The 123,289-nt window shown below is 47.0% G+C and overlaps 1 protein-coding gene and 2 long non-coding RNA genes across 7 annotated transcripts in view; 2 read left to right on the forward strand and 1 right to left on the reverse strand.

Moving 5' to 3' along the window:
• The window catches only part of LOC309618099, a 12,832-nt gene extending 4,555 nt beyond the window's left edge, over positions 1 to 8,277 (forward strand). The window contains exon 3 of the long non-coding RNA XR_014238316.1: positions 1 to 8,277. This exon is cut by the window's left edge and continues 900 nt beyond it. This is a non-coding gene — a long non-coding RNA (uncharacterized lncRNA).
• Positions 8,278 to 30,020: 21,743 nt separating this feature from the next.
• Positions 30,021 to 33,969, reverse strand: LOC309618053. Of its 3 annotated transcripts, XR_014238285.1 has the most exons (4): positions 33,723 to 33,969; positions 33,443 to 33,561; positions 31,194 to 32,213; positions 30,021 to 30,212 (listed from the first exon to the last, which is right to left on the reverse strand). It is a non-coding gene; the product is annotated as an uncharacterized lncRNA (long non-coding RNA). The 3 variants fall into 3 exon arrangements; XR_014238286.1 differs by having other exon boundaries at positions 30,021 to 32,213; positions 33,705 to 33,969; XR_014238287.1 differs by having other exon boundaries at positions 30,021 to 32,213; positions 33,723 to 33,968.
• A 36,406-nt stretch (positions 33,970 to 70,375) lies between these two features.
• On the forward strand, positions 70,376 to 121,525 carry SEC14L1 (SEC14 like lipid binding 1). 3 transcript variants are annotated; one of them, XM_082371170.1, is made up of 17 exons: positions 70,376 to 70,564; positions 71,815 to 71,919; positions 73,040 to 73,132; positions 105,499 to 105,648; positions 105,757 to 105,888; positions 107,137 to 107,265; positions 108,009 to 108,243; positions 109,492 to 109,601; positions 111,050 to 111,239; positions 112,083 to 112,171; positions 113,292 to 113,362; positions 114,308 to 114,479; positions 114,787 to 114,921; positions 116,783 to 116,917; positions 118,975 to 119,226; positions 120,347 to 120,525; positions 120,753 to 121,525. In XM_082371170.1, the coding sequence occupies exons 3-17, from the start codon at positions 73,070 to 73,072 to the stop codon at positions 120,856 to 120,858; spliced, it is 2,148 nt and encodes a 715-aa protein (XP_082227296.1). In that variant the 5' UTR covers positions 70,376 to 70,564; positions 71,815 to 71,919; positions 73,040 to 73,069; the 3' UTR covers positions 120,859 to 121,525. The 3 variants fall into 3 exon arrangements, with proteins under 3 accessions (XP_082227296.1, XP_082227295.1, XP_082227297.1); XM_082371169.1 differs by lacking the exon at positions 71,815 to 71,919; XM_082371171.1 differs by lacking the exons at positions 70,376 to 70,564; positions 71,815 to 71,919; positions 73,040 to 73,132 and adding an exon at positions 90,890 to 90,906.
• Positions 121,526 to 123,289: the final 1,764 nt, after the last annotated feature.

Genomic DNA, 123,289 nt, shown 5'->3' on the forward strand with positions numbered 1-123,289 from the left:
GAAACAACAAATAATTTTTCAGTAAAAATATGTCCCAGGCAATAGTTTATGCTAAAAATTATTTATCATTTATATGGAATTAAAATTGAACTGGGCTTCCTATATCTTATCTGGTAACCTATCCTAGGGTCACTACAGTCATCTGGTGGCTCGACTGAGGCTGGACAGCCTGAGAGCCTCATTCACTCTGTCTAGAGGTTGGTGCAGGCTGTCAGGCTGACATCTTCCTCCAAGGAGTCTCTCACCCTCAGGGAGGTTAGCCTGGGCTTTTTCATAGGGTGACATGGACATTCTGAGAGGGTACTAGTGAAAGCTGAAAGTTATATGATGCCTGAATGAAGAATTAACATTAACCAAACGGAGGTTTGGCCTCTGCCCTCAGCTGCTGGAACACAATCTCTAGGCCGCTGCAATATCCTGCCTGTTGGGGGCTTTGGCTCCTGGAATTTAAAATCAATGTGATTTATGATGGGGCTTTGGGACATGCCACATCAGTTGCAGCTTCTAAAGGAACTGGAAACTGAAGGGCAACCATGTGGCAGTATGTGATTGAGCCCCAGTAAAAACTCTGGACACCAAGGCTTGGTGAGCTTCCCTGGTCGGCAAGACTCGAGTATTGTCATGTATTGTAGCGAGGAGACAGTAACACCATCCAGGACTCCACAGGAAGGATGACTGGATGCTTCATGTTTGAACCCCTACCTGCCCTTCACCCTGCCCTTTGGCTGGTTCTAATTTGCATCCATTCACTGTTATAACACTGTAATAGTAAATATAGTATCTTCTTAAGCTCTGTGTCATTCTAAGTGAATTGTCCAACCTGAGGGTGGTTCTGGGGACCCCCAAATTCACAGCCAGCTGGTCTGAAGTGAGCATGGTTCTGGGACCCCAAAACTTGTGGCTGGTATCTGAGAGGGCAGTCTTTTGGAGGATGGTCCCCTTCAACTTCACGGTTTGCCTAAACTTCATCACATGCCACCGCTGCCACATTCTATTGGCCAAAGCAAATCTCAAGGCCAGACCAAGTCTAGGGAATGTAGAGTAGACTTCACCTTTGGATGGAAGGACTGGCAAAGTCACATTGCAAAGGGATGCCCATGCAGGGATGGAAGGAACCTGTGGCCACATTTTGCAATGGGTGTTGGGGAACAGAGAGCAAGACTGTTCTACTTGGTGGCCTGTTTTCCCCACTGGACTTTCACTGGGAGGTCCTCGAGGGCTGGGAAGATGGCTTCTTCCCCTGTTTCCCCAATGCCTGGCTCATATCAGGAACTTGGCACATAGGGGGAGGTCAGTGTTTAAGGAATGAATGAAACCTAGCCAGCATGTGGTGAATGAATTAACTAATGTGAATCACGTCTCAAGCATGGCTGCACATTAGAACCACCAGGGGAGTTTGTAAACCGCCCATTGTTGGCTGCACCCAAGAGCAATTAATTCCAAATCAGTGGGTGGGGTGGGGGTGGAACCCAGGCCTCAGAATTTCAAAAGCCTCCAAGGAGATCTCAATATTCAGCTGAGACAGAGAACCATCGGCAAACAGAACTGGACATCTAGGAGCTTAAAACCTCCAACTAACATCCAAACACTGAAATCCATGTAGAGGATGTGGGAAAACAAATCGAAGATGTCAAGAGGGGCATGAAAATCGACAGAAAACTGTACATGAGGGCATAAAAATACAAGGTATTAAAATCACACACAAAGAACCAGTGGGGTAGAATTGAGGGAAAGGTAAGTGCCTATTTCCTGGACCAGCGCTTACTGAGGGCCTATTCTATTCATGACATTCCCAGGGACTGTGTTATCTCAGTGGAGAGCCTTGCTTAGAAAAACTCCATTCTTCCAACTGGACTTTTCAATGTCTTGGCTACTGCCCAAACTCCCAGCTTGGAGCTACTCAGGCTGTTTTTTTCTCAGATTCAGTCTCAACAGTGGAATTCTGGAGCCAGCTCATACTGGCTCCTAAGATTGTGAAATTTTCAGCTGTTCGGCAAACCAATTGTTAAACACAGCCATTATTTAAAAAATAAATTATGTAAACTTACAACATACTATATACAAAAAGACAATGAATACTCAAACTCATCACTTGCTAATTACTATGTTTTACGTCATCTATGCTCTTGCGGTTGTTTATGTCTATTGGATTTATATGCTGGAAATACTAGATAATGGTATAACTTAAGCCTGTGTTCATGCTGATAGATTGAAATCAGTCGCAGTGGGAGAGTGTTTACACCACAGAAATTGGTAAATACTGTAAATCATGGCTTTTTTTTTTTTTTTTTTTTTGGTTCAGAGAATCAGTTGTTAAAATTTACCAATGTGCCCCTAAATCTAAAGGTTAAAAAAATAAAGTCAAATGCCTGTCCTGGGTTTCCTAGGGTCTCATCCACCCATGGGCTGCTCATCAGCACCTCCAAAAGGCTCCATGGACCCAGGACCAGTCCAGACTCCCAACTCCCTCTTGTCGTCTTTCTTATTTTCAGTACATCCCTCCACTTTGAGTCTTCATCCTGCATTCTGCCCAGCCACCTTTTAGGCCTGATGATGGGAACAGCCCTGTTTCCCTGGTCTGTCCCAGGTTCTGGGGTTCCCCTAGGCACCACATCCTGCAGCCTTGACCCAGACCTCCCTGGCATCCACACACCAACCTTTGTCAGGAGCTTCCTCAGATGCTCAAAAGGAGCTGCAGGCAGGGTCACCAGAGCTCTCAGCTCCCCGCCTCCTCCGAGGGACACTGATTCCCACCCAGGCAAGCAGGCAGGGTCGACTCTGACCCAACTCTTAATCTCAGCAGGGACCATCCAAGACTGTAACACCTCAGTGCTTGAGGGAATGTTTTCTCCACACTCGGTTAACGCTCTGAGCACTTAACACCCTCGCAGCCCCTCCTGGTTACAAAAGGCAGGTGGGGCTGTGGGATGTGCCCCAAACCCATCTGATGGGCACGTCAAGGTCCTGTGCCCCAGCCCCTATACCCAATACCAGAATCCCCATCCTTTCCCAGTCTATCACACATTGATGACCTTCCTACAGTTAGGACCCACAGGGATGGAGACCAGCAGAAACAGACCAACGTCTATCTATCACCATTGAACCCCAGAGCCAAGCATGCCTGTTGAAGGGTGTGTTTTATATACATATGTATATATATTGTTTTAATCTAAAATGAGATTTATTGCATTTCATGCAGTTTGAAGTCCATACAGCAAAGGAGACTAGCACAATTTTTACTGCATTTAAAAATAAAATAGGAATGTTCATTGCAGCACTATTTACAGTGCTGAATGTTTATTGCATCCAGGCCATGGAAGCAACCTAAATGTCCATTGATGGATGAATGGATAAAGAAGATGTGGTACATATAGACAGTGGAATATTACTCAGCCATAAAAAGGGACGAAACTGGTCATTTGTAGAGACGTGGATGGACCTAGAGACTGTCATACAGAGTAAGTAAGTCAGAAAGAGAAAAACAAATAGTGTATATTAACGTATAAGTGTGGAATCTAGAAAAATGGTACAGATGAACCTGTTTGCAAGGCAGAACTAGAGACACAGATGTAGAGAACAAACGTATGGACATCAAGGGTGGAAAGGGGGATGGGATGATGAATTGGGAGATTCAGATTGACATATATACACTACTATGTATAAAATAGATAACTAATGAGAACCTGCTGTATAGCACAGGGAACTTAGTGCTCTGTGATGACCTAAATGGGAAGGAAATCTATAAAAGAGGGGATATATGTATACATATAGCTGATTCACTTCGCTGTACAGCAGAAACTAACACAACATTGTGAAGCAACTATACCCTGAAATAAATAGATAAATAAATAAATAAATAAATAAATAAATAAATAAATAAATAAATAAAAAATAGGGACTTCCCTGGCAGTCCAGTGGTTAAGACTTCGTGCTTCCACTGAAGGGGGCATGGGTTAGATCCCTGGTTGGGGAACTAAGATCCTGCATGCCATGTGGCGCAGCTAAAAAAAAAAACAATTAAAATACAATAAAAATAAAAACAAAATTAAAAATGGGGCGTGGGGGGCAAACGCACAAAGGTCTAGAGAGAAATTTGTTTTATCTGTAAAGCTGTAGTTCCTTTCCTCTAAATGACAAAGTCTTGTTCGCATTACTCAATTAGTTTTTCTCTAAGCAATTATTCTAATTTTTTTTCTAATTTCTAATCAAAGGTAATTTACATATATTGAAATGAATATATCTTAAGTACAAAATTGGAGGATTTTTTAAAAAATAAATTTATTTATTTAGTTTTGGCTGCGTTGGGTCTTCGTTGCTGCGTAGTCTTTCTCTAGTTGCGGTGAGCGGAGCAGGGCCTGCTCTTCATTGCGGTGCGCGGGCGTCTCATTGCGGTGGCTTCTCTTGTTGCGAAGCACGGTCTCTAGGCGTGTGGGCTTCAGTAGTTGTGGCACGTGAGCTCAGTAGTTGTGGCTCGCGGGCTCTAGAGCACAGTCTCAGTAGTTGTGGTGCACAGGCTTAGTTGCTCCGCGGCATGTGGGATCTTCCCGGACCAGGGCTCGAACCCATGTCCCCTGCATTGGCAGGCAGATTCTTAACCACTGCGCCACCAGGGAAGCCCCAAACTGGAGGATTTTTGACCCATATATATCCCAGTGTACTCCACGCTCCTATCAAAATTTAGAACAGTTGTCTCGCTCCAGAAAGTTCCCTCCTGTCCTTCCCCAGTCAATCTCTACCCAACCCCCCTCATCCCACCACTCATGCAGTAGAGGCAACCAGTATTTTGATTTCTGTCACATAGATTAGTTTTGCCTATTCTAGAACTTCACAGAAATGGAATCACAGAGAATGGACTCTTTTGTGTCTGGTTTCTTTAACTCAGCATAAAGCCAGATAATCATATTTAGGCAACTTTAATTTTCCATGCAGTCTGTGTGCTGCAGAAGGCTTCTAGATTTGGAATATTTGTGTTGAAATTCAAAATAGCTTTTGTTGGGCCAAACACATTTCCCCTGCCGCTTTCTCCAGGCTTCAAAGACCCCATTTCATACTGAAAATTTGAAAAGGACCTCTGAGCTTTGGCACTCAGGCCTCACCCTTGGAGCCGGGGTCGAGAGCGACAGACCCTGGGGATGCCCAGGATGGAACATTGCTGCAAGGGGGCCAGAGATCATGCAATTTGGTCTGGAAAACAGGAATAGAAAGAACACATAAAGGGTGAGTACATTAATTTCGTGTTGCAGCTGCAACGGATTGCCACAAATTTAGCAGCTTACAACAACACAAATTAATTAGCTCACAGGGTAGAAGTCCATTTGGTCCGCTGGTTTCTCTGCTCCAGGTTTTACAAGGGCAAAATCAAGGTGTCCGCCAGGCTGGCTTGTGATCAGCAAATACTGAGAAGAATCTGTCTCCAAGGTCATTTGGGTAATTGCCAAATTCAGTTCTGTGAAGTTGTAGGACTGAGGTTCCCCCTTCCTTGCTGGCTGTCAGCTGGGGCCAGTCTTTGCTCCTAGTTGATGCTGACATTCTGTCTCATGCTTTCCATGTGTCCCCTCCACCAATGGCAGGTGGAGGGCCCACCACACTTCAAATCTCTCTGCTTCCTCTTCTGTCTTCAGCTGGAAAAACTTCTCCACTTTTAAGGGCTCATGTAAGGAACCCCCCGCCGCAGCCACCCACCCCTTGCCAATAATCCCAAATAATCTCCCTATTTTAAGATCTCTAATTATATCTGCAAAGTCCCTTTTGCCATGTGCAAAGTTTGGAAGTCCCCAAGACCACCTTCAGTTTTGATAATTCACTAGAAAGACTCAGAGAACTCAGGCAAAACAAAAATCTGTTACACTCACAGTTATGGTTTATTGCAGCAAAACGACACTGATTAAAATCAGCAGTGGGAAGAGGTACCTGGGGCAGCATCCAGGAGACACCAGATGTAAGTTCCCAGGTGTCCTCTCCAAGGGGGAGTTGTGTGGACGGCCCTTGATTCTCCCAGCAACAATGTGCAAAAACACACATGGAGTATTGCCAACCAGAGATGCTCACCTGAGCCTTGGTGCCCCGAGTCTTCACTGGGTCTCAGTCATGTAGACACGGCGGACTGTCCACGTGGCTGACCTTAGTCTGCAGCCCCACCAGAAGTCAAGCCCAAGTTCTCTACCTCCCTGCCCCCACCGCCAAGTCACATCCTTAGCACAGACTACCTGGCTGGCCAAGGCCCCCAGGTAAACAAAGACACTCTTATCAGGCAGGACCTTCCCGGGGCTCCGAGGTGACCTCCCAGGAGCCTTTCTCTGGGCAAGGTTTACCCCTTACTGTACACCATGAAACTAACATATTCACAGGCTCCAGGAGAGGGAGGACATCTTTGGGGACCATTATCCTGCCAACCACAGGGAACGTTAGTCTTCCAGATTCGAACGGAGCAGTGTTTCCCAAAGTGTGTCCTTTGGAACCCGAGTCCCATCAGACGCGTGATGGTGAAGAGAGTTCTGGATCAAACAGCTTTCAGAACCGTTGTCCCTCCCTCCCCTCCTTTCTCAGAGACCCACGCCGGCTTTAATGGAACCCTGAGGAAACCCTGCCACAAAGAACCCTGTCGCACTTGACCTAACCCAGCATTCCACAAGCTGTCTTATCCATGGAGCCCTCTTTTCATGTAACCTTTTGTAAAGTTCTCAAAAGACATTTGGGGGAAAGTGGCACTGGACCTTAAACAACTTTGCAACCCAAAGGCTTTCCTCTAACCGCTTCCTCACGACAATTTTAACTCCTCACCTCTCGTCCCGACGTTGAGCTTTTGCACACATGCTGAGCGTCTTTCTTGTAGAGTGGGCTCACCAGAGCCAGGGCCTGCCTTGAACCCTGGCTTCAAGACTTTCTGGATTTGTGACACCGCATAGGTCTCTGAGCCTCGGTTTCTTCATCTGTAAGACAGGAGTTATTTTATTTCCTATCTCAGGGGGTCATCTCAAATTAAATTAGGTAATGCACGCAAAATACTTGGTTCCTCATACGCACTCCACAAATGTTAGCTATTACTGTCGTTTTTATTTTTTAAGAACGAAGAACGTCTTCATTGTGCTTCCCTGGTGCCTTTTCGTCACTGTCAACACCAGGTCCAAAGAGCCTGTGAAGCATCTTACAGGATGGTTGTGATTTTGGCTCAGGGAAGCGGAACGTGGCCAGGCTTGCTGGCAAACGGTAATTGACGCTTCTCCAGAGGTTCCCAAAGATCTGGATGAACTAACTGATCCAGAAGGATCCTGTCTGATGTACATGAAGTGAATAAAGGACATGATGCTCAAAGTGACCGGGAGAAGTTCACTTACTGACACTTTCTTTCAGTGTTTACTGAGAGTCAACACTCTGCATAGAGGGGCTCATGGCGGGGACACACAGGCTCCTGTTCTAACCCATAAGCGTCCCCCACATCCCTCCAGAGAACCAAACAAATACCCCCATGAGCCTGCGGGGGCGATCCAGGCTGCACGCTGCCCACTCGGCGTTGCTCAGCTTCACTAACCAAACGTGCTGCAGAGGGACCTGAAGGGCTGCCATGCCCCTGCTTTCTCTCTGCAGGTTCTCCCCTGCCAGCCGCCCTCTGAGCCTCCGGGCACGTGGCCTCTCAGACCTTCCGCCCCACCTCAATCCTCTCTCATTACACTCCACACAGTGTCTCCTACTCTCAGCCTGGCCCTGCGGCTGACGTCCAGTTTGGGGCTCGCTCCCTTGGCTTTGACCTGGGGGCCCCTCCAGAACACAACTCCTTTATCGCCTTTGACCATCACAGATAACGGCAGATAGAGGCCCCGCCCAATAGGAACCTGGCAAATAGGGTGCCCCTTGACGGTCAGCGGGGAGCTTGGGTACATCTGCAGACGCCCCAAGTGACCCATGGGAAGGGGTCACCCTGGGAAGATGTCTAAGAGGAGGCTGGGTGGACCACGATGCCATTCAAAGCTGGGCTTCTCGTGTCCAGACTGTCCATGCACGTGAAAGAGTCAGGTTTGGTGTGGTTTTGTCTTTTTTACACTTGCCCCACCTTTCTAAGGTCACCATATACCGTTAGGAACAACGAGGATGACAGAGTTGGAGATGATGGCGGTGGTGTGTACCCTGGGCTGGATTGGGTGGCAGGCACCGTCTCATGTAACCCTACCAGGTAGATACTGTCCATACCCTCAAGTCACAGGTGAGGAGAGGTTAAGTAACCCGGCTGGGGTCACCAGCTGGCAGGTAGTGGCACCCGGCTTTTCCCCCGGGCCTGTGTTCTCCCAGTGGCCTCTGCTGTGCCTTCAGCTGTGCCCCACCCCCTCACCTCCCTGGGTCTCCCTGGCCTGACATGCAGGTGGGCACCGTCTGGCCATCAGTCTCTGGCCCTGGAAGCCCCGTGAGGAAGTCCTGGGGCTCTGGAAAGCAGCCTGCTTCAAAATGGAGGGCCCAGGGACTTCCCTGGTGGTCCAGTGGTTGAGACTCCACGCTTCCAATGCAGGGAGCAAGGGTTCGATCCCTGGTCGGGGAACTAAGATCCTGCATGCCACGTGGTGTGGCCAAAAAAAATTTTTTTTACATTTAAAAATTAAAAAATGGAGGGCCCAGGCGGACTCCCCAAGGGACGTCCTTCCAAGCAGGAGGCTCCCGTGGGTCTAACCATGGGGCCCCCAGCCCATACTCCCCACATGTTGACAATTTGGTCTCCCCTCCTGGATCCCTCACTGACACAGGTGACTCAAATGCCCCCCTTCCCGGGCTCCTCTGGGTTCCCTCCTCCCCTCCACCCCCTCTCGGTTAGACTGGGGCCAGGCCCGGTCTCTACTGCCATCTAGTGGCTTCCCAGACCCAGTAGCCAGGAGTGTTCCAGAACAGTGGACAGGGTTTCAAGTTCTCGTGACAACCAGAATTCTCTGTGCCTTTAAAATGATGCTGTAGAGTTTAGCTTGGTCTGGCTCAGACCTCTGCTGGGCAAAACCAGGGCCCTGCTCTCTGGAAAGCCATAGGCTTGGCATAGCCCTGGGGTGACCTGTATGGGGGAGCAAGTGTCTGCGGCCAGACATCCTGCTGTCCTGCCTGTGGAAGAAGGTTTTCCAACCTCAGATGGTGGGTACAGCCTTCCCTCTGGCATCCAGCTCCACCCCTCTGCCCGCCAGAGGCCGGAGGGTGCGATGGGCAGTGTGTGGAAGGCACAGGGCTGGCCCTGCCTGGGCCAGGAAGCAGGGGAGGAAGATTTTCCAGAGCAGGAGACAGTCGAGTGGGTTAAACATCCTGGAGGGAGAGGGGCAGTCTCCGCCCCCGCCCGGCGGGCCCTCTGAGCAGTCGGGTGGCCAGGGTTCAGGTGTCCACCCTGCGGCTCGCTGGGAGCATGTTTCCGGAAAATGCAGCCACCTCCCACGTCCCGGCTGTTCCGATCCGATGGAGACATACGTGAAGCCCTGCACACTGCAGGCCCTTGTATTCGTGTCCTGGGCCTGCAGTAACAAATGACCACACAGGGTGGCTCAAAACAACAGAAATTATTCTCTCCCAGGTCTGGAGGCCAAAAGTCCAAAATCAAGGTGTCAGAAGGGTTGGTTCCTTCTGGAGGCTCTGAGGGAGAGTCTGTCCCGAGCCTCTCTCCCTGCTTCTGGTGGTCACCGGCAATCTTCAGCGTTCCTTGGCTTGTGGACACATCACTCCAGTCTCTGTCTCCACAGGGTGTTGTCTGTATGTGTCTGTGTGTCTTCTCTTCTTATAAGGACCCCAGTCCTATTGGATTAGGGCCCTTATCCACCTTAATCAAGTATACCTTCATCTCGGGAGTTCCCTGGCGGTCCAGTGGTTAGGGCTCGGCGCTTTCACTGCTGTGGCCTGGGTTCAATCCCTGGTCGGGGAAATGAGATCCTGAAAGCTGCATGGCACGGCCAAAAAAAAAAGTGTGTCTTCATCTTAACTTGATTATATCTGCAATGACTCAATTTCCAAATAAGGTCACATTCACAGGTGCCAGGGGTTAGGACTCAAATGGGGGGACACGATTACGCCCACAGCAGCCCTGAGATGGAGCACTTGTTATCTGGGTTCCCTTCTTACCTTGGAGTTGAGAATAGGTCCATTCGTGTCCTCTGCCCCAGCTCTCACCTAAGCCCTGTACTGTCCCGTTCATGTGCCTGACGCACAGTGAGGCCAAACCAACCAGAACATCTGCGTTTGGAGAGCAGAAAGGTTTACTGCAGGGGCTGGGCAAGGAGAACAGTCGGCTGGCACTCAGAAAGCCCGAACTCCATGCTGGTCTTCAGGGAAGAGCGTTTATGGGCAAAATTAGGGAGGCGGGCTGCAGGTGTGTGACCTTCCTCTGATTGGTTGCTGGGAGGTAACAGGGCGGTGCTCCAGGAATCTCATCATCAGCCTTCCGGTTCCAACCAGTCTGGGGTCCACGTGCCTGTGCTCAGCCTGAAGTTACCATCCTCCACTGGGGTGGGGACTTTAGTTCCTGTAGAAGAGCTCGGAGTATGTTGTTAAGGACCCTGCTTTATGGCTGCATTACTGTTTCTTGGCTGTTCCTCCCCCGTTTCTGCATTCCCTCCCTTCCCTAATTAGTAATTGTTTGAATCTGACCTTTGGAACTCGGGGAAGGTCCAGGAGGCTGAAGCCCTTTTTCCTACAAACAAGCAACAGGGGATGCAGAAAGGCTTCTGTACTTGGGAGGGCCCCGTTTGGTTTCGATCCCCCTTTTTCTTTGATACTCCCCAGTCTTGAGGGGAACAGGTGTTGGAATCACCAGCTCAGCAGAAGAACCTGGTTTTAGGGAGTCGGTTTCACTTCGGGCCCTCCACACTGGGTTTGCCGGCTCCCACCTCACAACGTTGGTCATGTCTGGCCTTGTTCACAGTGGAAATCACTTCCCACCATCAGCTCCATCATTTCCCATCTTTAAGAGGCTACAGAGTTGTCCCTACCCCACGAAGTGTCCCCAGATCGGTTGCCAGGCTCCACCCTCCCCCACCAGCGCCCCTTCCCCCCCTGGCACCAGCAGGCAGCCAGGCACCAGCTGCAATGACACAGGCAGCCGTGTAGGGCGTGTTCTAGGATCCAGCCCCTCAGCCCGCTTCTCACCGTCAGAAGGGGCTCAGACGATGTTCTCACTGCCCGATTGGTCCAGGCAGGCCTCTGAAGGACAAGTGTCCAGACAATTGTTCTGTGTAAAAACATGTCCTAGAAAGCCAGGCTTCCTGGGTCAAATGGTTAGCCTTTTAGTATGTTAAGGAAATGTTTTCCCCACGTGGGCCCGAGAGCCTTGGACAAGATGATGGCCTGGAGGTCAGGGTTGGCCCGGCCAGAGCAAGATGTTTGAGGTACCCAGCACCTCTAGGGCAGCCAGAACAGGGCCCAGTGGTCCATGGCAGCTGGTGCTGAAGGAGCAGTACCAGACCGCAGGCCACTCTCACCTCTACCTGGCCTCCTGGACTGGTGGTCCCAGGTATGAGTCAGGTGGGTGATGGCGAGCAAAGAGAGGCCTGAGAAACGGGGCTGAATAAAGCTGACGCCGTCCCCTAAACCAGGTCCTTGCTCAGCAACATGGCGAAAGCGAGGCAGCCTCCTTCACCCTCTAGACCATGCAGGGGCTTTTGCTATGAAGTCTGAGTGATGTCTGAGTTTCCTGTGTCTGTTGTAACAAATCACCGCAGACCGGTGGCTTGAACAATGGAAATTTATTCTCTCCCTGTTCTGGAGGCCAGAGGTCTGAAATCAAGGTGTCGGCAGCCTCCTTCTGAGGCTGGTGGGAGAATCTGTTCCAGGTGCCTCCCCTTGGCTTTTGGATGGCTGTCTTTCCTCTGTGCATGTCTCTGTGACCAAATTTCCCCTTTTGATAAGGACACTGGTCGTATTGGATTAGGGCCCACCCTAATGACCTCGACTAATTACATCTGCAACGACCCTACTTCCAAATAAGGTCACATGCTGAGGTCCTAGGGGTTAGGACTTCAACATATGAATTTGGAGGGGACACAAGTCAACCCATGAGCACAAGTCACGCATTTTCTCTGACGAAAGTCAGCCAGGAAGGCCGCCCGTTGAGCTGAGCCCTGCACCGCCCATGAAGAGATGGGCGGTCACACAAGGCTCTAAGGAGATGCTGTTGAAAAGCGCGCAGTCTGTGGAATGTTCCAGGCAAATTAAATACACAGCATCCGAGAAGCCAAGTGGCTTGGAAAAATGCATTTATGGCTTTAACAAAAGATACAGCAGTTGGACAAGCGAGCAAGACGCAGCACTAACTGGCGGCCTCTTCTTGTTTTCCCCCCACAGTTGCCTCATGGATTCGTTAAAAAAAAAAAAAGTGTTGAAGGCTTGAAATTAAACACTTTAAACAAGGGGCTAATGGTCTCAGAGACCAGCTTTTGTTCCACATTCTGGGTTTTTTTTTCAGTCAGCAGAAAACACCGTGCCCCACAGGCAGGGGCACAAGGAGCTGAGAGGGAAGCACCACCTTAAACGCCTCGAGAGCAATTTTCTCTTCCATCTTATCACCACCTTCAAGATGCATTATTTTCATCTGAAGTGTGGTTCCAATTTGGGGAAGAAAAAAAGCCTTTTCATCTCTCTCATTCCTCATTTTTTTCCTCTCTCTCTCCTGAGGGAAGAGTTTCCCTCCACTCGCCACGGTTTTGGAATCCCATAAAACATGCCAGCGGCTCGAGTGTTTAGGACAGATAAACCCCCTTCCATCCCACCACGTGGCCCCAGCACAAGCTGTCACGGCCATTGTGGGGAGCTGGTGGGGGGACCAACAAGGTTTGGCAGGAAGCAGGCGGGAGGCACAGAGGCGAGATGCCAAGCGGGGTGTGGGGGAGGAGCTGAGGGTCCCAAGTGTACTTGGCCCACAAGCGCCCCCGCGCGGCCAACTCCCCTCCTCAGACCCCGCTGCCGCTTCAGCGCCAAGGCTGCACCTGTGTTTTCATCGCCCCGTCACCCACATAACTGCAAAGCCAGCCGGACCACTCCGCTTAGGAAGCTCCTTTTCCTTTGAGCCCTTGAAGCACAGAACTGGAGGGCCCGGAAACTCAACTTCCCGTCCTTTTTTTCCATCTCTGCCCCCCAAACCGGAATAAAGGAGATTTCCAGAACAACTTGATGGGTGTCACTGGGAGATCATTCTAAGGCAATCAGCCTCAGGACGGTCTGAGCTCCGGGGACCTTGGAGACCACCCAAGGCAAAGGGACAGAGGAGGCTGGGACTTCCCCGGCGGTCCAGTGGATAAGACTCTGTGCTTCCACTGCAGTGGGGCGCGGGTTCGATCCCTGGTCAAGGAACTAAGATCCCACATGCCGCACAGCGTGACCAGAAAGCAAAAAAAAAAAAGGGACAGAGGAGGCAAAGGGGCCCAACTGGGGCCAGTCCCACCGCATCCTGTCTACAGAGGCATCTCCAGCAGGCGGAGAGAGATGGCGCATCCCGACAGCATGGAAACGCTCTGTTCCCTCCATTCACGACTGATGGATGGTGTGTGGCAGGAGCCTGGTCAGAAGAACAAATGGGTGACGTGTCCCCAGACTCAGTCTGTCACTGGGCCCAGGTGCTGCAGGATTACGGAGAATTGTGTTTACACGTGAACACCCACACCCTGTGGCAGCTTGCAAAATGAGAACCTCTAGAGACAAAAATTGGACTTGTAATTCTTTTATTATCTTGAGAGTCCTTCCTTAGTGCGTTCTCTCTCTCTCTCTGTCTCTCTCGTCCCCACACTCCCATCTGTCAGTCTCTCTCTTTTGTCTCTCTCGAGCAGTAATCACAAAACAACATGGAAGAAGAGGTGACTTGTGTTCTCGCAGCTACAAGATGATTTCAAGACCTGCCTCCTGGACACCTGTGGGAAACTGACCTCTGCTGGTGGTGAGGACTCAGATCCACGTCTTACCGCTGGGTACCACTTGAGAGCTGAGGAGATGCTCCAGTAAGCCTGGTTCCCTTGTAAACCTTTTCAAGTCGGCTTCGCTGGTGTGTTTCTATTTTACAGTTGAGAGATGGGTCCACGTGGGACCCCCATCGTTGTTTCCTCCAGTTACAGGCCATCTGGAAGCTGCAGACAATAAATACCAGCTACAGACATGTGGAACCTGAGAAAGGAGGTGCAGGTGTATTGTTGGGGCTCTGTTCCCCTCCAGAGTGGACGTTATAAAGAAGTCCTGCTTTACAGCCCAAAGCACCCACCCCCGCCAATTTCACCACTATCTCCAACCCCAAAAGCAACCACTCGGAAGGCCTTTAAACCTTTTTCACCTGAAGAAATGTGTGTAGCTGGGTCCTCAGCCACTGCTTCCCTCTTGTGGAATCAAAAGAAGAGGGAGGGGAAGAAAAATTAATGAAGGTATTAGTCTCTCCCAGGCACAAGGCACTGCTGCGAGCTTTACAGATGTTCCCGTCTAATCCTGAGAACAGCCCCAGAGACAGGAATTGTTTCTAGTTTATAAAGGAGGAAGTGGAGGCTTTTGAGGGAGGCTAGTTAACCTGGTCAAGGTCGCCCGGCTAGTCTAGGACTGAGGCAGGACGTCAGACCCCAAAGCCCGCGCTATTGCTTGTGCGACCAGCTACCCCCAAAATGTTGATGAGATCCTGGATGCAGCAGAAGCGATTCTAGCTGTTGGGCTGTCCTTCTGTGTGATATTTGGCCAAACTGCTGCTACGTTAACCTACTCCATTCTTCCCTTAACCCTCCAACCAGCCTGTTACCCTGAGGGTGTTCTTTCCTGTTCGCACTTCCTAGCCCAGGCAGTGCCCCTGAGTTCAGTTCTCAGCACCTGCTTTTCTCTTTCTGCTACTTTCCTCGGAAAATGCCTCCCCCTCCTACCTCCTCCACTGTCTTTGTGAGAAGGGCCCTCCCTCCGTGTCTGTGTCCCGTCCACTCTCCTGAGCGTCCAGCCACCTGCTCAGCCCTGCACAGGCTCACAGGGTCAGGGTGGGGTCGGGGGGAATCACCCAAGTGAACATTACCTGTCAACTGTGAAATGGAGGCGGGAAGCTGGGAACTGTGGCATCACATGATTCAGGGGAACACGCATTTGTTTTAAAACCGTGCCTCTCACTTCCCTCCTTACACACAAATTAATCCAATTTGGATCAGAGACATCAATGTAAAAAATGAAAGCATTAAAACACTAGAAGAGGGAATTCCCTGGCGGTCCAGTGGTTAGGACTCGGCACTCTCACTGCTGGGGGCCTGGGTTCCATCCCTGGTTGGGGAACTAAGATCCCACAAGCGGCGTGCAGAGCCAAAAAAAAAATAAATAAATAAAAGGCTGGATATTTTTAGATTCTCAAAGTTGAGAAAGCTTTCTAGGTGCGGTGGCTATAAACCAAGTCAACAAATTCTTAAGACATTTAAAGAATATAAAGACATCTATTAAGATATTAAGAGATATATTAAGGCATATAAAGAATATGTCTCTATATTAAGACACACAAAGAATATACCATTATATTAAGACATAAAGAATATGTCTTTATTTTTTGTGACTTAATTTGCATTTCAGTCAGGCTGGGGGGAACCTCAGATCTCCATTAGTTAAGGGTTGTACCTCAGGAAATGAGTCTTTAAACCGTGCTGGTAGAGAAGATAAAAGTTCAAACTGGGAACTTTTAAGGGGAAAAGCAGGGAAAAGACCCAAAAAGGAAGCAAACATTTGGTTCATTTGAGCTCAGGAGTGTAAACTCTCTTTTTAGCTGTGTTTCCATGGTTTTATACGCCACGTGGGTCATAATCTGAAGTCGAATCACCAGAGTGGAAAGGGAACCGAGGTTACATCTAACTCAGGGGAGTTCTCATGATAAATGGTGCGCCCTGGGCCTCAGTGTGTCCTTGCAAATAGCCCTCCAACGGTGCTTTTCTTTCTTTCTCTCCGTTCTTTCTTTTTCCTTCCCTCCTTTGGCAAAAAGGTATAACTGGCTTGTAACATTTCCCCAAAGGCAGGGGAGCTGGGGAGCTGGGGTGAAGGGAAAATATGAAGATTGTAATCAATTGTGTAGCTGGTTTACTGAGCAGTCTCAGACTCAGGGGTATAAACAAAATGGTTTTACACTTTCTCTAATCAATGCTGTCAGCCGCACTCTGTCAAATTCTGCTTTCCTTCTCCTACCGATAGCCCAGGCAGATCCCACTGTTTCTTGATCACTTTCAGTTATTACAAATTCTGCTGGCTTTAAATCACTGCCTCACATCCAGTTCAAAGCTCTCGGGTCCCAGTCTCCCACCCCAGCCCAGTCGTGGCTCTGAGACAGCAGTGGAAGGGGCTCACTGCCCATCTACTCTGACTTGGTCTGGTCCATCTGCCCCAGGTAGTTTCTGCTCTCAAGGTGGTCTCCATGGAGACCATCACCCCCCCCCCCCCGCCCGAGTTCTCTAGGGGGCTGTTCAGACTCACGCTGGACATCATCTCCATTGCTGAGGACGCCCTCTGAAAGGAACGCCCATGTATCACCTCAGGCCCTTCCCCAGTGGTCCACCTGAGGGCAGCCTGGGCGGTCTACGACTCCCGCCTCTTCACTGTCGTTGGCATGGAACCCCAGGAGGCGATGCAGGCCTCTACAATGCCTTCTAAGAACTGTGAAGATAGGGGCTGGGGATCCCATATCCTTTCTTCCTTGGCAACTGCGTCAGAGTCCCTACTTGCCCAGCCTCCACCAGCTGCTCCGGCCACATTCCTGCCCTCAGAATATTCCAGGTGGAAGCGGACATCTGTTTCTATGTTTTTTACACATGATACTCCAGTGCACCCAGGCCAAGCTCCCCTGGGCACACCTCCTCTGTGCCCCAGTCTGTTCTGAGAGCAGGGAGCGGAGAAGATTGCAGATCTGCAAAAACCCATCTGGGAGTGAGCTGCCTGCGGCCTCTTCTTATAGGGATCCCCAAGGCTAAGAGCCATCCCCTCGGAGCCTCACTTATTTGATTTGCTTGCAAGGGAATGACTCCGTCTCTTGGTTTGGGTTGAAAGGAAGAGCACTTCTCCCCGCCCTCTACTAGAATGACGGAACTGTAGAATAAAGTCATAATGATTCCTCATAATTAATCATGATTAACCATAATAGATTAAACGCTTATCATCAAAGCCATCCCTATACATCATTTCATTTCCCCAGAGAGAAATATTCTATTGTTACCTCCATCTGATGATGAAAAAATTGAAAACTGGCGGTGGGGGGTGGGGGGTGGAATCAAACCGTAGCCAGTGGGCCAAATCTAGCCCACCACCTGTCTTTCTATGGCCCACAGCTAAGAATCGCTTTCACATTTTTAAACGGTTAAAAAAACCCCAAAAACCCAGAAGAGGAATACTTCGTGACATGAGAGGATTATATGACGTTTAAATTTCAGTGTCCATAAATAAAGTTTTATTAGACCCGGCCTCACTCATCTGTTTACGTATTGTCTGCGGCTGCTCCCGTACCACAGTGGCAGGGTGGAGAAGCTGCATCAGAGACTGATGGCCTGCAAACCCCAGACTATTTACTAGCTGGTACTGTAAAGAAAAGTGAGCCAACCCTGCTAACATTTCTTTTTCTTTATCTTTTAGTTTTTGGCCATGTTGCAGGGCTTGTGGGATCTTAGTTCCCTGACCAGGGCCCCTGGCAGTGAGAGCCCCGAGTCCTAACCGCTGGACTGCCAGGGAATTCCCCAACATTTGTTTTCCTTACTCACAGTTCTCTGGGTTGGCTGGGATTATCTCCAGGCTGCAGGATGGGTTCAGGTGGGCTCCATCTGCATCGTTCTGGGATCAACAGTCTCCCAGGGCATATTCTTCTCAGGGTAGATGGAGGACACGGAGGCAGGACAGATGGCACCTCTGAAGCCCTCGGCTGGACCAGGCTTCCACATCCCACGTACTCTGCCCACTCTAGCGGGAGGGGCTGCAAAGTCACATGCCGAAAGGGCAACAATGTCTAATTCTGATACTGGGAGTGAGTAAGGAATTAGAAGCAAAGATCTTATCGACTACAGTTGGGGATGCAGGATTTGAACTCAGGGCTGTCTGACTCAAGAGCCTGTGTGCTCATCCCTCTGCTATACTGCTACACTCTGGCAAACCATCATAGCTGCAATAAAGAAAAGAGAATAGAAAAACCATGGAGAAAAGGATGCAGAAAGATGTTGTTACCGAGTCCAAACTTGTACTGCTCACTACACAACAGGCCAATAAATTGAGAGACAAATTGTTGGGGCAAGGAGTAGCTACTTTATTCAGAAAGCCAGCAGACCATGGACTCGTGTCCCAAAGAACCATCTTGCCTGAGTTAGAATTCAGGCTTCTTTTATACTGAAAGAGGAGGGCGTAAAGTCAAACATTTCCTGGTTCCAGTCAGCCTCTGGAGGGGATGTGTTCATTTCTTCCTTCTTGTAGTCATTCACAGGTGGACTTGGTCAGCATGTTTCTTGTGAGCTAAACAGAGGTATTTTAGCTTAATGCTCATTACCTGGGAGGCAGGGTTCCCAGAGATGGGCCATTCTGTATAATTTAAGCTTATAGGCAACATCCCTTTAGTGATGAACTTGTAATAGAATACAAAGGTTCTTCCCTATTACAATGTTCCCATCATTCTCTATCCACAAGGGCTCTTCCTGAGCACCGCTGGGTACCACCCAGCACATCACCATGTCGAGTAACCAGAAGAGACAGCCAGTGTAAACAAAGTCAAAATGGCTCCTGAAGACCCTTGGAAAACCTCAGCAAGTGTTCGCAAGAGCAGTATATCCTTCAGGAATGCCACTATTGATAACAGAACGCGTAATGACAGGAAGTGGAAAAATTCTGAAGACCGTCGTTTCAATTACCCAGCAGGCATTCGTGGAGCAAGCTTCTCTCAGAGTGAGAATATAAATGAGTCATGTGTGTCTGGAAGCCCTTACAGATGAGAAGAAGGAGATGGGTGAATAAAACTTTCCGATTACCCCTCTGCCAGTTTTTTTCACGAAAGCGGGAAAGAGCAGACCCACTGCAGAGCCTCCCGGTTGTGAAATGCGAAGCCTCGCAGGAGTCGGGGTATTTGTTGTGCTGAGTGACAAGGCTGGGAGCAGCATGGGAGAGGATGATGAATAAATGCCCCGGCATTACAGCAACTCAGGGAGCCTCCTGTGGCCCAAAGTTGATTCTCCATGTCAGGATGGAATCAGACGCTTGCCAAGAAATCGACAGGAGGGAGAAAGAATTTATAAAACATTACATGCTACTCGTCCTGTGACTGCTGTTTTGAAAGGAAGACGGGAGAAGAAACATAGCGAATAATATGGTGACACTGACATGCTGTAAAACGTGGTGAGATGGGGTGGATTTTCTTTTCAAGTTCCACTGAGAATCAAAGAAGCTGAGAAACAGTGGATGAAGAGGATCTTTGAATAACCACATGTCAGAAATATGGTACTTGATGAGATGTCTTCTCGGTTCAAAACCCTATGCTTATTATCCTTCTGAGTTGTGTTCCAGACAAAATCAAATATTTCTGGGCAAGTGTTTTTACTTACCTATGTAGAGGAATAAAAACTATTATTTATTGAGAACATACTTGTACCAGGCACAAACTGTCTTTTTTTTTTTCAAGAATTTTTTTAAATTAATTAATTTATTTATGGCTGTGTTGGGTCTTCGTTTCTCTGCGAGGGCTTTCTCTAGTTGTGGCAAGCGGGGGCCACTCTTCATTGCGGTGCACGGGCCTCTCACTATCGCGGTCTCTCTTGTTGCGGAGCACAGGCTCCAGACGCGCAGGCTCAGTAGTTGTGGCTCAGGGGTCTAGTTGCTCCGCGGCATGTGGGATCTTCCCAGACCATGGCTCGAACCCGTGTCCCCTGCATTGGCAGGCAGATTCTCAACCACTGCGCCACCAGGGAAGCCCCAAACTGTCTTAAAGACAGGATTCAACCCTACCTCCAAGGTGGGCATAACTATGCCCCCCAGTACACATGGAGAGACTGAGACTGAAACAGAAACGTCTAGTGACTTGCCTGAGGCAGCCTAGCTCATAAGTAATAGAGCTGAAGCTAAAAATTGGATTTGTCTGAGTCCAGACCAGTGTTTTTCATTCATTACATGGCCTCCCCAAAGAGCAGGTTAAAACACCTTACCCCCAAGTGGACATAATTTAGGCTATTTATGTTGCTGCAAAAAATTTTTTTTGCGAGATTAAAAAGTCCTCCTCCCAGTTATGGGCTCCCTGCAGCCCTGACTCACCTACATATCAAACCCTTGAGGAGATCAGAACCAGCCCAAATCAACCCCCAGTTTGTTCTGCTCCTTGTGTCACTGTGATGAACTCACTAGATGGAAGTGAACCCACTGGGTTCTCGCCACTAGCTATTTCCCACTCTTTTTTCCAACATTTTGTTATGAATGTTCTGAAATATACAGCAAAGTTGAGAAAATTAGAGAGTGAACACATATATCTATCACCTGGTTTTACCACTAACATTCTACTACTCTTGCTTTATCTGTCCATCCCCACATCCATCTATCCATGCATCTTATTTTTGATGCATTTCAAAGTAAATTGCTGTCATCTGTACTCTTCCCCTAAGTAACTCAGCACACCTATCATTAGCTAGAGCTAATTATTTATAGTTTTTACTTTTGAGGTAAAATTTACACACAGTGAAATGCCCAGATCTGAAGTGCACATTCGCTGTGTTTTGACAAATTCATACACTGTATCCCAAACCTCTATCACTATATAGAGTATTACTACTATCCCCCCAGAAGGTTCCCTTCTGTCCCAATCGATCCCCACTCCGAACTCCCAGAGGCAAAGGAGATGTGATAATGTACAGGTGACCACTGTCAGATCCACTGGTCTCACCAGATACTCCATCATCTGGAAGCATCTGGACTCAGAGAACAGTAGGATGGCTCATTAGAGGCTTATCGAAGGCACCTGAGAAGGAGTTAACATCCTGCGGCACAGGTGTGCTGTCCTCCAGGATGTGGTGGATGTACCAGATCGATGACCGATACATGGTGCTGTGTCCACAAGTGCTAGAGGGCGCTGACCCCACACAGAGCCGTGAGTGCACGAGCAAGAATCATTGGGGGCCATCTCGGAGCTGGCTATCACAGCTGGGAACAACCCAAAAGTACTGTAACTGAAAGTGGGGTCCGGCTGCTCACCGCTCAAAAGCCAATGAAGAGGCAAGCCTGGTGGAAAGGAAAGTTTGCTTTATTTCAAAGGCCAGCAACTGGGATGGGGGAGGGCCAACTCCCCCCAACCGACAACCAGTGGGCAAGAGCTTTTATAGACGGAGGGAGGGGGCTACGTGTAGAAACAGCACAGTCAGCTCTGATGGTCATCTTGAAATTGGTCATCGGTGGTCTGACCAGCATCATCTTGACTGTTTTAAGTACAGTTAATCTTCAGTTCCAGGGTCGGTTTGTTCCCATTTCCTTGAGGCCAATTCTCAGAATTGTGGCAGCTTCTGTTATGGCTCCTACAGCCTGGGCATCATGTAGTTAACCTCTTCCACCTGGTGGGGCTTTCAGTATCTATAAGACAGCTCACAGGATATGGCTCAGAATATTATCTACAGCCCTTGAGGAGGAACTAAAGGTCCTTGCCTTTGCTTAGTGACTAAACTGTTATTATTTAGTCTTGTTGGACTGTTTTCCTTTGCTTCTGTATTTTCTCATTTCTCTGATTAAACTTATTCTTCGGCCAAAGCTTTTCCACAGACAAAAGGCGGGCTGAGGACATGGGAGGCAAGGACCCTAGGGTCCTGCTCCATTTCAGCACCAGGGAGTTAATGCCCAAAAGTCAACTTGGACCATGGGGGGCAGGAGCCAATGGAAAAATGCTTCACCTCTGTCCTTCCAGGCAGACAGTTCTGAGATACATTTCATAAGGCTCCTGAGAAGGTCCTGGTGAAATCAAGCACCAGTCACCACTGGCAGCAGGAAATGGATGATGTGTCTTATATTGATTTTCCCACCTCCCCTGTTCCGCTCCCCATATCCCTCACTCCTGCTCACCGGGATTACTTCTCAAATAAATAAGCCTTGGGCTCTGGCTCTCTGGTTAGTGTGTGTGTGTGTGTGTGTGTGTGTGTGTGTGTGTGTGTTGAGGGCGGAGGGGAACTAAGGCTAAGACAGCTGTGTAGTATTTGTTGTTGCCTGTTTATTTATTTATTAAGGTATAATTATATATAGTAAAACGCACAGCTTTTAAGTGTCCAGTTTGATGAGTTTTGACATATACATATACACCCATGTAACTGACACCGCCCCCCCCCCCGCAATCACTATAGAGTCTTGCCAGCACCCTGGAAAATCCCCTTGTATAGTTTTTCAGTCCATCCCCAGCCCCAACCCCCAGAAGCAACCACTATTCACCTATTTATTCCTGTAGATTTGTTTTGTCTGTTTTGAACTTTATATAAATAGACTAGATGGACAGTGTCTTCATTGTGGTGGTGGATGGAAGATGATGGAAAATTCTTTGTCACTCTCTGACAAGAGGTCGAGTCTATTTCCGGGCTATTTCTCGAATCCGGGCTGGCCCGGTGACTTGTTTCGACAATAGGATGCTGCAGAAGTGATACTGTGATCTCCAAGGCTATGACTTAAGGAGTCTGCAGCTTCTGCATTCTCCACTTGGATGCCCCTTCTGGGCAGAAGTGCTGGCAGCAGCTGGAGTAAGATGAGGGGCCACCAGGGGACTTCCCTTGTGGTCTAGTGGTTAAGACTCCGCGCTTCCAATGCAGGGGGTGAGGGTTCCATCCCTGGTCAGGGAACTGAGATCCCACATGCCGCACGACCAAAATATGATAGATAGATAGATAGATAAATAAACAAATAAATAAATAAATAAATCTAAAAATTAATTTTAAAAAAAGGAAGGGGGGGCTTCCCTGGTGGCGCAGTGGTTGAGAATCTGCCTGCCAATGCAGGGGACACGGGTTCGAGCCCTGGTCTGGGAAGATCCCACATGCCACGGAGCAACTGGGCCCGTGAGCCACAATTACTGAGCCTGCGTGTCTGGAGCCTGTGCTCCGCAACAAGAGAGGCCGCGATGGTGAGAGGCCCGCGCACCGCGATGAAGAGTGGTCCCCACTTGCCGCAACTAGAGAAAGCCCTCGCACAGAAACGAAGACTCAACACAGGCATAATTAAATAAATTCTTAAAAAAAAAAAAAAAAAAAAAAGGAAGGGGGGGCCACAGAAGTGCGTAGGAGGTGTCCACTAGGTCATCAGAACATGGGAGATGCAGCTAACATGGTACTTAAAGGGCGCCGGAAACCCCTAAAAATAAGAAAGGTGGAAAATCTGAGTTAAGCAGGCAATTCAAGAAGCTAGAAAAAAAAGACAGCGGAGTAAAGCTGAAGAAAGTGAGATAAAAGAAATAACGAAGGTGAAAGCAAAAATTCATGAAATATCAATAGAAAACAAAGAGAGAGCATCAATAAAACAAGTTTTTTCTTTGAAAAAGTTTTAAAAAAAGAAAAACTCTAGCCAAGAAAAAAAGCAAGAAAAAAAGTAAAAGACAAACACTATCAGGAATGGAAAAGGGGATCTAACTCCAGATGTAGGAGAGATTTAAAAATTATATATAAATACTATGAACAATTTTATGTGAATACATTTGAGTATAGCTGGGGAGACAGGCAGGTCAGACAGCACAAGGTGATGGAGACAGCGGGATGGCGTGTAGGGGCTGAGGAAGCAGGAAGGAAGGAGCACCCCGCTCACCCTTAGGGGGGCTAAATTATAATTTTCAAAAAGTTGAAAACATTGACTTTCACATATAAAATGGATATATGTAAGTAACTGTTTCCAACTCATTAATTAATGAGGGAACCGATAAGATATTAAGACCAGTTGAAAGGAAAATTTGAAAATCAGCCATGTATATAGGCAATCAGGAACGCTAGAACAAATTTGCTAATAGATGCAAAACTGGTCAATGGGGCAATAAAATGTAATGTTTGAGGTCATCTTCTCCAGATGACAGAAACCAATTGTATCTCTGCGGGACAAAATCCATGTGCATTGTTGTGGACAAGAATTATTTCCATTTTCTACAGCTCAACTTCTCCCCCATCGAGCTGTAAAATAGCCTGGTCAAGAGAAAGGCAAGGGTCCAGGCTCGGCCAGAACAAGGCAGCCCCTGGGGATGAGTTGCACCCGCATGCCCAGTATCACTTTGCCCATTTTCAAGTCTTGGACAATTTCTGTAGACAAGGGGCTGTCTCCGTCTGTTCGCACCTGCAGGACACAGAGTGCCTCAATCCAGTGCATTAGAATGACCCGGGGAACTTCTAAACATCCGGATCCCAGGCCACACCCCAGACCCTTAAAATCCGTATCTCTGTGGGTGGTGCCCGGTGATCTTTAAAGTTCCAGGTGATTCTGACATGCAACCATAGTTGAGAACCACCCCCCAGAGGACATCCAAGCAGGAGCTACGGGCCGGCTGCCCTCCCTCCACTCCCCGCCCCTCCCACACCATCACAACCCTCCCCTCCCACCGCCCACTCCCTGCCACCCACCCCTCCCATCCCTCCACTCCCATCCCCTCCACACCCCCTCCCAGCCTCGTTGCCCACCCCCCACCAGCCCACCCCTCCCTCCTCTCCCTTCCCCGAGCCTGGCTTCCCTTGAGCCTGGGGAGTGGGGGGGCAGTCATCCCTACCACCGGGCAGAAGGGGCCGAGTGGGTGCTGCCCGGGACAACTCCCCTTCCAAAGCCCCCTTCCCCGGGGGGTTAGCCCCAGCAGACGGCCTCTTTTGAAAGTGTTTTGCTCCCAGACACAGGAGGAACCGCAGCTTGAGAGCAGCAAATGAGAAGGAATCTATCATCCTCAGGAAATTGGTTTGGGCCGCCCCGCAGAGTGACAGTAACCACAGAGGCCCATCAGGTGCCCGGCGAAATGCATGGGTTGGGCAGTAACGCACCAGCTGTGCCCTCGGGGCGCCTGTAACCACGAGGTGGGCGGGCCGTGGGGCCAGGGCTTAGATCAGGGGACGTGGGGGGAGGCTCAGTCCCCAGAGGCTCCTTTCACAAAAAAGCGGATGGAGCCGGTCTGCTTTCAGCCTCCAGACACGTCTTCAGCCGGGTGAGCCCAGTGCTGAGCTCCCCACGCTCGCACGCGGCCCACCCTGCAGAGCAGCCGGGGAGGTGGTCTGGGAGGGCAGGGCTGGCCTTGACTGGAACTGGCCAGCTGTCCTGGCAGCAAAAACCCTGAGCAAGCTGACCAGCCAGAAGGCTGAAGGGGGAGCAATTTGTCCAGTGACCTCAGGCAAGCCTGAGCCTCTAAAAATGAAGCACAATAGGACCTCGTTCCTGAGGCTGCTCTGAAGATTAAATGACACCACGGACAGAAGAGCCAGCCTCCGCGGTGTAATCTCCCTCCCTCCCTCCCTGTACACCCCCAAGAATCAGGGCATGGGCTTGGCTATCCTACAGGCCCTGGACGTGCACCTCCCGTGGTGGCAGCCACACGTGACCACTGAGCACTTGGAGCACTCTGGGTTCAGGTTCTGGCTCTGCCACCTGCCAGCTCTGTTTCCCTGACCTCGAGGCCTCAGTTTCTCATCTGCAAAATGGAGATGACAGTCATGGTCCCTGCTTCGTATGACTGTCGCAGGGAGGAGACAAGACAGTGCACAGGAAACCTGGCACGTTGGAAGTGCTCCCCTGTCGTGTCGCGGATGAGAAAGAGGGAACGCAGCAGCGGGCTGGGGTCCAGCTCTCACAGCCAGGGTAAGACGCTCTCCTCCCCCAAAAGGGGGTGTGCTGGGGGTGTCAGGTACAAAGGTGCACATTTCCCATGACACTGTGGCATTCAAACTCCGGGACCCCAAGGGGAAGTGTCCTGCCTGGCAGGTACAGAAGGCAGCCCTTGCCTGCTGGACCCTGGGCTTGCTCTTGCCCCTTGACCCCTGAGTGAGGAAAGCCAGAGCCAATCAGAGGGGTGACAGGGCTTTGCCAGGTTCTCCTGGGCCTCTCTGAACCACTAGACTGAAAGAGGGTAAAGAGATTTGGTTAAGATGAGCGGAAATCACCCAGCTAACCATCAGGCAGCATGCCAAGCATTCCCAGGCTTGTCTCCTCCTCCGGATCATAATTTCTGCGAGCCGTGTCACTGCATGATGACGTTGTTTGTTAAATCAAAGCAAAGGGTCCCGACATTCAGTTAATCACTGCCAGTCTGCAAGGTTCCTGTTACAGGTATAGATGTGCTCGGCCTTCAGAGGGGACACTTTGAAAAGAATGACACAGAGAAGCACGTTCGCTGCTTCAGCAAACATCATTTCCTGAGTGCCAGCTGCCGCCTGGCCCTTCCAAGCCCCAGCAAGCTCTCCACATGCCCTGCAAGGCATCGAGCAGAGACCCCTCCCAATTGCCACTCCCCCAACAGGAACAGCCAGGTAAAAGGCTGCGCTTTCCAAATGCCCTTGGAGCTAAGTGTGACACACCTAGATGCCCACAGGACTGTTCCCTCCGGAGGCTCCAGGGGAGAATCCATTTCCTTGCCCTTTCCAGCTCCTAGAGGCCGCCACACTCCGTGGCACGTGGCCCCTTCCACCCCCTTCAAATTCCGCATCACATCTCCTCTCTGTCTCTGACCCTCTGATGAGGACCCTTGTGATGACCCTTGGCCCACGTGGCTAGTTCATGATGGCCTCCATCCCAGATTTCTTAACTTCATCACATCTGCAAAGCCCCTTTCACCTTGTAAGGCGACATAGTCACAGGTTCTGGGGGTTGGGGTGTGGACATCTTTGGGGGCCATTATTCAGTTGACCACAGTAACTGTCCTCTTCATCCCACGCCCACTACACCCCTGTCCCTTTTGGCCTTGAAGGGTGACTGCAAAACCCTCTGGTCCTGGAATTCCCCAGGTGAGAGCCAGCACCAGGCTCTGTGCTCAGGTACACCCCACCTTCAGGGGACACCTGTCAACCTCTCCTGGGGACTCTCTCTTCACATCCCGGTGGTGGCACCAAGATGGGCTGGCAGGGTCTACAGCTTAGCAAGCATCCAGCTGGGGACGAGATGTTGGTTTCTGCTTCCTGCAGCCCTCCCCAACTCTGGGCGTTCTACTGGGGTACCACGCCCTCTCCCGTGTCGGTGGGAGGAAGGGGGGAAAGGCTCTCACTGCAAACCTGTCTTCCCCATAAGCCCGAGGATGCTGGCAATGTCCTGTCTTGAGAAAGAGAGGCCAGATGCAGGGCAGCTGGACCTCATGAAAAGGCGCAGGACAGACAGCCCCAGGTGGCACAAGATGGGTCAGGTGAGTAGGACAGAGAATTGGCACTAAAGAGCCACAGAGAGGAAACTGACAGCTGGGACCAGAGCTGGTCTCGAAGGACAGGTGAGCTCTGCTTAAGTGAGAACACGTGGGGTGTCTCAGGCTGGGCTGACCAGGATGGCCAGAGCGGGGCGTCTGTGTGCGGACAAAGGCGCTGACCCAGGAGGTCAGACTGATGAAGCCGGTGGGCGTGGGCTCTGGAGGGCCTTGAATGCCGAGATAACTCTGGAAACCACATACGTAACAACATGTGTATCATGCGTGTTTGCCCGAGCCTGGAGAATGGTGCACAAGGACCCACACAGGCCACAGGTTGTCTTGGCCTGAACTGGGGTGGGGCAGGGGACCATCAGCTCCTTCCCATGCCTCTCCCCTGCTTAAGGAACACGTGATTTATGTGTTTGTGTTGTTTCATTTTGTTAATACAACGAAGTAGAAAGGGAAAAAGATGATGGATTGGATTTAGCCTACAGCTCACAGAGACTGCGTAGGCGGCGCGTGGCTGGTTTGTTTCTGACCCCGCCTGTGGTCAGCAGCGCCACCAAGAGCCGTGATGGAGTAAAATTTATGTTTCTGAGGCAGGACAAGAAAATGTAAGCATAACAAACTCCCTGCCCAGGTTGGGCCTTCCCTAATGGGCAGTGTATACGTTAACCAGACCTCCTCAAAGGCAGGCATGTCTACTCAACCATAAAGATCAACTTTTCTTCCTTTCTTCAGACACCAGCGATGAATTCCTTAAGAACATTCCTATCCTAACGCTGTCAGGGGTCATGGTGACCTGCTGCTTGCCTCCGATGTGCAGATCTGGACTAACTATGTACCGTTGGTGAACTCTGTAAAATGTCAGTGTGTCATTTCGTCTCAAAAACACATATAACTGTGCCTTCGACTTCTAAGAAGCGAAGCACCCCTCAGAGTTTTCTGAGAAACTGTCTCCTGGGTTGTAATCCTCAGGTTGGCTTGAATTAAATCCTGTTTCTCTTTTCAACCGCCTATTGGTTAATTTTTGTCGACAGTGGCCACCAGCAAGCACAGCGGGGGCCGTGGAGCAGCCCCTCCGGTTTCCGCCCAGGACACCTCTCTCCCCCTGCCTCTGAGGCTCTGGTCCTCGGGGAAAGTCCTCACGGTCTCCAGGAAACTCGGACACCGAAGGCTGACGCTCTTCGCTGGGATGACCCAGGATTCTGCTCCAATCTCATGAGCTGAAGCCTTGCCAAAGCCACTTGTATTTGTTCCCAAACCTGTGCGTGCCAGCTGACCTTGTTCAATAATTACATGATCTAATAAAGGATGATGTAGACTGGTGAAATACTGTAAAACAAACAAAACAGAAGTGTTGCTCCTATTTGAAATAAAAACAAAACAAATCTGTGTCGACAGAAATGATTAATCAATTAACAATCTATAATAGGGATATAAAAAATTTTTATTTGAGCCAAACAGGACTACAGCCTGGGAGACAGCCTCTTAGATAACTCTGAGCAACTGCTCAGAAGCAGCAGGGTTTTCAGCAACATTTTGTATCTTGTCAAAACAAAACATTAAACAAGTCAGGGATACAGTCCTTCAAGGTTTCAAAAAAAAAAAAAACAAAACCTATCAGCAGGTACACAGTGAGTCAGTATAGCCTTGGCACCTGGGAAGGGAGTCTTATCATTGAAGGAGTACCAGCATTGGCCTCCCAGGAAGGGAGGCACTTCATCTTTATTTTTTGTTTATTTACTTATTGTTGGCTGCGTCGGGTCTTAGTTGCAGCACGGGGGATCTTTTGTTGAGGGGCGCAGGCTCTCTGCTTGTGGCACGCGGGCTTTGCTGCTCCGCGGCATGAGGGATCTTAGTTCCCTGACCAGGAATCGAACCTGCGTCCCCTGCACTGGAAGGCAGATTCTTTACCACTGGACCACCTGGGAAGTCCCCATCTTTATTTTTCACATGGACATTCTTTACTTCTGGCCAACGCACCTTTTTCTTTAATGATTAAAGCAGATGTACAATGTATGTTTGATAGGCCACAAGCAGGCTGTTGTAGTTAGCATAAAATTCATGTTAAATCATGTATAAGCCATAATGATTTCCCCATACCTCAATATTGAAAATTTCTTCCATTAGTTGAATACTGTGGAGTCTATAAAGCTAAAAATATTTGTTTAATTAGGTGTGAGCGGGACAACTCTACAAGATTGGGGGGGGTCATAAAAATCTAGATGAATTTGCTCAGATTACTTGCAAGCATATTCAAGACCTCCCTAAGAATTTTTAGACCATGCCCACCAAAAATAAAAGGCCTCAGCTTCCTATCAAAACATTAGTGAATGGATGTTATCTTCTTCCATTTTACATTAAAATAAAATGTATGTACCATGTCTGCTTTTTTTAATCCCCGCTTTACCTGACCTTTTGGATAAACCTAATTCCAATCAGATTCCGCTGGTTTAGAAGGTTAAGAATCTCTACTCTATAGTCCCCAGCTGGCTGGGTGACGTGGGGCAGGGGCTGGAGGTCATATTTGAACCCTAGGGGAGGCCTGGATGATAAAAGGATGCAAAGTGCAAAGGCCAGAATCAGCAAATCCAGAGACAGAAAACAGATTAGAGGTGCCCAGGGGCTGGGGGGAGAGGGCTGGGAATGACTGCTAAAGGGGAGGGGGCTTCCTCTCGGAGTGATGGAAATATTCTGGAACTAGGTAGGAGCTGAAGGTTTCACAACATTGTAAATATACTTTAAAAAAAACCAAACAAACTGAACCGCACACTTGAAAGTGGTTAAAATAGTAAATTTTATGTTCTGTGGGTTTTACAAGAAAGTCCTGCCTGCTGTCCTCAGCACCCTCTGTACCTCTCGGCTTATTCCGAGCTGTGACTCTATACAGCCTCGGTTTTATGGATTTGATCTGCTCTTCTGACTTGTCCTCTCAACACGCCCTTCTTTCCATGTTTGTTTGTAAAATGCACTGAAAATCCAGGGAAGAATGTAAATGACCATCATGATGTGCCAGCTAAGACGTCTGAGTGCTTTACACAATTGGCTAACCCAACCCTCACAAGTGCCATCTGGCAGGAATCACCGTCATTATGACCATCATCCCCATTTTACTGAAACTGAGGCACAAACAGGGAAGTGGCCGGCCGGAGGTCACACTGCAGGCCAGCGGTGGAGCCTTTGGCTACGTCTGCCCGGCAGTACTGCTCCGTCCGGGTCATCTGAGCTGACGAGCTGCCGCTCCCAGCACTGCCCGTGGTGGCCATCCCTCCCCTGGCACCTGCAGCTCTTTTAGATTATTGGTCCGTAAAGACCCACCAGAGGCTGGCCTTGAAGTTGCAAAGCTACATCTCGGCCTTGGAGGGCACCAGCGGGCCAGACCCTCTCGGGAGATGAGCTGCAGGAACGAGGTGGGTGTGAAGTCGGGAGGGTCACCAAGTACGTCAGGCAGGTACCTGGCTCTGGCATGACTAGGTCCAAAGTCCAAGATAACTTTTCTACACCGCATAAAAAAATGTATGTACTGTCTGTAACGCCCTGACCACAACACGAAGATAGCATGGAACGCTCTGAGGATGGAACTACGTGTAGAACCACCACCATCACAGCTCAAAACACAGGCTGGTTTTTCCTTTCTGCACATCAACAGATGGCAAAACATTCAAAGACAGTGGGACTTGGGAGAATTCTCTGCTGTGAAGTATGGCCCCAGCCAGTGCCAGCAGAGCCCCCAACCTCTGTAACAAAGCCTCCTGACCCCGCGATACGTGCGCACACTAGGCGTCGCGGGGGGGGGTGTAGATTTCAGATCTTGGAGGGTATTTTATTGTGTTAACTTTTAAATTCTCTGAATGTTCAGACTTGTTGAAGTCGAACAAGTCTGACTCGGCGAGGTGGCGGGGTTCTGCACCCACCGAGAAGCCCGGGGTCGGGGTGCTCGGGGACTACTTACCGGTCCAGGGCACTGGCAGCACTGAGGGTGTGTGACCGTGAGTCACTCTTCAGTCGGGGACCGTGCTGCCCGCTGTGCCCCTCGGAGGCCGAGGTGACACTCTCAGCGCGTGGTCACCGGGCGCTGAACCCATAACGTGTATGAAAAGTCTCCTTGGGGTCTGCCTCCTTTTATTTATATTCTCATACAAAACAGGGCATTAAGCAGGTCAGCACTCAAAAACTATGTAGACAAGAGTTAAACCAAACAAACTTGGAAAGTGCTAAACAAAACAATTACATTTCAGGCACACAGAACCAGGCAGAAACGAACTCAGCAGTTTTTCACCCAGCGCACACACAAATCTTCCAGTGAACTCACCTTCAAAGACAGCACACTTCATCAGTTTTTATTTGACTTCAGCAAGTCTGAATATTCAGAGAATTTAAAACTGTTACCACAATAAAATACCCTCCAAGATCTAAAATCTACCTTCCACCAAGAATCCGACGCAGCCGGTGCCCCGCAGCGACCAATCAGCCCCCTCCTTCCAAGTCTACGGGCTCCACCCCAGTGACTTCCTAACCCACCACTGCAGGCACACCTGGACATCTGCCCACCACCACGTGGGGCCCTCCTGGCCCACATCAGGCACAACAAGCCGAACTTTGACAAAGCCCCCCATAACTCAACACCAGCCCATCTATTCCTACCTATTCCTCCCTTTCTCTCGCTGTGCAGTTCCCCAGTTTCCCCCCAACTTTTGAGTTCCCCACACCCTCTCAAGCACTTTCACACTTCCTCCCTTTGGTCACATGTTTCATCGGCTGGAAACGGCCTTTACTTCCTCACAGGGCCGCATTCTGCCGGGTCCCACTGGCAACGCTCCTTCCTGGGGTCCAGGGCACTTCCTGCCTCTGCATCCCAAACCCTGGAACACCAGGGACCGCTTTTCTTGACAGCCCCTCCAAAGCAGAGACGTAACACTTTGACCGCTGTAGGTACTTCGATGAGTTGAAGAATCACTTCTCCATCTGTGTGCTGACAACAAAACAGGCAAAGGTAGAAGGAAGAATGCTGCTTCATGAAGGAGCAGGCTGAACCACACCAAGAAAATGAAAACTAAAAGCAGTTCCACAAGCAGTTACTGTGTGAGATCCCCAGGAAAGATCAACATGTGGATTCTCCCCAAAGTGGAACCTATCTCAGCCTTTCTTCAGGAAGTGAAAGGGCATCTGTGTGCCACGATCTGTCACTGCCCCGTCCAACAGGTTCTAGATCTGCGTGGTCCCACGTGGTCCCACACAGCGGCCATTAGGCACATGTGGCCACTTACATTTAAATTAAAATTCCACTCCAGGCTTGGGGCCGCTCTACAGGATGGCACAGATTATAGACCGTTTCCAGCATCGCAGAAAGTTCTGCTAGACTGTGCTGCTCTGTACACAGGGCTCTTTTGAAGTTATAATTTTCAGTACATCATCTTCTTGTTTAAATCCCGTACTAACCTCCCACTATTCTCTGGACAAAGCCCCAAATCCTAACATAAGCCACAGGCCCTGTGTCATCTGGCCCTTCCTCACCTTTCCAGCTTCGTTTCACACCGTTTTCCACCTTGCTTTCCAGGCTACAACGGCCTTTTTCCAGTTCCTCTACTAGCCATATTCGCTAGGCCACTGGACCTTTGCACATGCTGCCCCCTGGCCTTCCCACCAAACTCCTACTCATTCCTGAGTCCTTCAGAGTCCAGCTCAAGGGTCTCATCCTCAGGAAAGCTTTCCAGTCTCCATCAGATTCTTTGAGACACATATTCTCATTAGACTATGCTTTCCTTCAGAGCACTCACCTCAGACTGAATTATACCCTCTTTAGGGTGATCACTTAATCTTATCTCCCCAACTGGGCTGTAGCTTCCTGAGAACAAGGGCCGTAACATCTCTGTATCCCTAACACTTAGCATGGTGGCTGGCCAAAGAATCAAAAAATATTTATTAAATAAAACAAATTACATCAACACTGTTTACAGGTTTTCTTCTTTCAGCGAAAGTCCTGTTTGCAGTATCATACATGATCATCAAACTGCTGCTAGAATGTTCACACCTGTTACTGCAAATTCAAAACCCAGGAAAAACCTCTCCTGGGAATTTACTTTAGGTCAGGGTCGGGCTGCCTGGTACAAGGTTGCACCCACAACTGGGCCGGTTCAACAACACAGGAGCCTCTCGCCAGACCATCGGCTTCAGGACACTGCGTCTCCACGCTTGACATACCTGGATCCCCCAAACTGAAGTCACTCCGAATACGCTCACCGACAAGAAGGAGCAAAGAAAGGTTGCATGCCTTCATCCAATCGCCGGGGTCTGGAGAGCTCTTATTGTCTGAGAAAAACCTGGGAAAAGAAAGTGATACCACGTGCTCTAGGCGGATGTCTCACTGGATGTTTACACACCTCCAGAAACTCATGCTGGCCCCCCAGCCGGGGAACCCAAGGCTCTTCTGCGGGGTGCAGTGCGTCCTACAGTAGCCCCTCACCCCGATTTTGGTGCCTACATTCTGTCTCCTCCGTCCAAGCCGCAGTTGCTATGCGGGGGGCGGTCCCTGAAGTCCGGGCCCCCAGAGCTTCGTTCCCGCCCCGGGGCGGGAACCGGCGCCGCGGGCCAGCATCACCCTGCGGGCCGAGGGTCGGCCACCCGTCGGGGGCGAGGGCGCACATCCCCTAGGACACCAGAGAGCACGTGTCGCCTTTCTCTTCCTAATCCCGAGCCAAAGCCGTTCCGCACACGCACTTCCGGCCGTACGTGACGACTTACCATAGAGACGGCACCTAGAAGGTCGCCCTTAGCTTTGAAACTGGGTCCTCCATGGCCGCCTTAAAGGGGCCGCAGCCGCGAGATGTTGATTAAAGGGGGCGAGCGCCCTAGCGAGAGGGGAGGGTCCTAGAGCAAGGGAATCAGAAGGCCATCTAGGTGCCTGGTGCTGAGCGTGAATTATCCCTTTACTCCTAATGCAACCTTAGGCAGGGGGTAGGTACAATGATCACTCCTGTTTTCCAGGTGAGAAGAGCGCTGCTGCAGAGAAGATGAGTTACTTTCCCAAGCTTGGCCAGCCAGGAAGCCATCCGCCCTCTGCTTTCTATGTTAGGAATCACAACCCAGCAGTCTTGGAATCTGCCTTTAGGCAGGGCGGCGCTCTGGTTAGCCACAGGCCCCCTCCACTCCCTATTGCTTTCCACCTACTGTTCTCCACATTTACAGCACCCTAGGTCCCAGGAAGGTGGTTGAATTTGTGACTTGGGGCCTCCAGGCTAAAAATCCCAACTCACTGGCACTCAAATCCTTCAGAATCTAGCCTGGTGTGCTGCCGCTCTCTCCCTCCCTCAATTACAAGGAACTTCTCACCATGCCCCCTGAACACCTAACCCTGCCAGCCTCATCTTCCCAGAAGTCTTGAAGGACAGGATTTGTTTTTGCACGTGTAGTTCCTCACAGAGCCGGGCACCTGGGCGCTGCTCACTCCAGGTGCTGAGTGACATGGGAGGAGGTGAAGCAATCTGTCAGACAGGCTCTGTTTTGCTACTTACCATGTGGCTTAACCTCATGGGCCTCTGTTTCTCTGTATGTGAGATAAAAAGGCTGGACCGGGTCCCAGCCTTCATTTATCAGTAAACCTCTTTTTTTTAGATGCAATATTTTTTCAGAAATCCAGTAGTTAAGACAGATAAGCTTTCTAAAACCCAACAACGAAAAGACAAGAAACACTATTTAAAAATGGGCAAAGGACTCGAATAAACATATCTCCAAAGGAGACATACAAATGACTGATAACCACATGAAAAGATGCTCAACATCATTAGTCATGGTACCACAGTGAGATACCACTCCTATCCACTAGGATGGCTAGAATCCAAAAATCTGAAAATAAGAACTGTTGGGGAAGATGTAGAGAAATTGGAACCGTTGTACATTGCTGGTGGGAATGTAAAACGATGCTGCTGTGGAAAATAGTTTGGAAGTTCCTCAAAAAGTTAAACATAGAATTGTCATGTGACCCAAAATTCCACTCATAGGTATATACCCCAAAGAATTTGAAATAAAGAGTCAGACAGATACTTGTGCACCCATGTTCATAGCAGCTTTATTCACAAAAGCTACAAGGTGGAAACAACCTGAGTGTCCATCAACAGATGCATGGATAAACAAAATGTGGTCTATACATACAGTGGAATATTATTCAGCCGTAAAAGGAACAAAGTTTTGACATATGCTACCACGTGGATGAATCTTGAAAACAGTGAAAGAAACCAGACAGGAAAGGTCTCATATTGTATGATTCTATTCATATGAAATATCTAGCATAAGTGGTTCTTAGCGACAAAGTAGATTAGAGGTTACAGGACTGGGGGGAGTGGAGAATGAGGAGTTACTGCTTAATGGTCATGGAGTTTCTATTTGGGGTGATGAAAAAACTTTGGAAGTAGATAATGGTAATGGTTGCACAACATTGTGAATGTACTTAACGCCACAGACCGTACATTTTAAAATGGTTGGGACTTCCCTGGTGGCGCAGTGGTTAAGAATCTGCCTGCCAATGCAGGGGACACGGATTTGAGTCCTGGTCCGGGAAGATCCCACATGCTGCAGAGCAACTAAGCCCGTGCACCACAACTACTGAGCCTGTGTGCTGCAACTACTGAAGCCCACGAGCCTAGAGCCCGTGCTCTGCAACAAGAGAAGCCACCGCAGTGAGAAGCCTGTGCTCCGCAACGAAGAGTAGCCCCTGCTCGCCCCAACCAGAGAAAGCCCGCGCGCAGCAACGGAGACCCAGTGCAGCCAAAAATAAAATTAATTAATTAATTAATTTTAAAAAATGGTTGGGAATTCCCAGGCCGTCCAGTGGTTAGGATTCTGCACTTTCACTGCTGAGGGTGCGGGTTTGATCCCTGGTCGGGGAACTAAGATCCCGCAAGCCGCATGGCCAAAAACAAAAAATTTAAATGGTAAGTTTTATGTCAGGTATATTTTACCATAATAAAAATTTTTCCTAATTAAAAATGCTTAAAATAGCAACTTTTATGTTATTTATATTTTAGCACAATAAAAAAAGAGAAAGTGGATAGAAAGTCCTTCAAGATACACTTTTTTAAAATTAATAAATAAATTTATTTATTTATTTTTGGCTGTGTTGGGTCTTCATTGCTGCGCGCAGGCTTTCTCTAGTTGCGGTGAGCGGGGACTACTCTTCGTTGCGGTGCGTGGGCTTCTCATTGTCCTGGCTTCTCTTGTTGTGGAGCACGGACTGTAGGCGCACGGTCTTCAGTAGCTGTGGCACGTGGGCTCAAGAGCGCAGGCTCAGTAGTTGTGGCGCACGGGCTTAGTTGCTCCACGGCATGTGGGATCTTCCCGGACCAGAGCTGGAACCCGTGTCCCTTGCATTGGTAGGCAGATTCTTAACCACTGCGCCACCAGGGAAGTCCCAAGATATACTTTTAAGTGAAGAGAAAAGCAAGGTGGAGAAAAATATGTTTGCCGTGCTACCATTTACTTTAGAAATAATAAAAAGAATATTTATGTGTGGGGGAAAGAATAGATAAAGTAAGAGTTGCTCTGGTGGAAACAGGACAGCCCCCTGAGGCCTTGAGCCAGCCTGGTCCCAGAGGTCTCCCGTAAGTTCTGTGGACCCCTCAGCCCACAGAGCAGAGGGTGCCAACCATGGGACACCCCCAGGGCTCTTCCCAGCTCTCAGGTCCTTGATCTCGGAGTGAAATGGCCTGAAAGGGAGTCCTTGATAGAGTCAGACACACACCCCAGCCTTGGGGGAAGCAGAGGCTTAAGGGAAAGATTGGCATGAAACCCAATGCTAGAAACGCTACAGGGGAGGACAGTTCCTGGGAGCTACTAGTGACTTGCAACTGTCCAGACCATTCTACACTATTCCCAGTGAGAAAGGACTTAAGGTCTCCAGTTGAACATTCTCTAGAGCACTGGACGTTAAACAAACATGTCTTTGCATCCTGTTTCCGTCTGCTGAAATGCTGCCCGGATGTGGGTTCTTAACATTGAACCTCCAGCCCTTGTCTGTGACCGCACCTCAAGACAACAGTTTTCGTTTGTTCTCCTACGTGATGAGTGTGCTGGTGCCTGAGGGGGTGATGGAGGGAAACTTCGAACCCACAGGAGGAGACTTGTGAGAACGTGTGTGGCGGATGTCACACCTGCGTGTGGCTCCTGGAATGTTCCCCAGCTGTCTCCTGCCCAGTCCATTCCAGCCCCTTCCTGGGGTCGGCCCAGCTGGTCGAGGCACGGTGACGGCATGCTTGTTTTCCCCCAAGAATACGTGTGTGTGTGTGTGTGTGTGTGTGTGTGTGTGTGTGTGTGTGTGTGTGTTATAGGAGGCTATGTACTGTGGATGGGCCTTAGCATTTATGATGTTTGCTCCTCTGGATTATGTAAGAGTGTTAAAGCTGGCAGGAGTCCACTCTTTCAAAAAGATGGTACACTTTAGTAGCAATGGATAATTAAACTGTGGTCTCTAAGAAGTAATTTTTTATGTTAAAAATGGCTGTGGGACACAAAAGCCCTATAGCAGAAAAGTTAATAAAAATTGAGCTAAAGAATAGTTCTATCAAGTCAAGATTTTGAGCTTCTCTTTCTGTCCACTAGAGGGTGGAATCCTACACCAGACTCTTCTCTTTTGTAACTTGGCGCAAAGTTTTTTGGATTTTGTGTTTTGGTTTTTTTTTGTTTTTGTTTTTGTAATTTAGCCAAGACCTTATTCACTGGAAAGTTATACGGAAGGTTGACCTGCAGGGTTGGGCTCTTTCTTAGGAAACTGCCAGGGAGTCCCAGCTACACACAGTTCCTGGGAAGTATTTATCATGTCATGGGTCAGCTGAACCAAGCTTGCTCATAGGACACTTGGCACTTGGGCATCAGAGCACGTTGTATTGCAGCTTTCTGTCCAGAGTCACTCCCTGTGACGACAGGTGGTTCTACTCAGCATGAAAGATTTTCTTTGTTGAGGAATCCAGTGCAACACATACCAGTATTTGAAGTTCCAGGCAGGTTGTTAAGGGTTTAGAAGCATCTCTGGCCAGAACATTGTTCATGCCTGAAATTGAAAGGGACAAATCAAGACTGAAAAAAGTTTGTGCAAAGTCAATGTGGTTGTCTGTTGGAAAAGTGCTATTGATCTGGAAAAAAAAAAGAGTTACCACTCTGGAAGTGTAATTTTAAGTAGAGTGCTACATGTTCTCTGGTTTATGAACCTGCTTGACAGCTTCCGGATGGACTGAACAAATGCTGAACACTCACTGCTGGTCGAGTGAGGCCAGGACAGAAAGCGAAACAGAGGTAACTCCTTACCCTCACGGAGCTGATAATCCAGTGCAGGGGAGACAGCAACATAACTAGAGTAGTGGACAGTGTGATTGCTATGGGTGGGGGTGGGTAGAAAAGTGGCTAGGAAGGAGTCGAGGGTGAGGTTTGCAATTTTAGTTACGGTAGTCGGGAAGGGCCTGGATATTTGACCTTTAGCAAAATCCTAAAAGAAGTGGGTAAGTCATGTGACACCCTGGAAGAGCATCCCAGGCAGAGGGAACAGCCAATGCAAAGGCAGCCAAAGCAGCCAATACAATAAACGGTGAGCAAGAAGGGTTTACGAGGAGGGATGCAGGGGCCTGGGGACCAGGTCTTGCGGAATCTTGCAGGAAATTGTGAGACTTTGGCTTTTACTCTGAGTTAGCGTCAGTAGCTCACATTTTCTCTTCTCATCTTTTAGGGACCTTTTCTCACACTCACCCCCAATAAAGTAGTTAATATTAGAAGTATTGATATTTCCTGTTCTCATGTTAACAAATTTGCCCATTGAGCTGATCCCAGATCTGTGCAGAGAGAGTGTTATCTTTGCCCTGGCGCCTGAAGGAGCCTCTCACTCTTGGCTCTGTTGAACCATAACTTTGGTGTCCTGAGATGAGTGACATGGAAAAAATGTTTAGACGTGACAAGTAAAGTTCCTGGGACAAATGACCTTCTTCACATATGAAGGCCCTGTGCCCTTCACCTTGTAGACGAAGGCAGAGGCTGCCCGGATGTCTGCCTGTCTCAGCAGCAAGGATCCTGGTCCCTGGCCGCCCGTGCACGCCTCCACCAGAGCTGGCCGTGCTTTGTGATTATTTTCCTGCCTGTTTCCACCTGATAGGAACAGTATACTTGTCTTTTCAACAAAGAGTAGATGTGTGTCATTTAAATCATTCAATTACCATCAAGAAAACTACAAGAAGTACATCTCTCTATAATCTTTACGAGGTACAAGCCTTTTTTGGTTGTAAGTGGATACACATAAGGAATGCATTTTAAAAAATTCGTCATTCTGATTTTTTTTTTCCAATCAGTTTTGCAGCTCCAGCAGAAAAGGAGGTCTTTATTGCAAATTTAATTAGAGTGGAGCTGAGTAAGTCATTGGAAGCTCACGTGTCTCTTCGGCCTGTCAGCTCTGCAGTTATGTGATGGTTGCACAATGCTGCCACCAGCAGCAGGACATTGAGATTACTGTATGGAGGTAAAATAGGACTCCTGGACTTCCCTGGTGGCACAGTGGTTAAGAATCCGCCTGCCAATGCAGTGGACACGGGTTCTAGCCCTGGTCCGAGAAGGTCTCACCTACTGCGGAGTAACTAAGCCCGTGCGCCACAACTACTGAGCCTGAGCTCTAGAGCCCGCGAGCCACAACTACTGAGCCCGTGTGACACAACTACTGAAGCCCGTGCGCCTAGAGCCCGTGCTCCACAACAGAGAGAAGCCACTGCAATGAGAAGCCCGCGCACCGCAATGAAGAGTAGCCCCCGCTCGCCACAACTGGAGAAAGCCCGTGTGCAGCAATGAAGACCCAATGCAGCCAAAAATAAATAAATTAATTAATTAAAAAATAAAATAAATAAAATAAAATAGGACTTCTGTTTTCTTTCAACAACAAATTCCTAGTTAACAAAACCAAGACGTGGGTTTTTAATAACTGACTTCCACCAGCAGCTATGTAAGCCGTATTCCACCTGTGTGGGCCGTCCCCGCTGAGTCAAATTTCCAACATTTGTGCCCACTTGCAAACTTTTCTTGGTTGTCATCTTCCGTCACGATGAGTTACCGTAATGAGCTATGGGCAAAGCTCCTGTAAATCCCCTTCACTAATGTGCCATCTTTGTTCCAAATTACTTGAAAGTTAATTACCCCTTTGAAAGTTAATGGGGGAGATAAAAAGAAGATATTAAGAAGTCAAAATGAAATAAAGGCCTCACTTCCTCTGGTCATGTTAGATCTGTGTAAACATTGCTTGGTGTTTGTTTTCAGTTTTTTTCTTAAGGTGATCAATAGTGCACTAGTTTTAAAAGTTCATAGGATGAGGGAATTCCTTGGTGGTCCAGTGGTTAGGACTTGGTGCTTTCACTGCCGTGGCCCGGGTTCAATTCCTGGTTGGGGAACTAAGATCCCTAAAGCCGTGCAGCATGGCCAAAAAAAAAAAAAAAGTGTTCATAGGATGAAAAGGCTGACACTAAACAGCAGTTCCCCACTTCCCACAGCCCTCCGCGCTCAGCTTAGCTCCTTCCTAGTTCACTCATCTCCCTGTTTCTGAATAACCTGTATGTGCTGCTCTTTTTGACTCACCATCTTCATCCTGGCCTGTTGCCTTCCTTCCTGGTGGATTCAGGCTGAGCTCTCACCACCTCCCCTCTGCTTCCCTTTGTCCATCTTCCCAATGCAAGCATCCTATATCATTTCTGTTTTCACCATTCAGAGGTTACACTATCGTGCATGTGCAAAATCACTGTTTGCCTTTTTATCTTCCCCCATAGTTGTCTTGCCGTTTCTCTGGCTGAGCTTTCTTTGGACCTCTTGCTGATTCTTCCTGCATTTACAGTAGCCTCTTAGCATAACTTGACGTGAGCGAGGTCAACCACATTAAGTAATCTATCCATCCTAATTTTTTTTTAGATGAGTGAAAGAAGACTTAAAACAATTTAGTTATGAGTATGTGTGAAAGTTTTATCACTATCTCGTAGGCAAGGGGAGAGGCCCCTGTAGGCCAAATCAAAAGTTCATTTTTTTGGATGCAACTAGAGATGATCATACTAAGTGAAGTAAGTCAGAAAGAGAAAGACAAATACCGTATGATATCACTTATATGTGGAATCTAAAATATGATACAAATGAACCTATCTATGAAGCAGAAACAGAATCACGGACATAAAGAAGAAGAGACTGGTTCCCGGAGGGGGAGGGGGGAGGGGGAGGGATGGAGTAGGAGGTTGGGGTTAGCAGATGTAAGCTATTATATATAGAATGGATAAACAACAAGGTCCTACTGTATAGCACAGAGAACTATATTCAATATCCTATGATAAACCATGATGGAAAAGAATATTAAAAAACAGAATGTATATATAACGGAATCACTTTGCTGTACAGCAGTAATTAACACAACATTGTAAATCAACTATACTTCAATTTAAAAAAAAAAAGTTCATTTTTAGGTAGGTATATTTTATAAGAAAATATCATTGTCAGGTTAAATACAGTAAGAATCAATGGCTAATGGTCCTGACAGTCAGTTGGGTGGGTAGGTAATTGGTTTCCCAGATAACACCTTATGAATTTTATCAGGGATGCCAATCTCTTCCCCGAAGGAAGATATGAATTATATCAGGCTAATAAGAAAGAGGGACTATAGTCCCTCTTTTTGGCCTGGGCATCATACCTGTTTTGGTTAAATACCTGACTTGGTCAAGAAGGGCCATCTAGTTGTGTTTTTGTTCTAGGAACAAAAATGAAAGTGTCCTAGTTCAGTGCTACAGAAAAAATGTGCACAAATCCCCTGCAGGTTTATCGGATGCAGAGTCTGGAGCTGCAGGTAGGTCTGGGGCGGGACTGGGACTCTGCCTTTCTCACTAGCTTCCAGGTGCTGCCAGTCTGGGGACCACACTTTGAGGAGTGAGGGAGGGTGTTGTTAGTCGCTTTGCACATTTCTCACTGATGGATGGTGGATTTAACTGTAGTGTATGACACAAGCACAGTTGTGATTACTGGCAGTATTTATACACATTGATGTTATTCCTTTGAGCCAGCGTTCTGTATTGGGGAAGAATTTCCCAGCACAGTTTGTAGTGGTAGCAATTTCTTATAGTCTATGCCCCTGGGCCTCTTAGAGTATGTAAACTGGGTTCTATGAGGCCTCTTACTTATGCGGGTGCAGCAAGAGGCAATGATAAACACCCAAAGTCTTCCTTGCTGTTTGCTTAAAAAATCTGGAGTCACGTGTTGGGGAAATATCATTCAAAACAAAATCTCCCGCCTTTCTGAGAAGCTGGGACTTTTCATCCTCAGGGCAGTGGCTGTGGAGGAGGAAGAAATTTTCCTCTGCCATTCTAGGTTCTTCTGGCTGGTCCAAGAATGAAAGTGACAGGAGACAGATTAACAGGAGAGAAATCACACAAAAGTTTAGTAACATGCATACATGGGAAAGACCCAGGAAGACTGAGTAACTCGCCAAAATCGCCAAAACCCTCACCTTAAATACCATCTTCAGCTAGAGACAAAAGAGGATGCTGGGGGTAAGGGTTTGGGACTTCAAAGGGGAGGAAGGCAATTCACCTGGAGACGGGAAAGCAAATGTTTGGTGAACAAACGTTTGCTGGGCCGCAGAGACAATGTGACACAGCGTCGACTCTGACCTTCAGGCCCTGCCGAATTTCTCCATATTCTTTGCAGATACCTCTGGTGATACCTCAGGCCCTTTATCTAAATTCTTTCGGGCAGTTAAGGGGAAGGAAATAAAAACTTTGAGTCTTCTGTTTCTTAAAAGTAATCAGCCTAAATTAATCCTCATGCCAAAGAGACAACTTTTGCAGGGGGGGGGGGGCGCAAATTGTGTTCCTCTACAAGGTCAGAGGCTGAATTGATTATAGAGAAAGGGCTGAGAAGGAGGGTCCAGGGGTTCAGAGAACACAGAGGGAGCCGGGGGCCTGGAGTGCGTGGTGAGAGCTGGGGTGTGTGGGAGTGGGTGTAGGGAGCAGCTACGGTGCTGAGACCGATGTCAGGCAAGAGAAGCTAAAAAGTGTTCTTTAGGGTAACTTTGTGGCACCCACTCAGTGCAGGTTTGTCAGAGTTAGCAAATAAAAATACAGGACACACAGTGAAATTTCAGACAAACAATGATTTTATTTTTTTTAGTATAAGTATGTCCTAAATATTATACAGGCCATGCCTATACTATAGAAATGTGTTATCTGAAATTCAAACTATGGCTGGCGGTTCTTCATTTTTTCTGTCAGCCATCATTCAGTGAAACCCAAATGATTTGTCAACGCCCCCTTTAAGGATGCTTTTGGCTTCGTCACTAGGCTGAATGGGCTCTGACTGGGCCGGAGACTGTCTTCGATCCTGTTCACTCCCTCAGGACATTTATGACTCCATCTTGAACAAAAGGGGGGACTGAGCTCCTGAAAAACAGTGATGGTTCAGAAACACCCCCTCCACCCATTTTGTGTTTCTGGTGACAGACTTAATGCCACGGAGTTAGAGCAGATTTATCCATGTCCCCCTCCCCACCTCCGTTTGCCTGTGTCAAGGTCTGTCACGGACCCTCCAGTTTCCCCTTCTGGCCCCATAAGCGATGAACTGAACAGCTTGTCCCATTGATCAGTGGGAACAAAGTGCTCGTTAGTGAGACTTTGGTTAAGTCTCCCTTCCTCTCCCAGGCCCCTGAACTTTGGGGTGAGCCCAGCTAAAACCTTCTCTGACCTCCTTTCCCACCCAGCCACCCTTCCCTCCACTTGCGCCCAACCTGCTTTTTTTTTTTTAAAGCCTATTTTTTAAAAATTTATTTATTTATTTATTTATTTATTTATTTATGGCTGTGTTGGGTCTTCGTTTCTGTGCGAGGGCTTTCTCTAGTTGCGGCGAGCGGGGGCCAATCTTCATCGCGGTGCGCGGGCCTCTCACTGTCGCGGCCTCTCTTGTTGCGGAGCACAGGCTCCAGACGCGCAGGCTCAGTAGTTGTGGCTCATGGGCACAGTTGCTCCGCGGCATGTGGGATCTTCCCAGACCAGGGCTCGAACCCGTGTCCCCTGCATTGGCAGGCAGATTCTCAACCACTGCGCCACCAGGGAAGCCCCGTGTGCTTTACTCTTTGAGGGGGTCGTTCCTCAGCCAGCTGGTCTGTCCCAGGGCTGTGGTGACTGTCTTGCTCACCCCTCTGTCCCCAGTGCCTGGCACGGTGCCTGAGGGTGCAGTCCATGTTTGTGAGTGACAAGCGGGCACTAACCCGGGACCCTGGGCAGGAGCTGGCCCTCACTGAGCCCATGTCCCCCTTGTAACATGAGAGGCTCAAGGAGGTGACATCTGCAAAGCGCATAGGACCTACTGGGCCTGCAATAAATTATACTTACCATCCTCTTTTCATTATATAGTATCTACTTTTCTCTTTTCATCATATTATATAATATGTTCTTTTTAGAGAACATTCAAATTAACCTCAAAAGGACTAAATGAGGGTAAGTTTATGACAAAGATTCTTTGCTTGACCGAACTTTACTCAGACTCCTGGACCTTCCCTTAGGCCCATCTGTGCACCTCCCTGTAAAATCTAGTTTTAGCAAGAGCCCCGCTGGGTCAGTTTAAACCCTAACCCCCCACTCCTGATAACTGATCAGGTTCCTCACCCTCTACCATCCCCCAGGTGATGTCTGAAGCCCCCTAGTTTGCCTTCAGCAAGAATCCTGTTAGGTCACTTCAGCCAGAACCCCCTTTACTCCTGATGTTTCCTCTTAGTAATTTTCCATAAGTCTCCACTTGCCCACACTGTATCCCGAGTTGAGTCCAGTCTCTCTTCCCCACTGTAAAATCTCATTGCAGTGGTCCCATTCCCACTGTGATAGTCTGGAATCAGTTCTCCTTACCATCTCTAACAAGGGTTTCGAGTATTTTTTTTTCTAACATTTAACAGTAAAGACGTGAACTCCAGTGTCAGGGAGGAAAAATGTTTCTTCTACCTTCTTAGGTCTGTTAATTGGGGGCCTGCAAAAGACAGTTTAGCAAAAGAAAAGACAGATTTTTAAAATTCACACAGGTCTGCAGGAGTTTATGAAAAATGTGATTCAAGGAGGTGGTTAAAATTGGGGGCTTATAAACCATCTTAATAAGGGAAGTGGCACGGGAGGGGAAGAAGGACAATTATGGGAAAGCAAAGGACTTTTAGGAAAGATAAATGGCGCTTTAGGAGAATAGATGGGAGTTATGGTAGTTTTATGTCTGTTTGGGGAATTTTCATCTGGGTGTGGGTGTCTCTCCAGAGAGAGGAGTCTTCCCAAGTTGTGATCCCAGCCTGGGGAGAGGATTTGTGACTGTTGAATTATTTTGGGAAGTTCTGCTTTTAGGCCTATAAGGGGGAGTTCAGAAAATAAAACAATAACAGAACTCTTATTCTGGATCCGTTCACCTGCCTTTGTCTTTTCTAATTTTGGTACAAATCAAGGAAATCACCCTCTACTTCCCTCTTCCCAAGTAAGAGGAAATTGAAATGACTCAGATCTGCTCTAGAGGCAGGAGGTGTCAGCCTCGGGGCCCCAGTCCTGAGTGTCCCCTTGCTCTGACCTCACCTCTGACATCTGACATGCCCGTGAGTCCTTGTGTGACAACAGAGTTCCACTCTGCGCAAGGCCAGGGACTTGTGCGTCACCTAAAAGTTCATTTGTTCCCCTAGGCATGCAATTTACCATCAGGGAATTGCTTACGAAATGGGGGGAAACAGCTGCTCCGTGTGCGGTTTTAATGACTTCAGATTCTGGGGCAGGGATGAAGAATCTTATTTATTCAGCCAACCACGCTGTAGACACACAGGGGAAGGAACCAAGACCTATGAACCTAAAATAGCTTCCACCTAAGGATCACCTAGCCCACGTCGTCGGACAACAGGCTCAGTGTGGCACCTGCATCTCATTTACTCCTGGGAACAGGTTTCTGAAGCCGGACGATTCTTTTCTCTACTTCGTAGAGAGAGAGGGCCAGGGACGCAGGGACGGCCCGGCAGGCAGCTGGTGAACTTGGAGCTTGAAGGTGGGCCGTACCCAACTCCCACCGCCATGCAAAGTAAAGAGAGAGTCTCATTCATTTGGTTTTAAGCCAACAAAATATAAAAGTATTAACAGTATTTTAAGTACAAAATATCTATTATATATCAATATTTCCATTTTCTGTTAGGCCCAGTTAACGAAGCCGAAGCCGTAGAAGGAGAGAGAGAGGGAGGTTGACTGAGTCCAAGAGACAGGAAAAGAGGAGTGGACACTGTGAGGACCAGACCAGTACACCCTCCTCTCTGCACACATGGGAACAGGGACAGGGAAGGGAGAATGAATCATGACCCTGGGCTTGCTCAGACCTGGGGTGGGGGGTGACCCCAGTGACTTAAAGGGGCTGGTCTTTTTTTTTTTGGCTGCTCTGCTTGGCTTGCGGGATCCAGGGATAGAACCCGCACCCTCACCAGTGAAAGCATGGAGCCCTAATACTGGACCGCCAAGGAATTCCCAAGGCGCTGGTCTCAGCTCTTGCTGACATCCAGGCTTATTCCACAGTGCTTCTAAAGGTTTTACACATGCAAACATTCAGGTTGTTGTTTAAGCTTTACCTTGGAGCCCACTAGCTCTGCCAGCGACACCCGAAAGTCCCTTTGAAAAGGGGCCTTTGCTGCTGGGTTCCATTCCACAACCTCTGCACAGGACAATTTGGGGTTGACATTTCTGTCATTGTCTTCTACCCCTTCCACCCCACATACTCCCGCAGGTAAAGGAAACAGGGGCCCAGAGGGAGGGGACCCGGTTTTATAAGATGATTTGTATAAACGTGACATTTCATGTTCTGAATGATGTTTCATCTCAGTTCTGCTAAAACCATGGTCATCTCAAGAAAAAACTCCTGATGACACAGGAGTAAAGGATGTTTAATCAGATTTTCTAACTGCCTCCCTCTGAAAGGAACAAACCGAAACTAACTGTTAAAGGTCTACTTTTTTTCTTTTTTTTTTCCCTGGGCCGCGGCATGCGGCATGCTGGATTTTACTTCCCTGACCAGGGATCGAACCTGTGCCCCTTGCAGTGGAAGGACGGAGTCTTAACCACTGGACGCCAGGGAAGTCCCTTAAGGTCTACTTTCTATCTCCCTTCTGTACCGTTTGTTTTTTGTGCCTGGCATTGGAAGCATGTACTGTTCCATATAGTCTAAAAAGAACAAAATCATCCACAAGTGCTTAGTACTTACTCATTTTCAGTCATCAGAGCCCCCAGTTTCACTCCAGTCGAACAGATTGTTATCTACTACATTAACTAAATGCAGAAAATGCCAATATCCTATATGCACATTTTTGGAAAGCGGCGTCATAATTTGTCAGCCTGCAAACATTTTCCTTGGAATACTCTGGGCTCCCCTGTGCTTCTCGATTCCATGCTTTCTGTGCAAACAACATAATAGTTGGAACCAACTGCAGGACAACTGCTTCGCTTTAACTTTTGCTGTGTTACCCAGAATAGAGGTGCGGACTTATTCACTGAGGAACATTCTTTCCTGTCTAGAACATGAGGCTCTGAACAGTGGCTCTTTGGCTGGAGTAATTAGACAGTTGACTGAGCTCCAGGAGGTTGCTGGGTTGCAGGGAGAGGAAGTGGCCGGTATCGTTGGACTGTAAGAAAACAATTGTTTCAGCGGGGACGGTCCTCAGTGTCCTCCAGAGAGCCTGGGTCTTGCAGGGATCAGTTAAGGAAGTGACTCTGGGAAAAGGGTGATAATGACGTGTGAGGACTCAGCTAGAAGGCTGTGTGGGGGAGGATTTTCATCCCTGGTCCACCTGCCTCTATGAATAAAAGAAGCCTGATGCATCTTTGATATTTAATTCTTAAAATTATCCCCAAACTGGAAGCAACCATACACAAAAGGGGGAAACTGATTAAACTAATGATGGTCCAGCTGTACAGTGGAAAGGTGCTTATGATAATTTAATGAGTGAGGAAGAAAACAGGTTTCAGCATATTGCATGATTCCACTTATATCCACAAAGCCCCAGATCAGGCAAAAGTAATTCTATGGTGATAGAGATCAGCAAACTGGTTATTTGGGGGAGAGGTATATGTGCTGAGCAGAGGAAAGGGAGCTTTGGGGACAGGAAATGCTCCTTATCTTGATTCACAGAGCTGTTAATTGAGTGTCTGCATGTGTGAAAACAGATCTAAAATTTGTGCTTTTCAGTATGTGTAAGCTATACCTCAATAAAAAAGAAAACATTGTGTGCATACCATGTGGTTTCATTTATAAAGTTCATGAGCAGGAAAGCTAGGCTATGTGTAGAAGTCAAGAGGGGATTGCCTTTGGGGAGGGGGTGACTGGGAACAGAATGCGGGGGCTTCCGGGGGGCAATCGTGTTAGAGTTCTTGACTGGGGCTGTAGCCACACAGGTGTTTTCTCTTTGTGATCGTCCAGCTGTATGCTGGGGATGTGTGATTCTCTGTTTCGTTGCTGTACTTCAATAAAAGATTACCCGAAAATATTATGTACAGTATGGTCCTATTTTGGGGGGTTCAAAATACACATGCAAAGAAAAAAACCTGGGTGGAGGGGCACTGTATTCATTTCCTGTAGCTGCTGTGACAAGTTACCACAAAGTTAGTGGCCTAAAGCAACACAAATGTATTGTCTTACAGTCCTGGAGGTCAGAAGTGTGACTGAGGTCTCACTGAGCTGAAATCAAGCCGAAGGCAGGACCCTTGTGCTTACATTGGGCCACTTGGGTAACCCAGGCTAATCTCCCTTTTTTCTCTGATTAGCACCCTTAATTCCATCTGCAGCTTTCATTCCGCTTTGCCATGTGATCTAACATATTCACAGGTTCTGGTTTTAGATGTGGATATCTTTGGGGGCCATCCTTCTGCCAACCACAAGCGTACAATACAAAGTTAAGAATGCTAATTTCCTTATCTGTACCTTCAGAAGTTTTCCTGAGAATACACATACTGCTTCTGAGATGAGAAGAATTAAATCTCAGTTGTCTATATGGATGGTGTCTTTCCAAGGTGTGGTCAGCCTCCTGGCCAGGACAGTCCTGGGCAAGTAATAGTGTGCCCGAGATGTCAATGTTCTAAAGGATGAAACAAAAAGCACTATATATATGTATATATATATATATAATATGTATATTTATATACTTATATATATAAATAAATATATATATATAATTATATACACATATATATATAACCTTGCTGTACACCTAAAACGTAAATCAACTATACTTCCATTTAAAAAAAAGAAGAAAGGCTTCCCTGGTGGAGCAGTGGTTGAGAATCTACCTGCGAATGCAGGGGACACGGGTTCGAGCCCTGGTCTGGGAAGATCCCACATGCCGCGGAGCAACTGGGCCCGTGAGCCACAACTACTGAGCCTGCGCGTCTGGAGCCTGTGCTCCGCAACGAGAGGCCGCGATAGTGGGAGGCCCACGCACCGCAATGAAGAGTGGCCCCCGCTCGCCACAACCAGAGAAAGCCCTTGCACAGAAATGAAGACCCAACACAGCTAAAAATAATAAATAAATAAATAAATAAATTTTAAAAAAGAAGAAATAATAAATAAGAAGAAAGAAAAAAGCACCTAAGCCTTGAGCAGATCACTGCCCTTGGAGACTCTCTGTTCCTTCCAGGCACACAGAGTCATCTTCTTAACCAGAAAAACAGTTTTTCTGCTTAAAATTTTGATCAAACTTTAAAGTTGAAAATTGGAAGTAAAAGGATCTTTACTATGGAATTTTGAAAATATGTGAAACAAGCAAATTACATTTTGGGGATGGAGTATTGGAAACTTGCCAGTGGTACCTTAACATTCCTGTCCGCAGGGGGTTGCCTGGTCACCTTCCCAGGGTCTGTGAGGGGTGGCACGTCTTCTGCCCACAGAACCACTGAGAGTGTGAAGTTGGCATGGGTTTCTTCCAAGTCACCCCTTTGCCTTCCTTGCCAGCCCTCCTCTCTTGGGTACTTTCTGGGTCACAGGCTGAATGCACCCCAAAACGCATCTGCAGCCACAGACTCGATAAAGAACAAGTTAAGAAATGCCAACCGAGATAAGTTTGTCTCCCTGATCACCTGCCCCTGAAATACTGCCAGTCTGAGGTTATCACCGCCTTTGGGACAAACAACAATTCACAAGTGAAGAAGACCCTTAAGGCTTCATGCTTCCCAAGGAGTTACACCTGAGACACGAGTTCTTACTGCGTCTTAATGTGTCTTCTGCCATAGTTGCTCCCAACTCTGATATAATAAACACAGCCTCTTACCCTACTCACAGGCCTAACATACTCCCAGGCACACGCCTTCTGGTCTCAGGAGAGAGATCCCAGCTGCTAAATGTGGGTGCAAATAAGATCAGTAAAGGTCGCCCTGGGTGGAAAAGAGATGCAAAAGCCCAGCCTGCCGCCTCTGCCTAAGTGACATCTTTTTCACGACACTATTTGTGTGGCCACCTGGGTATCTGTGATAAAAATCATTATCCTAGAGATCCTAGGAGCCACTCCCGCACCCCCATCCCTCATGATTCAAGAGTCAGGCACAAACTTCAAACAAAACATGGGGTCCCCGGAGCATCTTCTGGAGGCTCAATGGCATCAACTGCAGAATCACAGGTCCTCTCAGTTCGCAGGCACAGAGCTGTACTCTTGTTTTATCTTTAGCTACTTATTTTATTGATTTATTTTTTAATTTTTATTTTATATTGGGGTATAGTTGATTTGTTAATGCTGTACACTTTGTGCTGTACACTATAGTTGATTTGTTAATGCTGTACACTTTGTGTACAGCAAAGTGATTCAGTTATACACATACATGTATCTATTCTTTTTCAAAATCTTTTCTCATTTAGGTTATTACATAATATTGAGCAGAGTTTTAGCCACTTATTTTAATCATTCACTCCAGAAGACTGCCCCCTGCCAGCTCCTTTCTGGGTCTGACCCTCCACCAGTTTCAAATGAACTGGTAAACTCAAATGTGGGGTCTTTACACCGGGAACAGTCAGGCTGAGAGCATCTGCAGATGCTGTTTGTCCTTTGCGTTTGCCGGTGGCAGCTAAGTTTGGGCTCAAGGTGTTTTCACCAACGACTCCACTTGTTTCAGGCCCTTTTGGGATCAGACAGACCCTTGCTCTTGGCTGGGGGTGTGTATGGGGTGGGGAGAAGGGGTTCTTGGGGCCTTCACTCTGGGTGGCTAAAGCCCTTCTCTGATGCCGCCCACCTCCAAGTAAAGGGACATTTTGCTCTGACTACCCCGTGAGTTATTGCAACCAAAGCAGCGTGTTCTCTTGCTTTTACAACCCAGAAAACAAATCACTGTCTCCTAAATGAAAAGGAACAAAATCAGCCACGGGAGAGGTCGTGGGAGATGTTTTCCAAGGATCTAAGAGTACTTGTCAGAATCAAGCAACACTTATATTTAAAATCCTCTTTAACAAGGCCTGTTTTGAAGTCAGTTCATTGTGTGGTAAAGAAAATGAAAAGTGAAAAGTTTTGACTCACGTATTTTGAAATGTTACAAAAATTCGCTTGGCTGTTTCGGGCTCTGGCTGCTGGATGGGATGTGTGAGGGGTCTCTATCCAAGGCGTTGTCTTATGAGAGCTTTAATAATGGTGTGAACAAAACCAGATCCAGAACCCAGAGGAAGGAGGAATGAATTCTGACCTTTACATCTGATGGATGGGATGGGATTTCAGAGGGCAGAGATGGGGAAAAGAGACATTCCAGGTGGAAGAAGCTCAAAGTCCTAGAGAGGCGTGTGGTCCTGGGACAGCAAGTCCTCAGATGGCGCCATGGACCAGGTTTTCAGCCCTTGGCTCCTGGGACACAGCAAAACTAAAATCTCATATTTTTATCATTGTTTCCATATTGTCCTTTACGAGTTTGAAAACTAGCATAGGCATACATTTGCTTAAAAGTCAGGAGTTTTGACTTGGGATTTGAAAGGACGTTTTTATCAGTAATGGCATGTTCGAACAATCTTAGAATTTCACAGACTTTTCCACAGAGGAGGTGCCCGGCAGGATACTCAGTAGCCTACTGTAGAATTTCTCACCCCACCTCATCTCGAATGCTGTGGGTGTGATGGGAGCTGGTCTGCGGGTAGGAGGAATTTTTGGAACGTGATTCCAGGCCAACACCCCATCTTTACAAAATTAAATCTTGAGCATCCTTTTCTTTTGCCAAAGTTGGTTATCTCTGGGTCTGTGGAATGTCATCTAGCCGACAGTCTCCAGTCTTTATTTTCTGCAGTAAATGCTACTGAAATAATCTCTATGCAAAGGCACTTTCTGGGTGCATGTAGAAACCCAACCAACATCTTCGCAAAAGACTGGTAATTTTAAAAGCCCTAAGCTATTCTCATCAGCTGAATGAATGTTTTGACAGCCTAATGGTGGTCGATGTGCTCTATAGCTTTTACACAGAGCTGATGGATTAGAGAGTAACTTCAAGATCAAGCCCTAGATGAGAATTTTCCCCATGGAGTTGGCCTGTCACCAACAGATTGCCCAAGAAAACTCAGCCCCCTATTGGTACTGGCCACCTCTTGCAGGAAGACACATTCAGAAGGGCTGAGGGATTAGAAAGTCCTACATCCCAGTGGATTGGAGGGAAAGGGTTTAGTTTGGGGGCATCAGATCTTTGAGACTCCCTTAAGGCTATCACCCAGTCCTTCCCCCTTCATTCTCATCACTCTAGGTGAGAATCTTTGTAGAGCGGGGAATGATTTGGCTTTTTACAATGGGCCCTGAAACAACCCAGCATGGGGAGAAGACTCTACAAACAAGACCAGCCCCACAGATGGTCAGCACCCCCTGCACAAGCCTAGTTCTGACATTCTCTTGAACTATGACCTTAGGCTTGGAGGCCAGCAGCAAGGTGACCATTTCACCTTGGTCAGCTCCAGGGTCAACTGGATGGCAGGAACCATTTGATTTTTCCAGTCTGGCCATACTGCCTAGGCCAACAGGTCTCCCTGGCTTAGTTTGATCACCCCAATGCCCCAGAAGCTGGGGGTATGTGGCCACTTAGAGCCATTGAGGATGGGTACAACAGACAGCTCTTTAGAAGGGTTTGGAAAAGCTGCTTCTCCCTATTCTTTCTTCAACCTAAAGCCCTCTTACCCAGGCTGGCTCTCAGGGGGTCCACACCTACAAAGCGGTGTTGTCTCCCTCCTTCTCCTTAAGGATTACAAATCAGTGATCTTAAAATTTATCACCCACTTACCTGGCAGTCCAGTAGTTAAGACTCCGAGCTTCCACTGCAGGGGGCAAGGGTTCGATCACTGGCTGGGGAACTAAGATCCTACATGCTGTGTGGCATGGCCAAAAAAAAAAAAAAATTATCACCCATAGATTAAGAACAAGGACCTACTTTATAGCACAGGGAACTATATTCACTATCTTGAAATAACCTATAATGGAAAAGAATCTGAAAAAGAATATATATATATATGTATAACTGAATCACTTTGCTGTACACTGAAACGAACACAACACTGTACATTAACTATACTTCAATTAAAAAATTAAATTAAATTAAAATAAAAATTTATCACCCAACCAGGTCACTTCTGAGAGTGAAAGGGGACGTTATTGATAATTCCCTTGAGTCCCTAGGCATCAATTGAGACTATCTCAGGCCAACAGGGATGTCTGATGCCCTAATTATAAAGGATGGAGAAGGGAAGGAATGTGACTAATTAATGAGGCCTATTAATCTCCACCCATGTAGGACTGTCCTTTGAGCCCCACACATTTCCGAGTGACAAAAGACACTTTTCTGTTACGTAATAACATCCCGGGCACCACCAAGTCCAAAGGGTAACAAAGGACAGAGCACTTCCAGCTGCCCGTCCAGGAATGCCATTTAACAGAAGGAGAGCCCTGGGCCCAGCCAGAAAAGTTCATGCTTTCCTAAAGTCAAGGTTATAACCATGCAGCGTGGAAGGCTTCTTCCCGTAATTGTTCTAGTGTTTGTGCAGGCACACATGCACCTAGAAGCTGCCATCTATATTTAGCTGCCATTAGCATCGTCTCTGCACAGCATTCCTATCTTATTATGCAGGGAGCACAGGCTTTGACTGGCAATGTAATACCAGGGGGTTTAGAACAAGAAAGAAATAACTAGTATCTTCCAGTAACCATCCCATCATCTTCCACAAGATGAAGGAAGCCCTGGTTTTGCTGCCTTCCTAAGCAGGGTCCCAAGAGCTACCTCTGCATGCAGCGACGGGGGAAGAAAAATAGTCTAGATGATCACTAGGCCGCCTTTCCTTAGGGGTTATGAGTGAATTTCAGGCCTCTGTCCTACCCAGGAACAAATACCCGCTTCTTTCAGGAGTTGAAAGGATGACTCTCAAATCACTGCATCAGCTGGAGGAAAACCTCATAAAAGGAGCTGGTATCCCTGTGGGAGAGCAGTCTGCGTTGTTGTCGAGGATGCCAGCTCTCTGGCAGGACAAGAGGCAGCATTTCTTTTTATCTGCCCGTCAGAAAAACGAGTCACTATTCGATGAAATCGTTTACGATAAGTGAATGCAAAATATCATCTACAATTGCAGACAATGAATAGTGTCTTCATCTATAAGAAGAGGGCCGCGGTCTGGCTTGTCTCGAAGGGCTGTTACACTCCAGCAGTTCACACTCCTATCATGTGTGTAATCCCTGGATTACATCAGCCAGCCTGTGCTCACACCTACCGGCTCTCATCTCTCTGGGAGCAAAGGCTGTAATTATTAGAAAAATCAGAGCCTGTACAAATATGTTCTGATCCAGTTTTCCAGAGAAAAAGCAGCAGCTTAAAAAAGCAGGAACAGGATTTCCCTGGCAGTCCAGTGGTTAAGACTCCACACTTCCAATGCAGGGGCCATGGGTTTGATCCCTGGTCAGGGAACTAAGATCCCACATGCTGTGGGGCGCGGCCAAAAAAAAAAAAAAGCAGGAAAAATTTCAAAACTCTGATCATGAGGACTTTTACACGCTGCTCTGACCCTCAGGCTGCATTTGCCCTTACTCATAATATTCTCCTTCACTGCACCGAAAACAATTTCAACTCATTTGTTATACTGCCCAAAATGTCATGAATCGGAGATTAGAGTTGACAAATGTAGGGAAGGAAAAAGTTTTCTTTGACTCTCTTAGGGTCCCTGGCTGGGTCTGAAAATTAAACTGACAAAGATGGATGAACAGGAGAAAAGCATACAAATGTATGTAATATCAATTTTATGTGTCATGGGAACCTTCCTACAGAAATGAAGACCCAAAGACACAGTAAAACCTGAGTATTTCTTGCTAGGTTTGATGGGGTGGACAGTCGTGGAGGAATATGATAAGTCAAAGAGTATGAAGTGAGTGTAGCAAACTGGTGGAAACTTTGCATGGCCCATTTGGATTCTTCCTGGTGTCCCTTTGTCTTAGGAGGTAAGGATGCTCCTTTCCTCTGGGTCTAGGGTGGGCACCTCTTCCATAAGGGTTTTATGACCTGTTTCAGGGGAGAAGGAGGGGAAGGTCAGTGTGAACTTCCTGCTTCTGCCATTTTCTCAAACTCCTTCAGCTTAAAATATTTAATATACCCAGGGGCAGTATTGCGGGGGAGCATGTCCTGAACCCCACGTCCCAAGCATCTTCTTAAAAGTGCAAGTTGAAGGACCCATTAAACACTGTCCCTAGGGATGGATGTTGAATCACCTGGCTTTGCCTCTCACATATGAGCTCAGCCAAGGATGTAACTGGAGCATCTCACAATGCCGTCTCCGAGGAACAAGGACAGAGGTACAGCACTTCTGAGCATGTGTCCTTGGCCTGCTCCCCACCCAGAATCTGAGGCTGCCCCCAAGGTTTTGAGACTTCTCTCCACATACTGACCATAATCAGATTTCCAGACTGTAGGTATCCCCTTTCTAATGCAGAAATATAAAACCTACTGGGGTTCAGATGTGCGATTTAGATTCAACTAATCACATGCTCCTGCGGGGGGTTCTGACTCAGGACTGACACGTGGAGACAGAGACAGGAAACAGGGCATCATTTTGTTGGCATGGATTGTGGCAGAGGGAGCCCGGTTCTGGAGACCAAGCAGACTTGGCAGCTTCCTGATCCTGGTGAGGTGGCAGCTCCCTTGGTGAGCCAGGGTGACTCGGGGAGTCGGTTGTTCCTGGAAGCCTGCCTAGTGCTTGCAGCCCCGGTCTGCCCAGCAATTCCGTGAGCCCTCTGGCCCTTCAGAAACCCCCTCTGGCTTGAGCTAGCTAGAGTGGATCCTATTGTCTGCTACTAAGAACCCCCTGGCTAATACAGATGGAGTAAAGACAGCTGGGGGTGGTGCGGTGGGATGGGGGGGTGGGAAGAGACGTTCAGGATGTAGTAGAAGAGTCCAGAAAGAGAAATGGGAAGTTGGCAAATATTTTGAATAATGGCTACCATTTATTGCGTCTGTACCACGTGCATTATCTCCAACCCTTACAACTCTGTTAGGCATTACTATGCCCATTTTACAGCTGCGAAAATAGGCTCAGAATGGTTAAGGGACCTGCCCAAGGTCACAAAGCCTTCCACAGTGAATTAGGACTTTGAACCCAGATCCTTTGTGCTCGAGGCCCCGGATCTCTCCACTTTGTTCCTCTGCCCAGGCCAGCCCTGCTTGCAGAAAGGAGGGGAAACTCCTTCCCCCGTTCCTTTTACTCCTCCCGGTTTCCGGCTCTCACAGCCCAGACGTTCTGCTAGTCTGAGTCACACTACAGTTTACCTGCGTATGGGCTCAAGAGGTTAGGTGAGCAATTCATCCTTCAGGAACACCAATTACGTTAGAAAACACTGACATTGTGGGGGAAATTTCCATAATAGATGACAAACTGCCAAGAGTCCGTCACTGAGGGGCTGGGGTTACAGCGGCTATTTCTGTATTCAACTGTTGTTCTCTCTGAATTTTTTACAAAAAGCAAGTGTATGCCTTCTGTAGTTATATATCACAATTAGCACCACCAACAGGTGATGGAAGAGCAACAAAACATAAATTATGGTTGTGACTGGATGGTGGGAGGATTGGTGATTTTTATTTTCCTCTTTATGCATTTCTGCATTTCAACACGTTTCTAAAACAAGTGTGGGCTCAGGTTGCTTTTAGCGACAAGGAACAGAAAACCCTTCCTCAAGCTGGACTGCACAATGCGGACATTGACAAGGGCACATGACGGGAAGTCTAGCAGGAAGGGGAGCCCCAGGCACGGCGGCGACGTGTCACCAAAGACCTGCTCTGCTCCCTCCACCTCTACTCTCTGTGGCCCCAGGACCCCCCCCCCATCCCCATCAAAGGCCACTTCCCCTCGTGGGCACAGCACAGGTGTCGCAGTCCCAGGAAGCAGAGTGGACACAGCAGTGCCCAGACACAGAAATGGGCTGTCTTTTTCGGTGTCTCCTTTTTAGATGGCAGGAGCCCTTCCGGAACCCGCTAGCAGACTTCCCTGTGGGTCTCATTGATCAGAACTGGGTTACATGCCCACTCCTAAATCAGTCCCTGGGAGAAGGGGGATGCCTTAGATTTACCTGGTCTGCCTGCCAGAGCTGGGGCAGGGTCAGCTTCCCCTGGAGTTCCGCCGCCCCCGCATGTGAAGGAGGGTGGGCACCTGAGCAGAGTCCGGCCTTGGGAAGGAAGACATGGGCAGTGGATGCCGTGTAGACAGTCTGCTGTAGCGTATATTATTTTATAATTTAAAAAATTACATTGATATTTAAAATTTTTAAATCACCCTTGTTGTGGTTGGAACCACAGGTGAGAGCTTTGGCAGGAGCTGTGTCCATGGGTCCCCTCTGTTTATGAAACCTTTCTGCTCCTTCATGGAAAATAATCACGGTCTAAGCTGGAACAAAAGCCTTCTTTTTCTGCTTCAGAGTATTGTTTTATCTCTGGGAACATCAAGAGCCGAACAAGTCCCAGCTGGCAGTCATGGGGCCTGAATTTCCTCAGGTATGTCTATCAGTTGGGTCACAGGGCTCCCTGCCTTGGCTAATAAAATTCCTTTCTTAAGGTGTTATGGCTCAAAATTAAGTTTTATTGTGTCCCTAACCACGAAGAGCGCTAAGCTTTTATCGGACATCATTTGATGCAGACTTCTCAAACATCTAAAAATTTTTTTAAATTTATTTTATTGAAGTATGGTTGATTTACAATGTTGTGTTAATTTCTGCTGTACAGCAAAGTGATTCTGTGACACAGTATATACATTCTTCTTCATATTCTTTTCCATTATGGTTTAATCACAAGATATTGAATACAGTTCCCAGTGCTATACAGCAGGACCTTATTGTTTATCCGTTCTATATATAATAGTTTGCATCTGCTAACCCCAAACTTCCAGACTATCCCTCCCCCACCTCCTCTCCCCCTTGGCACCATAAGTCTGTTCTCTATGTCTGTGAGGCTGTTTCTGTTTCATAGATAAGTTCATTTGTGTCATATTTTAGATTCCACATATAAGTGATATCATATGGTATTTGTCTTTCTCTTTCTGACCTACTTCACTTAGTATGATAATCTCTAGGTCCATGCATGTTGCTGCAAATGGCATTATCTCATTCTTTTTTAAGGCTGAGTAATATTCTATCATATATATGTATCACATCTACTTTATCCATTCATGAGACTTCTTAAACATTTAAGGGCTTGGCCAAGATGAATGAAATGGTTTTGAAGATGTCTTGGATCCCAGCATTGCAAATCTGAGGGTGGGGGTAAGAGGAGCCACTTGGAGGTACGTCGGGTTTTCCTGCATCCATGAATTTTCTCAGCATCACTTTCAGCAAGTTTGAACCAGCTGCAGAGAAATCATCGGTTTCTTTCAGCCTGTTGTACAGTTGCTAAACTGTGTAATGCAAAGGATGCAGAAACTAAGACAGAGGGTTCAATGTCTTCCATCAGAGAGCAAGCTTTGCTTTGTATCGAGACCCCAGTTGGCCTCGTAGTCTTTGCTGCTGGGACAGAAAAATAAGTGGATTTAAAGAAAAAGAAAGGGGAATAAAACCTTTCTATTATTTTCACCAAGTTAAGGGTACCTTTAATTTCATTCAGCATTCTCAAACTTGAACTTAATCAGGGTTTTTTGGCCTCCATTACGTCATGTGCCAGGCGCTTGGGAACTCCATTATTATAAATCTCAGAACAATTAGCGGATGGAAGAATAAATGGAACATTAAAAAGTCACACAGGTTATTGCCACTTGCTATTTAAAGAATGTATGAGTCAAGCCTATTTGACTGCAACACAGAGGTCATATGGAAATATCTTAAGGCCAGATACGTTCCCGGTTTGTGAGCTCAGCAGAATGTCCGGGGACTCGCAGGTGTGTCTGTCCATCAGGTGCTCCCACACTGCCAGTCGGATGCCACCTGGGCATCCACATGCCTATGTGCTTAGGGGTGATGGGCATTTCACCACGACACCTGGGCGTTCAGGTCTTGAACCTGGTGAGTTGGAAGAAAGAACAAAAAGGAGAAACAATGCGTTTAACCTCTGCAGAGAGAGGTTAATGCAACGGAAACACTCACGTGAGTGTTGGAGTCAAACAGTGTTAGGGTCACATTCTCTGCCCTGGAAGTCACTGTGTGTGTCTTGGTGTCCCAACCTGTAAAATGGGCTCTTATGAGGATCCCTGCCTAGCGGCCGGCCAATACAGTCAGTGTGCAGCAGAGGGGGCTGTTATTAAACCATAACTAACTTAACTAGGGTACCATATTCAGTTACCATATGGGGTGAGAGGCACCACCCACTGCCTCCAAAGATCCGAATTCTCTGTGAGGATTAAGCAGGCCTCCTTGTGCCTCCGTTTCCCTGGGTGTAGAATGAGCCCAGGTTGCCAGCATCACAGGGGTTCCTGGAAGGCTCCCCCGAGCTGCCAAGAGGCTGGTCCTCAGAGAAGCCCTTTGTGTGCCCGAGGGGGTCCCCGGAGACAAGCTCCTCTGCAGATGCACATGGTGAGCCTCTGAGCAAGGCCCGCCCACCGCGGAGGCCGCCCCGGGAGCCAAGGACTTTTTTGTTTGTTTTTAATTGTTATTTATTTATTTACTTATTTATTTATTTGGCTGCGTTGAGTCTTCGTTGCTCCGCACGGGCTTTTTCTAGTCGCGGTGAGCGGGGGCTGCTCTTCATCGCCGTGAGCAGGCTTCTCATTGCAGTGGCTTCTCTTGCTGCAGAGCACGGGCTCTAGAGCGCAGGCTCAGTAGTTGTGGCTCACAGGCTCTAGAGCGCAGGCTCAGTAGTTGTGGCGCACGGGCTTAGCTGCCCCGCGGCATGTGGGACCTTCCCTGACAAGGGTTCGAACCCGTGTCCCCTGCACTGGCAGGTGGATTTTTAACCACTGCGCCACCAGGGAAGTCCCGAGAGCAGGGTCTTTGTTCTCTGGCTCTTTCAGAGCCCGGGCCCTAAAGTGGACTGTAGGCCCGCCTTGGCCTTCTTTTGGCCTCACTTTCCTTAAAGCCACGCTTGTTGGAGCTCAGGCAAGAGCACGTGCCCTCGGAGTCCTGGAGGCCCCCCCATGGGTTGCAAGCACCTTCTCACCTTCAGGCTGAACCAGTGATGCAGTGAAAGGGGAGCGTGCAGGAAGTGCCCCCTTCCCTCCAACCGGACTTCGGTTCTAACCAACTGTAGAGGGTGGAATGGGGGTTGCCCCCAAAAGATGTGTCCAAGTCCTAACCCCAGGTAGCTGGGAACATGGCCTTATTTGGAAATAGGGTCTTTGCAGATACAGTTAAGTTGAGGATCTGGAGGGAAGAGGAGCTCGTTGTGGATTTGGGGGGCGGGGCCCTGAATCCAAAGACTGGTGTCCTTATAGAGAAAGGACATTCAGAGACACACAGGGAAAAGGCAGATGCACAGACTAGAGGACATGAATGCAGCCCTAAGACATGGGATGCCTGGGGCCCGAGAAGCTGGAAGAGGCAGGAAGTGACCTCCCCTAGAGCCTCAGGAGGGAGCACGGCTCTGCCAGCACCTTGATTTTTCCTCCAGAACTGTGAGAGAATAGATTTCTATTGTTTTAAGCCACCTGGTTTGTGGCAATTTGTTACAGCAGTCCCAGGAAACTAACACACCAGCCCCAGGTGCTTCCTGAGCCTAGGTGGTAAACCTGCTGAGTAAAGTTCAGAGGTGTAGCTTGTGTCCCTGGGGGTAAGGAGTGAGGGCGAGCAGGCTCTTGGTTTTGCATCAGAGTGTTGCACGTTTCTGGGGAGCGGCAGAAGGTTGGCTGGTGTCCTGGAGGCAGCCGAGGGTCACTCTTTGGCAGGAGCACAGTACTTGTCAGAGGTCACGGAGGGAGTAAAGCTGGCAGGCACTTCCCTTTTAGGATCAGTTATGCATTCACACTTGGGCGTTTGCTCCAGTGAGCTTTGTGAATTTGGAGGGTGGCAGGGACTGTTGTATCCAGCTAAGCAAGATGACCATCTCTGCAGGCGTCCCCTGATCCCTTCAAGTCCTATGTAGCTCGTAATTATGGAAAGTGGTTTACCAAGAAAGACCCCGTATTGTTTCAGCATGTCTGTGCTTACAGCCATTCAAGTGAGGACTGATCTTTTGAACAACACTCTTCATATTATTTTTCCGTTTGGGGGAAATTTAAGATGGGGGAAGGACTGATCTAAATAATAGAGGATGATGCCGGTAACCAACCACAGGGGTAGGCAGGAGAATAATCTATGCTTAGAGAACATTCCGGAGGCAGAGCTGTGTAGGATGTCTGGCTGTGGGAAGCATTTACATACAGCCTAACCATTTCCAAAGCGTTTTCACAAATATTTTCTTATCTCAGCTTAGCAACCTTGTGAGATACATTTTTCTGACACCAAATCCCGTCAACTTCCTACTTTAGAAAACTTGTTTTGTTTTGTTTTTTTTCCCTTTAGAAAAGAAAAATCCTAAAAGCTGCTTTGGGCTACTGAGGGGGCCCAATCAGGCACACAGGCCCTGCCATGGTGGGAAGGGAGGGGAGATGGAATTTTCAGCAGGTGTGAAATGAGCAGATGTGTGATTCTCAGCAGGAGGTCACAGAATATTCTGGAGGCAGAGCTGTAAGATGCCTGGCTGTGGGATGCACCCCAAACAAACACTCCCCCCACAGACAAAAAGTGGTTGGGGGGATAGGCGATTTGGGGGTCTGACGTGGCCCTGTCTTTCACCCACGTCAAGGAGGAAGCGGGGGAGCTCTGGGCTCCGACGGGTCCTGTCCATCTCTTCCCTGTGCAGTCCAGTCTCTGCCCACAGAACTGAGGTGGAGGATATTCTCGTCCATATTTAGCCTTGGGAAAATTGCTTTACTAATCGAATTTGGGGCGCTCTGCTTATCCTAACCAGGTCACCCCTTGTTCCGTGGCCTGTGGTCTGTCCCTTGTTAGCGCTCCTTTCCGTGTGCGAGGCCACCCCACCCTACCTGGTGTGACCCAGGGTGGAGTAGCCGGGGATGAATTGCTGACTTGCTAATCTAAGTCCCCATCTGGCCTATGAAAGCGCCACACAGCTGCACCAGGGTAGGAGAAGCAAGGACAATATTCTGTGAGAGAAACAAAGCAAAAAACAGTCTGATTGCGTTGCCTATTTTTATTCCTCTGAGCCAGAAGCTAAAAGGGCTCAGGTCATCCTTTCTTGTCCTAAATCTCATTGGATGAGTGCTATGCTTTCCAGAGCACACGGCAGCAATTCTCTTAAGCTGGGCTGCTTCCCTAAGCTTGATGTCCTCGCTTGGTGACACAGGGGACAGCACAGGGGGGTGGGGTGAAGTGCTGAGAGCACGGCTCCCAAGGACGTATCAGCTCAGTGCAGGGGGTGGAGAGACGTGTTTAACGCACACAGAATAAAGGCCTAATTGAAGACTCATCACTTCAACCCAACCAGTATTTAACAGGGTTCTGGAAAATGCCAAGCGCATAGGCGGAAGAACATGAGTGGATGTGATCCCAGGACCCAAGCAACTTACAACTGGAGGGGAGAGACAGACCCAATTCATTTCCAGTCTCATTTCAGGCAGTGTGCCTTACGGTGGAAGTGTCAAGTGCTTAGACACAGAGGAGAAGAAGAGGAAAAGGAAAGGCTTTGGGGAGGGGTTACAGAGCTTAAGAGGCTGTGTAGTCGTCACTGTTTACATGTCTGTCCCATGCAGTAGGCTGAGCTCCTTGAAGGAAAATCTGTTTTTATATAGTGGATCTTCCCACACTCCTGTGCTAAATATGGTGTCTGAATAAATTACGGGGCTGAATACATTTTTGCTGAGTTAACGAAGGAATAAATAAATGAGCAGATAAAGTGGAGATGAAACTAAAATCATTCTGGACAAAGGAAAGATTTATAGAAGACCTCGGATGGCAGGCTTTGAAGCTTAAATTTATCTCTGTTGTCAGTGTTAGATTTTGAGCAAAGGAGTGAGTGTGTGTGTGTGTGTGTGTGTGTGTGTGTGTGTGTGTGTGTGTGTGTTTGAAAGAGAATTTTGCCAGCAGCATGGAGAGTGCGTTGGAAGAGGAAAGACTCTGAGGTGGGGAAACCAATTAAGATATGGGGAGCTTTGCCTCTCCAGGTTGAAATGAAATATTTTAGAAATATGTAAGGCTGGATGATAACTTTTGCAGATCTGGTTTCTTGGCCTGAAGTTTTCCCAGGTTGGGAATGATGCAATGGTATTAGCTCAAGACCACTGGATGACTGCCAGAGCAGGATGAAGAAATTGTGCCTGTAGGGTAACCTATATTTTTCGTACTTTTCCAGGCTGGAAACTTTGCCAGCTGGTCCATGTCAGGATAATCTGTCATGCCTTGCAAGGCTGTCTTTTACCCTTTTACTACCAAATGAGAAAGTGATCCCTTCCAGAAGTGGAAGAGACCTGACACGTCCCAGTAGCTGGCCAAAGTGCAAGGTGCAAATGCCAAGGTGGGTAGGGCTACCAGAGAATCAGAACTAGGTGTTCTCAGCACAGCCTAAATATTTCATTGACCCTGCCACTTAGTAATGTTCAAAGGGGTCATTCAGACTTACCTCCTATGTATCTCGCTGTTGTGGGGAAGAGGTTGGGTTCTGCAGGCTGAAATTTTAGCTAAGACCGTCACTTGTCTCCCAGTGTCTTTCCTGCAATGACCCAATCCTCTTGGTGTCAACAACTTCCCATGCTTTCCTTGAGATGACTCTTCATATTGTGCTAAGATCAATGGAGAAGATGTGGTCGGAGGGACCAGTAACAGCGTCCCCAGCTCAGGTCAATCCTGTTGGGGAAGAAGTAACAGGCCACAGGGTCTGTGTCCAGGCTGTAGATGCCGCATCCTGTCGTCAGCCAGAGTGACCACCAGGAACGGCAGCTTCAGACTCAGGCTCCTAGTGGGGACTCAGCTGAGCAACACAAAGGAACCAGAGTGTCTTGCTGTGGATGCCAGAGCTTGGGAATCCTCCGTTTCCATCACAAAGACACCTGATACATGGCCTTTACACAGTACCCGGCAGGGCTTCCATCTACCAAGTAAAAGGGGACGCAGACACTCCTCAAGCTAGGGACTCACTCAAGGTGTTTCGGATACTCTCATAATATGACCTTAGAGAGAGTTTGTCTGAGGAAGAGAGCAGGTGCGCAGCTGAAGACAGGAGCAGCCACGTGGTCTGTGCTGCAGCACTGTCCTTTGCTCTGCTTGTCACACACCCACTACTGCACACACACACACTGCTTCCAAGGAAGCATCATTCGAGGAAGGACATTTGATCCTCTTCAGCCTTTCTTCCTACTTGCCGGAGGTACAGGATACATCATGATGATGGCAAAGCAGCAAGACAGAAGGAACCCATGTCCCTGATGATGAGACCTGAGGCCACCTGCATCCACATTCTGGTGGTCTTTTGGGAGCTGGCCATTGACAGTGATAGTGGAGGTGTCATTCCCACCCTGGACTCCATTCACATGCAAGGGACACAGACTTCTATCTTGTCAAGGCACTTTTACTTTGGGCTTTTGATCACTGGCAGCCAAACCTGATCCCGATACACGTCTCCACTTCCCCCTCCGTACGTGCTCATCTTTATGCCTCACACAGCATCTGACACATAATAAGAACTCCATGCACGTGTGTTAAAAGGACTGGATCTTTCTGCTTAACTCTGAAGCGTGGTGCTCAGTACTGTTTCTTATAGATTTTGGATACACACTCAATAGAACTGATTTTATTTATTTATTTTTATTTTAAAATGTTTATTTATTTACTTGGCTGTGCTGGGTTTTAGTTGTGGCATGAGGGATCTTTCAGTCGCGGCATCCGGGATCTTAGTTGTGGCATGCGGCATCTAGTTCCCTGACCGGGGATGGAACCCAGGCCTCCTGCATTGGGAGCGTGGAGTCTTAACCACTGGACCACCAGGGAAATCCCTAGAACTGATTGTGAAACAATCAAACATACCATAACTTATGCATCTAGATGAGTATTGTTTCCTTCAAATTACTGGCCTTGGGAATTTGTTCATGTATCTTAATGATACTACTTAAAGATACTGTTCACGTGGGAATATAAATTGGTACAGCCACTATGGAGAACCGTGAGGAGTTTCCTTAAAAAAACTAAAAATAGAGCTACCATATGATCCAGCAGTCCCACTCCTGGGCATATATCTAGAGAAAACTATAATTCCAAAAGATACATGCACCCCAACGTTCATTGCAGCTCTATTTACAATAGCCAGGACATGGAAGCAACCTAAATGTCCACTGACTGAGGAATGGATAAAGAAGATGTGGTACATATACACACAATGGAATATTACTCAGCCATAAAAAAGAATGAAATAATGCCATTTGCAGTGACATGGGTGGACCTGGAGATTGTCATACTGAGTGAAGTAAGTCAGACAGAGAAAGACAAATATCATGTGATATCACTTATATGTGGAATCTAAAAAAATGGTACAAATGGATTTATTTACAAAACAGGAATAGAGTCACAGATGTAGAAAACAAACTTATGGTTACCAAGGGGGAAAGGGGAGGGAGGGATAAATTAGGAGACTGGGATTGACATATATACGTTACTATGTATAAAATAGATAACTAATAAGAACCTACTGTACAGCACAGGGAACTCTACTCAATACTCTATAATGACCTATATGGGAAAAGAACTTTAAAAAGAGTGGATATATGTATATGTATAACCGATTCACTTTGCTGTACACCTGAAACTAACACAACATTGTAAATCAACTATACTCCAATAAAAATTAATTTTAAAAAACCCAAAAAATAAAAATTATCAGACTTTAAAATTTTGCCATATGTTAAAAAAAAAAGTTTGAATGTTCTAAAAAAAATAAAATAAAGATACTATTCGTAGTATGGAGGTTCCTTAAAAAGCTAAAAATAGAACTACCATATGACCTAGCAATCCCAATACTGGGCATATACCCTGAGAAAACCATAATTCAAAAAGAGTCATGTACCACAATGTTCATTGCAGCACTATTTACAATAGCCAGAACATGGAAGCAACCTAAGTGTCCATCGACAGATGAATGGATAAAGAAGATGTGGCACATACATACAATTGAATATTACTCAGCCATAAAAAGAAACGAAACTGAGTTATTTGTAGTGAGGTGGATGGACTTAGAGTCTGTCATACAGAGTGAAGTAAGTCAGAAAGACAAAAACAAATACCATATGCTAACGCATATATATGGAATCTAAAAAAAAAAAAAAAAGGTTCTCATGAACCTAGGGGCAGGACAGGAATAAAGATGCAGACGTAGAGAATGGACTTGAGGACACGGGGAGGGGGAAGTGTAAGCTGGGACGAAGTGAGAGAGTAGCATGGACATATATAAACTACCAAATGTAAAACAGATAGCTAGTGGGAAGTAGCTGCATAGCACAGGGAGATCAGCTCGGTGCTTTGTGACCACCTAGAGGGGTGGGATAGGGAGAGTGGGAGGGAGATGCAAGAGGGAGGGGATGTGGGGATATATGTATACGTATAGCTGATTCACTTTGTTATACGGCAGAAACTAACACAACAATGTAAAGCAATTATACTCCAATAAAGATGTTAAGATCACATGACCCAGAACTGCAAAGTGAGAGCTCTGGATCCCCCTGATCGAAAGATTGGTTCAGGGATGGTCATGTGATCCAGGTCAGGCCCTGGGATTACTGTTTGTGTATCTTATTTTCTTGAGACATTTTTCAATACCTCATTTGTGATTATGCCATGATTTGTCATCCTCAGTGGTGACAAACCATCTTTTCTGTTAAAAATATTTTCCTATAGGTAACTTCAAGCACATACAAAAGTGTACAGAGGAACATAATAAACAATGATCAATTTAGAACCAACCTTATTTCATCTAGGCCCTTCCTCCTCTCTTTCCCCATCTGGATTATTCCGACACTAATCCCAGAGATCACATCATTTCACCCCCAAATATTTCAGCGTGTATTCCTAAAAAGAGAAGGCTTCTTTAAGAGATATCAGTATTAGCCAGAATACCATTATCCCACCTAAACAATTAATAATAATGTTTTATTTATTTTTTATTGACGTATAGTTGATTTACAATGTTGTGTTAATTACTGCCATACAGCAAAGTGATTCAGTTATACATATATATACCTTTTTAAAAATATTCTTTTCCATTATGGTTTATCCCAGGATATTGCATAGTTCTCTGTGCTATAGTCGGACCTCGTTGTTTGTCAAAAATAATTTATTAATTGTTAATAATGTTTAAGCTTCCCTGTTTCATAAAAGTTTCTTTTACTATTTTATTAAAATCAAGATGGAAATAAAGTTCATATATTGCAATTGGTTGCTACCTCAAGTATCTGGGTTTTGTTTTTTTTTTTTTAGAAATTTTAATTGAAGGGCGGGCACCACGGTGGAGGAGTTGCTTTCAGGAGTGTGGCAGGCAACCAACTTCAGGGAGCAATTCTCCCACTTAGAGAGCGAGAAGCAATGGAAGGTCCACATGGAATTCATCCTGTGTCACCTGTCCGACTACCGCGACCCACCCAACATCTACTGCTGCCTGGCCAGCTGCTGTCCCTCTCCATGGTCTGGGCCAACCACTTCTTCCTGGGTTGCAGTTACAGCAAAGACCTTTTAGACAACGTGATGGAAATGTCTGATGGCGTTGAAGTGGCAGACCAGTCCTAGTTTACTACCAGAAGTGAATTAATGAAAAAGCATCAAAGCTAAGGCAGAAGGTTCATCACATTTTCATCATCAGCTGCAGACTGGGACAGGAGGCTGGCATGAATGCCAACATTGACAACAATGGCTCTCTTAAGCTCTTGGTATCACCAAACTGTAGGAAAGAGGCATTGGAATGGAAGAAAATCTTGTCTAGATTGGCGTTTTAAAAAGTCTCATTCTGGGACGGCCCTGGTGGTCCAGTGGGTAAGACTCCATGCTTCCAATGCAGGGGGCCCGGGTTCGATCTCTGGTCGGGGAACTAGATCCCACATGCATGCTGCAACTAAGAGTCTGCATGCCGCCACTAAAGATCCCGCATGCCACAACGAAGATTCTGTGCTGCAACTAAGACCCGGTGCAGCCTAGATAAATTAAAAAAAAAAAAAGTCTCTTTCTTCCAGTAGCTATCATTCTAAAAGTATGCGTGGGTATTTATGTATTTATAAATCCTGCCCTCTTTTTTTTTTTTCAGGTTTTGAGTGTCTAAATGTTTGTTAAAAATGCCTGTTTATTTAAATGTTAATGTAATAATGGCAGGTGATGATTTTCACAATTTGGATTTTTCAACAATGTACTTTTAGCTGTGAAAAAAATTTTAATTGAAGTATAATATTTACATAAAAAAGCAAACAAATCATAGGTGTATGGCTCAATAAATTTCTCAATCTCTTTTGATCTATAGTGTGGCCCTTCCCCTATTTTTTCCTTTGTCCTTTGATGAGGAATGTGTTTGTCATGCAGTATTTCCCATGATTTATGCTTGGCTGATTATTTCCCCCTGGTATTATTTAACATGTTCCTCTGTTCCTATTTCTTGTAAATTGGCCGTTGCCATCTAGAGGCTTATCAGATCAGGTCAATTTTGGGGCGAGATCATTTCATAAGTGCTGCTGTTTACTGGGTTGTCTCTTTCTCGGACCATCTTTTGAAGGTGGATGTGATTTTCACAAACAGGCAAAAGCCAGCCCTAGCTGAGTCTAGTAAGCAGGGTGGGTGATCAAGCTGGAAAATGATGGTTTGAGTAGAAAAACAAGGTGTGATCAAGTAATGAATGATTTTCTTGTGTGGCTGGTAAACTAGCCCTGAAGGAAATTCCGAAACTGTTCCAAAAATGTGCTGTGCACTGGCAGCGTCAAATGCACAGCCACCGAGGGTGACTAATGCAAACGGAACAACAGAGACATTGATGGAGAAACTGTATGTTGGCTATAAAACCATCCTTGTTGTGTGGGTGGACGTGCGTGCTGTCCTTCTCTAGTCATTAGCTCCTCTTAAGAACTCCTAAATGTCTCAGTGTGTATCACACTTGTACTTCAAAGTTGGAGCTCTTGCCGAAACGTCAGATCCACTTGGCTTAGGTCCATCGAACAGCTCGGACGTGTTGACAAGATGCTGCTGGGGCCCACCCAGCCCCTCCCCAGCCCTGGCGTTTGCCTCATCTGCATTACTCGGCGAGAATGTGGTCAGGACACCGCAGAAGTCAACAAAAAATGAGGAAGTACGGGGAGCCTCCTGCGCCGATCAGACAGACCAGCCCGGCCCTGGGCCCCCGCAAAGCCGGAAGGCCCCGGCTATTTTGATGCCTCGCAGACTTCCCAGTTCCAAGTCAGCGGAACTCCCCGGGGCCACTGCTGGACGCCCCTTTTGTGTCTCGGCAGCCTCCGCCCCGCTACTCGCGAGCCCCGCCCCTCACACTAGGCCCTCCCCGTGACGCAAATCTGGGTGGGGCCAGGCGCCTTTGGGCAGACCTGCCTTGCTTCTGGGCCGACGCCTACTCCGAGCTCCTCCCACGCCCGCCGGCCTGGAGTTGGCGCCTGCGCAGCTCGGCTCGGTCCAAGTTGTCACCCCTTCCCCCTTCCTAGCAACCGTCGTCGCTCCTGCCTCCGCCCCTCGGCCGCTTTCGCGCACGCGTGCCCCTTCTCCCGGCCCCGCCCTCCCCGTCACCCGTAACAACCACTGGAGCCTCGCCGGGCCCCTCCCGCTCCCGCCCCACGGCCCACTCCCCGGAACCGGCGGCGGGGCTGCCGCAGCCAGCAGTCGAACGGCGACGGCACCGCGGAGCCGCCGGCATGAGCACCCCCCGCCGCCCCGCGTCCCCGGCCCGGCCCTTCTGACAAGAGGTAGGCGCGCGTCTCCGCGGCGGGCTCCGAGCGCGCCCCCGGCCCGGCCCCTCCGGGAGGCGCGAGGCTCTCGCGTCCGCCTCCCCGCCTTGCCTGCCCTTCCCCGGCCTCTCGACTCCCCCCGGCTCTCCCCGGGTCCCCCCGGGTCCCCCCGGGTCCCCCCAGCTCCCCGACTCGGGAGCGGACTGTCTTCCCGCCCGCCTCCGGCCCGCCGCCCCCCGCGCCGCTCCTACTGTATTGGTCGCCCCCTCCCCGCCCCCACCCGCCCATATTCCCACCCGGGACCCATCCTGGGGGAAGCAGAGTTTGGGGTCCCAGCCGGCCTCTGGCGCACCTCCCCGGGTCGGCCGGGGCTGGGGGCCCGAGGAGCCGCCGCGCCGGACCCCCGGATCAAGCGGAGGGCCCGGCTGCCCCTTGAGCCTGCTCGGGGTGGACTCACTGGGTCTGGCCATTGGCTAATTTTTAAGCACCGATTGTCATGCAGTAGAGGTTGCCCTGGTCCACGGTGCCACTTGGCGGTTGTAACTCCGGATTCCCACGTAGGATGTTTCTTTGGACCAGAGCATCGGAAGCTGGGAACTGGCAGGAGTTCAGAAGCTCGTGAATTAGCAGGTTCTTGAGCGTAGTCGCTTTGGGTTCTGCCGGGCAGTGGAATCCCGAATGGGTGTTACCGAGTCTTAACCGAGCATTCCTCTTTTTTTTTTTTTTTTTAACATTCTCCCCCCACCCCTTTTGATACCCCGTATCAAATCAGCCTCTCCTTCTGTGGGAGATATCCTAAAATTAATTTTCCTAATTAAAAATTTAAAAGGTTGTTGAATTCCTGCTGGGCACCAGCATTATCAGGTTGGCAAAGCTAAATAGAACACGGTCCCAGCGCACCAGGACCTGCCGGTCCCAGAATCAAGATTAATGGCAGCATTCCAGTTGATTGTGGTGGATTCAGGAGTTTGTCTCTGAGTCTCATGATTTTAGAGCTGGAAGTCTTTCAAGATTTTCTCACCCCAAACCTCGCTTTGCAGAGGTGGATCTGAGTCCGGGGGAAGTCAAATGACTTGCTTGAGGTCTCCCAGAGTTATTCTTCAGCAGTTTTCAGAGTGCCAGATATGGCTGTTTTCCGCCAGAACCTGTTCTCTCTGAGAGCTATGCGAAACATACCAGAGGAGGTTCCAGACCTGTTTAAATGTAATAATATAGGTAGGAATCTTATGATATAAAACATATCTTTGTAAAGTTTTCTTTTTTTACAGCTAGACTTTGGACTCCTTGAGGATATTACATTTGGTACTTCTGAATATCCTCTTACCATATTCAGCATAAAATAACATTCTTAATGATTATCCTCGGCAGGACAGGTATGCTCTTTGGATTTATTTTTCTTCCTCCCTTTTAAATAGGGAAGTGAAGTCCCATAGAGGACTCCAAATAAAAGTGTGTTTTCAGAAAAATCCAGGTAGGCTGCGGCCAGTGTGTAAATGTGTCCCTGGCAGGAGGATTCCTGACTTTGAAGTAGGCTTCAGCACTTAGTTGATTGCTTCCTGATATTACAGCTATTTGAGGCTGGAGAAGTCAGTGGAGCCTCTAGCCAGAGTGCTTGGTGGTGTCTCTGCCATTTGAAGATAGGTCCCTGAAGTTGTCTTTTTTAAAAAATATATTTAATTAATTAATTAATTAATTAAATTCTTGGCTGAGTGGGGTCTTAGTTGCGGCGTGGGGTCTTAGTTGTGGCAGGCGGGATATTTGTTGCGGTGCGCGGGCTTCTCTCTAGCTGCGGTGTGCGGGTTTTCTCTCTCTAGTTGTGGCGCGCAGGCTCAGTAGTTGTGGTGCGTGGGCTTAGTTGCCTCGCGGCCCATGGGATCCTAGTTCCCTGACCAGGGATGGAACCCACCTCCCGTGCATTAGAAGGCAGATTCTTTACCACTGGACCACCAGGGAAGTCCCTGAAGTTGTGGTCTTGCACTTAGAAAATGGGAATTGACAAGTTTCCTTTGAAAATATCTTTTAAGGAGTATCCCATAATTTGAGACACACTAGTGTTTTTTTCCACTTTTATTTTTGTGTGTCCTGGGCTTAATATCTTGAAGTGCCACCATTTTTATTTGGCTTCTAATGGAAGTTGTTGAAGAGAAAATGATTCAAGAACTAATTGTATGGGTTACCAGAATAATGGAATCATGACATTTCACTGCTGGAAAGGACCCAGGGCAGCCCCTGGAGAGGTGGTGAGGCAGGTAGGGCAATGGGGTCCTCCAGCCCTCAGACCAGAGCTGCTTCCCTCACTCCACTTGGGCTTTCTTCACCTTTTCTTACTGTCTTTATCGCCTTCCCTTGTCCTTGTACAATTAAGCCTTGTCTTTTGACTTTTGCGTGCATAGAATTATGACCCACTGAGATTCCTTAGACTGTAGTATGTTGTGTAAATGCAGATTTAATTTTTTCCACATCTTATTTATCACAAATGTTTGTGTTTTGCAGGTGTGAGAGGATTGCTGTTTTATTGCAATCATGGTGCAAAAATACCAGTCACCAGTGAGGGTGTATAAACACCCCTTTGAATTAATTATGGCTGTAAGTACTTTTCAGTTTACTCTTTAGCTTCTTATTTTTTTAGGTATTCAAATTTGGTGACCTGTTCCACTTTTACTTGTTCTGTTTTTATGCTTTTGAACTTTATCAAGTTTGTGAAATGTTTTTAAACTATAAGTCTCTGAAAATCAAAATCTGCATGTTTATTTTTAAAATAATTCACCTCAGGGTAATGTATGAATTTCAGTTAATTCTCCATTTGAAAAACACAGAAGTGGGATTGTGACTAAATAATTCCTCCTCTGGATTTTGCTCTTTTTTTGTTTGTTAAAGTAGAAAAGGGATGTGGAGAGTGGTTTTTTCCCTCTGCTGCTCATTTAGATTATGGGTGAATTCACCATGTGGAACTGACACATAGGATGGGGTTTAATGTACCAGATTCTAAGGACTCTGTTGAATGAATTTCCTCCGCTAATATCAAATTCATGAGTCATATTAGAATTCTACAAATGGGGTAACTAAAGTCTTAATTTCTTTGTTACTACCTAAAGAGTTTGGTTCAAAATAAGCATTTCACTAGAGGCAAAAAAATCCCCCCAAAACCCAAAACAAACTTTTTGCCAATCCCTTTTAGATTAGTATAAGGTATTCTTTCCTTTCCCTTCTCTTTTGTGTTATTGTTAAGGTGTAATATAAGTGGATGTACAGGAAGATGCCTCTGTCATGAAATATGCCCTGATGAAAGTGTCAGTCTGAACCAAGATGAAGAACCAGAACCTTCCGGCCCCATGAGGGTCCCTCTCGGTTCTCCTGGTCCCGCGTAGTTAGCCCCGACTCTGGCTATGACACGGAGATGAATTTCTCTGTGTCTGTTCCGTGTATAAATAGAAACTCAGGTGTTTTTGCATCTGGCTTCTTCCTACTCAGCATCGTTTGTGAGATTTATCCAGATCAATTTAGTTTTGGAAAACAAAACAAAACTCAAGTCTTCTCAAGGGAAAAATTTAGATTTAGGGCGTCTGTTTTTTAAATTGATGTATAATTTATAGACAGTGAAATGGTCACAGGTTTATAGTTTGATCAGTTTTGACTAAAGAGTGACACGCATCTGTCAAGATGCAGAGCCTTTCCATCCATTACCGCAGAAAGTTCCCTTGTGCCCCTTCTCTGTCAGGTGCGAGGTTTGGGTTTTTTGTTGTTGTTGGGGGCGTATTTTTTAGTTCTGTATGTTCCTTCAATACTAGGACTGTTCAGTATTTTATGTCTAGGGCTTATCAGAAAGGCTTGCTTCCTGTTTGCATGTTCTGGGTGCTGGTTTGGCATTTGGTCACAAGGAGCAGAGGCCCACTCCGGCCTGAGAGGGGGTATTGTCGGTGGAACACATGCTGTGTGCGATGAGATCGTGCAGAAATCCAGGAATGCGAGGCGCCACGGCTGAGCTCCAAGAGCCCTGCATCGGAGGGTGGTTCCCGGCAGCAGTTGTCCCCGGAACTCCCCCCTCTCCCGCCCCCCACCCCGGGACTCTGCCTCCTCCATCTGCCTCTCCCCCCACCACCAACCGGCTGCTTTGCTCTCTCCTGCCTTTCCCTCCCCTGCGGCTTCAGCTCCTGTGCTTTTTCAGCTGGTCATAACCCCTCTGGCTCCAGTTTGCCTTTGTGGCATTTCTTGTTGCCGTCTTTCAGTTTCTAAGTGACCGGTTCTTGTCACATTTCCTAGTTCAGATTCTAGAGAGACTAGATCTGGTCCTTCCCCCTGGGCCCAGGAAGTCGGTTGCTGGCCGGCCTGTGGATTCCTTGTGGGGCTCGGTCACCTATCCCTTTTCGGTTGGCAGGGGCTGGTGGCGCTGGGGGATTTGTGTGGGGCGGTGGAGGGCAGTGAGCCCGGGAGATGCCTGGGGGTGGAGTGGGCAGGCATGAGACTGGTGTCTTATGTTTTCCAGAACGCTAAGGACGATTTTAAAATCTTGATGCAACCCTGATCATTTGAGGCAAAGACTAATCTCTTCTGCAGACACTAGCTTTAATAAAGAGGTATTTTGATTGTCTAATGTTCAGCTTCCTTATTTTCCTTTCTTTACAGTTTTCAGAATGGTACAGTTTGCCTTGTCACTTTTATGCATGGATTTACAGAAGAAATTGAAATTGAAATTCTCAGCCACCCCTCAATCTTTTAAAATTAACTGATTTTTCACTTGCTTTTGTTTTAAGCAGTGGTAAATTTTTTTTGAGTTGTTAGAAATTATTTTTTAATCTGAAAATGAAATATGTTACCTTTTTCCTTCCAGAATTAGGTACAGACTAGAATGTTCGTTAAGCCTGTAGTGATTTTTGTGGTGTCACTTGCCGCTTTTCTGATTGTAATTGCACAGCATAGAATCCTCAGTATTTTCCTTGCTCTGTTTTTTCTCTTGTTGATGAAAACCAGTGGTATAAAAGCGTTACTCTAAAAATGTTCTTTTCATTTCATTCAGGATGAGCAAAGAGGTATATAGTTAATGCAAAAACGGAACTGTAGCTTCAACAGAAATATTTTTGAGAACCGCAAGAAGTGATTGTGCTTCAGTAATCACAGCATGTGACAGTGACAGAAGTGTTCCTCAGGTGACCAGCTTGTGGTATTGACAGGTGGATCCAGGTCCTAATTTACAGGGTCCTGTGATGACCGCTGGAGGAGATGCTGTTCCGTTCACTTAAGGCCTTTGTTTTAACCAAGAGTTTTGTTGTAATTTAGGATTGCCAGGATATGCTGAGGTAGGAAGTGCCTGTGTCAGTAGGTATACAGTGGGTATCAAGTATGTTAATTGATTTTGATTGATTTAATGACAACTGATGATTTGTTTTGGGGTCAATATACTGGTAGAATTAAGAAATCATGTAAATGTTAATGGTAAACAAACAGAATTGAAGTGAAGGTGTTTCAGGAGGCATTTGTGGCATCTGGGGGACATTCTGTTGTTAGATGTGAGCCCAGGAACAATTGTTGGAGCTTCAGTGAGTCGAGAAATCCCCCAGCTCAGCCCCCTTTGAGGGTGAGGCATATGAGCCTCAGAGAAGTTAAAGCTTCCACAGTTAGCTGAGGTAGAGAGTTTGGTGTTCTTTTTATCATAATGTGTATCCTGGAATGTGTTATGAGGGTTCTTGCCCTTGAAGATGTCTGTGACCTTTCCAAGCTCAACCAGAAACATTTCCTGGGGCTGCTCTGCCTGACTTGTGGGAGGAGAACTTAATCAGTGCAGAACATTCCAGTGAATTGTGCCTTCAAGGATCTGTGGTCTCACCCGGGCCTAGTGAGGTGCCCGCAGAGAAGGGACTTAAGGTGGGAGCTGTGGTTCCGAGATGCTTGGGTTTGAGTGTTTCATTTTGAAATTTCTGAGTTAAAATACAAATTTTAAAACTTACAGCTTTCTCCCTCCTGGTGTTCATGGCCCCTTCATAAAGGATACAGAGGGAGGACGAAGGAGAGAGAGTCCATGGAACAGAGTAACGTGCAGAGGCAGGGGGTCGGGCACGGGCCGAGGCCTCTGTGGTCACAGTGGCGGGGGAGGCGAGGACCTGTCTCTGATCCTTTTCTCATCTGGGGACAGCTGCCATTGGAGCGCGTGACAGGAGAGGCCCCACTGCTCTCTGTGACGTGCCACGAGTCGCTGCCTCGTCCAGCCCCATTTCGAGTGGGCTTCCTGTCATCCGACGGATTTGGTCACGTCGCTCTCTCCTCTCCCACCTGCACACTCTCCCTGTTCTCTCCGTCCTGTCATCGTGCCCCCAGACCCCCTTGGCCATCTGTATCCCTAGCAGATGCATCTTTTAGATTGTGCTCTCAAGTCACATCTCTGTCCCTTTCTCTCCTGAGCACCGCCTTCGGTCCAGCCTTTGGAGGGCGTGACCAGAGCTGTTATTTTCTTACTTATACATTCCTCCCTTTGGTCCGTACTGTGTTCTCCTGCCAGACACTGTTTCCACTTGTCAGCCCTCTGTTGAAGTGATCTCTGTTATCAGTCATATCCGTTCTAAACTGCTTTGCTTTTTCTTCAGGGCCCTTCATGTCCTACCCTCTCTGTTTAAGCTTATTTCATAATTATGCAAACTTCCCAGCATGAATGTTTACCTCTACTCTGTGCTGTCCCTGTTTGCCACTCGGTGTCTTTTCCTGCCCCCCACCCTTTCTTTTGACACTTCCTTCCCCGCATTAGATGTTCACCTTCCCCAGCTGTCTAATCTTAATCTTACTGGCCCACCCGCTTCCCTGATGCTGCTAAGAAGCCCTCCGTGTTTCTCTCCCTTTCCTCCGACTCCTCCTTAACGGTGTAGTCAGTGGCAGGTAATCAGTTTCTTTTATTCTCTAACTATTTTGTATGTTCCTCGAGGGCAGAGGCTTTGTTTTTTCCCTTGTTCCCTCCAGTTTCGGTACCAAGCACATAGCAGGCACTCAGATATCTTTGATCAGCTGGTGGCTATTTGTTCACCTGAGCTTTTCGTGTGAGGAGATGGGAAGTGGGTTTGGTGGCTGAAGCTCAGATCTGTGGCCTGTCTTCAGACAAGGGATTTATGTTTTCTCCATGGAAAAAAAGTAAGATGCTCTGACCCTTCAGTTAACCAATGCCTCCCTTAGGAGCAAAGCCCTTTTGTGATGAAGTTGGCTTTTTTTTTTTTTTTTTAACATCTTCATAAATTATGCAAAACCCATTTGACAAATTTCGTAGTAGTTTAAGTGATGTACTTTTACAGGTTGAGTAACCGAAAAGCCCTCTTTGCAAGCGTGTGGTTGCTGATTGAGTGGCCCCCAGAACAACATTTGCTTCTGTTCTTTTCATTCTCTTGTTTGTTTTGTTCTCTGGTTTTTTTCGTTCATTTTCTCTTTCCTCAGATACCTCATGTCTTGCCACCAAGACTAGAGGATGAAGGGAGGAGAAAGAGATTTGCTCTGATACTAGGTGCAGAGCTGGGCCCCGCCACAGACGTGCTCGGTAACCTAGTGACTAGGCCGGTCACTAATGGGGACTGTTGTGAGGACGTGATAGAACTAAGCAGACCACAGACGTGACGGTGGGTGAGGCAGGGCCTGGAAACATCCACCGCCTTCCCCATCCCTTTCTGACAGCCAGCCCCTGTCCCGCTCCCAAATACAAGGAGAAATGAATCAGCAGAGTCATATACTGGCATATAAACTCTGAATGTGTGTCTCTTTTAGATTAAATAGACATTTGTATTTATATTTAAGCTTTATTTCATCCATTCACAGCTTATACATCAGGACAGCTGGGGAGATATGTGGGGGACCCTGGGGTAGGCTCGTGTATCGCAGCACAGTCTGAGGGGAGCCTCACCCCAAGGGCAATCAAGTTGGCTCTTTCTGGGGCGGGGGCGGGGGCGAGGTGCACAGAAATCTGGGCGGTAGAGCGCTTCCCAAGGAGGCCTCCCCATGCATCCGTTTCCAGATTGTTCCTCTGTTGGTTGGGGTCCTGCCGGAGCCCGTCTTGCTCTGCCTTCTTGCTCCGAGGCGGGTGGTTGCCTCCTGAAGCTCCTGTGTGTTCACCCACCCCTTCCTCCTTGCCTGAAGATACTGGCAGCCCCAGTCCCCTTTTCTCTGATTTCGTTTTCTTCCTCTGACCTGAGTCCCATGCATATTGGGTTTTTACCTTTATTTCAGTTATGAAATATTTTCATTCCATCTTTTGCTTTTCTTTTCGAAGCACATCCTCTTCCTCTCATCCTAGATTTTATCCCTGGGCCGTTTTGTAGTTTCCAAGTTTCTGATGGTTAGGTGTGATGTTGAAATACATCTTTTTCATTAATTGAGGTTTTGTTAGATCTTCAGTGAGCCTAATATGCAATAGAATTTGTTTTTACTCAAAGGAATAAGCAGTCTGCATTTTGGGGTCGCTAACTTTAAAACCAGTTTTAGGGCTTCCCTGGTGGCGCAGTGGTTGAGAATCTGCCTGCCAATGCAGGGGACACGGGTTCGAGCCGTGGTCTGGGAAGATCCCACATGCCGCGGAGCAGCTAAGCCCGCGCGCCACAACTACTGAGCCTGTGCTTCTGGAGCCTGTGCTCCGCAACAAGAGAGGCCGCAATAGTGAGAAACCCGCAGACCGTGATGAAGAGTGGCCCCCGCTTGCCGCAACTAGAGAAAGCCCTCGCGCAGAAACGAAGACCCAACACAGCCAAAAATAAATAAAAATTAAAAAACAAAACAAAAAAAGCCAGTTTTATTCAGTCTAGGAGTGAAGGGAAATGGTCCAGTTTCTCTAATGTTATATTAAGGATCCTGGGCAGTTTTTAGTGGGGGGAGATTGTACTCTTTTCATTTATCAAGTTTTTGAATGCCATAGTGTAAATGCTATTGCGTTTAATAAAAGCTGGGATTGTAGTCAGACTTGCTTAGCTTTGAAAACGAGCAATTATAGTATACTTCCATTGTACACTGTTTTGTACAGAACCAGGCCTTTTCCGTTCTCTTAAACCTACTCTCCCAATACATTATGCACTCTGAATTACTTTTAATGTGCTAGGGTGAAGACAGTTATGGTTCAGTAGGAGATATTTCAAGAAGAAATAAAGCAGGATCTGATTCAGCTCCTTGCCTCTTTGATTTACCTGTTTTTGTCTAAAAAACCAAACAGGTAAACCCTATATTATGGAAAATTTCAAGCATACAGAAGTAGAGAGAAAGGTACCCATGGCCCAGCTCCAAAAGCATCAACATTTTGCCAATTTGTTTCATCTGCTCTCCCCACTTTTTCCGCTGCTGGTGTATGTAAAGCTGATTTCAGGCATCTTGTTAATTCATCCCAAAACACTAAAGCATGCACCTCAAACTATAAGGACCTTTTTCTTTTTAAAAGGTAACCTCCGTGTCATCATCCACCCGACAAGAGTACTGATAATTCCCCCATGTCATCCAATAGCAAGTCCATGTTCAGACTTTCTTAGCTGTCTAAAACAATGTCTTTTTCTTTTAAATTTATTTTTGGCTGTGTTGGGTCTTCGTTGTTGCGCGCGGGCTTTCTCTAGCTGTGGCGAGCGGGGGCTACTCTTTGTTGCTTTGCGCAGGCTTCTCATTGTGGCTTTTCTTGTTGCAGAGCACGGGCTCTAGGCGTGCGGGCTTCAGTAGTTGTGGCACGTGGGCTCAGTAGTTGTGGCTTGCAGGCTCTAGAGCACAGGCTCAGTAGTGGTGGCACACAGGCTTAGTTGCTCTGTGGCACGTGGGATCTTCCCGGACCAAAGCTCGAACCCCTGTCCCCTGCATTGGCAGGTGGATTCTTAACCACTGTGCCACCAGGGAAGCCCCTAGAACAATGTCTTTTTACAACTTGTTTGGATCCTGCTTCAAATAAACCTTTGCATTTGGTTATTATGTTTCTTCAGCCTCCTCTGTTCCCTCACATCCTCCTTTTCCTTTGTTTCCTTTCCTGCCATGGCTTTGTTACAGAAACTGGGTCACTTGTCCTTTTCAATTACCTTAACCTTTTGCTGATTTAATTGTTCATTACGGCAAATAGGCACAGGGAGGAAGCGCAGACCTCAGACCAATCAGTTCATCTACTTTTTAGCAGCTCTGTTTAAACATTCGCTGATAGAGATTGAAGTGAGTGGTTAAAACCGGCTGCTCCTTTTTCATCCCCATGATTATCCTTTGTAATTTTGAGTTGCAAATAGGATGCAAAACATTTTTTTCCCAAATTAAACTGGGTCTTTCCATTTAAAGTTACTTTGTAACCCACTTCATTGATTCTGCTGTTTATAGTGAGCAGTTGAAAGGAGTTAATTTACTGGCAGGTGTGATTAAGAGGGTTTCTATGTAGCGTCTGCTGTGAGCGCTTGGGGACCGCTGAGGTGGGGGCGGGTGGTGGCAGTGGTGCTGGCCAGTCCTTTGTGCTCCTTTCATTAGAGCCCCGGGTGGGGATGTCAGTCTAGCTGGGGAAGTGCCCACAGAGAAGTTCACTGAAGAGAGGATTTGCGTTGGCAGGTGTGATAATTGATCCTTCTATCTTGATTTTTAACCTGTGCGAGAGTGAAACTGACAATTTAATATACTTCTAGTGGAATAATTTTACATGTTGCAACAGAAAGCGTGTATCGCATTACAGTTCTCTTGAAAGGTACGATTTGACATTAGGAGTACTGGCCTTGTTTTTGTTTTTTGTATGTACGTATGTAGGTTTATGTAATTATCACTCTGTAAAATAATTGCTAAATATATGGTGATATGTACTGAATCCTTTTTCCATTCCGAAGTCTGCCACGAGTATTTCATAGATCTCTCCTACACGTTTTTGCACTAGAGTATCCCTAGTGCACCGTTCACATGCATAGTGCAGATCTGAGTGATTGATAAGTGTCCGGTTCTAAATGTCTCACATGTTTGATTAGACGGCTGGTGGTAGCTCTCTTCCTCTCGGGTCTCTGGCCCTCCCTCTGGTCGCCCTTGCTTTTGTTACTCCACCCACCTCCTTGCCTTCTTGGGTACAGATGGACTCTTCCTCTAATGATAACTTGTTTTGCTATTTTGAGACCCCCTAGTTGAATATTTTGTTTTCTGGACATCACAGGTGTTTTAATTGGTAGTTAATGCTATTTTAGGAATATCCAGCTCCCTCTCACCCGACATCTCCTCCTGGGCAGCCTCATTTAAACCCGTGGCTTCAGCTGTCACTTTATAAACCAAAGCTCTCAAAGCTTATCTTCAGCCTACACGCAGGAGCTTCCAGATTTCCAGCCAGCTCCCTGCCAGGACATCTCCCCCTGGCCATTCCAAGGCAGATTTAGTACATCTGAAACAGAGTCCACACCTTCCTCCTGCCCCACAAAGAGCACACCAACAGAAAACACACACGCACACACACACACACACGCAATAAAATTCCTCTGAAAAGCTCTACTTTTCCTCTGAGCTGCTGCTTCTGATGAGTGCCACTGCCACGTACCCAACCCTCAGACCCGGAACCCAGACATCCCTGACAGCCCCCCTACCCACCTCAGCCCTGGTGATGGCTGGACCCTCGCCCGTTGAGGAGGTCTTCTGACCTGGGTCTGAATCTGCTCCTTTGACCCTGTTGGCTCAGCCTCAGATCACAGCTCGTCCCTTCACGTCCAGGTCCCTGCAGTGACCTACGGGCTCTGCATCTCAACCCTGTCTCTCCCACCCGCTCTTTCTCAGGGTTGCTGCCGCCGAGTCTCCCAGTTGTACATCTGACCATGTCACTTGCTAGTTTAAACTTCTCAAGTGGCTGCCCCTCACCTCCGAGACGAATCCAGACCCTTTAGCTCCATCCCGGAGCCCTTCGCCTTCTGCCTGTTAAGGTCTTCTCGTAGCCTCGTCTCTGCAGGCGAGACCCGCACGTGCTCCCCGCTCGAGTTCTGTGGGGTCACTGGCCGCTTCCCAAGTGTGCCATTCTGCTTCCTGGCCTTCGTGCCTAGAGGGCCTTTCTGCATCCTTCTCACCGGTCAGATCCTGTTCTCAGAGGCGTTCCCGCTCTGGGCTCTGGTGTCCCACTGTCACCTCCCTGGTTCCTGCCTTGCCGGGGTCGCTAGGCTTGTCACCTTCCCTTCCACTCGAGTGTCTTGAGGGTGGGAACCAAATGTTCTGCTTTTTACCCCGAGCATAGAGGAAGGCCCCAGAAATTGATGTGTCTAAAGAATAAGCGAGTCCTGGGATGCGTGCTCTCGCTTCCTGCATTACTCTGCTTCTGGCAGTGAAAATTTCAACAAAAGGTCACATTGGAACATACTCTTGTGGTTGGATTTACTGCTTATACTTATATCATGTTTTGAAGGAATCTGATGCAAATTGGTTTTTGTGAGTAAAATAGAGTTTATGTTCAGTGAACTGAAGCCTATAATTACTATAGTTGACTGACAAACGTGTCCTGGTTTATGTATTACTTGGTGTTTGAGTGGCTTTTTTCCCATAGCAGTGAATACCAAGTATATAAAAAATTTTGTTTCTGTGGTTCTCCTACAGAACATAAAATTCATTTAAAAATTCTTGACTCTGATAGAATGGTATTCTAATTTTTCTAATTCTTTTTGAGATCTCTATAGGTTTAAACCTGAGAGGTTGGTGATACATGACTTTTTTTCTTAATGAATAAGTTACTCTGTAACATAAGGTGGTCCTAATCATAAAATGTGTGTTTTTCTTTTTGCTAGTTTAATGCCTATATATGTTTTAAAAACCAAGTCCAGAACTGAAAGCTACAGGTACATATTTTAAGAAGTAAATTGATTTAAGAGATGGTTGCATTGCAGGATGTATGCTATTAATATTGAGAAAGCTCTTCCCCAAATGCATGTTATCTTCATTTTACTGAACACAAAGTTGGTTTAGAATGCAAATTCTAACAGTCTAAATTCTGATTCTCTACTGAATCAGGATTTCTGGGGGCAGGCCCAGCAGTCTGGTTTCACAAGCCCTGGCGATGGTTCTGATGCCTGCTCAGGTTTGAGGACCACTGGTTTAGATGTCCTTAATTTGGTTTGTAGTAAATGGAATAGGAAGAGAGGAAGTTGGTTTCAGTTATAACTTTTTTTAATTTAAAAATTTTGAAAGGATAGATTCTTTAACAGTTGTGTAACAGAGACTCTTACATTTTGTTTTCTTTCGCAGGATTGAACATATACTAAAAGGAGACTATTTGCTTTATGTCCTTCTCTAGACTGCTGTTCTTGAGTTTATTTAGTGATAGCAAAATTATATTAACAAGCATGTGCTTCCTTGAACTGGTCTTAACTGAATTATTTGTATGGCTTTATTTGCTAATTTTCAGGTGGAGTAGATTTGTACTTTTTTTTATGTGGTAAAATATACATAACATAAAATTTACCATTTTAACCAGTTCCAAGCGTACAGTTCGGTGGTATTAAGTACATTCACATGTTGTACAGCCATCCCCACCATCCATCTGCAGAACACTCGCATCTTCCCAAGCGGAAGCTCTGTCCCCATTGGACACTAACTCCCCGTCCCCCACCCCCAGCCCCTGGCACGCCCCACCCCTTTTCTGCTTTCTGTCTCTATAGATTTGACTATTCTAGATACCTCACATAAGAGAAATTACACAACATTTGTCCTTTTGTGACTTGCTTATTTCACTTAGCATAATGTCTCCACAGTTTGTTCATGTTGTAATGTGTCAAAAGATTTTTCCTTTTTTAAAGTTGAATAATCCCACGTATGCGTGTATATATAGATATACACACTGCAATTTGTTTAGCCATTCATTCATCAGTGGACACTTGGATTGCTTCCACCTTTTGGCTATTGTGTTTACTGTACATTTTTAAAGTCTAGTTTTTGGCTATTATGTCAACCAAAAATAAGTGCATATCTCTCTAGGTTTATTTTTTTGGTCTTTTATATTTGATAGATTCCAGATCCAAAAGACAAGTTCCTTGAGGAGTTCAACCACTGTATTTCATTCCACCTATTCAGAATAGATCTTTAAAGTTACATCTCATGATTGCCATCGCTGTTAGTTTCTTAACAAAGAAAGACGAGCATCTGAAAGTAGATGTAGAATGCTGAGCTGGGGGGCATGCACTGAAGCAGAATGGGGGCTCCTGCCGTAAAGGAAGGGAAGTGATAGAGAAAACAGAGAACCGAACACGTCAAGGTCTGTGAGGTACAACTTGTATCTAGGTGTTTAATAAGCAGTGCTTGGTAGATATTTTCCTGATGGAGTAAACCAACTCCTACTATCAGCCTACTGACGATGGATTTTTTATTCTGGTTCATGAGACCGGATAATATTTCCATAGCTCATTACATTCTTTTATGTGGGCAAACACATGGCATCTTTAAAAGCTGACAGCTGCAGGTCCCTGGAATATCAAATGCTCTTCTGAAGTCCACGAATTTATTTTTTACACTCTGGAAAGTAAAACAGTTCTCTGCCAAATACAGCTTAATTTGAAGAAGAATTTGCAAAACTGCTATTTTTATTGTCACATATACTCAGTTTGCTCTCTATTAGACAAAAAATTTCATGGATTAGGAATATTTTTGGAAAATCATGGCATGTTTTGGATTCCGTTGGGTCATGGATCAGTCATGTGACTGTTTCAAATACAAAAAACGAAGAGAAGAGAAACCCTTCATAGCACTCCAGACATTCTTGTTTGCCTAGGGCTTAAGTAACTATGGCCTGCTAAACATTCGACCTTCAAGATTTATTAACAGAGACAAGATATCTTAAGTATAAAGATCTACTTAAAGATGTGTATACCTCTATTTTTTCTGACTATTTTCCTTTAATTCTCTAACAGGGATTGGTTAATGTTGTACTTTTACTTTGATAATTGGAAAAAATAAACACACTGAGATCATCTGGATACCTATCATATTCATAGCTAAGTGCTATTAGACAGAATATGTTTTGCTTTTAAGTTTATTTTGGGGGCACCAAACAGTACTTTTTTCTTTTTATTGATGTATAATTGATTTACAATGTTGTGTTAGTTTCTGGTGTACAGCAAAGTGATTCAGTTATACGTATATATATTCTTTTTCATATTTTCCATTATGGTTTACTACAAGATATTAAATATAGTTTTCTGTGCTATACAGTAGGACATTGTTGTTTATCTATTTTATATATAGTAGTTTGTATCTGCTATCCTAAACTCCTAATTTATCCCTCCTCCACCCCCTTTCCCCTTGGGTAACCATAAGTTTGTTTTCTATGTCTGTGAGTCTGTTTCTGTTTCGTGAATTTGTGTCATATTTTAGGTTCCACATATAAGTGATATCATATGGTATTTGTCTTTCTGTTTCTGACTTACTTCACCTAGTATGATAATCTCTAGGTCCATGCATGTGGCTGCAAATGGCATTATCTCATTCTTTTTTATGGCTGAGTAGTACTCCATTGTGTGTGTGTGTGTGTGTGTGTGTGTGTGTGTGTGTGTGTGTGTTTAAACACAAACCACATCTTCTTTATCCATTCATCTGTCGATGGACATGTAGGTCGCTTCCATGTCTTGGCTGTTGTAAATAGTGCTGTGATGAACATTGGGGTGCATATATCTTTTTTTTTTTAAATAAATTTATTTATTTATTTATTTTAGTTTTGGCTGCGTTGGGTCTTCGTTGCTGTGCATGGGCTTTCTCTAGTTGTGGCGAGCAGGGTCTACTCTTCGTTGTGGTCCGTGGTCTTCTCATTGTGGTGGCTTCTCTTGTTGTGGAGCACGGGCTTTAGGCACACGGGCTTCAGTAGTTGTGGCACGTGGGCTTCAGGATTTGTGGCTCACGGGCTCTAGAGCTCAGGCTCAGTAGTTGTGGCGCACGGGCTTAGTTGGTCCGCGGCATGTGAGATCTTCCCAGACCAGGGCTCGAACCCATGTCCCCTGCGTTGACAGGCAGATACTTAACCACTGCGCCACCAAGGAAGTCCTGCGTGTATCTTTTGGAATTATGGTTTTCTCCGGATAGATGCCCAGGAGTGGGATTGCTGGATCATATGGTAGCTCTATTTTTAGTTTTTTAAGGAACCTCCATACTGTTTTCCATAGTGGCTGCACCAATTTACATTCTCACCAACAGTGTAGGAGAGTTCCCTTTTCTCCACACCCTCTCCAGTATTTGTTATTTGTAGACTTTTTGATGATGGCCATTCTGACCGGTGTTAGGTGTTACCTCGTTGTAATTTTGATTTGCATTTCTCTAATAGTTATCTATGTTGAGCATCTTTTCATGTGCCTGTTGGTCATCTATACGTCTTCTTTGGAGAAATGTCTTCTGCCCATTTTTTGATTGCGGTTGTTTGCCAGACAATACTATTTTAATGGTTGAAAGCAAATACAAAAAGAATAGAGGTGGAATTAATATGTAAATGATGTGTTTGAGCCAAGTATAAGCTAAGTTACTTCACAGACAGGGGGCTGTACAAATACAGGTTTAAATAGCGAAAAGTGGCAGGAGTGGTGAATCATCAAACAGCATCCCTTGGTGTGGGCCTGCCAGGTTTGAAAGCAACTGTGCCTTGCTGATCAGTTCCGTATTCATGTTGAAGGAGGAATTCAGCTTCAACAAACTGTCATCCTTCCCGTTAAATGTATATTGTTAGTTTTTTTTTTTTTGGCGGGGGGTGGCCTTGATACTGTGGGTGGGGTTCATGCCATTTTCCTCCATCAACCCACTTCTGAATTTATTTACTTACTTATTTTTGGCTGCATTGGGTCTTCGTTGCTGCACACGGGCTTTCTCTAGTTGTGGTGAGTGGGGGCTACTCTTCATTGCGGAGCGCAGGCTTCTCATTGCGGTGGCTTCTCTTGTTGTGGAGCACAGGCTCTAGGTGCGCGGGCTCAGTAGTTGTGGCTCGCGGGCTCTAGAGCGCAGGCTCAGTAGTTGTGGCACACGGGATTAGTTGCTCTGCGGCATGTGGGATCTTCCTGGACCAGGGCTCAAACCTGTGTCCCCTGCATTGGCAGGCAGATTCTTAACCACTGCAATGCCAGGGAAGTCCCTATATCGATAGTTTGAATTTTATAATTGTATGAGTTTTTGCCCAGTTTGTTTGTACATATTTAAGTAACATTATAGTAAAAATAACTGGTTAACATTAAAGGTCCAAGGAAACTTTTATCTTTTAAAAGGAGTTTGTACGTTACTCAAACCGTTTCTCTGAGATAGATTTTGCTGTACTTTCATGAATCCAAATCAGTTAGGTCCTTAAATTGGGTTTTGTTTGACACACAACCAAGGTTGAAACCAACCAGAGGTTGGGGAGGGAGATAAACATTCACTTGAGTGGCTTGTTGGCTCAGCTGTTTTCACTGATAGTGGGCAGCCCTTCCGCGCGACGGATCAGGAGTCATAGTTCTTTGACTTAAAATTGAGTATTGACTGGTGAGGCTGAGAATAGAAAATAGGAATAGCAGTGTCTTCAACTTCCGGGTCTGACTTAAATCTGTGGAAATTAACACAACATAAACATTTTGACTCTGCTTTGTCACCATTCAGGGGAATGGTGAGGAAAAAAATATCTTTTTATGTTTGTGATTCTCATGGTCATGTTTGTTTTTCATGAAGGAAATTTTAGATTGTGAATGGCCCTCAAATACAACTGTGTCATGTTTTTAACTTAAAGCTTAAAACTTTTTTTTTTTTTAAAGATTTATTTATTGATTGATTGATTGCTATGTTGGGTCTTCGTTTCTGTGCTAGGGCTTTCTCTAGTTGCGGCAAGCGGGGGCCACTCTTCATTGCGGTGCGGGGACCGCTCTTCATCGCGGTGCGCGGGCCTCTCACTATCGTGGCCTCTCTTATTGCGGAGCACAGGCTCCAGATGCGCAGGCTCAGTCGTTGTGGCTCACGGGCCCAGTTGCTCCACGGCATGTGGGATCTTCCCAGACCAGGGCGCGAACCCGTGTCCCCTGCATTGGCAGGCAGATTCTCAACCACTGTGCCACCAGGGAAGCCCAAAGCTTAAAACGTTTAAGGCAGTTTTGTTGGAGAATGTTAGTCATGTAATGGGAAGGCAAAGTAGGCCTGGATGCCATAGGGGGATGGGCAACAATTTCAAAACGAGTTCTGCCATCAGAGGTCTTCTTATCTTATCTCCTGGAGGGGACTGGTCGGGCATTCCTCTGTGCTAGGCCTTGAGCATGCAGTGGGCAACCGGACGGCATACAGCCCCTCAAGGAGGCCTGGTTGCCTGGGCCCCTGTGGGCAGAAGGGGGTCTCACAGCTGAACCACCATTTAAGAAACACTTAAAGAACCTCTAAAAGACCTAAGAATAATGACGAGCATGTATCGGGTGCTGTATGCCAGTATCTCATTCATTGCTCACACTTGCTTTGTGGGGTAGGCTCTTCTCCCCTCTCCCCCCTCTTTTTTGAGATATAATTGATATATAACATTGTATTCATTTAACAATGTAATGATTTATGTACATATTGTGAAATGATTACCCTAAGTTTAGTTGACATCCATCACCTCACAGTTACACATTTTTTTTTCTTGTTATGATAACTTTTAAGATCTCTTACCAACTTTCAAATGTACAATACAGTATAGTTAACATTCCCCAGGACTTATTTAGCTTATAACTGGAAGTTTGTACCTTCGGGATAGGCTCTTCTCTTAATCCACTTTACAAATGAGGAAACTGAGATTTAAATTGCTTGCCAAGTGACCGTCCCTGCCCTGGCCGCCTCGCCCACTGACCGTGGTGCAGACGGCCCAGGTAACGTGGCTCTGATCCGGTTGCATGAAAGCCCAGACCGCCTGCAGCTGGCTCACCTCCAGGCAAACCCGGATCTCGCCCCTCCGCAGGCAGCGCTCAGACCCTTGGCTTTCCTGATTCTGGACAGGGCTAGTTTGCAGTCTTTGCTTTGAAGTTCCTCCCCAGTCCTCTTCCCGCAGCCTCATTCTCCCTCTGATCTGTCTGTGTCTGACCTGGTTCCCGGCTGGGCAGTAAGCTTTCCCCCTAATGCTCCACCTTTGGTGGCTCGCAGCCTTTCTTGCTCTTTTCTGTAACAGAAGGCTGGCGCTTGTAGGTGGTACCACTGAGATTCAAATCAAGGCCTGGTGATACTCCAGCCCCGGCTCTCCGTTGGCTCTGCCGTGTGGCTCCTTGGTTTGTGTCTGAGTCCTGAAGCGACAGTGCTGGAGGAGAGGAGGGGAAGGGCGCTGTTGTGCGGCTGAGGTGAATACCTGGTAGTTGGGCGGCAGGGGTGGCAGGGAGGGAGCGGACGGCGAGTCGCTAGGGGCTCTGCGTTTAAAATAGTGTGAGGCCGTGAGCGCTGGCGCCCGCAGGTAGACAGTTGTGCAGGGTTACCCAGAGAAGGCTTTTGTCCTTGGAACAGTAGATGACGTTCCAGGATTGTGGGAACAGCGGTCTGATGTTTACGTTCATTCAGGCCGTGATGGGAGCTGAGCAATTTGTTTCCTGACGCGAGTTCTTTCCCTTCCAAGTATACTGTGTTTGTTCATTCTGCGGAAGATGTTGATACCATTAGCATTAGGCCTGATTCAGGGCTACCTGTAACCCTAACCTTTCAGGGGACATCTTGTTCCTCAGCAACTCCCCTTCCCCCCGTTTATTTTATGAAAGTTCTCTTCCCAGCTTTGGTTGTTTATCTTTGGGGCCATATTTTCTGCTTCCAGCAACTGAGTATAGTATATTTAGCTAATTAATGAGTTATATAACTAAATCCATGTGTTTCTTGTATTTCATATTACAGAGGGAATATTTTACTCAGTGCCTAAATTGAAATAGTATCATCTCTATCTTTATCCCCTCTTGGCTTTTTCTTTTCCTTAAAGAAGGAAAGAGACCTATATGATATTACTTACACCTAGTTCCTTCTTTTTTTCAGTTGGCTAATTATAAACTTAAGATCATTAGTTTTCAACCAAGCCTCATGATATTTACATCCTGTGTTTTTAGGGCCATGGAGGATATAATTATCATTTTAGCTTGGTGAACACATGGATTTTGGGGGTGCATTTTCAAAGTATAGTAGAGAAGGTAAATGTCAAATGAAAATGTTTAGTTTTTAAAACCATTCACATTAGAAAGGTTCTCTTCCTCTTTTTGTGCAGAGCCAAGTTGGTTCCTGGACTGTGGGTGGCAGTGTCTTTGCTTAGTGATCACTTTTGTCTTTGAGAAGTTTGTGCGCAGCCTGGAACAGTAGCTACATTTTTTGAGTTTTGTAATTATCCCATGTCAGGGCTGCTAAACACTCTACATTTTCTTTTTTTAATCTTCCACAATTCTGTGCATTAAAGAAGATGAAGAAACTAAGGTGAATTGAAGATGAAGAAATTGAGGCTCAGTGAAATTGAGTAACCTTCCCAAGGCCCTCTTCTGATGGTAGGACTGGGGTTGAAGGCGGGTCTTCTCTTCCAGGGCCTGTGCTCTGAGGCATGACGTTGCTCTGGGACACGCCTGGGTTCAGATCCCGGGATGTGACTTCTCTCCTCCTCTGTTTCCTCATTTTATTTTATTTTATTATTATATATTTTTAATAAATTTATTTATTTTATTTATTTATTTTTGGCTGGGTTGGGTCTTCACTGCTGCGTGCGGGCTTTCTCTAGTTGCGGCGAGCGGGGGCTACTCTTCGTTGCCGTACACGGGCTTCTCATTGTGGTGGCTTCTCTTGTTGCAGAACATGGGCTCTAGGCACGTGGGCTTCAGTAGTTGTGGCACGCGGGCTCAGTAGTTGTGGCACATGGGCTCTAGAGCCCAGGCTCAGTAGTTGTGGTGCACGGGCTTAGTTGCTCTGCGGCATGTGGGATCTTCCCAGACCAGGGCTCAAACCTGTGTCCCTTGCCTTGGCAGGCGGATTCTTAACCACTGCGCCACCAGGGAAGCCCCTGTTTCCTCATTTTAAAGGGGGGAGAAACTTGTTTCACAGGAAGAGTCTGCCCAGTACATGCGTTAATCTTCATGAACCTGCTTATGGTACGGCCGTGGGGAGGCGGTGCTGCTCCTTCCCCCTTGCCCACGTTGGTGAGAGCTCTTGGCAGAGTGGGCCCTGGCCTTCCATTCCTGCGTCCCTGGTGCCTGCTCTGCAGTGCCTGTCATGGGCACTGGAGCGAATGTTTGTTGAATAAATGATGTTACGGATTTCTCTAGGTTCTTCTTAGAAGAAGTTTTTTTCTTTTCTTTTTGTTTTCTTATACCACAGGTAGTTAATAGGCTTTTACCTTTGGCCAAGGTGTTACTTGATCCCTTTCTTTTTTTTCATATTTAATAGATTTTAGAGCAGTTTTAGGTGTACAGAAAATTGAGCAGATAGTACAGAGTTGCTATATACCCCTCTACAGCTTCCCCTATTATTAACATCTTGCGTGGTGTGTTTGTTTTAATTGGTGAGCCAGTGTTTATACGTTATTATTAACTAAAGTCCATTGTCTACATTAGGATTCACTCTCTGTGTTGTACAGGCCTGTGGGTTTTGACAAATGTATAATGTCACGTGTCCACAAGGACAGTGTCCTACAGAGTAGTTTCACTGCCCTATAACTCCTCTGTGCCCCACCCCTTCATCCCTCCCTTCTCCCCTCCAGCACTGGCAGCCCCTGGTCTTTTTATTCTGTCGCTAGTGTTGCCTTTTCCAGAGCGTCAGATAGGTGGGATCATATGGTCTGCAGCCTTTTCACACAGGCTTCTTTCATTAAACAATAATCATTTAAGTTTCTAGCACGTCTTTTTGTGTCTCGATAGCCCATTTCTCTTTATTGCTGAATAAGACTCCATTGTGTGGATGTACCACACACAGTCTGTTTATCCATTCACCTTTCGTAGGACATCTTGATTGCTTCCAGTTTTGGGCAATTATGAATAAAGCCTTTATGCTGCGTTCCTTTTCATTTAACCTTGAGTTTTCCAGCTGTGCTGTTGATGGCGAGTCAAGCTTCTTTATCAGGAAATACTGGTCACTATTAGAAATGCTTCCCTGAGTTGGCCTGCCAATTAAAACTACATGTATTTATGTTTTTATTGCTTTTTTCACTTTATTGAGGTGTAAATGACAAATAATAAACTATATGTTTTAAAAATACATAGTTGGATAAGTTTTGACATATGTATACCTGTGAAACCATCACCATAATTACCATAGTGAACATATCCATCACCCCAAAAGTGCTTTATGTCCCATTGTAATTTCTCCCTCCTTCCCATACCAACACACCTCCACCTCCAGGCAACCACTGATTTGCTTTTTGTTACTATAAATTAGTTTGTATTTCCTAGAATTTTACGGAAATAGAATCATAAACTTTTTTTTGTCTAGCCTCTTTGATTCAGCATAATTATTTTGGATTCATTCATTGTGGATGAAAGATAGTTCATTACATTGTATTGCTGAAGAGTGTTCCATTATTTGTATACATTGCAGTGGAAAACATAGGCATTAAAAAAAGATAATACTTTTTGATTCAGTAGTACCTTTCTAATATTTTGGTTGTTAGAATCAAGAGTAAAACCTATCATATATTTTCAAGTTAGGATTAATACTTGTAAACTAGAAAACAAAGGGATACTTTTCAGTCGGTAAACCAAAAAAGAAAAAGAAAAAGAGAAAAAACCAGTTACTGAGGTTATAGTCTAGGCAGAAAACAAAACTAGATCTTTAACTCTTGGGGAGCTATAGAGGGAGGGATACAGTGGGTAAAGTTGGGGGAAGAGTTGAACAGGAAGGGAGCTTGCAGGGGCGGGAGGTGTGGCTTCCAGAGGCGGGCAGGGCCGGTGGCCTGACAGTGGTCCCTGTGCCCCCAGAATCTCTTCAGAAAGGCCTTTGATCCACCTCAGTCAGCTGTCCTTGAAAGAATTAGCTGATGTTTACCTGTAAGTTGGCTTTATGATTGGTGTGCGTTCAGAGGCTGCCTGTTTTTTAAAAAATTTCCCTCTGATGCCAGAAAATTTTAAATAGGTAGCGCAGCCTTCTATTCTGCTTCTAGACAAAAGGCTTTAATTAAAAAAGCCTAGTTGATCAAACAGATTTGAAACTCATACTAGATTCATTTATCAACAAGTATGAATGACTCTTGGGTTTCATGGAGAGAAGAAATTTATCATAAGACTTATTATTTCGGGCATGTGCCACCACAGCCTTACAGACATTCTAAGGACAGTAACGAGGACAGAGATATGTAGTTGTCAGGTCAGAATGTTTGCTGCAGATTTAAGTTATTCATGGTGAGTCAGTCAAGAAGATCAGAGCAACTTCTTGAACTTGAAATGTGGCCAGTGAGACTGAGGGACTGAATTTTAATGTTATTTGCTTTTAATGAAATTTAAATAGCTGCATGTGGCTGGTGGCTGCAGGTTATAAAAGAGATGGTTCTGGAGCGCATCTGTTCATTGAGTGGAATGGTAGGAGTTACCCTCATTATTCACATTCATTCTTTCCTCTCCCCTCCTCCCCACTTCCTTTTTTGGGTTAAATGTACATAGTCAAATTTGTGTATGTAAGTTAGATGTGCATCTGTTGGGACCCTGCTGTATAACGGAGAACAGTTAAGTACAAGTACAGTAAGTGACAGTCCATTGGTTTTATAGTCCTTTCTATTTTATTTCAAGTTTTTGTCCTTCACAATTTTGACTGGTTGGCATTTAAAATAACTCTTGAATTTTTGTGAGAAGATAATTAAATGGAACCTGTTACAGTTAATCTCTTAGATCAGGAGTGGGCACACGATGGCCTGCTGTCTGTTTTTGTACACAAGCTAAAAATCACTCTTACATTTTTTAGCGGTTGGGAAAAATTCAAAAGACTATTTTATGACATGTGAAAAGTATGTGGAATTCAGATTTCAGTCTCTATAAATACAGTTTTATTGGAACCCAACTGTACTCAATTTGTTCACATATTGTCTGTGGCAGTTTCTGTCCTCAAAAGGCAGAGTTGAATATTTACCACAGAGACTGGCCCAGAAAGCTGAAAATATTTACTCTTTGGCCCTTCACTTATGGCAAAGGTTTGCTCACCCCTCTCTTAGATTTTTGAAGGCCTTTATGCAGAAATTGGAAACTTAACTTGAACACTGGACCCTTTGAAAGTTTGATAGTAGAGGATAATCACTTGGATTGAAGCTCATTTGCTTGCATTTTGAATAATGTATTTATAGGCAGAGGGATTTGTGAATGAATGAATAAAATTCAAAGCACTTGGAGCCACAGTTCCCAAACTGTGTTCTGAGGCACCCCAGAGCACCCCAGTGCTATGGGATATTTTTAAGTTTTGAGGAAGCGTAGGGATACTCCACATTTCTTAAACACTGCAGACTCCTAGTTCAAGGTAGTTCACGGGTCAGGATCACACTGCATTTCCCTTGATGGTGTGACATCTTGGTGAAGCTAGGGTTGCAGTGGTTGCTCTGCTAAAAGGCAAGTGCCACAGAGGAGTTGGTGTCCAACAGGAAATTAGGGCAGCAGTGTGGTTCCAGCTTGATTCTTAAGAGGTGCACACACCCTCAGGTAATTCTGGTCATTTAGGAATGAAACAAAAACATCTTTTCCTTCAACTTAAGTGCATTATTTCTTTCAAATGGTTACTAAGTTATTAAGACACAAATGCTTTTTAAATTGTTTGGACCTAATAGTCTAATAAATGGTATTTCTTTTGGCCTTGGGGCACTGTGAAAAATTTGCTGAGATTCCAAGGGTGCTGTGAACCGAAATTTGGGAACCTCTGACATAGAGCACCAAGTGACAGTGCTTTAAAGGACAGATGACCCCAGATAAGCCAGTCAGAAATGTCATCAATGATTATCTTCAAGAAAATCAACCCACTGGAAGTATGGAGCCCCCAGGCTATTGACTTAGATGTCAATCTTGATATCTTTCAGAAGGTGACACAGTTGGACAAGTGCGGGTGGCTATAGTTTTCTAATCTAAATTAAAATGCAGAAGATGCAGTTAATCAAGCACACTGATTATCCTTTGAGTTTTATTTGAAAACCCAGTAACTCTGTCAGTCTATTAAATTGCGTTAACAAAAGTTTGCAGGTGGTCTTGCCTGGAAATTCTTGAAGAGGAACACATTACAAGAACTTTGAGGTACAATATTCTGGAAGGCCTCGCTAAGTCACGGCTTTCACGATACAGCATCCACATACGTGTTAGCTTTGGCAAGGAGAGAAGGGGTAATGTCTGCTCCGTCTTCAACCAGGGCCCACTTGAGACTGGCTTCCTGTTGTGCATTGTATCTAAAGCAAGAGCCCCGTGCTAGTCTTGCTTTAGCCAATGTAAACAAGCCAGTTTGTAAGTAGGTTTAGATGATTCTTTTTCTTCTAAGCAGAATTCTTTGTTTCCTCCTTGTTTTGACCTCATAGCGATGGCTCAGATACTTAGATGCCATGGTACTCCTTGCTGAACATTATAAAATATTGACATGTAGACATTTCCCACGAACCAGGAACAGTTTGTTAGCAGGACACGTGGCTGTCGTATGTGCAGTGTAAAATCACAACCACCATTCGCTGTATGTTGCAGGGAGAGTTCAGCGGGTGCCGGGCACTGTCCAGTTACGCTTTATGGGCGACATCCCAGTTCTTTGCTAATAGTTGCCTGCTGCTCTGTTGTACCCACTCCTTTGTTTCTTTGCTCACTGATATTTTTTTTGGGGGGGGGGGTGGTAGGTCATGAACTAGTGCTTGTTTCTAGGACCCAAAGGATTAGGAAAATTTGTGGTAGAGAATTTTAAAATGGATAGAACTCTCTGGGAACAACTTGTGTGGCTGTTCGGGAAGAGACCATCACCCTGAATTTGGGTTCAGAGCACTTCCATCCCACTTGTCATTCAGATCTGCAAGAATGCTGCCTTTTGGAGTAGAGTCAAGTACATGGGCATCACGAACCAGATATTTTAAGAGGTCAAAAACCCTACTACTGGGACTTCCCTGGTGGCGCAGTGGTTAAGAATCCGCCTGCCAATGCAGAGGACGTGGGTTCGATCCCTGATCCGGGAAGATCCCACAGGCTGCGGGCAACGAAGCCTGTGAGCTGCAACTACTGAGCCCACGTGCCACAACTGCTGAAGCCCACGTGCTGCAGCTCCTGAAGCCCGTGAGCCTAGAGCCTGTGCTCCGCAACAAGAGAAGCCACTGCAATGAGAAGCCTGCGCATCGCAGCAAAGAGTAGCCCCCACTCACCACAACTAGAGAAAGCCTGCGCGCAGCAACGAAGACCCAACGCAACCAAAATAAAACAAAAAACAAAAAAACCCTACTACTGTTTTTTTTTCTTTTTGGATACTATTTAAAAATATCATAGTATGGATAAATCAGATTATTGACCTCTCTGTGGAATTAAAACTTTTTACATGTGAAGTCTTTTGATTTTGTGGGTAATTTTTACCAGGTCCTTTAGAATTGTGTCACTGTTGCCTGCTAATAGTCGTCTGAAGGTCCGTTAAGGGGCAGGTGGTAAAGGTGGAGTCCAGTGTGAGTGAAGGGCGGAGGACACAGACGGTCACTGGAAGTAGTGACTTTCCTTCATGCAGGCCCGACACGCCAATTGGCACAAATGCCCTGAGTCTGTGTGCTGTTTCCCAAGAGAAAAGATGTGGATTTTAGAAGCAGTTCTGAAGTTTCTTATCCTTTAACAAAAATATTTCATGTTTAGGACTGTTGAAGCAAAGGAGTGGATTTATGAGTGAGAGAAACTGTGACATGTTGGTGCAAAATTCCCCACGTTTCTTCTCAGTGTTTGCGCATTCCCCCTCTGTTGTACAGAGTAATGTATGTTGAAATGGCTCATTTATCAAAAGTAAACAGAGCTGGTTTATATCATTGTGCACTGTGAGAGTGCGTGTTGGGAGAAAGGGATACGTTCCTGGTAAAACTGTCTAAAATGTTTGGAGTTGCAAGAGTTTTGGTGCATGGTATGTGAGCAATGCGTTCACCATCTGTTCTTTCAGCTATAATTGTGCCCTCCACAATATTCATCAAAATCACATTTCAACGAGAAGGTTCTAGAAAAGAAATCAACTTCTTATTGGGTTATGTGATTCTGTTAGATGCCCTTTCCTTAGACATTATGGCACCATAGGTTGAACTCAAGTCTTTTCCAGACTAAATTATTACCACTGGAAAAAGTGTGTCATGTATGGATACCAAGGGGGAAAGGGAGGGGTGGGATGGATTGGGAGATTGGGATTGACACATATACGCTATTGATACTACGTATAAACTAGATGACTAATGAGAACATCATGTATAGCACAGGGAACTCTACTTAATGCTCTGCAGTGACCTAAATGGGAGGGAAATCCAAAAAGGAGGGAATGTATGCATGTGTGTGGCTGATTCATTTTGCTGTGCAGTAGAAACCAACAGAACATTGTAAAGCAACTATACTCCAATAAAAAATAATTTTAAAAAAAGTGTGTTATCAGGACCATGGAATTTGAGGTTGTCTAAGATGAAATTCATAATTTAAACTTCAGATATGTTTGATCTTAAAGGGAAATGGCTTGGAGTATATTAAATTTTTATATATATCTTTTTAGTTTTAGTATAATCATTTTATTTTCTTGTTTGATTTTACCAGTGGGTATCCAGCCTGTTGTTATGACTTGATATATTGGTCTATCTGAAGACTGGTGATTGAGGGAAATGACTTTGGGTTAAATATAGCACTTACTAATGTAATTGTGTGTGCCATTTTACCGTTGTTCCTTTGTTGGTCTTGTACTGGTTTGAAAACAGCTAATCTGGTTGGGTTGTCAATAAGTATTTGGATGAATGAAGTATATCATGACTAACTGGATTATAACTTTTCTTTAAAAGGGCTCAAATTTCTACAAATTTTGGTTTTATCAATATCTTGTTAAGTATGAACACATTTATTCACAAATGGCATGTGATTTGGAACCTCGGTTTAGAGGTGGAGTGTGAGGGCCCACCGAGGGCTGAATTGTGACAAGGTGCAGTGCAGGGCCCCTGGGTTTCCTGGGTACTTGTCACTTTTCACGTCTGGAATTAGCTTGGGTGTTTATCTGCTTTTGAGTTTCAGCCACAGACGTGGAGCTTGCTGCTGTCGGGGCAGCGACCCCCGTGCTCTAGCTGCTCCCAGGGAACCTGGCAGCCTCCCTGGGGCTCGTCCAGCTTGGCTTCCTTTTGGTTCTGCTCCTGTTCCTCCCACCAGGGATGTTTCCTTCTCTTCGGGTTACTTCTGTAAAGCTGCCCACCCTTGAAGACCCCCGCCAGACCTACTTCCTCCGAGAAGCCTCTGGAACCACCCGGCCGGGGCGTTGTTGTCATACAGCCCCTTCCGTGTTGCTCACCTCTCCCTGGGGCCTCTCTGCTGCCCTGTGTACAGTCGTGTGTTTCTGTGTCTTCCACTCGAGTGTCTTCCAGAACCTTAGCCTAGGGCTGCGTTATGGTAGGCCCTCTTTACGTAGCTGTTGTTTTGAGACTCCGTGAATTGTAGAAATATAACTCTGAGGGACTTTGGTCAACTTGCCATGTTTTCTTTTTTTTTTTAATAAATTTATTTATTTATTTATTTATTTTTGGCTGTGTTGGGTCTTCGTTTCTGTGCGAGGGCTTTCTCTAGTTGCGCAGAGCGGGGGCCACTCTTCATCATGGTGCACGGGCCTCTCACTGTCGTGGCCTCTCTTGTTGCGGAGCACGGGCTCCAGACACGCAGGCTCAGTAGTTGTGGCTCACGGGCTTAGTCGCTCCGCGGCATGTGGGATCTTCCCAGACCAGGGCTCGAACCCGTGTGCCCTGCATTGGCAGGCAGATTCTCAACCACTGCGCCACCAGGGAAGCCCCTGCCATGTTTTCTTGATATGTTGTATATTTCTTTGAACACTGGCAACTTCTAAGAGAGACTTAAGCCATGGTTAGCTTTTTCACTTACTGATTCTTTCCAGGGTAGAACCCTATCTGTTTATGAGGGTCAAGTCTGGTGCCACAGGATAGCCAAGTTGACGGAAAGCAACTGGCTTAGTTTGTTGGCTAAATTGGTTATGAACATAGTTCAACTGAAAGGTAGGTTCTTTAAATGGAATTTCTTTTAAATGGGTTTTCCTGGCACTATGCAACGTTAAGCTCATTAATTCACAAGTTGAAATGTCTTCACTAAAATATGGTTTTCTTTAGCACAGGACTAGCTTTTAATATGTCACAATTGCATTCAAAGGTTGGTTAAAAACCGAAAGTACTGTTGCCAAGCTCCCAAATTGCAGGCTCAGAAATCCCTTTTGAAAGAGGAAGAGTGGGTGTAGGAAGGTAGGCGGGAGTTGTTACCCAGAAGCAACTCTCCTCTCAGGGGCAAGTGGAAAAGGCTTTAGTGCTGCTTTTACCGTTGAAATGATCGCTAAGTTAGACAAAAAGAGTGAGCAAATGACTACAATGGTTATTTCTCTTCCAAAAGTAATTTTTCCTTTTAAGAGGAGACATCAAAGAACATTTCTCCCCCTCTGAAGAAATTACTTCTGGAAGAGTTACTTTTGTTCAGCCTTTCTTGATTTTTGTATTTGTTAAATATCGAGTGTGATTAGGAAATGACTTGATAATATTGCAGATAGTTGGCAAAAAAATAAGACATTTAAAAGTTACCTCTGCTCTTCTGGCGCAGTGATTGGAACCTGGTGAGCGTTGAAACATGGGGTTCTTCCTACTTCTCTCCTAGAGATTTCTTCCTGCTGAGATAAAATTGAAGGCCTGCTAGTGTGGGCTCTTTGGCCCGAACAGGGTTTTATAAAAATAGGGAAGCTTCATAAAATCCGGATTGCTGGCTTCTCTTGAAAAACCATAAGCTGGAGCTCCCTGGGCCTGCGTCTCCTCCAAGCTGCAGTGCACGGCCCCGGGCAGGAGGCCCCACAAGGAGGAGCAGGTGTGCCTTGGGCTAGGGCTGTGGGCAAACCTAAAATTGGTGTACATTTTCACGTGTAAAATGTGACAGTGTTGTATTTAATCAGTTACTTGCAAAAGCACTGTTGGTTTACACATGGACTTTTCCCCCCAGGGTTACCTTTTCCTATTAATATTTTTCCCAACTTTCTATTTTGAAAAATTTCTATTAAAAAAAAGTTGAAAAAGGGACTTCCCTGGTGGTCCAGTGGCTAAGGCTCTGCGCTCCCATTGCAGGGGGCCTGGGTTCGATCCCTGGTCAGGGAACTAGATCCCACATGCAGCAACTAAAGATTCTGCATGCTGCAACAAAGATCCTGTGTGCCGCAACTAAGACGCAGCGCGGCCAAATAAATAAATATTTTTAAAAAGCCAACAACAAATGTCATTAAAAAAAAAAGTTGATAAAGTATAGCGAGCACCTGTATACATTTCACCCAGGTAAATTAACACATTTGCTTTATCTCGCTTTTTCACACACACACACCATTTTTTTTTTTTTTCAGAACCATTTGAAAGTAAGCTGCGTATTAACACTCTTGCCCTAAATACTGAAGAATAGACGTTCTCTTACATAACTGTCATCATTATCACACCTGAGAAATTTGACATTGATAGAATAATATTATTTAATATGTAGTACATAGAGCTATTTTTATTCCAATCCAGGAACCAGGACAGCACTGCATTCCATAGTCCTGTCTCTTCAGTTGTCTTTATTCTAGACACTTCCCTGCTTTCTTTGTTCATCTTTCAAGACATGGACAGGTTTTCTTTTTTAAGAGTCCGGGCTGGTTATTTTGTAGAATATTCCATAATTTGGATTTGTCTGATTGCTCCTCATGATTAGCTTTAGTTTGCCATTTGCGTCATGAGGACTTTGTGGGTTTGTGTGTCCTTCCATTGCAACCATTGGATTGTCAGATTGTCCCAAGTTCAATCGTTTGGTTAAGGTGATGTCTACTAGATCTTTCCATTATAGAGGTACCATTGTGCCTTTGTCACTAATGATTGGCAGGACGATAATTTGAGACTGTGGTATCTTCCAACAACTACCTTTCTGTAGCAACCTTTGATGATCCTTGCCTGAATCAGTTATTATAAATTGATGGTTGCAGAATGATGATTTTTCTAATTCTGTCATTCCTTCTATGACTATTAGGTGATCTTTTTCTGTAAAATTTCCTCCCCTGCCCATTTTTCTTGAGTATCAATATATGATTTATAAAGCTTTACCACCTTTTTTCTTTCTGGTGCTCAAATTATCCCGGGATTGGCAAGTGGAACCCCTTCAGGCTGGTTCCCCATCAGTCACTGAGCACTTCCTTGATTTCTGGTAAGAAATACTTCAGACTAACCTTGACCTTTCCTTGCTCCAGACTTGTGATCAGCCATTTCTCCAAGGAGCACAGCTTCCTTTTTAGTAGGGAATGGTATTTAGGAAAGAAGATCTGGATGCCAAGTTTGCTCATTGCAACTGAGGTGTCATCACTTCTAGGCCCTTCCTATGGATAGAGCTAGAACATATATTAATGTTTTTCATAAAATCAGAATGCTGCTATTTTTCAGAGGCTTCAGAAACTTTATAGGTTGTAGTTCATGCTGAAAAACTAGGGTACTGGTATCCTAAGCAGTTTCAGAGACTAAAGTTTTGTCAACTTCTTGCAGTCTTCCTTTTCCTTAACCCTCTAGAAAGTTAGGGTTTTCTATGCTAACTGTACACAGGACTCATTAACCTCACATATCTCTGAAAGATAGGCCAGGGTAAGTGAGCACAGAAGCAAAAAGCTGAATTCATTGGTTTATTTAGGAAGCTTTTATTCCGTATTTCAAAAAATGTTTATTGAACAGTGACTCTCTTCTTACTAGGCATTGAGTAAGGTCCTTGTTCTCCTGGATAATCAAAGAGAAAAAGGACTTGGTCTCTGCCCTGTGGCTGAGTGTCACCCTGCATCTGGTGGCAGGGTGACGGATGTGGAGGGAGGAGGGTAGAACCACTTTCCACAACGGCAGAGCTTTGGAGAGGAACATACCGATTCCTGTGTTAGTGGCTCGTTAACCTGGATACCTCAAATGCCATTTGGTTGGGGCATACCGAGGTACAAATGAATGTCTCTGCAAATATGAGTCTACGTGGAGGGATAATTTTACAGGGAATGGAAAGTTTTTACTATGTTTTAAATTCAGGGCTAGCTTGTGTGGGTAATGCCTTATGCTGACCACTCTATTTCAAGAATTTAAAGATGTGGGTATTTTGAAAATGATACATAATAGGTACTTAAATAGGAGAGATCCGAGCCTAGGTTGTTTCTTGCTAAGTACTTACTCTACCTTTTATGTAACTTAAAAAGAATTGTTTTGTTTGAAGCCCTTGTATTCTCAATTTCTTGATATGTCATAGTGCTGGAATGGACAAAGCCAGTTTTTTTTTTTTAATGTAGTAAAATTTAAAAGTCAGTTTAGACAGTGTCAGTGTGTAGAACAAATGATAGCAATTTTTTTTTCTAGAATTGTTTGTGTGTGCAGTACTTAATATTAACAAATTTTAGGGCCTCATGGAGGCCTAAATTATCTATGTTACGATCTCAGCAGCTGAATAAACTTCTTAAATGTTGTTTATTATAATATGCATTAAGAGAATTACCGTGTGATTTATCATCCCATGGTAGCAGTCATGGAATTCAGAATATATTTGAATGGCGGGGAGTACATAAGTATGAAGAATATATTTTCAACTCCCAAAGTAAAAACATTTAAAAAGCAAATGTAATCGGTCACCGTGTGGGTTTTGCCTCCCTTCCTGACCATCTGGTCACATGGTGGCGTTCCCTCCTTCCCTGCAGAAGAGGGCGGGGCTTTCTGTTGGTCCTGGTCTCCCCCCCAACCCCCGTCGTGCTCTCGGGGCCTGGCTACGTGGCTGGTGCTGAGCAGGGATGTTCCTTGTCACGGCGTCACTGCAGGCCCCCGTTTCCCTCCTCTGCCGGCTGTGGTTCTGTGCTCACACCCCGAGGTATCCTCGAAGTCGCGCTCCTGGGTTCTCTTTCCTGGAAGTGCTCTCCCCTCATCACTGACTATGAACAGCCCTTTCCATGCTTTGAGGCCCGGTGTAAATGCCTCCTCTCCCTGGAAGCCTTCCAAAGCCTCTGTCTCTCTGTTCCTCTAAGCTGTGTGTTTTCTTCTCCTTAAGCCCTTACAGCACTTGCTTATTCTTAGGACACTCTTGTGTATTTCCCTGACACCGTTTCCCGAACTGTCCGCTTCCTCTTCCCCTCCCTCCCATGTTGCCTAGCTTGGTACAGTATAAATATATAGACAGCAGGCGGGCAGCATACATTTTTGAGATTGGGGTAACTTTATAATGTTATGGAGAGAAGATGAGATACCAGAAAACTGAGGATTACTTGGAATGAAATGGTCGTGAACATCCTGGGTGGAGGAATTGCTAGGTCACTCTGGTGTTTTACGGGGTCTTCTGTGACCGCTCGTGTGATGAGTATACTTACATTCAAATGGTCGAGCCTGTTGAAGGGGAACGTCAGGGAACTTCTCCATGAAGGCCAACTTTTTTAGTATGATGGTGCTCTGAAACTACTTGCACCTTGTTAGAAGTGCAGTCAGAGCAATCGGTGCCATTTCCACACTTTCATTACTCTTTCAACACCGTAAGTTTCTTCCTTAAATCTGTGCTTGGTTGTCATTAATTTAAGATGGGGTGTCTCAATTCCCTTTGCCCCCGTTTGTACTCCCGCCTAAGAGGGGAGTGGCGTCTGTCAGTCTAACACGACAGCATCTCACGGTACCGTCCCTTATTATAGGGGGAGCAGAACTGCGAGGCAAGCCCTGGGCTTCCTTTTTCAGGTTTCTTCTTACAGCCGGACACTTTGTCATCCCATGCCCTATGGTTTCCTGCTTTTGCACACCTGTGATCCTTTGGATGGCTTAGGTTTGAGTGTGAATCCAACAGTATCTTTAGTTCAGTAATCTTCACAGATTGCTACAGAGCAAACTAAATCTGGTGCCTAAGTACATTTTCTGAAAGTTTGGACGAATTATGTAGCAAGTCTTTTTCTTTCTTTTTTCTAAATTAAGTTTTTTCATTTTGAGATAATGGTAGACTCATAGTATATTAATAACATGTTATTCCCAAGGAATATTATGGAGCGATTCCATGTGCTCTCTACCCATCTTCCCCAAATGGTAACATCCAGGGAAACTGTTGTACATCATCACAACCAGGATATTGACATGATGCAGTCAAGGCACATAACATCTCCCAAGTGTCCCCGTCTTGTTGCCCTATTGTAGTCACACCCACTCCCCTCCCACCCCCCACCCTTCTTTAACCCCTGGCAACCACTCATCTGTTTTCCATTTCTATAATTTTGTGATTTCAAGAATGTTACAGAAATGTTTAAGTTCATGATCCACTTTGATATAATTTTTATGTAAGGTGTGGGGTTATGTTGAGGGGTCGAGGTCTTTTTTTTTTGCCTATGGGTGTGTAATTTCTCCAGTAATATGTGTGAAAAGGCCATCCTTCTTCCATTGAATTGCTTTTGCAGCTTTGTTAAAAAAAAAAGTCAGTTGGACATGTTTGTGTGGGTCAGCTTGTGGCTCTCTGCTCTGTCCGTTGACCTGTGCGTCTTTCCCTCCACCCGTGCACAAAGCCTGGACTCCTGTAGCCGTGTAGTAAGCTTTCATACCGAGGAGAGGGATGCCTCCCAATGTGGTCTTCTTTTTCAAAATTGTTTTGGCTATTTTCGTTCTTTCTCCTTTCCATATAAATTTTAAAATCTTGTCTGTAAGCTACAGAAGAAAATCATGCTGTGATTTTGATAGGAATTATGTTAAAACTCTGTATCCATGTGGGGAAAATTGACATCTTTACTATATTGAGTCTCCCAGTCCATTAACGTTGAATGTCTTTTTCTTTTTAAAATAATGAAAGCTTAAGGTGTAAAGATGAAGATAGCTGTGATGTAACATGTTGCCATGTATTAAGAGATGATTTTATTCCAGGGAGACTGTCAATGACAGACTGCCAGGTTGCATCTTTGTTCAATTCCTTTCTTAAAAATTTTATTCATAGGCCTATGAAAGGAGGTTCCCTACGTGTCCTTTGATTCCAATGTTTGTGGACAGTGACACTGTGAATGAATTCAGGAGTGAAGATGGGGCTATTCATGTTGTAGAAAGGCGCTGCAAGCTGGATATAGATGCCCCTAGACTGCTGAAGAAGGTAACACCTTAAAAAGCAGTCCCCCCAAAACCAAGATGAATTTATGCTTCTAGCTGCTGTTGCTCTTGGGTGTTATTAACCCATCTTCTTTCTGTTTCTGTTTTAAAGATTGCAGGAGTCGATTATGTTTATTTTATCCAGAAAAACTCACTGAACTCTCGGGAACGTACTTTGCACATTGAGGCCCGTAATGAAACGTTTTCTAACCGCGTCATCATCAACGAGCACTGCTGCTACAGCGTGAGTAACCCGGCGCTCGGGCAGAGGCGCGGAGCGTGCTGGCGCGGAGCTTCTGAGAGTTGTTGGGCCGCTGCTTGAAGCAGTGCGCGAGGGCTGCCTTTGTCTGAGAGGGCAGCTCTGCATCACGTAAAGCCCCTGGCTTCTGATGAGCGGAGCGGCAGCGCGGCAGGTGTGGTGGTGTCGCACTTCAGGCGGCCGAGTGATGGCCTGATTTCTTCTTTAATACTGATATGCCACGTCTTTTCTGGCCGCTCTAACACTTTAGAAATGTGTATTGAGGGACCCAGGCTACCGTGTCCCCCGAAGATTGGAGCCGAGTGTGTTTATCTGCCCCCCGTCTTCACTGCTCACCACCCTGTTTCAAGAACTTCTCTGACCAGATTATTGGAAAAACCTAATAGGTCTCTCCGCTTCCACCCTTACTTTCCTACAATGTATCCTCGACACTGAATCCAAAGTGATCCATTTAAAGTATGTCAGATCATGTCATGCTTTCTTTGGGCTCAAACCCCTGCAGTGTCTCTGCATTTCACTCAGAGGAAAAGCCCGGAGGCGTGGCAGTGGCTTACGAGGCCCTGTTTTCTCTTAATCTCTCCTCTGCTGTCCTGCCTGCCTTGGGCACAGCCTGCCCGCTGTCTCGCTGTCTGTGATCGTGTAGGCGAACTCCCCGAAGGACCTCTGCTCCTTCTGCCCCCAGACCTCCGCTTGCCTCCCGTCCTTACCTCCTCCAGGCTTCGCCCAGATCGCGCCTTCTCGATGAGGCCAGCCCTGAGCGCCCTGTTCAGCTCTGTAACCTGCCCTCCGCTCCTTTTAACCCTGCGCCAACTCTCCTTTTTTCCATAGTGCTTGTCTTCCAACAGTGATATAATTTCTTGCCTGTTATGTTTATGGCCAGTTGTCAGTCTCCTCCTGCTAGACTGTAAGCTTCACAAGGCAGGGATCTTGGTTTTGTTCACGATGGAGAACATGGCTTGATAAATATGGTGAATGAATGAATAAATGAATGACTGAACCAAGAATGAAAATGAAGCTCTCCTTTTAATAGTCATTTTTAGACAATTTTAGAAACATTATTTGAGCCTTTTCATGATTTTGAACCTCTCTGTGTAATTTTTCCATCCGCTGTTTTCATGATAATACCATCGTTAGTAAAATAAGTGTTTTTCCTGGGTACCAGTTGACGGAGGAGCAAATGATATTCTCACTTGTCAGTATAATCAGTGGGAATACTTTCTCTTTTACCTGCAGGTTCACCCTGAAAATGAAGATTGGACCTGTTTTGAACAGTCTGCAAGTTTAGATATTAAATCTTTCTTTGGTTTTGAAAGTACAGTGGAAAAAATTGCAATGAAACAGTATACCAGCAACATTAAAAAAGTGAGTCTGTCTTGGGATTTTAAGGAAGGGGGTGGGCGGGAGTCTCTTCGGGAGGCTGGGGATGGGTTAGTCAGGGCTCCCGGGGGTGGAAGGGGTGGGCGGGGCTGCAGGTGACGCTGGTCGCTGGGGGACGGAGGAGGAGGGGTCTGCGGGCGCTGGCCTGGCGCCCCCTGTCCGGACTTTCTGGGAAAGGTGAGCGCTGCAGTCAGGCCAGGTAGCAGCCCCCAGCAGCCCCGGTGCCGGCAGGGCCCTGCTGGTGAAGGCGCTGCTGCCCTGAAGAGGCACTTCACGGGGTCTGTCGGGTCCCAGGCGCTGAGAGGTGAGGTCCTCTTCCTTGGACGACTTCCCTTCCTTCTCGATTTTATGCTGCTGCTCATGATTGTGGCAGTTGGGTTGCGAAATGTATCCGTATGGGATTAGGAGTGCTTTCTGAAGGCTTGTTTTAAATGATACTGGAAAGCATTTGGATTGAGACACAAAGCACATGTTGAGTACCAGTGTGGTAAATCAGTGCCTTTAACTAGTTATATAAAAAAATTCCATCTTAGATATGATTTGCTAGACCTTTAGAGAAGAGGAAGTAAGATTATGAAAAAAAAAAAAAAACAAACCCACAAAGGCATTTGGCTTTTCTTTTTCCTGTTTATGTAACTCAGTTTTTATCACGGTTTTAAAAACCCGTGAGGGATGAATAATTTGAAAGCTCAGTATATACTAACTTTAAAACCGGTTTTGCTTCAAAGGGAAAAGAGATCATTGAGTATTACCTTCGTCAGCTAGAAGAAGAAGGCATCACGTTTGTGCCCCGCTGGACTCCACCTTCCCTTGCACCCGCTTCAGAGATGTCCTCATCCTGCAAGAAACCAGCAGCGCCGTTGGCTGTAGTGGTCCCCGACCCTGCGCTAAAGGAAGGGCTGAGCAGCGAGCCCCTCAGCACTCCGAGCGGGGCGCCCGAGCCCGCCGTGGGGACCCCTGACGGTGGGTCTGAGAGAGGCTTCGCTCTGAGAGCAAGACTCCAGGCTTACCTCGAGCCATTGCCTCTCGGGACACTTAGAGGTCACACGAGCAGGAAATTGATCTCGTTACTGTCCCCTTTCCTCTGGCTTATACAACACATTGATTTTATTTTTCTCTTAGAATGAAGAAACTTCCTTCTAAGAAAAAAATAAGTTTTTCTTATTTTTATGAGTTTTTAAGAAATGGGCAGGAAGGGGCGTATCAAGTTATTCTTTTATTGAGACCAGGAGATGTTTTTCATTTTAGTTGAAGGTATCTTCAGGGAATTGTAAGGTAGGAACTGATCTTTTTAACACAATTATATCATCACCAAACACATTTTAGGCTTACTAGATTCAAGGCACCGTTCTGAGCACTTTATGAATGTTCACGCATTTCATAATCGTTCCTTTTAGGTAGGAAATGCTTACCGTCCTCATGTTATACGTGAGTTAACTAAGGCTCAGTGGCAGGCTCCACCATGCTCTGCCGCCTTTCTTGTGCGTTATGCCCGTGCGCGCGTGCACACATACGCGCACACGCCCCTTTTTAATTTCTCAACCTTGTGCCCATGGTAAAATAAGAAAATACAAGAAAATTCTGCCCTCATAAGTTTTGTTGAATTATTGGCATTTATCTTTCATACGTTCTTCTCTGTGGCTCAACTGTGCCCTTGGTTACTTTTCAACAGGTGGCAGGTGGCAGGTATTTTAGTTGGTTTGGCAATATGTTTTATTTTTCACTTTGGGAATTTTTCTTTGCTATGCTTAATTTGAAATCTCATTCTTCCAGTTTATGTTACCTTATGAGGACGATTTCTCGTGTTCTTGAACGTACAAAATAGGTCTAGATCCACTTGTTTGTTTTATTTCATAGTTTTATATGATGTGCGTCCTCCTTATGTAACTTTGAATTAAATATCATTAAATATCTGTTAACACCCGTCATTCTGTCATGAATAGAGTTGATAGTTTGCAAACAGAGGTGATCTGGTGGCAGTTGGGGGATGTAAAGGAATCGGCACGTTTCTGTGTGGCTCCGGCAGTGATTGGGCTTAAAGACTGTCATTGGGGGTCTCTAGGGTGGCTGGTTAGAGTCTCCCGTCCCTGTGGTCCAGTCACCTCTGAGGCTCCGGGACCACACAGGAACGTCACCAAGCAGGAGGACTTTGGAAGCCTTCGAGCTCCAGTGTTCTTTGTTGTAAATGATGTCCTGAAATTTATATTCCAGACAAACTAGACGCAGACTACATCAAGAGATACCTGGGTGACCTGACTCCGCTGCAGGAGAGCTGCCTGATCCGGCTTCGCCAGTGGCTCCAGGAGACCCACAAGGGCAAAGTGAGAATTCGCACTCGTGTGCAGGGCCGCTGTCGTGAAACCTCGGAGCCCTGGTCCTGTCCATAGTGACTGGGAGTAAATGTGCCCGATTGCCATAGCTGGGAATGTCCCTTCCAGTCTAAAAGTCATTGAATCCGTATCCCTGGGTGTGGCATCCGAGTCCTTCGTGGCAAGTTATGATGCCCTACTGTGTATAATTAGCTGCACTTTTGTAGATGTTACAGAGAGTGGACTTGCTGAAAAACAATTGTATGTCAAGTTGCAAAGCAATACTGTATTCCAAGTATTCATACATTTTAATTTTCAGAAGGTTTGGAAGTGGTTCACAGGTTATTCAGAGGTTAGAACTGCTTGGGCTTTGATTTTGAGGTTTTTGGTGAGCAGCCTCATAAGGAGTTAGGTTTTTGTGATCCTCCAACTGATGGCGACTAGTGTGGAGCAGAGGCAGATTTGTGTGTCAGGTAGTTACTCACTTGCTGGCTTGCTCTCTAAGTCTGTCAGTCTTGGTCACTAGCGCCCAACATCTGAGGACCGTTTGTATTAGTTATCGAGAACACAACCCCTGTGGTAAGAGCTGCCATTTGTTGTGTGCTGACCGTGCACTAGACTCTGTTTTAAGATCTTAATTAGATCCTCCCAGCAGCCCTATGAGGTGGTGCTATTTTTATCACCCCTGTGGTACACACGGAGAAGTTCAGTCACTTGCCCAGGGCCTGACGTCTAGTGAGTGGTGGGCTGGGGTTTGAAGCCAGGCCTTTTGGTTCTGGAACCGACACTCCTAGCCACTTCCTTGTAACGGTGGTCCTTTCTGAGAGAAGGTGATGCCATCTCAGTGCTTTATTTTCCCAGGAGTGGGGTAGTTAGGGGGTGCCAACCACACGCCCCCTCATCTGTGCGCCAGCAGCATGCGGCAGTGAGTGCGTGGCCGGGGTCAAGGGCAGCCAGTCCACGGGAGACCCACACACAGCCTTGGCCTTGTGTTTTACTCAGGGAAGCCGACCTGTCAAACTTGTCGATTGCCAGGAGCGGAACCTGGAGAAGGTTCCTGTGTGTCAGGACACCAGCACCACTACCAAAACCAGCAACACTGTTTTGTATTCTGGGTTTTTATTCACGTGTAATATATACACAGAAAAACGCACAGATCATAATAACTCGTAGGTTAGCTCAGTGAATTGAAGCATCTGGTGTTTAAGAAATTACTTATACCTTCACTCTACTTTGCTGAAACTATAATGGGAGTAGCATGAAGATTATTCAGACTAATCATGCTGATTTTCTAAAGCATTAAGGAATGTGTTTCTGGTAATGGCTAATTTTACATAGTGCGATAGTGCAGCTCGCTGTTGATAAGAAGTGAGACTTTCAGAGTCTTATTCCGTTGGTAACTTGGTTTTTCCCCTTAGCAGCTTTTAACATTGCTTAGAAACATCACTTTCTCTCAACAGATCCCGAAAGATGAGCATATTCTCCGGTTCTTGCGCGCCCGGGACTTCAACATAGACAAAGCCAGAGAGACCATGTGTCAGTCCCTGACCTGGCGGAAGCAGCACCAGGTGGACTACATCCTCGACACCTGGCAGCCCCCCCAGGTCCTTCAGGACTACTACGCGGGGGGCTGGCACCATCACGACAAAGGTAGCCGGGGACTTGGCGTCAGGACCCGCGTAGAGACAGGCGGGCCCCTGGGCGCGCTGTCCCGCCCTCCCCCGGCTTGAGCAAGTGGAGGCCCGGTTCGTCACCGCCCCCTGGGGAACGCCCCGTAGAGCGGAGGGAAGGGCCTGAGGCTGCTGCTAGCTCACCCCTCTCGCTGCCCTCGGGCAGCTGGCTCCACTGCGTTCCTTAGTTGCGTGGAGTTTGCCTTTATTTAAAACACTCTGAAGGCAGAGGTTTTTCAGGAGCACAGTGCTGGTGAAGGTACTTTCCAGTGACTTAACCCCTGCAGTATCTGTAAAAACGTGGAGCCAGGTTTTGTACATCAGAATTTCAGCTCTACCTGGAGAGTGAACGAAACTTAAACCACGAACAGTGATCCCTAAAATGAACGATTAGGTGTGCGTGGTGGGTTGGTCGGATTACCCGACCACGGCGCCCTGCGGGACAGCCTGCACCGTCGAAAGGCGTGCCCGGTGCTTCCTGACTTGACTTGGTGGCGGGTGGAGTCGGGTCACGGCTGAGCCCGGTGATGGCCGCGGTGTGGGCGGTAGAGCCGGGTGGAGGACAGAGCTCCGCTGGGCCCCCCTCGCTCCGTGCAGAGCGTCTCCGGGGCCCTGCTGATAGGCTGCTCCGTCAGCTGGCTTGGGTGGGGCAGGGTTGCGGGGCCCTGTGGGCACCACAGAAGGCAGCTGCTGCTTCTCAGCGGGAGAGCGCTTGAAGCTCCTTTGGAACCTCGGTGAGCCTGCCTCCCTGTCAGGGCCTCAGAGCTGTGTCCCCAGCCTCACGTCAGCGATGGCACTCACAACGCCTGTCCTTCCCCTGCAGACGGGCGGCCCCTCTACGTGCTCCGGCTGGGCCAGATGGACACCAAAGGCTTGGTGAGAGCCCTCGGCGAGGAGGCCCTGCTGAGATACGTGAGTGCTCCCGGCGGAGGACACCAGGCTCCGCTGTGGCTTCGCTTTCTTCCTCTGCCCGCGGGGGCGGGAGAGGACAGCTGTCCTGTTGCAACAGCATGTTTTACTTTCATAATTAGAAAGGAAGATCTATTAAAATATTTCAAAAACTTCAAAAGAGGGCACAAAAATTATAAAAGTGTTTTTCACGGTGGGGCAGCATGAACAAAAAACTCAGTAGAGCCACTTGAGAGGATACGGGGGAGCTGGTTCTGAGTCGCCTTCTCCTTTCTCTCCCATGCTGACTCGGGCCCCGCCCTCCCACCCTCGCGCTCTCTTTAAGATGCCTCTCAGATCGGACCCCTTAACAGTACCCTCTCCTCTGGCACGTCCACGTCCAGGCTCTTAGCGTCTTTCATCAGGGCTACAAATGTCTCCTTCCCTGTCTCCCTGACCCCTTCCAGGGCCGCTTCCACCGCGTGGGCAGCTATGAAGAGAAGAATATTGTCCTTAAATTAGAAACAAACAAGCAAAAACTTTAAAAGGCATATCTATAATCCATTATCCCAAAATATCCACTGTTGGCATTCTGTTGCCTGTTCTGTTAGCGCCCGCCACTGTGCGTGTGCTTACGTGGGCGTACGCATGCATCCACACGTACACACGTGTGTGCACACAGATACGGGTGGACTACATCTGTCCGGGAAGGGCTTGTTACTCCAGATTGAAGGGTTCCCTTCAGCTGGACTTCAAGTCAGTTCTCACACTGCCCTTTCTCTTGGCTGGTACGTGTGGCATCACAGTGTCCCCACTTGACGGACACTTACGTCCGACACTTCCGGACGTGCCTGCTCTGGAGATAGGTCAGCAGTTTGTGCCCTCCCTGCCCACCTGGAGGCTCCTGTCGTCTCACTGGGGAGCTGTTCCCTTTGCCACACAGGACAGCGCTCATTCTCTTTGAAAGAGATGTTCTTCGTCCGTGCTGTGTTTTGTGTGTATGAGTGTGTCAAGATTTAAATACATGACTGGGTTTACACACCTGCCTAAAACACGCCGTGTTATTGTCAGTCGCATAGTTTTGATGCAGTCGTGGTAGCTTCTTAGACTCATCATGGAATCTTTATGACCCTTTTGTACGTAGGTTCTCTCCATAAATGAAGAAGGGCTAAGACGGTGTGAAGAAAATACAAAAGTCTTCGGCCGGCCTATCAGGTACCTGTGTGGTGCTGTTTGTCCTGCTAGCTTGTTGAGAATATGAGTTAAGTATTTCTAGTTGATTTTTAGAACCAAAATCTGGTTTGATTTTTTAGGACCAAGTTGAAATAGTTTACTGTTTACCATAATGCCCTAGGAGGCAGATTAGAGAGAAATATGTAGAGCATGTAATATAGTCAGTTGTGAGGGACCATTGCTGGAGTTTGGTGTTTCTGCCCCCAGGCATTGCCATCCCCTCGGTCTGAGTGGATTGGCGTGTCTGAGGTCTGCATGGTCCTTGGGAGCCCAGAGTCACAGGTGGTTGGTTTTTGCTCCTTTTTTTTTTGGTGGTGGGGAGATGGGACAGAAAAAAATTAGTCTGTGCTATTAAACCAAACTTCTAGCTATGGTAAACTCTTTTGAAAATGTGCAGTGGTTCAGACGTTGGCATAGAGAAGGGTATAGATGGTTAACTAGCACATAAGTTCCAGGAGGGCAGGGACTTTGAGGGCTTTTGCTCACTGCTGTATTCTCAGCTCCTGCCACAGTGCTTGACTCAGTAATGTTTGTCAAAGACTAGGTCATCGCCGTTCAGTCACACCACGTATTTAAATGCCACACACACACCCCGCTGGGTCAGTAGAGGGGGCTCAGCAGGTCAAGGGCAGCACATGGCCTCCTTCGCTGGATTGCTGAGTGCGTCAGACTGAAGCTTTGAGTCACGGTCCCTTACTTAGCTCTTGGTGGCTTTGAAGTTTCAGGGGTTAGTCCTACTACACCCATCCCATGTCTTGATACAAGCAGATATAAATAGCGTTCATTACACTGTGATTTTTAAAACCTGGTGTATCTTTGGAAATGGATACAAATGACCGTATATAACATCGAAAAGAAAAGCAAGTCGCTCTGGGCCGCGGTTTGCCGAGTGTGCCGTGTACTGAACGGAGCTCATCTCACCTGCAGTTCGTGGACCTGCCTGGTGGACCTGGAAGGGCTGAACATGCGCCACCTGTGGAGGCCGGGCGTGAAGGCCCTGCTGCGCACCATCGAGGTGGTGGAGGCCAATTACCCCGAGACGCTGGGCCGCCTCCTGATCCTGCGTGCCCCCAGGGTGTTTCCTGTCCTCTGGACTCTGGTGCGTTTCCCTGCCCTTCTGCGTAACTGGTAGCCGCTTGGAAGGTGCACACACGTGCGTTCATGTATGTGTACGCGTCTGTGACTCGAAGTCATAAAGCAAAATAAGCACGGAGACATCAACGTTTCTCAGATTATTTAAGGAAAGAAAGAACTCCCGAGGGTCCTAATGTCACGCACTTGGACTTTACAGAAAAAGCGTATCAAACTTGAATCCGCCCCCCTGTAATATCACCGTGTAATTTTAATCTTTGAAATACAGACAGCAAAGGAAATATGACTGCATGGCTTTTTCTAATTATTTATAGGTTAGTCCATTCATTGATGACAACACCAGAAGGAAATTCCTTATTTATGCAGGAAATGACTACCAGGGTCCTGGAGGCCTGCTGGATTACATCGATAAGGAGATTATTCCAGATTTCCTGAGTGGAGAGTGCATGGTATGTATCTAGGAAAGCATCTGCACGTTTGGCTGCTTACGAGGGTAGCAGAGGTGGATGTTGGTTTGCACAGAGGATTTTCAGAACTTTTAGTTTGGATTATTTGATTGTCTTTCAGTTTTGTTTTGGCTGACATCTCTCTGATACTGGGTGAAACTAAACAGAACCATTTAGGTAATTTTTGATAACACACATTCTTCATTGTTAAATACTAATGAGAATTTGTTTTAGAATCGGTGTAATTGCAGCTTGCTTTATTCACTCAGCTTTGTGTGAATCAGATTCTTTAATCGTTTTAGAGGAGCTGTGCATTTTTTTAAAACATTAAAAAATCAAATTGATTCTCAAAAAGATTTCCCCCTTGACAATAAATCAGGATAACATTTTAAAAGGGATAGTTTAGGGAACTAGTTCTCTTGTATGTGATGTGGGGTTTTAAATACATTGAGTTGCTAGGTTATCAGGCAGGTGGCTCCACTTCTTTACCCTGTACTGGGGCGAGGGAGTCAGAGAAGTTTAGTTCCTTGAGGACCGTACAGCCTCGGGGGCACAACGGCCTGACGGGGTGGGGGGTGAAGGAAACAGAAGCATGGGCCACGCATCTTGGCGACGTGACAGGTGACGGGCGCCAGCAGAGAATAATGGTTCTTCTCAGAGAAGGGACTTCCATCATCCTTCATAGTAAATAAGGTTAGCCGTTGAGATGTTGAGATGTGGCCTCCCTGGCTGACTCATGTATTTAGCTAATGATTGGGCGCTCGGGGGAACCTCTCTGGATTGTTCGAGGAATTTAACCGGCACTTGAATCAGCTCTCAGGCCTTCAGTCCTGCTCCAAGGAATCACAGTGCAGGACAAAGGAGCAAGTGAGTTAGAGGACCTTCACTCACCCAGCGCCCGTGAGATTAAAGCGCGAGGTCAGATCTGTAGAAACCCAGAGACGTCGATTATATCAGAGCACGACCCGGTGAGGTCGCTCCCTCCAGCTACGACGAAAGCACCTGGGCTGGAGCAGAAGCAGACCCGACTCCCCCATGAGGTGTTCAGGATGCGAAGAGTCCCGTAATTAGCAGAGATCTCTCCACTCTCTGCTCTTCCGTGCCGCCGTCGGGCTGGCATTGAAGAGACAGTGCTCACGTCTGCCTGCCGCCGTCTAACGGGACCTCGGTGCTGTGGCGTGTTTGCATCCCGCTGCGCTGCACGCTGTCGGCGGCTGTGTTTCTTTCCTGTGTGGTCGCCTCCCAGGGCTGATAATGTAGGCAGTGCTTGGATTTTATGAGCTCGAGTGTTACGTCATTATATCCAGGTCAGTTAGGAAATTTATGAAATGTGCAAATTCTAATTAGCCTGTTTCAAGCAGATTCAGAAGTTGCTGCTCTTTATTAATTTTTGGCTGGCGTCATGGACTGATCATTTGATCTGGCTTAGACACGAAGCTTCCTTTATAGATTATATATCTTGACTGTAATTGTATATAGTAAGAATAGTGCCTGTAGCTGCGGAGAATAAAACTCTTTTCTTAACAGAATGTTTTCTTCTGCAGCTCAATATACGTACTTAACTATTCTTATATAAACCAGCTTCAGTAGTTGGATCCAGGCCCTCATACGCACTAGTGTGAATTCTGTGGCAAATCAGCTTCAACTTGTTCTCATTTATTTAAAGCTAGACACATGTATTTAAGTGGTTTTCCACAATTATTTTGCTAAGTAGTGCAGAGTGTTTTGCGACATGGCAGGTGTTGTCCATTTCCTAAGCGGCTCCGAGGAGTCGCGTGTGTCAGGACGTGGCGCTGCCAGCGTTTGGTTCTCAAAGGAGCGGCCTGCGTTGGCTCAGCTCGCACGACTGTGTTTCCATTTCCAGTGTGAAGTGCCGGAGGGGGGCCTGGTGCCCAAGTCCCTGTACAGGACCGCGGAGGAGCTGGAGAACGAAGACCTCAAGCTCTGGACCGAAACCATCTACCAGTCTGCGAGCGTTTTCAAAGGGGCCCCGCACGAGGTAGGTGCCAGGACGAAGCCACGGGGGCCGGGCCCCCCCTTCCCACCGAGGTTCTTCTGTGGGTCTCCCCAGTGGAGTGTCGTTCAGGAGAATCAGATGCTTCTCTCTGGTCTTGGTCTTTAGGTTTGTGTTGACACTTGATCTGCAGTTTAGGTAGATGTCGACACAGGAGAGCAGGCCTCTCTCAGAGGGGAAAGTGGCTGCCCTTGGTCAGGGCGCCCGGAAGGAGAGTGGGCAGCTCGCCGTCCAGCTCACCCGAGAGCCTGGACACACAGGGGCGCGTAGCAGGTCTCCCCGTGGGAAGATGTGTCACTCTTCAGTTTAATGTATTCAGTGATCAGGACCAGTCGCATCTTCTGTTTTTTCTTGACTGGATTTGGTTATTTGTTACTTTTAAGGAATTTGCCCATTTTTATAAATGTGATGGAGTGAGGAGAAACTAGCACATGTGTTTTCTCTCCTTGCTGTCACGTGGTGGTGCAGAAGCAAGAGTGTGCCTGTGTTTTCACACGCGTGTGTGCTGTGGCGTCATGAGGGACTCAGCACTGACTGGCCCTTCCTGGACTTCGGGCTGAGGTTTGTGGCTCAGGATCGCGGGAGGGGTGGCACCTGGCACGGAGAGGCCGCTCAGCAGGCTGCTGGCTGGGCGGACAGTGGTGGCCGGGAGCTGACGCCGTACTGCTTCCCCCACCCTCCTGGCCGGAGTGTGTCCCACACGGCCCCCCCGTGCCTTGTGGGGCAAGTGGACATGGGGCTGTGGTTTGAACGAGCAAAAGAGACAGGTTTGGTGTGCCTTATTCACAGCCTCTGTAGGGGGAAGTCGACTGTGTCTTGAGGATTATTCGTATTAGTTTTTTATTTGGAGGCCGGCAGGCACGAGGAGGCCAAGTTCTTTCCTTAGGTCGTGGTTGCTCTCATCCAGGGTAGAGAACTCAGTGGTGTGATGTGTTCTTGTGAGTCACAGGGTATCTGTGCAAGTGTTTCTACATCAAAACTGAAAACTTCAGTTCTGCTTTGGGGGTTCAGTAAAGCACAAATCGAGGACGGCGGTCTCCTAAAATGAGGACTGAATTCCTCGTCCCCGCTGTGAATGCAGGAGCGAGAGTGCCGGTCCGCAGAGGGGTTGACGTCCAAGGGAGCTCTGCCCTCAGAGCCACTTTGGTGTCGTTGGTGCCACCGCTGTGCTTAGACACAGCTCTTGTGCTTATGGAATCCGCTCTTTAGGGAAATTCTGTGTGGGTCTGTCGGCGGTGAGAAGTGGCCGTGGTGGAACCAAAAGGGCTGCTCGACGAGAAGCAAAGCGCTAACACGCCTCTCGGAAGGCTCAGCGGGCAGGCTTCCAGGGCAGGGTGGGGCGCGGGGCCTGGCTTCTGCTGGAATTTTTTAGTGAATACATAACTTTTTACAGCTGGTTTTAATTCTCACATCCCTCCCACAGTAATCTTTTGAAACTATAACTTTGATCATTCCCTGTGGGGAAGCTGTATGGGCACCGCATGAAATTCAGCTTTTAGGCTGGCACTCGACACCCGGGGCCTTTCCCCACTCCCGGGCCACGTGGCGCCCTCTTCCCACCCAGCCCAGTGGCCACGGGCAGAGGCCCCTCAGCCTGCGCTCGCGTCCACCCGCCCTCCCCGCTTGGATGCTTCCTTCCCGTCCCTCCTGGGCTCTTCTGCGACCTTCCCTGTGCCCTTCAGCCCCGAGCAACCCACGGAACCACTTCTGTGGTGTCTAGCGTTATTTCTGTTTTGTACTACGACACTTTTTACAGCCAGGACTGGGTGTCTTAAAGCCCTCAGGGAATTGAGGGGAAGCTTGGACCATAGGTGTAGCTGACAGAGCACAGAGCTTGGCCCTGACGCGTAGCAGGAGCAGTTGGGTGAAAGAATGAAAAGAGCGAGCAGAGGCCTGGAAGGTGGAGTGCGGAGTCTGAGTGAGGAGGCCCGGCCGTGCGTACCCCCCTAGCTAGGGGAAAGCCGCTGGGGGGACCTGCTGCCACGGCGTCAGCTCAGAGGCCCGTGGTCATTTTGGTGGGTTGATGCAACCTCTTTTTCCAGATTCTCATTCAGATTGTGGATGCCTCTTCGGTGATCACTTGGGATTTTGATGTGTGCAAAGGGGACATCGTCTTTAACATCTATCACTCCAAGAGGTCGCCGCAGCCACCCAAAAAGGACTCCCTGGGGGCGCACAGCATCACTTCCCCAGGAGGGAACAACGTGCAGCTGATAGACAGAATCTGGCAGCTGGGCCGTGACTACAGCATGGTGGAGTCACCTCTGATCTGCAAAGAAGGGGAAAGTGTGCAGGTAAGGTCTCCTGGGAGTCCCCACAGCTTGGCTCTTCTGTCTGGAGAAGGAAGTGTCGCTTCGGCCCCGTCCTGCGTCTGTAGACAGGCAGTTCAGTGTGTCCTCTGAGTTACGGTCAGAGTCACTCAAGAAACTGAGTGAATCCCAGAAGAACCTAGAGCTCAGCAGAATCCATTACTTGTATCTGAAGTCATGAATTATTTCTGGAAGTATTTTCACAAAAGCGACATGGAAGAAAGGAAAAGGCATTCGGTGCACGTACAAAGCTGGGATTGAGAAGGCTTCTGCTAAAACGGCCTTTGACCTGGCGGCGTTCTTCTCTTCAAGGAAAATCACCCCGAATAGAAGTGAGAGAAACAAGTAATTAGGGAACTATTAAGTCTCATTACTAAGCATCCTAATTTATTTTAAATGCTCCGTCAGCTCATTTAAAATTTTGGCTAGTTATTCTGAGTGCCTGAGCTCAGAATGGTAGCTCTCGGGTGCTTCTGGCCTTCATAATAGATGCATAATTTTGCTGTCTTTACGGTTTTCAGGGATAAGCCTGTCAGTGTTTTGGTGGTCTTAGAAACAGAGTAAAAGAGAGTATTTTATTCAGTTTTTAAAATAATGAACATTTTAATCTGTATCACAGTCTTTAGTTCCAGAATTAAGGGAGAAAGTAGTTTTCACAGACTGGCATTCTACTTTAGATTGCCATCCTTTTAACCCAGAATACACCGGTAAGGTCATTGGAAGCACATCAGAGAGAGCATTGCCTGGTCCAAGTGGCCTTTTTTGACCCCAGGCCCTCAAGGGTGAGCAGAGGACCCCCGGGCGCTCCCACCCTGCGGGCGCCTGCTTCCTCCTCCCGAGGCCGAGTCCTGGGGGCGGACAGCCTCTGAGGGTCCCTCCCGTGGCTTCCCCAGCGCCTGGCGGAGGCCTCGCTGCAGGGCCGACACCCGGGAGGCAGCGTGGGATGGACCCCGATTGTGAATCGGGGCAGCCGGTCCTCCCCCCGTCCAGATGGTCAGTAATCGGTGTTGGATCCGAGTGGACCCTGTCTCCTGGCGTTTGTCAGACCCGTTGTGGGAGGGCACGGGAAGCAGGTCCTCAGCTGGCACCGCCTGACTCGTTGCAGGGCTCCCACGTGACACGGTGGCCGGGCTTCTACATCCTGCAGTGGAAGTTCCACAGCATGCCGGCCTGTGCCGCCACCAGCCTGCCCCGCGTGGACGACGTGCTGGCCTCCCTGCAGGTCTCGTCCCACAAGTGCAAAGTGATGTACTACACCGAAGTGATCGGGTCCGAGGACTTCCGGTGCGTGAGGCCGGGGTCCAGGCCGGGGCGGCCTCCGGGCCACCCGTCGCTGGCAGTTCACGGCGTTATCAGTGTGGGAGGGCGGTGGGGGGCTGTGTTCCCCTGGGCCCCGCGCGGCCGTCCCGGCTCTGGGGGGGCGCTGCGGGGAGCGGGGTGGGATCGGCCAGGAAGGCGGTGGGCGGCCGCGGTGGGGTCCTCACGCCTCCCCCGCCCCGTGCTTCTTGCAGAGGCTCCATGACCAGCCTGGAGTCCAGCCACAGCGGGTTCTCCCAGCTCAGCGCCGCCACCACCTCGTCCAGCCAGTCCCACTCCAGCTCCATGATCTCCAGGTAGTGCCCAGTGCGCAGAGGGGACGGCCCGCCGCCTCGGACCGCCGCCCGCCCGCCCGCCCGCCCAGCAGCCACGTTGTGCGGACTCCTCTGGCCCTCTAGGTAGCACGTAGCTCTCCAGGTGGTAAACGTAGGCACTGATCGCGAAACGATCTCGACTGGTAGTTTTAACTCTAACTCAATAGCCATAGATTTTGTATACAGTGTGCACAAAATCCAACCAGAGCACAAGGGCTCTCTCTGCAAAGAAAAGTAGTTTATATACCAATTAAGAGGTTGACTTTGTCTCAAATGTTGATGCAAAAAATGTTTCCAAGCACCTCCACACCATCCCTTAGTGGATGAACTCCCCACCGCCCGTCAGAGGTGACCCACCTTCCTCCGCGGAGCAGAAGCTGCCAACCCGTCCCCCGCCCTGCATCCGGCCCTCGCCTCCTCCCCGCCGGTCGCCGACGCGGTCCGGGGATTCAGTGGCTGCCCGCTAGGCTCCTCTCTTCTGAGCAGACACCGCTTCATCAGAAGGGCTCAGAGGGGCCTGTGGGCACCCCGGCCCGGCTCCGGGGCCAGACGGACCCACTGTTGTAAAGTGGGTCTGGCGGGTCAGGGGCTCTCGCGGACTCCCCACAATGCCAGGAAGAACACCGCCATCATTAAACATTATTTTCTCTTTCCTCCTTTCAAACCTTTTGGTACTTTGAGAGCAGGCTTCCTCTGTCCATGAACTTGGGCCGACGGCGTCCTCTCCCTTTTCCTCCCGGTGTGTTGCTCTTCCTACCTGCACGCGTTAGTTCCGAACTCATTCTAGATTGGCCTCCCCTGGGCCCCTCACAGCTTGGTAGCGTCAGAGCCCAAATGGTTCTTCTAGTCACTAGGAGGGTATTGCAGAGACAGTGAGTCCCATCTGCCGTTTTGAAACTGTCCTGTGTTCACTGTGTGGCCATGTCGGGACGGCGTGTGGCCTGGGGGAGCCCTGCTTCTTTGTGACAGGGAACTGTGGGCGTGTGTGTGCCTGTAAGCATGTGTCTTGGGGTGGGTGTGTGTCAGTGAGGGAAGGGGCGAGCAGAAACTTAGTTCAAGTAATGAAGGGTTCGATTTCATAGAAGCAGGTCAGATTGTGAGGTTGGTCTGCTTTTTACTTTTTCTTTTTGATTCCAATTACCAAGCCTGGTCTACCTTTTATTGGCCCTCGTTTTCTCAGCTTGTTATGGGAAAAGCAGGTTCTTTGCGAATCTGTCCAGGTGTTGCCTTGGGTCAGTCTCCGTGGTGAATGAAGACGTGTGCCGTGGTGGGCACGTGGCGGAGGCTGTGCTTTTAAGGGTCTGGGCCAAAAGCCAGGCGGCCATCGTCAGCGTGTGACGGGCACGGAAACCCTGAGTTGCGTTGTTGTAAACCTGCCCTGGAGGTGTTAGGTGGGTGCCGCGTGGCGGGAGAGCTGTGTGGACGAGTGTGTGCCCGCGGGGAGGTGTCGGGAGGGCTCGGGAGGAGCGGAGCAGCCCTCCCAGGCAGCGATACTCGGTTGCTGCCTGCACGCCGAGGCCGTTCCTGGGCTTCTCCCGGGGCTGCTGGCCCGTCCGGAGCACGGCTGCGCGTTTCCTTCACAAGAGACGCTCACCATTGGCACCTAAAGGCTTGTTTCCAGAAAGCACAGTAGGGTTAGTTAGTGCATCCTTGCTGCTTCCTGTTTCCAAATTCTCAGGACCTGAAGACGGTCCCGTCTCTCTCTTTCTCTCTCTCTTTCTCTGTGTCTCAGATGGCGATTTTGCTGACAGCTGCCAAGAAAACACTTCACTCGACAGTCCACATGAGCCCAGGGGCGCTTGTAGAACTATCTGCATTGTGGCCACCCCTCCCCCAGTCTGAAGAGCGGCTCTTTTTGAGTTGACTCAGAAGTGGCACTGTTTTATCCCCAAAGAGTTGAATGCATCCTTAAGCGTTCACAGCACATCACTGCACAAATACTTACAGGGTTACTCCTGAGTACCCATCGCCCTATCCTCCGTGGAAGGGGGCTGTGAGGCAGGTAGACTTCGATCACGCAGTTTATCGTGACTCTACTTCAGTGCCCTGCACTCTTTTTAAAATGCTGCTGTCATTTCACCTGTTTTCAGCACTAACGATCCTTTTGGTTTCCCCTCTATTACTGGTGTCTTAATTCACTTTCTTTCCTAATTTCATTATTTACGTATCAAATTCTGTAAATGTTTTGTAAACATATTACCTCACTCTTGGTAATACAATACTGATAGTCTTTAAAAGATTTTTTTATTGTTATCAATAATAAATGTGAACTGTTTAAAAAAAAAGAACGTCTTTTTCTTACTGTGAATCGGCAGTCTCCCTTGAAGAGTGTGATGTCCTTAGGAGACTCTAGAGATTGAAGGAAGGGGGGATGCTGGAGCCACAGGACTGGTGTTCCAGAAGCTCGGGAACAGTGG

This window comes from Balaenoptera borealis (genome assembly GCF_965194805.1).
Source record: "Balaenoptera borealis genome assembly, chromosome: 20".
In the NCBI taxonomy this organism is placed as follows: Eukaryota; Metazoa; Chordata; class Mammalia; order Artiodactyla; family Balaenopteridae; genus Balaenoptera; species Balaenoptera borealis.

Coding starts and splice junctions, on each gene's coding strand:
- SEC14L1 (XM_082371170.1), top strand. CDS start 73,070: ATGGTGCAAAAATACCAGTCACCAGTGAGGGTGTATAAACACCCCTTT. Junction 73,133..105,498: donor CCTTTGAATTAATTATGGCT/GTAAGTACTTTT, acceptor TTTTATTCATAG/GCCTATGAAAGGAGGTTCCC. Junction 105,889..107,136: donor ACGAGCACTGCTGCTACAGC/GTGAGTAACCCG, acceptor TTTTACCTGCAG/GTTCACCCTGAAAATGAAGA.